The sequence below is a fragment of the Lampetra fluviatilis genome, chromosome 34, assembly GCF_964198595.1.
Source record: "Lampetra fluviatilis chromosome 34, kcLamFluv1.1, whole genome shotgun sequence".
NCBI lineage: Eukaryota > Metazoa > Chordata > Hyperoartia > Petromyzontiformes > Petromyzontidae > Lampetra > Lampetra fluviatilis.
This window is the reverse complement of record NC_136308.1, coordinates 470,271-612,093: the sequence shown is the minus strand read 5'-3', so window position 1 is coordinate 612,093 and position 141,823 is coordinate 470,271. Positions and strand designations below refer to the sequence as shown.

At 49.8% G+C, this 141,823-nt stretch overlaps 7 protein-coding genes across 9 annotated transcripts; 1 reads left to right on the top strand and 6 right to left on the bottom strand.

Moving 5' to 3' along the window:
• Positions 1-4,954: 4,954 nt before the first annotated feature.
• SLC25A26 (solute carrier family 25 member 26) lies at positions 4,955-15,275 on the bottom strand. Its single transcript, XM_078872274.1, has 10 exons — positions 14,536-15,275; positions 12,561-12,717; positions 11,715-11,806; positions 11,072-11,173; positions 10,237-10,284; positions 9,457-9,501; positions 8,776-8,845; positions 7,405-7,469; positions 6,763-6,836; positions 4,955-6,039 (listed from the first exon to the last, which is right to left on the bottom strand). Exons 1-10 carry the CDS (start codon positions 14,566-14,568, stop codon positions 5,931-5,933), a joined length of 795 nt encoding a protein of 264 aa, XP_078728400.1. The 5' UTR covers positions 14,569-15,275; the 3' UTR covers positions 4,955-5,930.
• A 277-nt stretch (positions 15,276-15,552) lies between these two features.
• CRBN (cereblon) lies at positions 15,553-54,904 on the top strand. 3 transcript variants are annotated; one of them, XR_013639568.1, is made up of 12 exons: positions 15,553-15,754; positions 17,412-17,551; positions 19,372-19,574; positions 25,788-25,949; positions 27,798-27,948; positions 28,539-28,601; positions 29,051-29,135; positions 29,705-29,820; positions 30,052-30,113; positions 34,538-34,669; positions 51,587-52,237; positions 52,414-54,904. XR_013639568.1 is itself a non-coding variant. In XM_078872271.1 (11 exons), the coding sequence occupies exons 1-11, from the start codon at positions 15,694-15,696 to the stop codon at positions 51,825-51,827; spliced, it is 1,416 nt and encodes a 471-aa protein (XP_078728397.1). In that variant the 5' UTR covers positions 15,553-15,693; the 3' UTR covers positions 51,828-54,904. The 3 variants fall into 3 exon arrangements, 2 of the variants coding, with proteins under 2 accessions (XP_078728397.1, XP_078728398.1); XM_078872271.1 differs by having other exon boundaries at positions 51,587-54,904; XM_078872272.1 differs by lacking the exons at positions 51,587-52,237; positions 52,414-54,904 and adding an exon at positions 37,351-38,884.
• Positions 54,905-81,110: 26,206 nt separating this feature from the next.
• On the bottom strand, positions 81,111-88,396 carry LOC144944427 (vasopressin V2 receptor-like). The gene is made up of 4 exons (XM_078872566.1): positions 88,041-88,396; positions 86,979-87,472; positions 84,475-84,593; positions 81,111-81,955 (listed from the first exon to the last, which is right to left on the bottom strand). The coding sequence occupies exons 1-4, from the start codon at positions 88,377-88,379 to the stop codon at positions 81,657-81,659; spliced, it is 1,251 nt and encodes a 416-aa protein (XP_078728692.1). The 5' UTR covers positions 88,380-88,396; the 3' UTR covers positions 81,111-81,656.
• Positions 88,397-97,979: 9,583 nt separating this feature from the next.
• LOC144944261 (sortilin-like) lies at positions 97,980-117,496 on the bottom strand. The gene is made up of 20 exons (XM_078872273.1): positions 117,336-117,496; positions 114,065-114,127; positions 113,580-113,641; positions 112,770-112,872; positions 111,553-111,714; positions 110,632-110,705; positions 110,428-110,477; positions 110,131-110,270; positions 108,100-108,183; positions 106,826-106,886; positions 106,190-106,345; positions 104,958-105,061; positions 104,214-104,310; positions 103,135-103,303; positions 102,694-102,881; positions 101,765-101,939; positions 101,052-101,186; positions 100,188-100,293; positions 99,097-99,197; positions 97,980-98,467 (listed from the first exon to the last, which is right to left on the bottom strand). The coding sequence occupies exons 1-20, from the start codon at positions 117,459-117,461 to the stop codon at positions 98,227-98,229; spliced, it is 2,397 nt and encodes a 798-aa protein (XP_078728399.1). The 5' UTR covers positions 117,462-117,496; the 3' UTR covers positions 97,980-98,226.
• Positions 117,497-120,882: 3,386 nt separating this feature from the next.
• LOC144944426 (glutathione peroxidase 2-like) lies at positions 120,883-122,619 on the bottom strand. The gene is made up of 2 exons (XM_078872565.1): positions 122,370-122,619; positions 120,883-121,457 (listed from the first exon to the last, which is right to left on the bottom strand). Exons 1-2 carry the CDS (start codon positions 122,607-122,609, stop codon positions 121,107-121,109), a joined length of 591 nt encoding a protein of 196 aa, XP_078728691.1. The 5' UTR covers positions 122,610-122,619; the 3' UTR covers positions 120,883-121,106.
• Positions 122,620-126,154: 3,535 nt separating this feature from the next.
• Positions 126,155-129,997, bottom strand: LOC144944425 (glutathione peroxidase 2-like). Its single transcript, XM_078872564.1, has 2 exons — positions 129,724-129,997; positions 126,155-127,005 (listed from the first exon to the last, which is right to left on the bottom strand). Exons 1-2 carry the CDS (start codon positions 129,967-129,969, stop codon positions 126,655-126,657), a joined length of 597 nt encoding a protein of 198 aa, XP_078728690.1. The 5' UTR covers positions 129,970-129,997; the 3' UTR covers positions 126,155-126,654.
• Positions 129,998-139,505: 9,508 nt separating this feature from the next.
• LOC144944404 (fatty acid-binding protein, heart-like) lies at positions 139,506-141,300 on the bottom strand. The gene is made up of 4 exons (XM_078872543.1): positions 141,225-141,300; positions 140,747-140,919; positions 140,320-140,421; positions 139,506-139,559 (listed from the first exon to the last, which is right to left on the bottom strand). Exons 1-4 carry the CDS (start codon positions 141,298-141,300, stop codon positions 139,506-139,508), a joined length of 405 nt encoding a protein of 134 aa, XP_078728669.1.
• Between the last annotated feature and the right edge of the window lie 523 nt (positions 141,301-141,823).

Genomic DNA, 141,823 nt, shown 5'->3' with positions numbered 1-141,823 from the left:
CGGATAGGTATAGGGGATTTTAAACCCTACATCCGATGCGTATTTGAGCCAAAAACTCTACATCGGATAAGTATTAGAGATTTCAAACCCTACATCTGATGCGCAATTGAACCTAAAACTCTACACCGGATAGGTATATAGGATTTTAAACCCTACATCTGATGCGTATTTGAGCCAAAACCCTACATCGGATAGGTATAAGTTATTTAAAACCCTACATCTGATGTCTATTTGAGCCAAAAGCTCTACATCCGATAGGTAAGAGGGATTTAAAACCCTACATCTGATGCGTACTCGAACCTAAAACTCCACAGCGGATAGGTATAAGGGATTTTAAACCCTACATCTGATGCGTATTTAAGCCAAAAGTTATACATCGAAAAGGTATAAGGGATTTAAAACCCTACATCTGATGCGTATTTAAACATAAAACTCTACATCGGATAGGTATATAGGATTCTAAACCCTACATACGATGTGTATTTGAGCCAAAAGCTTTACAGCGGATAGGTACGTGATTTAAAACCCTACATCTGATGCGTATTTGAACCTAAAACTCTACACCGGATAGGTATATAGGATTTTACTGGTAGGAACGAAGTGGACCAGCCACCAATAGATTATTTCGTCCGTCCGTCCGACCGTGTAGCAACATCGCCCCCTACTGCAAACACTTGTCGCCCCCTACTGCAAACACTTGGCATGACCCTACAAAAACCTTTAGACTCAGTGAGGCTTTCCTGGCTAAACAAGTGTAACATTCCCTTATAATTCCCTGAGATAGCTTTTAATTAAAACATTTAAATTAATGAGGCTTTCCTGGCTAAACACGTGTAACATTCCCTTATAATTCCCTGAGATAGCTTTTAATTAAAACTTTGAAATTCAAATTTTACTCACAGCGCCCTAAAGCCTACAGCTAGGCCTAAAGCCTAGAACTAGGCCTGACACTCTCCCTTCGTATCGTACCCCCGCGTGTGTGAAAGGGAGTTATGTTTAACAATGTAACATTCCCTCATGTTTTTAAATAGAAACATTTAAATTTAAAGCTTTTACATAAATAATTAAAACATTTAAATTAAAAATTAACTCACAGCGCCCTAAAGCCTACAGCTAGGCCTAAAGCCTAGAACTAGGCCTAAAACTCTCCCTTCGTATGGTCCGATTAGGTGTAGCAACATCGCCCCCTACTGCAAACACTTGGCAGGACCCTACAAAATCCTTTTCACTCAGTGGGGCTTTCCTGGCTAAACAAGTGTAGTAATACATTATGCTTATATTCTTTGGTTATTCGTTCCTACCAGCCCACCCCGCAGGGTCCTGTTAAACCCTACATGCGATGCGTATTTCAGCCAAAACCCTACATCGGATAGGTATAAGGGATGTAAAACCCTACATCTGATGCGTATTTGAACCTAAAACTCTTCACCGGATATGTATATATGATTTTAGACCTTACATCCGATGCGTATTTGAGCCAAAACCCTACATCGGATAGGTATGAGAGATATTAAACCCTACATCTGATGCGTACTTGAACCTAAAACTCTACAGCGGATAGGTATAGGGGATTTTAAACCCTACATCCGATGCGTATTTGAGCCAAAAACTCTACATCGGATAGGTATAAGGGATTTAAAACCCTACATCTTATGCGTATTTGAACCTAAAACTCTACACCGGATAGGTATATATGATTTTAAACCCTACATCTGATGCGTATTTGAGCCAAAACCCTACATCGGATAAGTATATGTTATTTAAAACCCTATATCTGATGCGTATTTGAGCCAAAAACTCTACATCCGATAGGTAAGAGGGATTTAAAACCCTACATCTGATGCGTACTCGAACCTAAAACTCTACAGCGGATAGGTATATGGGATTTTAAACCTTACATCCGATGCGTATTTGAGCCAAAAGCTCTACATCGGATAGGTAAGGGATTTAAAACCCTACATCTGATGCGTATTTGAACCTAAAACTTTACACTGGATAGGTATATAAGATTTTTAACCCTACATCCGATGCGTATTTGAGCCAAAAGCTCTACATCGGATAAGTTGAGGGATTTAAAACCCTACATCTGATGCGTACTCGAGCCTAAAACTCTACAGCGGATAGGTATGAAGGATTTAAAACCCTACATCTGATGCGTACTCGAGCCTAAAACTCTACAGCGGATAGGTATGAGGGATTTAAAACCCTACATCTGATGCGTATTTGAACCTAAAACTCTACACCGTATAGGTATATATGATTTTAAACCCTACATCCGATGCGTATTTGAGCCAAAAGCTCTACATCGGATAGGTATAATGGATTTATAACCCTACATATGATGCGTACTCGAACCTAAAACTCTACAGCGGATAGGTAAAGGGGATTTGAAACCCTACATCCGATGCGTATTTGAGCCAAAAACTCTACATCGGATAGGTATAAGGGATTGAAAACCCTACATCTTATGCGTATTTGAACCTAAAACTCTACACCGGATAGGTATATAGGATTTTAAACCCTACACCTGATGCGTATTTGAGCCAAAACCGTACATCGGATAGGTATATGTTATTTAAAACCCTATATCTGATGCGTATTTGAGCCAAAAACTCTACATCCGATAGGTAAGAGGGATTTAAAACCCTACATCTGATGCGTACTCGAACCTAAAACTCTACAGCGGATAGGTATATGGGATTTTAAACCTTACATCTGATGCGTATTTGAACCTAAAACTCTACACTGGATAGGTATATACGATTTTTAACCCTACATCCGATGCGTATTTGCGCCAAAAGCTCTACATCGGATAGGTAAGGGATTTAAAACCCTACATCTGATGCGTATTTGAACCTAAAACTCTACACTGGATAGGTATATAAGATTTTTAACCCTACATCCGATGCGTATTTGAGCCAAAAGCTCTACATCGGATAAGTTGAGGGATTTAAACCCCTACATCTGATGCGTACTCGAGCCTAAAACTCTACAGCGGATAGGTATGAGGGATTTAAAACCCTACATCTGATGCGTATTTGAACCTAAAACTCTACACCGGATAGGTACATATGATTTTAAACCCTACATCCGATGCGTATTTGAGCCAAAAGCTCTACATCGGATAGGTATAATGGATTTATAACCCTACATCTGATGCGTACTCGAACCTAAAACTCTACAGCGGATAGGTAAAGGGGATTTGAAACCCTACATCCGATGCGTATTTGAGCCAAAAACTCTACATCGGATAAGTATTAGAGATTTAAAACCCTACATCTGATGCGTATTTGAACCTAAAACTCTACACCGGATAGGTATATAGGATTTTAAACCCTACATCTGATGCGTATTTGAGCCAAAACCCTACATCGGATAGGTAAGAGGGATTTCAAACCCTACATCTGATGCGTATTTGAACCTAAAACTCTACACTGGATAGGTATATAAGATGTTTAACCCTACATCCGATGCGTATTTGAGCTAAAAGCTCTACATCGGATAAGTTGAGATTTAAAACCCTACATCTGATGCGTACTCGAACCTAAAACTCTACAGCGGATAGGTATGCGGGATTTAAAACCCTACATCTGATGCGTATTTTAACCTAAAACTCTACACCGGATAGGTATATATGATTTTAAACCCTATATCCGATGCGTATTTCAGCCAAAAGTTCTACATCGGATAGGTATAATGGATTTATAACCCTACATCTGATGCGTATTTAAACCTAAAACTCTACAGTGGATAGGTATAGGGGATTTTAAACCCTACATCCGATGCGTATTTGAGCCAAAAGCTCTACAGCGGATAGGTACGAGTGATTTAAACCCCCTACATATGATGCGTATTCGAACCTAAAACCCTACATCGGATGAGCACAGGGCTCTTCAATCTTACAGCTGATGAGCACACGCATATCAGAAGCACTGTTCAGGCGTCTCCATTCAGTGTCTCATCAGCGGTCAGGCTCTCTGCAAATGCTCTCACAGAGGGGCAAGACCGTGAACGGCTTTTGCTGCTGTTCAGGAGGCTCGCGATGGGTCGCCACGCGTTGGGCCCACTGAGCCACGGGAGGGCCTCCCCGGCGCGTCTCACGAACCCGCCCCAGCGGTGCCACACCGCAGCGAGGCCTCGGGCAGCCACGGCCATGCGTTTGGGCCTTCACAACGTTAAAGTGACGATCCGGCTTTCGAGTTCGGTCTGTTGTTGTCACGCCTGTGGATTGTTTCGGCGCAGATTCCACAGGGCACTTGCAGGAATGGGGTTCCACTACCTTGGGGAGGAGGGGTTGCAGCCCTGTCAAGCCCTCATCAGTGCCCCTACCTTATTGCAGACCAATTCACACCGTATTGCTCACCCCGTGCCCTTACAAACATCAACCTTCATCCGACAAAGTCCCATCACGAGAGAGAAACGCAAACATGTGTTGCCCGTATTCAAACGGCTGTATGCCGCATGGACCCAAAAACTACATTTCCCTGTACAAGAAAACGGGTAAATCGTATGGGTTGACATCTATGGGGTTTGCGAAATCGGTGATTGTAGGTAGCGGCATGAATGTGTCTGCTACGACATCAAAGCAGCAGCCGCTGGCGACTCGGCACTTGCAGACGACCCCTTTAGGCCGGGCAAGTTGCGCGCAACATTCCTCCGTCAAATAAAGTTGTCAAATTCCCTCAGACACGATGCCATTTGACACAGCGCGTTAAATTCAGCATCCACAATACATGCTCTTTTGCTAGATCGCCAAAATAAAAATGTCATTAAACCCGGCACAGCCAATTAGTAAGTTTTGTACTAATTGGCTGTGTCGAGTGGTGGCGGGTTTAACGACACATTTATAGTTACACGATCTAACCCCCCACAAAGAAAAGCCTGTATTATGGATAATATTGGTCGCGAAAGCCAACGTGTTATACATTCAGCATCTGTTGCAACTTCCAAGATGTCAAGTATGAATACGTTTATTGTATAAAGTAAAACACCGAGTGCACACATTCTTTCAGTTTTATTGTTCAATAAAATGTCTGAGTTGTATCAACAGATTTGTTTCTGTTTTCTAGATTTAGTTTACTTATTTGAAATGACCTCTTTCGCCGTACCAAAGTAAATGCAGTCGCCCCTTGAAGAAATCGACTCCTGGTCTCAATGGGCTCTTGCCTGGCGACAAATAAGCGTCGACCACGCGGCGACGGAGCGAGGGACAGCGGGAGACGTCACAACGGCGGCAAAGAAACTGGGTTTTAACGCTCCGGCCATGCAATGGCGCCTAGCAAGGCGCTCTGTGGATGAAGGTGAGGCACACCGCCCGTGGGGGAGAGGAGACCGCGACTGCCGCTCAACGCAGAGGGCCTCGGGAGATGGCGAGCGACTCCTCGCCGCTCCTCTCCTGGCCAGGGAGCTCCACGGCCGTGGCATCCACGCCCGACCCCACTGCCGCCACCGTCGTCGTCACACGCCATTGTCAATCCACTGCTGGATGAAGGCCTCCCCACGCCATCGCTATCTCTCACAATCCTGAAAAGTAACAGCTGCTCGGGTGCTGGTGCACGGTGGATCGTTACATGACCCCCAGTCTGCATTTACATAAACGTGCCAGTAGAGGGCCCTCCTTAGTCACAAGCTCCGCGAAGACGTGCACTAGCTGGTGCTTGTTGTTCACCAGCTGGTGCCCGTTGTCCACCAGTTGGTGCCCGTTGGTCACCAGCTGGTGCCCATATTCTTGGGTCTGTCGTTAAAGTCACGTAGATAGGTTCAAAGAAAATAACAAAAAATAACAACCTATCTAAGTGACTTTACCGAAAGACCTGAGAATATGAATTCCTGCTGTCACGAAAGCTTCAAGTCAGCTGGTGCCCGTTGTTGACGCGGCACCGGCGTAGCCAGCCGTCGCAATAGCTCCTCGCCGCGGCCACGGGCTCCGGCTATGACGAGGCGAGCAACAGGAGATGGCGAGCCTTGTCGTAGGCCCCGAGGAAGATGAAGCCGCCCAGGCTGATCCAGGCCACGCGGGGGAGCAGCCCAGCGAAGAGCCTGCATGGGGCAAGGAGAGCGTTTGACGACGTGCGCTGCAGCGCGGCGGCAGAGCTCCACAAGTGTGCGCGCGGTGCGACTGCTCCGGGGCTCATGGGAGGGACAGGAGGCTGCAATTGTATTGCTTGCTCCAGCGCGAAATGCCAACTACGTTGTGCCACCGGCACGAGTGGGGAATGGTGGAAAACCAACATTGGGCCCAACACATCCAGATCCTGTTCAAATAAACTGTACCCAAATGTCAATGTTTTAAATGATAAATGTGCCACGAGAGACGAGTTCTGTTTTATAACATGAAGTGCCATCATTTGAAATCAGTCACACTTAATTTGTGTTTTAAATCAAGGTACAAGATGATCATAGGGTCTTTCTGAAACTTGGCAAAACCTCTCACACCCAGCACGCGAGGGAGTTCTTCCATGCTGCGTCAATTGGTTCACCATATACCAAATATCCATTATATCACGTTTTTACACATTAGAGCTTGGAGCACGGTTAGACTGAATGAAAAGGCAAATTGACGCAATGACTTTCCGTGTAGTCACTGGTAACCAAGTTGAAGTAGTCAACTAACTCCACTGAGAGCCTTGGTAAGGCTGCCTTGATTTGAAGCCAGGGTCGTATCCCTGCTGCAGCGCTTTTAGCGCCGCCATTATGAGCCCTCTGAGCCACTCGGCCATTTCGCCCCAAAAAGGTTTACAACAGAGGCAGAAGAACCCATACCCAGACAATCCCTGTATCCTCCAGATGCCCAGGAGCACTGCTGTGATGTTTCCTTCTGCCGTGTTTGTTCCGGCCTGACACAGAAATGCAAAACATCAACGCAAATTAGAGATGAAATGTAGCTGTTCAGCAACAACGACCACAACTCCCAACATTCACCTAGGGCAGGCTTTCAACAGACATTTACAGAATTCGTTACTAGCCTGCATCGTCATGGACTGCATGACCGCATCACCTACCTGGCCCTAGACGGCCACTGACCTGCTGCAGGACCATCTGTTGTTGGTCCTGCTACCCTGACGAGGATCTCGTGTCTTCTTTCTGTAAGTGTGCTTGGTAATGCTACACTTTCAGGTGGCTTATATTCATGATGATGGGAGGGGGTAGGATTAATTTAGTGACATCGATCCCTCTACAACGTACAGGGTAGAACACCTGGTGGTTAACACCCCAGGCTCTTTGGCTGCGCCCGTGACTATACACTGTTAATACCCTCAGCAACAATGCGTCCATTAACCCAGATTCCTGCACTCATGATGCATGCAAGAATTATATTTTTACATATATTTTTTATCTTCGCATTTGTGGCACGAACGTGGCCGTGAGCATGTGTGGGTCGAGGGTCGAGGGTCGATCCCGCACCTTGGCCAGCATGATCCTCGTCTTCGCGACGTCCAATGGCGTCGTGACTGCTGCCGCCACCCCCCCTGTGGTAGCAACACACGGGGAACAAACAGACAGTGGTTTTGACACAATCACCATGACACACACACACACAGACCCACCAGAACATCCGGGCAGTGGTGGATATGCTCGTGGCCCGTGATCCAGTGGAGGCAAGGGTTGGTGGATCGCACAGATGTTGCAAAGCTCCCTTCCTGTGCGCGTTGAGCCATAGCCTGGCTCGCCAGTGACGGCAGTACAGCCAGCACGTGGACGCCACCCGTTCTGTCTGGAAGGGACACAGCGTGTCTCCACCTCGCACGCGTGTGCTTCCTCCGGGTGCTCCGGTTTCCAAGCGGAGCTTTGGCAAATGTTCACTGCGTAGCTGCCTTCCCGCTCGTCTGTGATTCGTCCTCCTCGCGCATCTGAGTCGTTCTCTCTCTATGAGAGTGAGCGAATACTGTTTGGCAGCACGTTACAAGTTGGAATTATTATTAACGAAGCGTTTGACCGAATATCATATTCTTGTGGAATAATCAGCTTGATTTCAGAGGATACCGTAAAACCTCCCTCCAAGGGCCTGAGGGGCCACGGGCTGTGCAGCCTCTAAGTGCACGAATTTCCACACACAACTAGATTCACCTGCAATGATTCAGGTTATCGCTGTCATCATTTGTAGGCCACTGGATGCAGTGCAAGAGGGTGCACTTCATGCCAAACCTGCGTGCAGCGTTTCCAAACTGTTTGTAGGTATCGCTCATAAAACGTTCTTAAAGCTGCACTTTGCAAAGGGAATATTTTGACTTCAGATATTAACTCAACAGATACAATTACAGTGAAATAAAATCGCATAAATTACTTTAAAACGCCTGATATGTGACCCAGATTGAACAGAGAATGTCCTTGTCCATAAACATTTGGCAGTTCACCACAGCATTGGTGCAAGAAAGCCTGACTGCTGTTGAGACACTGAATGTTAAAACTGGTCCGGTTTGCTTGTGTTGAACCAATGCTGCTGAAATGATTCACTCCCAGAAGGCTGTATAGCTGATGTGATGTGTAAACAAATACGTTTATATTTTTTGTGGAAGGACAGATATGTAGAGGCATATTGTTGGCTTATTTTGTTACTTATATTCTCTATAATAATGCTAATTATTATTTAGTGATGTTTGTACAGATCATTATTATCAGAATTATTGAAATGAAATTTGATTGATTTTCTTTTTGAGTGAAATAAAAATGATTGAATATGAAATGAGCCACTTCACATGAGTTTATCTTTTCAGAAACTTATCCAAAGAATCGTTTACGCGCAAGTACAGGAAGAGAACGTGTAGACCTACGCACCTGCCACAGCTCCACACGTGGCGGCTTGCCACGAGTCCACCTCATGGCCCTGGTGGATCGCCCATCTATCCTGGCGGGCACAGGGTCACCGGGGACGTGAACAATGTAAACCAACCGTGGTGCAGTACGTATGTATGTTGAACTTCTTTCACACCGTACGTAGCCAACCGTGCTAATCGGAGCTCGAGTGCATTAATGGTGAACTGGTGTCAATCACTCACTCGCTCACTCAGCGGGGAACGTGGGGCTGGTGTGTCCTGTTTCCAGTGGGCTCAAGGCTGCATCGGGCCACACTTTAACGGAGCGCAGGTTTCAAGCTTGCGGGGCCTTGTGATGGCACGTTACTACGTGCTCTAGGCTGCCAAGCGTGGCTTGGACAGCTGGTGGAGAAGACTGACCAAATCAGCTGGGATGTGCCCGATCTCCTCAGATCTTGGAAGAGAATCAGGGTTGAGCCTGCAGATTGCTTGCATAGGACAGGCAGCAGCACGGAAAAATCCATTGCTCTACTGTGCTTCTATGCTCCCACATCCAGTGTCCCCACCTTCACCAACCCACACTGACCAGCATGAATTACATTAAATAACCCCCATGATCAACAAAACAAAATATACATCCACTCATTCCTTGGTACACAAATTGTTGTTGTTTCGGCTGAATAGCACATTCACCGCTGCTCACCTTCAATAACTCCCACAGTGGAAACTGGACAAAGGAGAATGGGATCTAAAATGGGACAGAAACACACACACACGTTGTGCTCTCTGAAAGCATCAGTAATGCACACTGCTGGACTTCTCAGTAAATGCAGGTAACACAATTCTTTAATTTGAAAATCTATCTATTGTTCTATTCTACCGCTTTGTTGATCGTCGCGATCCACCGCGCGGTGTTCACGGAGTCCGCCGCGTGATGAACACAACCCAAGAGACACACAGGCTTGCCTTGGGCCTGGGCCATTCCAGGCAATACCCACCACGTAAAGATTCTCAAGACCCGCCGGGACTCTCCCACAAACCATCATCGGCCATGATCAGTTGACTGCTGGATTCAGGCCTTCAAAGCTGAGCTTATTTCATCATTCCATCTCCGAGGTGGACGTACATTTGGATGCGATGTATTCTTTAACTGCCACTCCAATCACTACCGTCCTTGGACATTGGCCATCAATCCTTCTAGCAACCTGTCTTGCCCAAGTCCGCTTACTTTTCTTTAAATGTGTATGGTGTCCTTCACTTGTGTATGTTCTCTCATCCATTGTTTTCTCCTTCTGTCTCAATATAATTCCAAGCTTGTATCTCTCCACGCTCCTATGCACATTTATCAGTTTTTGTTCCGGTTTTTTTAGTGTTAACGACCATGTTTCTGAACTATATGTCAACGCGTAATGGACGTGAAAGTTAAATTAAGAGCGGGTGTCCTTTCCTCAAACTCGAGGCAGGGGGAGTGTTGTGGTCATACCTCTCTGGCGATGGTGCTTTTGAATCCCCGATATAGACCCCAGATACCCTGCAGACACACACACACACGAAGATCCTCTATCAAGGCTCAACAGTACGTCTGGCAACGTGCTATTAGCGGCACCTGTTAAGGCCGGAATGGTACATGAAGGGATGGTGGGACCAGCATGCCCACCCACCTTAATCATCATGATCTCCAGTGGTTTTTATATAGCAGCGTCGCTCATGCAAACTGCATCTCAACGCTACACAACTCTGCAACACGTGAAGATGTTTTCAGCCAATTAGTGACCGTTTATAAAAGTGGTAGGGAACCAGAGCACCCGGAGAAAAGCCAAGCGTGCAAGGGGGCAACACTCTATCCCATATAGATGGAACAGATTGAGATTTGTCCACACTTGCTGTACCGCCTTCTCCTGGCAAACTACAGTAGGGCACTTCGACACCCACGGTAAGGGAGTTTACAACATTTGTGTGATCCATCAACCCCCGCTGCCTCCACAGTGCAGGATTACAGGCCACGTGAAAAGCCACCACCGCCCAGAACCCACAACGCCAGTGGACACAATGACCACACGAGAGCCCGCAATCTCAGCAGGGTTGGTGGATCGCACAGAGATCGCTTGTGTGCGAGATACCCATCTACAGGAATACGAGACGGCCAGTAGTTGACAGTTAAGCAGATCGCCGACCTATCCGCGTGCATATCTGTAATATTCCTCCAAGTGTATCGATTTTCTCAGTGTGACCTCATTTCTTCTCGCGCTCGTAAACACTAAGCGAGCGACGCAGGAGAGGTTTGCCGAGCGGGGAACGTCAGCCCCGCGCCCCGTTACCTCGCGCTGCAGCGTGGCAGCCAGCACCTGGCGGGTGGCCACTCGCGTCGCCTGCGCCCGCTGCTTCACCACCTCCACGGGCACGCGGATCAGACACGCCACCTGCTCACGCAAAAGACAACGATCCCCTGTGTAGCCTTGAGCAGACTGCTGGGTACAAGTGCTGTTAGCGAGGAGCACCTATGAAGGCCGGTCTAGCACATGAAGGGGTGGGGGGCCAACACCATGCCCGGCTGCCTTTGTCTCCCCAGTGGCGATGTTTACACAGCGCACCAGGTGCTCATTTGATACCGAGTCGACCTAGGGAAGGCCAAGGACCGGTTCAGATAATCCTCACTGGTGTTGCCCACCAGCGGGAATCGAACTCAGATCACCAAGTTCGTAGCACAATGCGCTAACCGCTGCGCCGCCACTCCCCACAAGGGACACACAGACGTGGATGAGACACTCCGGCTGGTGACGCGCAGGCTGCACTGTGCGTGCGTACACCAAACCCTCACCCTAACCACCACGTGTCCCTGCACCCCAGTGACGACCTGCCATGCATGGTAGCTGCCCGAGTTCAACCCTGCGGAGCTTGTGAGATCTGAATATCGGGCGCGTTCTGGGTGTGCGACATGCGGTGTTGTGAAATGCTCCTCACGGCTTCTCCGATGGAGGCAGCTGCCATGTGCGACAGGGGCGAGCTGCCCAGAGCGCCCTTCACAGTCTCGTAGGTCACGAAGAACGCGGCGGCTGCAACAACACGCGGCCACGTGCATTCCGTCAGCTCCCTCCTGTCCGGAGATGCCGTGTGACCCTCCCGCAAAATCCACTATAACTCGAGAGACTCATGTTAAACGCAACAGTTAAGGAGTAAAACAAACCTGCATAAACACATTACGTTTGGGCAATGATTACAATTTGGTTTAACTCATGCTGCATGGACGACGCAACCCAGGTGGTCAGTCCCGCTGTTTCATTTTGGCAGACCGCACGTATTTGTGAAATTCGACCGGCTGACGAATGAACACACGGCTTCCGTGAGGGACAGCGGGACCTTCTGGAGATCCCGGCTCTTGAGTTTGATAAGCACTGCACTGGCCCATGCACTGTGGGATTGTAGTCTGAGTGGAGGCTGATGCCACTTTTCCACTGCACAACCGAGCCACGCCGTGGCCTTACCGAGCCATACCGCTGACGTCACAGGCAATGAACGAGTCCGCAAGCACATTGACCGACGCAATGTATGAACGAAATTATTAATTGGCTCCGCTTGGCCCTGAGCCAGATTCATTTTTTGTACGAGGCCAGCGTAGCTTGGTTTGGTTCTGGCTTAGCGTGGCTCGCCTGTGGAAAACCATCGGCACCGCGAGGGCCACGTGCCGGCTCGGCTCGGGACGTGCCAGTGGGAAAGCGGCATGAGAGCCGCTGCCCCGGCCCCGTGCCCCGTGGGTCGGAGCGGTTGGGGGCGGAGGCCGAGAGGCCGTGACGGGCGAGCGGCCGGCACCGTTGGGGAAGGAGCCGACGGCCGCCGAGGGGACGCCCGCGTAGACGCCACGGAAGCCGCCGGCACGCGCGAAGCCCTGGGCGCTCTGCAGGCGCGTCTTGAGCGTGTCCAGCGGGAAGAGCGTCAGGTCCACGCTCGCACCCGCCAGCCCCCCGGCCTGACAAACGCAGGCACACACGCACGGGGTAAAGGTGCGGCCCTGCAATGACTTGCTCTTGCCACTGCTAGCAGAAGGGCCCGCCACCAGCCCATCGATCGACTCCCGGCGGCGACGACAGCGACCTGCAGTCCTCGTGACCCGCCACTGGTTCACCTTCCCGCCTTTACCACCCTTTTCCACGCTGGAAGAGGTGAACGTACCCACACTTTGTCCCACCACATGCAACCGGCTGTGCCAAGTGCTGTTCACCATTGCCAGCCATAGTCAACCAATCCACCGCTATCGCTGGCCTTCTAGGGCCTGCGGTGCAACAATCCACCTAGCCCCTGCTGCAAACCAGCTGATTCCATCGCTCCGTCTCCTCCATGGGCATCCTCTGGGGCGCGCTCCCTCCTTTGGTTGCCACTTTGTGCAACGTCAGTTGTGGTTGTCTTGCACGCGGTACGGACAGTGGGGGGTTATTTGACCATACTTCACCACGTCGGTCAGTGCGACTTGGAGAGGAGTGGGGAGCTTAGGAGTACGGTACAATGCAATGGATGTCGCTGAATTTCACTCGCTCAGCTGCACACCACCCACCAAGCAGCCCCGCGCGCTGCATACAACGACAATAACCTGTGCCATGATGCCACGGGTGGTTGCCCATTCCAAGCATTGTCCAGGCTTAAACCTGCTTAGCTTCCGAGATGGCTCGCACTCTCCATATTTTGTTCATAGGTAAACCATGTTAACATAAAACACGTGTTTGATTGAGACAACGGACCACGTGTGTGTGATTGACACAACACACACACACGCGTCTCCCTTCACACAACACACACGTGTGTGTGATTGACACAACAAACGTGTGTATCTTCTTGGTTCTTTCGGTAAAGTCACGTAGAAGGGAAGTAATAAAATAATAAAAATAAAACATAATAAAATTAAATAATTCTCACGACGTTTCGGCTACAACGCAAGCAGCCGTCTTCAGGTGAAGAATGAGACACTACCAAGCTAGGAGCTTATATATAAACTGATTTGGAGGTGGAAGAGCGCCTTAACAAAAAGAATGTGCATATGAAGAGGAATTTAGCATATTCATGGCAAATGCGTAGGAGGTGGGCGGGGGGGGTTTCAAAGTCATATTATGCCCATGCATTATGCAGGATCAGCAGCACCAAGGGGGGGTGCAGGGAGTGGCATTAACAAAGGAAAGGAATGTTAATGATATGTAGCTGCAGTTACTAAACAACCACGTAGAAAACTAAAGTATAAACTACATAAAAAGTATAAACTGCATAGCACCATCAGTATACTTACTATGCTCTACAATAAGCTGAGTTACTAACAGCCATGAATATGCTAAATTCCTCTTCATATGCACATTCTTTTTGTTAAGGCGCTCTTCCACCTCCAACCCAGTTTATATATAAGCTCCTAGCTTGGTAGTGTCTCATTCTTCACCTGAAGACGGCTGCTTGCGTTGTAGCCGAAACGTCGTGAGAATTATTTCATTTTATTATGTTTTATTTTTATTATTTTATTACTTCCCTTCTACGTGACTTTACCGAAAGAACCAAGAAGATGAATCCCTGCAGTCACGAAAGCTTTAAATCGAAACGTGTGTATGATTGACAACACACACGTGTGTGTGTGTATGATTGACACAGCAGGCACAGCAGGCGTGTGTGTGTGATTGACACAGCAGGCACAGCAGGCGTGTGTGTGTGTGATTGACACAACACGCGTGTGTGTGTATGATTGATACAACACGTGTGTGTGTGTGATTGACACAGCAGGTGTGCTGTGCGTGAGACACGAGGTCGCACTCACCGCCAGACAGGCGAGGAACTCCCTCGTGTTCATTCACGCTGCTGTAGTTGCTGCTGATGCTGCCGATGTTGCTGCTGCTGTTGATGTTGCTGCTGCTGTTGATGTTGCACACAGCACACAAAGATCCCCCGTATAGCCGTAACAGACTGTTGGGGCAAGTGCTGTTAGCGAGCACCTATGATGGCCTGAACAGCACACGAGGGGGTGGGTGGCCAGGACCACGTCCGACCGCCTTTGTCTCCCCAGTGGCGATGTTTACTACACTGTGTAATCTACACACCGCACCAGTTACTCATTAGAGGCCGTGTCGACCTAGGGGATGCCCGGCACCGGGTCAGATAATCGGTGTTGGTGGCCGTGAGCTGGAATCGAACTCGGTTCGCCGGGTTCGTAGCGCAACGCGCTAACCGCTGCACCACCGCTCCCCCCCAACACGCACGTGGCGGGCACGCGCGCGCCGCTCTCCCCGCAGAGATCGCCAGGGGTCACGCCGCCAGGGGTCACGCCGCCGCCAGGGGACCAGGTCCGGGTCGCCGCGGCTGCGCGCCGCCTCCTCGCTCTCGCACGCCCCCACTCCCGTCACCGCACGGGGTGGGTGGAGCACACAGCGAAAGGAAACATAATTTAGTTCGACGTTTCGTTACCCAGAACCGTGACCTTGAATCGGGAACCCTTCCTCATGGTGCCCCGCCCCTCTCAGATTCTAGCCCCGCCCACCACTCGCGTAGCCCCGCCTACTGCCCTTCGACCGCGACCATCTCGTCATCTTTGCCCCGCCCAATCCCGGGCAGCACCGCCCACTTTGCGTACTGACCCCGCCCCTCTCCGAAAGTTGGCCTGCCCACTTCCCATCTGGGCCCCGCCCATTTATGGGTAACCCCGCCTACTTCCCGTCTTGGCCTCGCCCATTTATGGGTAACCCCGCCCACTTCCCTCTTGGTCCCGCCCACTTCCCGTCTTGGTCTCGCCCGTTCATGAGTAACCCCGCCCGCTTCCTGTCTTGGCTCCGCCCTTTCCGCGTCTGCTGCAGAGCCGTAAACACGCGGGCGGATATCCAAGTGCGTAGTGGCTGACAGCGGCAGTGGCTACAATCACTCGCGCGTTCGTCTCAATTAACTCGCCAATTAACAAAGCACGCGCTCACGGGCAGCGCGAGACATGGCCGACGACGAGGACGACGATCGCGAGGGGCTACGCCACTACCTGCAGCAGATGCCGGGTACGCGGCAGGGGCCTGTGTGAGTGAGGGAGCGAGTGGTGTGAGCAGTCTGCTTGCCCCAGACACCGCTTGCCCTGTGTGAGGGAGCGAGTGGGAGCAGATACCACTTGCCCAATCTGCTTATGTCCGGATAGAGGGGCATGACACACTGGCGCGATTACGGCCTAGAGAAGAGATGGAGCCGATGTGAACGGGGCTGGAGTGGACCTGCCAATGATTGGTACCAGCGGTGTCAACATCGGCGTCTGTGGAGGAGGAGGCTCCTGGGCAGTCGCCCTCCAGCAACACAGCGTCTCGGCCTTTAGTTACTCTCGTCTGTGCTCACCACCAGATGTGGCGATGTCAACCGGTGATTGTTGTGTACATTAAGGATGGACTGGGTCCTGCCATGCATCTGCAGCCACTGCCGGCTCAAGATCGGAATGTGGAAGTGGCCCTGTACACAAACGCGCACGCATATCGAGAAAGAGGAACTGTGGTGATGTGTTCACAAGTTGAGCTGGCCGCCGAGCACATCCTAAACAAGTCTGGTATTTATCTCCACCCAGTGTGGTTAGATGCATTCACTGCGATGGGATTGGATGTTTGGTGAACCCAAGAGTTTTGTTATAACCGCGCAAAGCTACAGGCTGTAGAGTCATTTTATTTCAGTCGAAGTTAATGTTTCTTGGCTTTAGAGACTTTATCGATTTAACCCAGCCAGTGACTTCTCCACGACATCCATAAATATTCGATTTCTCTTAATTTGGCCAACTCGGATGTGTGTGTAGTGTAGTGTGTCAGTTGTTGATCTCGACGCCACGGGATCTTTACCATCCCCAAGCGAAGCAGACGACGCACACAGATCCGAGGTTAATCACATCCGCTGTTTATTTATCAGCGCGGCTGCTGGAATTTAATCGCGAACCTCTGTAACGTGCGGCGAACGTGCAACCGCTCGGCCATATCAGCACCCCGATGATGATGGTGATGGTGGTGGTTTAATACGGGCACAGAGGAGGAGATCATCATCACGGCCGCCGTCAAGCGTGGGGGGCAGCCTTCACGGCTCGTCCATCAATTGGCACCGCGGACATTCCCTGCTGCGACCTGCACCACGTGCCAGGCGGTGAGGGTGAGCGGGGAGTGGTGTAGGGTAGCGGGTAGCGCTACCAAACCCATACCCCTCTCAACCCATACGGTTCACCCGCATTCTTGTACATTGAAATGTCGTTTTCAGGTCCATACGGCGTACAGACGTTTGAATACGGGTAAACAATGTTGTCTATTTGTGTTTCTCTCTTGTGATGGTGGGACGTTGTAGGGTGAACGTTGATATTTATAGGGGCACAGGGTGACCAGCAATGTCTGAATTGGTCTGTAATATGGTAGGCACTGATAAGGGGTTGACAGACCATCCGAGTTCGATTCCCGTTCACGGCCAACAACGATTATCTGAACCGGTCCTTGGACTCCCCTAGGTCGACTCGGCCTCAAATGAGTTCCTGGTGCGATGTGTAAACATTGCGACTGGGGAGACAAAGGCGGCCGGGCTTGGTGTTGGCCACCCACCCCCTCGTGTGCCGTTCCGGTCTTCACAGGTGCTCGCTAACAGAACTTGCCCCAACAGTCTGTTTAGGCTATACGGGGGATCTTTGTTTTGTGGCTGTCTGTGCAGAACTGGAGGATGTGGAGGACGTGGAGGGGGAGGTGGAGGAGGAGGAGAGTGAGTTGGAGGTGGACCCGGGAGACGAGAGCGATGACGGGGAAAGCCCAACCATCATCAACTTCGACTCCACCTTGCCCGCGCTGCACTCGGTACGCGTGCCATGCTCCTTCCATCACAGCCGCGGGGAATCCACCCAGGGAGATTATCACGGTCGTGCCCAGGAGCTAAAGCTATAACTGGCACATGGAGCGAAACGTCGGACGGAATGCCGAAAAACTCGTGGTGCAATCCGAAAACACGTGGGAGAGCTATCGCCACAGAAATGTTTTCATTTGGCATCTTGGTATTCTGTATTACTGGATGGAGCTGGATGTAAACATATACTAGGCCCCTTCGAGGCAGCCTATCAACACTAGACATGACTGAGTTTGGAACCCAGTGATTTCTTGCAAGCGTAATGCTGTTGTATGTATGGAATAAATTATAATCTTGTGCTCATGGCCAGATGCCAGATGTATCTCTTTGTGTACAAACTGATCATGTGCTGACACATTAACTAAAACTCACAAAGCCAAACCAGCCAAGAGTTTGCCTGCTTAAATAGCTCCTGTACTCGTGAAGTATTGCTGCTTTGCAACGCCCATGGGCAATGGACAGTCAGTACATGTTGTTTTGCACAGAGAGACGCACTGTTGGTTTCTTCGGGGCAGCACGGTGGCGAGATGTTAACTACCTCGCCTGGTATACAGGAGGTCGTCGGTTCGATTCTGACCCTTACTGCTGTATATTTCGAGTTTGCATGGTTTCTCTCCCCGTGGCTGTTTGGATTTTTCTCCAAGACTTTTGGTTTTTCCCTCCATGTTTATAAACGTGCGTTTTAGAGTATTTGGCTGCTATACATTCCAACAAATCCACTTCGTTGAACTATCATTTGTGGCCAGGTTGCTTCTGAAAAAGAGCTATTTAACTCAGTGGGCCTTACCTGGTAAAAAAATGTTTAGTTTTTAGTGTTGATACCTTTTAGTGGTTTAAATGTTTATCGGAGCTCTTTGGCAGTGTCCACATGGAAACCGACGAGATGAAATTGACCGACAGCCGCCAGCATCGGTGAGATTCACCATCGTATAGCCGATGCCTATGACATGGAATTGGTCCTATTCCACCACAATTTCTGCGTAACATTCAGGCAAGAAGGGAAGATCTGCAGAGGCCTAGACAGCCAACACAAATCATTTACAGTAATGCAGTCTTTTTTTTTACTCAAAACGTCAATAATGCTGTGGCTGTTAAAGGGAAATATACCACAGGCGAAGTTTGGGACAATGTCCCATCTTCATTTGTTTTTATGTGCTCTGGGCCATTGCCCAATATGTCGTCTTTTACTCCTTTTAAGCCTACGGTGATATTGACGAACCTGCCGAGTCTCTGCTCCTTGTGCTCGTGCACCACTGCCAACTTGGCAGCGTCACCAACTCACTTGTTAATGTGTATGTGTGTTGGGTGATTATTAGGCTTTGAATTACTCCCCAACAGAATAAAGTGATTTTGCTCCCCACCTCCTCCAAGACGTGCGACCAGCATGGAATAGCCACTAGGTGGCCTCGGCATGAAATAGTCTTCCACCAGTAGTGGTCTGGGCAAACCATTTCAGGCCTGTGCCTTTACCTCTTTGTAAGGTGAGTGTTACGCTGCACATGCTTCTGTGCGCGTGCCACAGGAGTGGGTACTGCGTTGCACTACACACCCGACGACCAGAGTTAGATTTCTGCTTGCAGCCAACATCGGCAATGAATAATCTGAACCGGTCTTGGCCTCGTCTAGGTTGACTCAACCTTAGAAGAGTAGCTGGCCCGGTGTGTAAACATCCCCCCTCGGTGTGGCACCATGCCGGCCCCGCATAGGTGTTCGCTAACAGTGCTTGCACCAAGCGTCTGCGTGGCTATACAGGGGGCTGCTGCTGTGTTTGCAGTACCTGGGCACGGACCTGCAGGAGTACAGCGGACGCACGGTGCACGACGAGGAGAGCTGCCAGTCGGTGCCGCTGCTGTCGGGCGGCCTGACCATGCTCATCCCGGGACAGACGCTGCCGCTGCACCTGTTCCGCCCCCAGGAGGTGTCACTCATCCGCAACCTGGTGCTCAACGACCGCACCTTCGGGGTGCTGGCCTACAGGTGTGTGCGCGTGTGTATGTGTTCGCGTGACTCAACCTCAAGTACCTAGTGCGGTGTATGAATATCGGCACTCGGGACACAAAGTTAGCTCAGCGTGATGTTGGGCACCCACCCCCTCGTGTGCCGTGCCGGCCTTCATAGGTGCCCGTTAACAGCACTTGCCCCAACGGTTTGTTAAGGCTATACGGGAGATCTTTGTCTTTGTGCACGCCGTGCCAGTCGGCCGTATCTCACAAAACGGATACATTTCCCCCCTAGCCGGAGAACAGCTGTAGGAGAACGATGTTGTCACTTGCAGGTAGCCAGGATTGGTTGGATTTCGCTGCTGATGTTAGCCATGGCAGGGAATTGAATTTCGGTGGCCGGAATTGATTGAACTGCTGTGCCACTGCTCTACGTCTGTGTAGTTTATGACATGATAAAAAAAATCACGTATTTTTTTAATACGAGGGAAATCAGGACTCCCTTTGTTCCTATTTATAGTTTCTTTTATACTTTTTATGCCTCTACAAAAATGATGCATTCACCTGCACAGAGGATAAAATGTTAGTGTTCTGATTCACTCACGTTTGATATGCAAATATGCCAGTGTTGCATATATTAATATGCAACGTGGACCATTCAAAGGGATAATGCTGTTCGAATGGGAATTTATTTGGCAGTAAAACATCGACCTGGCCACTTTAGGGAGCTGCCTGAATGCAAATTGCGGTCATCTGCGAAGCGCAGATTGATTGTGTGGTGCTCTCCGAATGTCTCTTTTGTGCATTGGCGAGCGCGGTGCTGGGCAGGAGGCACCCAGTTTTTCCACTGCAGAGGCTGAGCTGTGCTGCTTGCATTGAAATGCACCGATGACGTGGAACGCTATGTCCATCCTCGGTGTACCAAGAGATGTCACACACAGTTAACTCGTCATTATGGCTGGGCCTGCTTCACCCAAAGCCAGATTCCGATGTCTCGCTAGGTCAACGTAGCATGCTTTGGTTCTGGAAAACTTGCCAGATATTCCATCTGATGGGATTATCCAGGTAAATTATTTGAATAAAAAAAGAGTTGTATCAATGCGTTGTAGATTCCATGCATGTGTGACCTTTCTACCTCGCATGACGCTGTGGTGAATGTCGCATCTCTTTCAACGGGCGGATTGTGAGAACAATTCTACTTCAATCGACGAATTGATAAGCAGCGATGTCGTAGCACGCTTGAGGAAGTCATCCACCAGCGATATCACAAGGGGGCGCCATGACTGCGCTGTAGAGTCCTCTTCGAAGGCTGAAATCGATGTTTCAATGTTACAGGTTTGTATGTATGGATATACACTGAACTTTCTCGCACCGTACGTAGCCAACCGTGCTAATCGGAGGTGCAAGGAAATTATTGCGACGAAGGTGGGATTTGAACTCACGCGTGCAGAGCACAACGGATTCGCAATGCGTCGCCTTAACCACCCGGCCTCCTGGTGCAAGCATCAAATAGCGCTGGATTTGTTTTCACTGAGTATTGCTCAACCCTGAATAGCAATTGAACTTTAAAGGGAAATGTAGTTCATATTGTGTCATCTTAAATGATGATGATGATAATAATGATTCAGTTCTGCTATCACCCAATACTCCGGGGTGTCTCACAGCATCTTAACTCAACACATTTGAAGGGCACCCCGAGTGGCAGCTGCCCCTGTGGGCACAAGGCGTCTCAGCTCCTGGCCTGCAAATGGGCATTATTACTATGTATATTCCCAATTGAGTAATTTGCGGTGTAACTTTCGAACATGACAAATCTGAACCCAGATGCCAGCACACAATGGCCTCCTCTTGCGAATGACGTGGGGGAATCTTTAATGTTCATCGTGAAGTGGAAAGCTCCTAGCGTGATTGTGGTTACGACACACCGCAGGAGTAACTGGGGCGGCTGCTGCCTTCACACCGCGAACCTCTGTGACAAGCGGCGAGCGCGCTTCTGCTCGGGCCGTGTCATGTTTACAAGAGCTGTTGTAACCCCTCGTTCTAGACGGACGGATGGAACTAATGCATTCAAGCGTTCAACCTTTGTTGAAAAGCGTTAAAAAACGAGCCCTAAATACTGTGTGGAAATTGCAGTGGGCGTTATTAGTTGTTTTTTTCCAGCAGGACAGTTCGTGTTTCTGTTGTGTACATTGAAATGGAACGCACGCATTCAACAACCTTGCCAACAGCGCATGATGGTAGAGAAGGGTCCGTTTAGTGTTAGCTAAGTCAAGTTGAGCTCAGTATTTAACGGGGGTTTATTTTTGTTCTTCCACAGTTTGATACGTGGGGTCAGAACATTGTAAATGTCACTGCCCGTGATGATAACGGCGCTTACGAGGAGGCAATGCGAAGAGCAGCGATCCCCCGCCTGCTTCGCGACGGGAAGATGAATGAGTCAGCGGCGGGTTGCAGAGGGCACGCCTCGCTCATGAATAGCGACCGGAGCTGCATATTATTCATCGCGCTAGCTAAATGCACTGGCATGAATGGAAATTTGGTGCAAAACCTCGGCTTATACAGATTTAAGAGGATAACAATTTTCATTGTTAAGATAATTAAATTTCATATTGGAGACTCGTATTAACAACGGGCGGATTATGCACGGTGCCTTCCTCCGTGTGGCTCCCCGTGTCTCGGGCATTAGCAACAAACTATGAATCGTAAAGATACCTGGGTACGCCTCTCCGAGCCCTGGGTAATTATACGTTTCGCTCGGTGGTGAAGCAGCGATTGCACAGCCATTGTGCTTCCGCTTCAACCGATTTGGCCGTACGCTTGAGGGGTGCATTGCCAAGCGAGAGAACAAATACTGCGTAGCTTTAGTAATAAAAGTGAGTATCGCAGTTGTTTATTCAAAATCTCAGTTGGTGATTAAACGATTAAACACAGTTCTCAATATGGGTCTCAGCCCTTCTAATGAACATATTAAGACGATGTGCGTGTAAATCCACTGCTGGCTGAGGGGCTATACACACTGTGGAGGGTCGCGGGCGTTGTTTGACTCGACGGGCATTCATCGGTATATGGAACCGAAACGTTCCTGAAAAGTTGTCCATGAAGCAATATTCCGAATATGGAACCCTATTTGCCCATTGGCTTCCATTAGATCATTGGAGATGCATTCCGACGGGATAAAAATGTGACCCCAAGACATAATAATATAACACTTAAGAATGCAGAAAACCTCTTTTAAGCACGTGTTTGCGGGAAATCTATCGTTTTATGATGAATAATTTAGAATACTCGAGATAAGTTGTGATATATCCAAGATAAATGCTTTAGAATATATTTCTGCTATCACTTACACTTAATCGCCTCTTTCCAGACATCTTTACTTACTTTGATTCCCAGACCAGATGGAACAAATCTGGATATTATAATCAAAGCAGCGGAACCAGCTGTTGGATCAAAAAGATCAGCCGAATTGACCAAATGCTTGCATTAAAAGATGATGCTTCTGTTCAAAAAGGGAGACATGTTTAAATAATTACAGGAACATTAGCCTCTTGTCACACTTATATAAATTATTTCAGAAGATCGCACAACGAAATGGATCGTGGTATCACGGGCCCAGCTGCGATGTGAGAATACATTAATCGAGCAGCGAATAGAACATGGGAGATAGCGATGATGAACAGACTGTTCATCAACACTCCAAACCAACGCTGCTGAGATCCTCGACTGCAATCCCTCGGCTGGAATCCCTCGGCTGGAATCCCTCCACTCATCCTGGGGTCAATCCACTCATCTTTGATTAAATCATGTTTTCAAGTATGGAAAGTTGATGGTCCTTACCACAGTCACCAATGACTGCACAAAAACCCATCGGGTTGAATTTGATCTCCATTTACCCTTTGGCAAATGTGACCTGTGAACCAAACGTACGATTTAGTTCCTTTGGACGAGTGCTCCTCGGGGGACGTGCCGTGCGAACTTGCATCGCTCGGGGTGGCGGTGACACGGCCCAGCGGTCACGCGATCGTCGCTCGTTGGCGCGACGTGGGCCAGCGATCGTCGCTCGTTGGGGTGACATTGCCCAGCGGTCGTCGTTCTTTGCGGGGCTCGTGGCTCGAGCGTGGCAGGCCGCGGGCGACGCTGCAGGTCCCGCTACTCGCTTTGAGAAGCGGAGGCCATTGTGTGCCGACGTCATGGTCAAGATTTTCCACATTTGAAAAAAATTCCGGCAAATGTCTCCGTTGGGATGACAGACAGTGACATCGCCTCCCACTATGAAACTGCTGTGGACTGTGTGAACCGTAATGCCCTCCTTCGTCATAGCCTCGCGCTGTCAGAATAGCGAATATAGCATATGTACTCAATTATTGTTAATCACGTGGTGTGGATAAGAACCCTAATTGAAGCGATTTCCGACGTGATTCTGTGACATCGTCTGCCGTAAGCCGTCCTCTTGATAAAATGTGATGCACCCTGCTTGCCGTGAGCGTTGCCCTTTGGAATTTGTTGTCCCAAGACACTGATGCCGATAGTTCACTTTGGATTTATAACAAAAATAAAACCTATTAAAATTACGAAAACATTATAAATGTCTTCATATATAATAGCTTATGGCCACTATATCACCTGCAATGCAAAATTATCCACCTACCCAACCAAATTAATAAACATCTCCTGATATTTATACCATTAAAGCAAACATTGAAAGATTAAAGCTAATTTAATGCATGAGGCTTTCATTGCTTTGTCTAGTAGAATAGGGAAAGTCGATGAGAGATAAAAGCTGGAATTTACAAATTAACTTTGAATAAGGGGCTTGACGGTGCAGCCTTCCACCCCAGAGTGGGTGTTGATGCTGCTATACTTAGAATTTCCAGGTTTCCCCTTAGGTTGTCTCTGAGTTTTGGACTAATATACACAATCAAAAATTGCCGTTTGTACCAATTACCCACAGCATGCCCGTGTTAAAATAAATGAAATAACCCTGTGTGTCCTGACTTTTGAGCCACTGTATAAAAGAGGCCTATTGGCTTCTGATCTATTTCGTTACTTATATTCTCCCCAACGATGCTAACGACTGTTTTGAGATTTTTCTGGATCATTTCAGCCTAAAATGAGTACCCAGTGGCATGACCACATCGTCTCTGGTGGGACAAAGGGAGGTGTGGTTATGGCCACACCGTTGCTGCCGTACCAGTTTCACTGGGCACTCATGAACAACACTCTCCCATGTGACCAATTACAGTTTATTCTCACACTCGAGATACAAGCACACAACCATGCATGTAATAACGTATTATCTACAATGTTGTCAATAATGTATTGAAAGTAACCAATTATTAATGACAACAAGAATTAGAATACTGAAGTGTTACATATAAGGGTATGTTCCCCTGTATGGATGTAAAAAATTTCATGGACAAACAAGTTGAGTGACGGAAATGCATTATGGATAGCAGGTTCAAAAATAAAATGAATGAAAAAAATACAAAAAGGCAAGTTCGATTTCTTGGACATGTAATGAGAAAACGAGAGACTGAATGTCAAGTTTTGACTGGGAAAGTTATAGGTACAAGAAGCCGGGGAAGACGGCTATTTAAGTTGCATCGGATATTTTAAGAATTTGATGCAATTGGGAGGAGTATCTAAAAGCAAGGTCGTTGAGTAAATATCACGGAGAGAGCTGACGTCTTTGAGAGAGGACGTCAGGCTGTAAAGAGACAGGGAAAGAATGTGCATATTACATGCAAATGGCACAAAGGAGTGCAAACAAGCAGAACAGAATGTAATTGACAAGCAAAAAATGAAACGGTACAAATTAGTACAAAAAATAATGGCTTCCTAAGTGAAACCACAACCCGGAATCGTGATGGTTCATCACATCACAGGAGAGGGGGCGACCCCTTATGTGTACGGCGGTGGCTACGCACGTGGCCCGCCGTCCAGCGCCTCGGAGGCAGCGAGCCCCCGTGGGTCGCGCAAATGGGCACCGAGGTGCCGTACACTCGGCTCGCCGGGAGAAGGCGGCACGGAAAACGATGACTCCACCTGTTCCGTCTGTGTGGTTTTCTCCGGATGTTCTGGTTTCCTCCCACACGTAAACGCTCATTAACCGGCCAATTACACCGTCGCACATACAGGACAGCAGAGCTTGGAGGGGGAATTTGCCGCCGTGAGCGAATATCGTGCGGCGGAGCGTCACAATCACCGCCGATGTGTACGGCTGAGCGTGCGTGCATCTGTGTTTGCGCAGCCTGGAGCCCACGTCGGGGCAGCCTGTGGCATCGGAGCTGGGCACGACGGCGGAGATCGTGCAGTGCAGCGTAGAGTCGGAGCACGGCGTCGAGTCCGTCAAGCTGAAGGCCGTGGGGCGCCAGCGCTTCCGGGTCATCGAGGTCCGCACACAGGTGGACGGGTACGCCCGCACAGCGCTCATTCGATCATCCAGCGTTCGCTCCTCATCAGTCAGCATCCATCTGTCACTCCTCATCAGTCAGCTTCCATCCATCCGTCACTCATCAGTCAGCTTCCATCCATCCGTCACTCATCAGTCAGCATCCATCCATCCGTCACTCATCAGTCAGCATCCATCTATCCGTCACTCCTCATCAGTCAGCATCCATCCATCCGTCACTCATCAGTCAGCATCCATCCATCCGTCACTCCTCATCAGTCAGCATCCATCCATCCGTCACTCCTCATCAGTCAGCATCCATCCGTCACTCCTCATCAGTCAGCATCCATCCATCCGTCACTCCTCATCAGTCAGCATCCATCCATCCGTCACTCCTTATCAGCCGGTAATTCATTAAGTCATCCACCACACTCACTATCATCCAGCACTCAGTCACTTTCATCCAGCTATCGCCATAACTGTTTCAATCGGTTTTCAGTTTACCTGAACCAAAGCGAAAAATCTATTGGTTTGACTCCCTTCTCAGAGCAATTCCTCTTCAATTCCCGTGAATATCTCTGCAATTCATGCCTCTATGTTTCCTCATTAAACCCAGTCGGTTGAAATGTCAACATCTTCTTCCTTTACCTTTGGTGACAGTAAAGAAAATATACATCCTATATATAGTTTTACCTACTGTGTAATTCATCATGTCAGTTCCCTAGAGCAGCATTTGGCAATGACACCCGACAATATCGTCGTGACAGGATGAAGGGAACTAGAACCCAGCAGCTGCATAATCGGAGGCTAGCTGGTTAAGTGTGCGTGTGATTGTCACAATCGGTACGTGTGTCAATGACACCATCACGCAGCAAACTGCGCTACTCTATGAACGGCAGAACCTGGGTTACAAACCGAGTAACCTCCAAGCTCCAAGGTCCGAGCCCCGTTGTGGCTCCCTGGGTTTTGAACCTGTTGACGCTTGCCTAGAGTTTGATGGTTTCAGCGCGGTTCACGGATTCGATGCACAACAAAGGCAGAAGGGCAGCCCTGCTCACGCACCTGCTGGCAGAAGAGCCTCCACTCGAGGGAGCTCCTGAGAGCCTGACTTGTCGGTATTTTTTGGCCGACTATTCCAGATATCTCCTCTGGTCAGACATCATAGAAGAGGTAAAAGTACCCCCACTTTACCCCACCACATAACTGCGCCTCCCCCTTTCATACCACTGGGGGGACAGAGGCAGTGGTGGCATCAACGGCTTTGTCCATGATGACGACATCTTGGTTGTGATTCCCTCTGGACATTTCCTGTTTATCTAGTCACAGTATTTCACGGAACCCACCTCATCTTCACTGCATTTCCCCCGGGCGTCCACAGATCAGGTTGAGAAACCCCTGTGTTTTGGAACCCCCTAAGCACGATGGACCCTGACGGAGGCTTGAAAATGTCTTTGAGTTCATTCGGCCCTGACCCCCTTGTAGGCGCAGCTTTCTTGTACCAAAAATAAGCTACGCCTTAACCTGTGGGAGCAATAAGTCTGACGAACGATTTCCCAAGTTATATCTCGCCTGTCAACGTACTTTATCACGTTATCACATGGTGGTCAAAGACTGTCCACTCGCTCCTGCCTGGCACTTCTCCTGGCGTCCCTTTTATACGGTCAGACCAGAAGTGACGTCATGGGTTCAACCAATGGAGCGTCTAACCAAAGGGGGGTTCTAAAGAGTTGGAATATTCCATGTCGAGTATGCCCAATCTGTTAACAAATGTATAACAGATGGACATCAAATGTGTACACAGAAATAATACATTCACTTTCTGTCTTATGGCTCTTACCCCCTTCCCCCCTCCCCCCCTCCCGTGTACAGCAACAAGGTGGCCAAGGTACAGATCCTGGCTGAGAAGACGATGCTCTCGCCACTGGAGGGCGCCCGGTGCGCGTCGCTCTGCCGCCAGCTGCCTCCCTCGCCGCCTGCCGGACCGTCCGCCTCGCCCCAATACTGGCGGCGCTACCACAAGGTGGACCTGCGCACAAAGACAAAGGTCCCCCGTGTAGCCTACACACGCCGCCATCGGAGCGAGTGCTGTTAGCGAGTAGCACCCACTAAGGCCGCCACGGCGCACGAGGGGGTGATGTGGCCGATGCAATGCCTGGCTGCCACTGTCTCCCCAGTGCTGATGTTTAGACACAGCACCAGGTTCTCATTGAGTGGACCTCGGGGAGGCCTAGGGCCGGTTAGAATATTCCTCGCTGAGGTTGGCCGTGAGTTGGAATTGAACTCGGACTTTTGGATTCATAGTGCAGTGTGCCAACCACTACGTCACCGTTCCGCCGTACATATGAAGACAAAGATTTCCCGTATAGCCTTAACAGACTGTTGGAGCAAGTGCTGTTAGCGAGCACCTTTGAAAGCCGGCACGGTACACGAGTAGGTGAGTGACCAGCACCACGCCCGACCGCCTTTGTCTTTCCATTGGCGATGTTTACAATCCACACCCGTGCACACACACATGCCTACCACTAATTACATACTTCCAAGGACAAACGCGTGATGGACAGCATTACATAATCCATGCGTATGCGTAATTTTTTCCAACTTGTTTTCCAGAGGAAGTTTCACTGCGCCAGCCTCACGTGGTGGCCGCCCTGGGTCTACTCTCTGTACGACGCCGTGAGTGTCCAACCTCTCCCTTTGCTCCCAGTCAACGCTGCCCTCTGCTTCTGGCATCGGCCAAAGTACAGTGTTGAGTCCTCATCTGTAAAGTGGGTGTTAAATACCCTGCGATTCTATTGTTCACAGAAGTAGGGCGTGTTTGCATCGTTGGTCAAAGCACAACATTTGACAATAACACGTGAAATTAAATTGCAAACCCCTACGAGCCTGTGGCTAGAATTGGAAGTTTTATCTGGTACACTGACTTGGCAGTCCGATTTGACACATCCTAGTCTGGCTCAAATTCCTATTTGACTTTTTCACTTTTGACACGACGCACTGAGCCTAACTCTGCGCAGCGCGATTAGGTGGCACCGCTTGGCCTGAGTGCGCGCACACTCGTGCCGCCCTGTTTGCTTTTCCCGCCCCGTACCTTGTGCCCCCTCGGTTGTCGTTCCTGTCGACAGGATACTCTGATGGAGAAGATAAAGCGGCATCTGCGCGAGTGGTACGGAAAGCTGAGGGAGAAAGCGCTGCCTGACAACGCCATAGGTATTGTAACGCTCTCTCTCACCTTTTCACCTTTCGTTTCGCGGCCACAACCGTCCATCCGGGAGCGGTGGGACGTTCCGTGCAAGTGGTCGCGCCATTTTGGGCATGGGTGGAAAAAACCCGATTTTTCCAGTGGCAGGCATCGGGTTTTTTCTTTAATACAATTAAACCCGATTTCGGGGAATTAAAACCTGGTTTAATGAATACGAAACTCTGATCCAAGGCTTAGGCTGCTTCCTCGTCGGTGCTGCTATCATACTCGGGGCCGTCGGGCACGGGATAGTCGTAAAATGTGGCAGGCAGGTTGGTCTTGATGAACACGAGCTTCTCCACAATTGTGAGCGCCAGTGAGTTCCTTAGCTTGGAATGGATGAAGCCCATCGTTGAGAAGTGCGGTTCTGCAATTAGAACCAATTAAACCGGATTTCTCCCAATCTCAGATGATCGGATTTAATATAAAAAGATAATTAAACCCGATTGTAAAAACCCCGACTGTGCCACCCTTGGTTTTGGGAGCGTTGCCCACGTGAACGCGTCGATGGCGTGACACGCCGTGTGTCCCCGCACAGACTTCTCCTACTGGGTGGCCTCGTGTCTACCCATAGACAACGACGTGCGCCTGAGCCTCCTCACCGTGGGCAGCGCCGTGCAGAGGCTGCGCTGCGAGCTCGACATCCTGGAGAAGGTGGGCACGCTGGGCACCGCGCCGGGGAGTGCGCGGCCCGCGGCGGCGGTAGCATTTGGTCGCTTCATCACTCAGGCCTTCATGCGCGATGTCAAAATACCCACACACATAGATATATATACTACGAAGTGAAAATGTGAATGCCATAGCGTTTGTACTTTGTTGAGGCTGTTGGTCCTGTTTGAAGTTTGCGATAGTTTTGTAACGAGCGCTTATCTTCGTGTGTTCCAGTGCACGTCGCTGTGCTGCAGGAACTGTGACATGGAAATCACCATGCGGGGCGAAATATTCAGGTAGTCATCGTCGTCGCGCACAGAACAGCACACAGGACGACACGCAGGGTGACACACAGAGCGACACACAGGGTGACACACAGGGTGAGACACAGAGTGACACACAGGGTGACACACAGAGCGACACGCAGGGTGACACACAGAACGGCACACAGGGCGACACACAGGGTGAGACACAGAGTGACACACAGGGTGACACACAGGGTGAGACACAGAGTGACACACACAGAGTGACACGCAGGGTGACACACAGAGCGACACACAGAGCGACACACAGGGCGACACGCAGGGCGACACACAGGGTGACACACAGAGCGACACACAGGGTGACACACAGGGTGAGACACAGAGTGACACACAGGGTGACACACAGGGTGAGACACAGAGTGACACACACAGAGTGACACGCAGGGTGAAACACAGAGCGACACACAGGGCGACATGCAGGCCGACACACAGGGTGACACACAGAGCGACACACAGGGTGACACACAGGGTGACACACAGGGTGACACACAGGGTAACACGCAGGGCGGCACACCCTCCTCATCTCGTTTGCTTCTTATGTTGCTGAATCGTGATAGTGTGCCCAAAAATGGCACGAATCAGAGCTCCAAAGAAAGCGCTGCAAATTGTGGGGGGGGGTTATTTTGTCAGTGGTTGTTTGACGGAGTCTCCGCTTCGAACTGGCAGTACGCTTGCTGACTGCTTTCTAACGTAATCGTTGTCCTTTTCACCACGCTGCACGGAGTCATTCCGTAACAGCGGAACATTTGAACGCTGCGGTGCCTTTATACGGGTACATTGAGAGCGATGAGGTGTGGTCATCAGAATTAATTGTGTTCAGTAAATTGGTCGCCTCAGGTTATAAAAACATCTCCAGGAAAGCCTCGCTGAGTCTCAAGGCTCCTCTTTGCAGGGGTCCTGCATTAAGATGTTTGACCAATTACATTCACGGCCACGCGTTTCTCAATCCTTGCACTCCCCTCTCATCTCATCTAATATTTATATTTGAGCGCCTTCATTCAACGTGCTTGCCGTTGTTTAGAAAACAGTGACCGAATAGAATGATTCAGATGGCAGAGGCGTGCTACAAAGGTTGAGGAACGAGTGACCATGATAGAGGGAACTTTAGGGATCACGAAAGGGTAGGGGAGAGATGGGAAGGAGTGGAGGGACGAGGGGAGGGAAGAGGAAGAGAATGGGGAATAGAGAGGAGGTGGGGCTTTAAGAGAGGAATGGAAGCAGGTTAAGGAGGGGGACTGCTTCATGTACAGGGGCAGTGCTGAGTCTATGGGCATTGTTGAGTATATGGTGCAGTGTTGAGTCTATGGGCAGTGTTGAGTCTATGGGCAGTGTTGAGTCTATGGACAGTGTTGAATCTATGGGCAGTGTTGAGTCTATGGTGCAGTGTTGAGTCTATGGTGCAGTGTTGAGTCTATGGGAAGTGGTGAGTCTATGGGCAGTGTTGAGTCTATGGGAAGTGTTGAGTCTATGGGCAGTGTTGAGTCTATGGGAAGTGTTGAGTCTATGGGCAGTGTTGAGTCTATGGGCAGTCTTGAGTCTATGGTGCAGTGTTGAGTTTATGGTGCAGTGTTGAGTCTATGGTGCAGTGTTGAGTCTATGGGAAGTGGTGAGTCTATGGGCAGTGTTGAGTCTATGGGAAGTGTTGAGTCTATGGGCAGTGTTGAGTCTATGGGCAGTGTTGAGTCTATGGTGCAGTGTTGAGTCTATGGTGCAGTGTTGAGTCTATGGGCAGTGGTGAGTCTATGGGCAGTGTTGTGTCTATGGGCAGTGCTGCTCAATGCACAGGGGGAGTTTATTCCAGTGGATGGCTGCAAGGAGAGAGAAGGATCGAAAACAAGATTGGCCACAGAGAGAAGGAAGGACAGAGAGAAGATTGGGAATGAAGAGGTGAGGTGGGGTGGGACGAGGCCCTGGAGAGATTTAAATTCGAGCGTCAGGTATTAAACGGGAAGCCAGTGGAGTTATAGAGCATCTTGAGTGAAGATTAGATTCGACTTAAGTGTTAGTGGGGTTTATTTCTTGGCTTGTGAGAGGAAACCGGAGTGCCCACAGAAAACTGTCGGGTGTCTGGGCGCGGTGGCGCATTCCTCTAATCCAGCACTTTGGGGATGGAGTTGGTGGATCATTCGGACTCTCTTGCACTGTGAGGTGCCGATGGGTGCCAGGACGGCGGATGCGTTCCCCGCCGCGCTTGAAGGTTTGAGCGTTATCTGCTCTTTACGTCTTTGCTTGGCGTGCCTCAGGAATGGCGCCAGGTTGTTGTTTTTCAACAGCGAGACCCGAGCCGTGCCGCTGACGTCACGCTCGGCCCCCGTGATAGACTGGGACGCCTGCTGGCGCCTTCCAGGATACGGCACCTCCCCCGTCACGGGAAAGGAGTTTCACAACATTTGTGTGCGATCCACCAACCCTCGCAGCCGTCTCCACAGTGCTGCATTACAGGCAGCCACGTGCTTAGCCATCACCGCAGCCCGGCTGTAATGCCGAACCATGATATTGGTCGCTTCGCATTGTTTCTGAAAAGAAACGGCGGCACTTGCCGTGCAGCTTGCAGTAGCCAATATCCACCCTGAATGGGCGACAGGCATGCACGGGTATCGTGCACGCAGGGATTTAAGAGCGCATGAAGAGACGGTTGGAGCTCGTGTGAATGAATAATTTAGGGGGCGGGGGAGGGGAATGGAGGGGTTTTCCTCCGCCGGATCTGGCCAAGAGATTAAAAACGAAAATGAATGCACGAGGCTTTGAAGGCCATTTGCAGTCACGCATGGAATGCGCTTGTAGAGATGAAAGCCTGAGACGTGTCTTTAAAATTGCCGTGCATTCATAATTTTTCGTCCTGAATAAATAAATACATCTATGCTGTGGCCTAAGATCAAATATATTTAAGTACAAACAATAATTCAGTTTTCAATCAATGCCCATAGGTAAGAACTCGCAGCAATCTTAACTTTAAAAAAGCACAGTTTGCACGGAATATGATTCATTGCCTCCTTGAGCCTGAACCACCAATCTCATTACCAGCGTTACCTGCGATTGTTGGACGTGCCTATTAGAGGGTGCACCGCACAGGCTCCTGTGCGTGACGCATTAATTCGTCGAGCGTGGCTTTTATTCCCGTGGTTGTTGAAGAGTGCTCGGTGCATGTGTGTGCCAACAAGTCGATGAGCGTGCGTGTACGTGCGCTACGGCCTAAGGCACCCGGGTTCACAGCACGAACTATCAAATCGGTTTGATCCAGTCCTGGGTGTCCGCTAGGCCTCTCCTATCCCTTCTGTGCAAAAACTGCCGTATTCCAAATTCTGCCTCGTGTTGAGATGCAATTTATATGAATGGTGCAGTATAGAAAAAAATTGTATTATTCTTTGGGCTTTGCTCAGTTAAGTGAAGAATATAATTTAAAAGTTAGTTTTTTGTGTCGTCATTGGTAATTGTCCATTAAACTCGCTACAATTGAAACCCCAGATTTTAATCGCGGGTGACTGACTACCAAAGCCCGGATCTCAGCAGTGCCGCCTCGGTGATCCGACGTGGGCGCTGCACGGCCGCCCAACACCATCTGTCCGCCACCACGTGTGAATGATGCACAGGTCCTTTTCAGAAGCACACGACAAATTGCAATTTGAATGCCGTGAACAAATCGTAACTAAAGGAGAACATTGGGGTGGACGGGAGGTGAGAGTGTGGGATTAGTGTCGCCGACAGTTCTGGGTGTGGATCCAAGCGGCTGCCCATCATTAAAGGGGGTTCCCAAGCGGAGCGAGTCCACCGTCACTGTGCCCCGTCACCAGTCACTGCAATGTAAACCACCACGTTGAGTTGGTTCGGCACTTTTCTAGTTTCCAGTGCAATTTACACCACGGCCTCAAAGCCAACAACAGTGATGTGCGCTACAAAATGTGTAACGGAGCGTAGGGGCACCTTGACTGGCGTATCCATGTACAACTAACTTACAAAACTTGCAGTGCTCCAATTGTGTTGAAACAATATAATTTCGTTTAACATGTAGGCTTTCGCGACCAATATTATCCATAGAGGTTTATTGGGTTAGATCGTGTAAATATGTGTCGTTAACCCATCACCACCACCCAACACTGTCCCAGGGTTGTTGCTAAGTCTGGGTTCGGAGTCCCTGCTCAGACTGCTACGGTGTGGCGAGGATGCGGTGCCACCAGCCCTTTGCGTTCTCACTTTAGTCTTCGATCTCACGACGACTAAAGTGAGAAGACCACACGCCCAGAGGAGGACCTTCCTGTAAAAGTCGCGAGACCCGGCGAGGCTTTCCTCCATGGATGACGACGACGTCGTGCTCGTTAAACTGAGAGCGTGCCGCTGCTGCTGCCACCGCGGCTGCCACCGCGGCTGATGCCACCGCTGCTGCTGTGTGTGTGTTGCAGCCTCTCGCAGTACGGCCCGATGGCGGCCTACGTGAACCCGCACGGCTACGTGCACGAGACGCTCACCGTGCACAAGGCGTCCAGCCTCAACCTCATCGGCCGCCCCTCCACCGAGTACAGCTGGTTCCCTGGGTACGTCGCTCGCTCACGCACTCACTCACACGCACACACACTCACGTAGGTGAGGGCAGCGGTGGAGATGCAGAGTGGCTGAGTGCAGAGTGGCTGAGTGCAGAGTGGCTGAGTGCAGAGTGGCTGAGTGCAGAGTGGCTGAGTGCAGAGTGGCTGAGTGCAGAGTGGCTGAGTGCAGAGTGGCTGAGTGCAGAGTGGCTGAGTGCAGAGTGGTTGAGTGCGGAGTGGCTGAGTGCAGAGTGGTTGAGTGCAGAGTGGCTGAGTGCAGAGTGGCTGAGTGCAGAGTGGCTGAGTGCAGAGTGGCTGAGTGCAGAGTGGCTGAGTGCAGAGTGGTTGAGTGCGGAGTGGCTGAGTGCAGAGTGGTTGAGTGCAGAGTGGCTGAGTGCAGAGTGGCTGAGTGCAGAGTGGCTGAGTGCAGAGTGGCTGAGTGCAGAGTGGCTGAGTGCAGAGTGGCTGAGTGCAGAGTACTCAGCTAAGTGGCTGAGTGCAGAGTGGCTGAGTGCAGAGTGGCTGAGTGCGGAGTGGCTGAGTGCAGAGTGGCTGAGTGCAGAGTGGCTGAGTGCAGAGTGGCTGAGTGCAGAGTAGCTGAGTGCAGAGTGGCTGAGTGCAGAGTGGCTGAGTGCAGAGTAGCTGAGTGCAGAGTGGCTGAGTGCAGAGTAGCTGAGTGCAGAGTGGCTGAGTGCAGAGTGGCTGAGTGCAGAGTGGCTGAGTGCAGAGTGGCTGAGTGCAGAGTGGCTGAGTGCAGAGTGGCTGAGTGCAGAGTCGCAGAGTGGCTGAGTGCAGAGTGGCTGAGTGCAGAGTGGCTGAGTCCAGAGTCGCTGAGTGCAGAGTGGCTGAGTGCAAAGTAGCTGAGTGCAGAGTGGCTGAGTCCAGAGTGGCTGAGTGCAGAGTGGCTGAGTGCAGAGTGGCTGAGTGCAGAGTGGCTGAGTGCAGAGTGCAGAGTAGCTGAGTGCAGAGTGGCTGAGTGCAGAGTGGCTGAGTGCAGAGTGGCTGAGTGCAAAGTGGCTGAGTGCAGAGTGGCTGAGTGCAGAGTGGCTGAGTGCAGAGTAGCTGAGTGCAGAGTGGCTGAGTGCAGAGTGGCTGAGTGCAGAGTGGCTGAGTGCAGAGTCGCTGAGTGCAGAGTGGCTGAGTGCAGAGTCGCTGAGTGCAGAGTCGCTGAGTGCAGAGTGGCTGAGTGCAGAGTGGCTGAGTGCAGAGTGGCTGAGTGCAGAGTGGCTGAGTGCGGAGTGGCTGAGTGCGGAGTGGCTGAGTGCGGAGTGGCTGAGTGCGGAGTGGCTGAGTGCGGAGTGGCTGAGTGCAGAGTGGCTGAGTGCAGAGTGGCTGAGTGCAGAGTGGCTGAGTGCAGAGTGGCTGAGTGCAGAGTGGCTGAGTGCAGAGTGGCTGAGTGCAGAGTGGCTGAGTGCAGAGTGGCTGAGTGCAGAGTGGCTGAGTGCAGAGTGGCTGAGTGCAGGGTAGCTGAGTGCAGAGTGGCTGAGTGCAGAGTGGCTGAGTGCAGAGTGGCTGAGTGCAGAGTGGCTGAGTGCAGAGTGGCTGAGTGCAGAGTGGCTGAGTGCAGAGTGGCTGAGTGCAGAGTCGCTGAGTGCAGAGTGGCTGAGTGCAAAGTGGCTGAGTGCGGAGTGGCTGAGTGCGGAGTGGCTGAGTGCGGAGTGGCTGAGTGCGGAGTGGCTGAGTGCAGAGTGGCTGAGTGCAGAGTGGCTGAGTGCAGAGTGGCTGAGTGCAGAGTAGCTGAGTGCAGAGTGGCTGAGTGCAGAGTGGCTGAGTGCAGAGTGGCTGAGTGCAGAGTCGCTGAGTGCAGAGTGGCTGAGTGCAAAGTGGCTGAGTGCGGAGTGGCTGAGTGCGGAGTGGCTGAGTGCGGAGTGGCTGAGTGCGGAGTGGCTGAGTGCAGAGTGGCTGAGTGCAGAGTGGCTGAGTGCAGAGTGGCTGAGTGCAGAGTGGCTGAGTGCAGAGTGCAGAGTAGCTGAGTGCAGAGTGGCTGAGTGCAGAGTGGCTGAGTGCAGAGTGGCTGAGTGCAGAGTAGCTGAGTGCAGAGTAGCTGAGTGCAGAGTGGCTGAGTGCAGAGTGGCTGAGTGCAGAGTCGCTGAGTGCAGAGTCGCTGAGTGCAGAGTCGCTGAGTGCAGAGTCGCTGAGTGCAGAGTCGCTGAGTGCAGAGTCGCTGAGTGCAGAGTAGCTGAGTGCAGAGTAGCTGAGTGCAGAGTGGCTGAGTGCAGAGCTGCTGATTTCAGGATAAGTGAGGTGCAGAATAGATAAGAGCGGGGAGAAGTCAAGTGTATGTGACCGTACAGATAGTTGTAGGCGCGAGAACAGGTGAATTATAGTGTAAGCAGGTGAATTGTTACAGCGTGTCGGTGCGAGTAATTTTTGAAGACACTACACATGTGTAATAAACGACTGGACCACGATGTCTGGCTCAGTGTCCTTTATTATTCGGTTCGTGCTGTACACCCACACGGCTGTCTTTACTCTGTAGCTTCTCCACGGTGCTGACTCCAATGTCGGCCCGATCCACAACAGCAGCTCCGCTGCTGTTTCTCTCACACAGCCCCCCTTGGCTGTACTCGCTGCTGCTCTTCTCCCTCCGCAGCTCTCACAGCTTCTTGCTCTCTCTCTCTCTCTCCGCAGCCCCTCCTGGCAGCCACACCGCTGCCTCTAACAAGCAGCCCTCTCTCTCTCTCTCTCCGCAGCTCCTCCTGGCAGCCACACCGCTGCCTCTAACACGCAGCCCTCCTGGCTGTCTCCTCCGCAGCTGCACACCACTCCGCAGCTTCCTCTTATCTTCGGGGTTGGCTCCCGATGGCCGTCGGCGCCCCCCCTCTCCACACTTGCCCGCGTGGCCTCACTCTTTTCCGCTCACACCCCGACTGCCTTCCCCTTCCGGTTTACCCGCTTAAAGCCCCGAACCTTCCCCCCACGTCACATGACTCCACCCCCCGTGACGTCACCTCCGGAAGGTCGCTTACGCCCGCATTACACATGTATCTGTCACGTGAAGCCTCCATTATATCCATGTCTCCGTGGGGTGAATTGCGATGGGGTCAGGAGGTAAGAGGCCTGGTGTGAGTCACGTGGCCACTGCTCCTGATTGTAGGCCTGGGCGGTGGAGAGCACATTCTGAGTGTGAGATCGATGTCTGGGTGATTTCATCGAGACTGGGATGGAAACGGTGTTGCCTGTTCATCCCCTTACGCAGCAGCAGCAATGGCATGCCAGCCGGGTGGCTGGGCAGCAGAGCGAGTGGCTCACAGTCGACGGTTGTGAGTTCAAATCCTGGTTGAGGGTCGACTCGGTCTGTACATTTTGATAAAAAATATTTCACATAGAAAATCCCTGAGAATGGAACATCTGGTTTGCAAGTGTGTCAGTTTATTTCAGATTTTGAATATGAATTCCAGCTCAAGTACATTTCCAATTGCCTGAGAATAAAAATGGTGACTTTTATAAAAATAAAAAAATCCTTTCTTATTTGAGTGGTCAAGGAACAGGAAATGACAGTGGTGAAAGGGAAGCGGAGAATGCACGAAGTTGGCCCCGACCGCTCGCCAGCATTACCTTCGGGACCACCGACAACACAATCGCAAATGGAACCATGTGAAGGCAGATCTGGGAAGAAGGGCTCGTACTCTCTCGCACATTTAACGGCCGAATACCGCTCTGGGACGCTGGATACCGAACCGTTTATGGGCCGCGGTATTCGGTGAATAAAATCAGGTGCCTATTGTGCGCAAAATTACGCAAAGTGCCTCATCCCGCGTGGTGGTGCGATATTGCAGGGAACCTGCTCGGCGGAGCCTCGAGAAAAATGACACTGGGTAGCCACAGGGGGTCCGGGCTTTATGGTTAATCAGGGAGAGTGACATTTGCCAAAAATTGCACGTCCAAGTTAATCTGTCGTGATTGCAGAGTAGGCTGTCGTGCGCATCACACGGGGCGTTCTTACCGAGCGGCCCGCATCCTGTGATTGATGGCGGCGTGGTGGAGATAAACTGCGTACTCCGGTCATATGGAAACGGGATTGGTGGATCACCTAGACATTTAATTAAAACATTCTCAGCAAGCAGCTTTATTCGTGAAATTGAAATATGTTCTGTCTGTCAGTAACGTATGGCAGTCTTTTAAACCTTCTTGATAATTTCTAGTCGGCATGTGCATGACCTCTCCCATCCGCTACGTACGTTGCTGTTGACATGATACCTCTATTACTTCATGCTAATTCTTCACGGCTTCGACGTGTTTTTAATTCGGGGCACACGGATCGTAGTGTTGATGGTGACCATGCTCTGAAAACTTGGGTAACATTTCTCCATCCTTTTGTTCCACACTTTACCTTGAGCAACCCCTGGTAATTACATTCGGTTAATTGCAGAAATTGAACGTCACTCTATGTGAAGATGAACAAAACTACGTGAACATGAACAGTTCTGGACAATTTTTTTAAAGTCACTTTAAGATGTAATTTTTATTTTATACGTCACTTGTAAAATAGGGTCGAGGTGATGTTCAGTTAGAACATTGTTTCACCGAGCTTTGAGCTCACACTGCTCTGAGAATTCCAGTTTGACATCCCGGCAGCAACTGCTCCGTGTGATTTAACTGGGGTCTCAAGCGCGATGAGTTCATGGTCTCAGCCCGGTCACCTACTAAAAAAAAAAACATCACTTTAAGTTTGTCACTTAATTTTCCTAAAATTAAAGCTCCCGTAATGAAAATAACATTGGTTTGGCTGTCATGTGAGGGATGATGTGCCGAGTGAGCCCTCACCGGGATTTAAACTTGCAACCTTTCAACCGTGAGCCGAGCCCTCCGCCACAGTCTCACCCGGTTGGGGCTCTTTGTGCATGAAAACGCCGCCTGGGTGTGGTGGGGATACCAACATCGAGACAGAGTCGGTGGATCGCACAGTGATGAGTTTAGCACAGCACTCCCACATGCGGGGCAAGGAAGGGCCTGTAGAAGGCAGTACAGCAAGTAGGTTTGTGTCCGCTGTTGAGATTTTGACTGCTTCTGGGTACGATGAGCAGGTTTTCATATTCTTGTATTTTTCGGTAAAGTCACGTAGAAGAGAATAATAAAATAATAAAAATAAAACAATTAAATTCTCACAACGTTTCGAATGCAACATAAAAAAATCATCATCAGGTCTGAAAACCACAGCAAGAAAATTTGAAAAAGTGGCGTTTTTTTCTTAACGTCAGCACCACGGACAGCAACTGGCGGTTGTTCAGACGGATGAGTCCATCTATGCATGGAACGGAGGAGGGGGGGAGAGAAAGAGAATGGAATGCGGTCTGAAAGTCACCGTAAGCGTGAACACAATAAATTAAGACCCGAAATGGTTGATCAAATCCTTCCAATGATTGCTAAGCCAGAATCCATCTTCTTGGTTGAAAGTGTCTCTGTGTTTGTATATGTGGATAGCCTCATGAACGAATCTCTCATGGTAGCCAGATGGCTTGCAGAGAACCTCTGTCTTGGAGAAGTCAATGTCCTGTGAGCCCACTGAATTGTAACAGTGGTCTGCCACAGCTGAGGAGGCTTTGTGGATGTCCGTGATATTGCCCGCGAATTGGCGGTGCGGGCAGCGTGGAGTTTTATGACCCCCCACGGTGTGACTGTGGCGACCGCCGTCACACTGCGGACTATTCGCCGTGTGAATGGTGCAATGCTGCAAAAGTCTTTCATACAAAATTATATGAAACTATAATTACGTTTGGTGATTAAATAAGTTTTTACTTAAAATGTCAGTGACTGAACACATAAACGTGAGCAGTACTATAATTGTCATAAATTAAGATGTTATTCATGCACATGCTTTTAAGTTAAAAGATGTTCATAATTTAGGAACACGATTATTTTAATAAGTGCAATAATAAATATATAATCCCTAAGCAAATGTAATGTCAATTGTGCTTTGGGTATTACATAATTTAATGAAGGCTGCAAAATAAATCCTTAGCTAAAGCCATTTACCATAGCGGTTTAATATTAATATATGTATGCTCAATTGCATCAAGAGATGCTCTTATTGTTATTAAATAGCCACGTGCGTGGGCATTTTTGTGTGTGTGTGTGTATCCGCGTGTCTGTGAGCATTTCTTCCTTGGTCAATTCCACATGATGGTTTCTTTCGCATAGAAAACACAAAGCAGCTGCGACTCATTGGGTGGCTTTGCTTTGGACGTCTCGAGTCCCAGCAATACCCGCCGAATTCTAAACACAGCAGACCCTGCCGCGGTGGCGAGTAACGGAAAGCGCTCTGGACTTGCGATCCAGAGGTCCGCCGGTTCGATCCCGTGGCGCCGGTTCGTTCCCGTGGCGACGGTCAAAACAACGGCGTCGGTATTCTAAATCCCGCCCCGCTTCTGTCCACCCAGAAGTTTAAATGGGTTCACCGCAGTTGGTCGATCGGCAGGTCGCGCGTGATGGGGTAAAGTATGGGTGACTCCCACCTTATTCCCAGACGTCTGGCCAGCGTGGAAGAGTAGGTCAAGTTTATCCTGTAGAGGGCCTCTAGTGCTTCCGCTAGTGGAGGCCATTCTGCCGGCAGTGCCGTGAGTAAGAAGTTGCAGGGCTGCACCTTTACCTTTTTCACTATTACCTTTTGAAACATACTTTTCGTGTAACTTTTTGTTTACGATGCAACAGTTTTCACACGAGGACACGGATTGGTAGTTGTCGCTGTAGAGCAGGGTTGGCCAACCTATAACAGACCCAAAAAGTAGCCGTGACTTCTGCAAAGAGCTTAGTGTATATATAAGCGTAAATATACGAGTTCTCAGGCACAGCACGGGAGACATTCATTATGCTTTGCTACTGTGACGGTATGTTCTACATTATGCCCCTTGGATAGAGCCGCGTGTGGTGGATTAAAGAGCTGCACGCGACTCTGGAGATGCCGTTAGACGACCGCCGCGATAGAGGGACGGGAACCGTCTCTTGCATGTAACTAGGAGAGTATTTGGCTGCTATACATTTCCACGCGATAATCCACTTAATTAGGCTATCATTTGTGATAGCCAGGTCGCTTCTGAAACATAACTACGAAGCTCAGCGGGCCTTACCTGCTAGAATAAAACATGGTTGAGTAGAGAGACGTCACTGCGAGCGTGCTGACCGTGAGGCCACCGCCCGCTGTACCGCCATGCACCCGTTGTGACATTTCTAACACAACGCGTGCGGGTGGGAGAAATGTCACGGCCGTCCCTACTGATCGGCAGAGCATCTCGGGCAAAGTGCACAGTGAGGTATGACGCCCTCGCGTGCGCTCAACAGACTTTCCGGATAAACAAAAGCAAAACCAGGCTGGCTATTTTTAGTTTGACTCAAAAAAAGGTCAAAAGTGATTTCCTGCTCAAATTAACATTGCGGTGGTGTTCGTCTCCTGCGTACAGCCCTGAGCCACTGGTGTAAATTCCACATTCCTATGGCGGGGGTGACTATCCTTAGGCCAACCACTGTTGACTTCCCCACGGACTGATACTTATTTTATCGATCTTGGTGGGACAATGTACTTACTCAACCCCCACCAACCAGGATTTGAACTCACGACCGCTGAGCCACCCGACCAGGCGTATTCACGTCAACCCCCCCTCGCACACTTTGCTTTTCCAGAAAATCTTCACTGAGTCTCCAGACTGTTTTCGTGGGAGGTCACGCATTAGGATGTTAAACACATTCCTGTTTCTCGTGAGTGTCTTGTACATGTGTAATATACGACTGGACCACGATGTCTGTCTCAGTGTCCTTTATTATTCGGTTCGTGCTGTACACCCACACGGCTGTCTTTACTCCGTAGCTTCTCCACGGTGCTGACTCCAATGTCGGCCCGATCCACAACAGCAGCTCCGCTGCTGTTTCTCTCACACAGCCCCCCTTGGCTGTACTCTCTGCTGCTCTTCTCCCTCCGCAGCTCTCACAGCTTCTTGCTCTCTCTCTCTCTCTCCGCAGCTCCTCCTGGCAGCCACACCGCTGCCTCTAACAAGCAGCCCCCTCTCTCTCTCTCTCCGCAGCTCCTCCTGGCAGCCACACCGCTGCCTCTAACACGCAGCCCTCCTGGCTGTCTCCTCCCCAGCTGCACACCACTCCGCAGCTTCCTCTTATCTTCGGGGTTGGCTCCCGATGGCCGTCGGCGCCCCCCCCTCTCCACACTTGCCCACGTGGCCTCACTCTTTTCCGCTCACACCCCGACTACCTTCCCCTTCCGGTTTACCCGCTTAAAGCCCCGAACCTTACCCCCACGTCACATGACTCCACCCCCCGTGACGTCACCTCCGGAAGGTCGCTTACGCCCGCATTACACCACCCTCCCCCGTAGAAAAATCCCAGCCGACCTCGGCTGACCAATAGCAAATCGTAATGCGGCGAACCGAGCTTCCCCCCCTAAAGGACACTAAGCATATAATGTAACAGCAAGAACAACAACAACGCAATCAACATCAACGATCGTACAAAAGCATGCAATAAATACAACTGTAAGAAAAAAATAACAAGACAGCAACAATCAACGAAACGTAAGCGATTTGGAACGTGTGCGGGTCGCCGGCCCGTCCCGGACGGTCGGCGGCCCACTCGCAGAACGGGAACGCGATGAAAGTCGAGGAATGACAGGGGGTAACCCCCCTGTCGCAGCTGGAAGTCCACCGCCGTCCCGTGTCTCTAAAGAGTTAGTCTTGGGCTTGTCCTGTGACCGTGCCCGCAGCTGGGTCGGAAAGGCTGCAGGGCTCGAAGGTCCCGCAGACCTGGCAGGCGTCCTCCGAGCAGGGCCCCTCGTCCCCCGCAATGTCACGGCCGGCCTGTCTGGAACAGGTACGACAGGCGCTCGAGCAAGATCAATGGACGCAGGCAGGGGAGAGTCAGCAGCAACAGACCCCGGCAAGGCAACATTGGGGGATGACGCATCATGTAAGGGAGTAACATATGGTTTCAAGCGCGACGTATGCACAACCCAGCGACGAGACCCAATCTGGACGCGTGCTGTCTGTGGGTTGGGAACCGCAATGAGGCGTACGGGACCATGCCAGGGTTTGTGCAATTTCGGCGAGGTCCCCGGACGTACCTGTGGACAATGAAGCCAGGCTAGGTCCCCAACCTTCCAAGGGCACTCCCCCTCAGACCGTCGCGCATATCGCTCGTTCCGGGCCTGGGCTTTGGCCGTAGCCACGCGGGCATTCTCCCGTGCCTCCGTGACTCGGCGAACCATGTCCTGAATATATTCAGGAAGTGGTTTCCGAGGTCCCTTCACCCCAGTTCCCAATTGCACATCCACCGGCGGCACGTTTTCCCGACCATACATAAGGTAAAACGGCGAATATCCTGTAGCCGCATGAGGCGTCATCCTGTACGCCGAAAGCACCCCGGGGATGTGCAGATCCCAATCTGATTGTTGTTCACTCACGGTATGGCAAAGCATGGCAGACAATGTCCTGTTCAGCCGTTCAACCATACCATCCGTCTGCGGATGGTATGGGGATGTCCGTACTTTCTTAGTCCCAAGGCCCGCGCACACTTCCGCCAATAATTTAGAAGAGAAATTCCTGCCCTGGTCCGTGAGGAGTCTCTCAGGCGCCCCCTTATCCATAATATACCCAAACAAAAAGGCGTCGGTAATGGCCGCGGCCGACTGATCGGGCAACGGCCAGGCCATCGGCCAACGGGAGAGGTACTCAACCCCTACCAGCAAATATTTATTACCCCTCGCCGATGGTGGAAAAGGTCCCAATATGTCCAGTGCCACCAATTCATTGACTCGAGACACCTGAATCGACTGGAGAGGCGGCACGTAAGGATGTTTCGGCGGCTTACGTTGTGCACACGCAGGGCACGCGCGCACGTGCCCTACGACATCTGTCGCCATGCCGTGCCAAAAATAATGACGTTGCAACGTCAACAAGGTCTTCTGCACCCCTAAATGTAAGAGAGTGTCACAATGGAGGGTTCTAATCAACTCGAACCGCAAGGACGTTGGTACCACCAGGCGCCAACGTTCCTGGAACCCCTCCCGCCACATAAGCAGACCATCTCGGAGAGCGGTTTGCGGCCCCACAGCCGTACTCGGACTCCTCTTGTCCTTAGCAGACCGCTTCCGCAAGGACACCAATGACTCATCCATCATCTGTTCCCGGATCCAGACAGACCGCGGCAGATTCAAAACCCCGTCAGCCGGTCCCGGTTCCATCGGAGTGTCCGACTTCTCGACGGCCAACGTGAGCGGCTGAGGGGGGTTTGGAATCGGCGAACACCTATGCGTCCCCGACTCACATTTACAAGGGGCGCGCCGCGGTAATCTGGAAAGTGCGTCAGCGTTCGCATGGCGCACTCCCTTCCGATGTTGAATTTGGAAGGAAAATTCCTGTAGCGTGTCCAACCAACGTGCCAACTGTCCGGATGGCTGGTCAATTTTAAGGGCATATTGCAAGGCCGCATGATCCGTACGCACAATAAAAGAACGACCGTAGAGGTATGGTCGAAATTGCCGTAGGAAAAAAACAACCGCCAATAGTTCTCTGCGAGTGACACAGTAGCGGGTTTCCGCAGGAGACAAGACTCGGCTACCATACGCCACGACACGCTCTACACCCCCTTTAGACTGTGATAACACCGCCCCAATACCTGTGTCACTCGCGTCCGTATCAAGAATGAATGGGTGATCGAAATCGGGATAATCCAATGTTGGGGCCGTGGCCAATAGATCACGCAGACTCCGAAAGGCCGCCTCCTCCGGCTGTCCCCAAACAAACTTCCGTCCTTTACCCGTAAGGAGATGCAAAGGCCTCGCAATCGTCGCAAAACCCGGCACGAATCTTCGGTAATACGAGGCAAATCCCAAAAACCGCCGAACATCCCCCACGGTGGCCGGAGTCGGCCAATCCCGGACGCACGCCGTCTTTTCCGGATCCGTGGACACTCCCTCAGCGCTCACAATGTGCCCCAAATAGCGGACGGACCGTTGCAGTAGGTGACATTTCTTTGGTTTGAATTTCAATTTGGCAGAACGCATCCTCGTGAACACTGTCTCCAGCCGCGTCAAATGTTCATCGAATGTGCGGCTGAAGACAATGATATCGTCCAAATATATAAGACATGTCTCCCACTGCAACCCCGTCAAAACGAGCTCCATCAATCTTTGAAATGTAGCAGGGGCCGCATTCAATCCCATCGGGAGACAGTTGAATTGAAATAACCCCTGCGGCGTACGGAATGCGGTTTTCTCCCGTGAGGACTCGTCAAGGGGAAGCTGCCAAAATCCCGAAGAGAGGTCCAGTGTGGAAAAGAACTTAGCCCCCGACAATGCGTCGAGGGAGTCATCCATACGCGGCAGGGGGTACGCATCTGCCACCGATATCTTATTCAATTTGCGGAAATCAACACAAAATCGCAATTTGCCATCCTTCTTCTTAACCAAGACGACTGGAGCGCCCCATGGGCTGTTAGATGGCGATATAATGTCCGCAGCCAACATGTCTTCCACTGCCCCCCGTACGTGTTCTCGCTCCGCAGGACTCATCCGATGCGAATTTAATCGAATAGGGGCAGCATCGCCCGTCTCAATGTGATGGTAAAGCAAGGAAGTGCGGCCCAAATCCAAATCATCGGAGCTGAACACGTCGGAATATGTCAACAACAATTTACGCAGCGCACCACGTTGCTCCATGGACAGGGAAGAATTTTCGTCACATAATTGAGCAACCCAACGATCATCCGAACTCCTTGGCTCGGAAACCCCAGCAACAACTCCCCGGCTATGTGGACAATCATGGGTCGCAAACGCCGTAGTGGCATGTGCCACAACCGTACCGGCCGGGACACGGACGTTTTCTCCCCCCGCATTAAGCACCTGTAAAAACGGTAATTGATCCGGCCGGACGATGGTCTGTGCCCCCACTAACGCCAACCCGGTTGTTATCGTGGCGGACGGTGACAACAAGACCCCTACTGCTCCTAGCCGATCAGGCAGGGGCTTCCGATACCGCAAGGGTATAAGCATCTGTGTACCAGGTGGGATGTCCACAGATGCGACGGACAGCGCCTGCACTTGTACGGCCGAAGCAGGTCGCCCCCAGGGCGACGGCAGAAACGAGATTTGACGGCCCCCCGGCAGTTCAATACAATTCTCATTGATTTTGATCAAAATGGGCATCTTAGCCAAAAAATCGGTGCCTAACAAACAAGGAACCGCCAAAGATCTCGATATCAACACAACACCCGAGGCCGACACATCCCCAATAGATATCTTAGCATCCACCTGACCCACGATACCCATGCTACCCCCGTTCGCAGCGACGCACGACCCATAAACCGGACGCACAGCCCGCGACGGAATGCCCAACAGATGGAAAATGACATCCGATATAATAGTCGCAGACGCGCCCGAGTCGACCAAAATGCGCACGTCCACACCTTGTATGGACCCCGGTACAGTGGACGAACCCGTAGCGGCCGCGACAACTCTCCGTGCCAATTTGCGCCACTGCGTAACTGAATGACAAGGCCCCGTCGATGGCCTTTCTTTAACAACAACAATAGGATCGCGCAACACAGGTGGTGGGTGAGGTGGAAAGCCTTGCCGAGTGTCTGGTGCGTGCCGACATGCCTGTTTCGGAGGATCTTTAGCCGACTTGACCGGTGCCGAGGCCTCCTGCTGCGGCGGAGCCGGGAAGCGGGCCCAGCAGTCTCTGGCGTAGTGGCCCCTACGCCCGCAGCGGAAACATTCGGCCTCGTTGCGCCGAAGCGCAGGCCTCGCCTCCTGACGGCCCCGTTCTGGTAGCACCGCGCGCGGTCTCGGCCCGCCGCGTCCCGTCCATGGAGCGGAGGCGGCCGTCAGTTGTTGAGGGCCCCGGTCATCCGGAACATAGACGGCCTGCGCAGGGTTCCACCCCAGCGCATCCCCTTCTTTGACGGGCCCCCCCGTCCACGCCGTCACTTGTTTCCAGCGACGGAGGTTGAATTGCGCATCGAGACACTTAGCAGCCATCCGGGAAGTTAGCTTCTCATGCCCACACACAGGCATGGGGATCCCTAGATCCCGAGACAGCTCCAACATCTTTCCTAATATGAGAGGCTCAAGCAGGTCCTGTGGCGTCTCAGGATAAGCTGCCATGGCCAGCTCCAGCACCGCACCCCTGAACGCCACGGGCGACTCCTCTGGTGCTCGTTGTCGTTGAGCGAATCGCCGATGCGCATCATCTGGTGGCTCATAAGCATCGGCCATTTCTTGAAAAACACCACATAAAGTTGCCTTCTTATCGGTCGCTATGGAACGGAAGAATCGGACAGATTCGTCGTCCAGGAGAGTCGGCAACACCTCCAAAGCCTCCGCATCGGTCCATCTTGCTGTGCGTACCGCCGCCAAGAAGCGGCAGGCGAACGCGCTCCAGTCCCCACCGACGGAAAATTCTTTAACTGTTGTAAGGTGGCGACTCCGACTCCTCTTCCCGCCGTCTTCCAATGGTGGTGGTTGTGATGGCAAATTCAAAATGGCGTCGGCCCGCGGCGTGGCCAAGATGGCGGTTTGGCGCCACGGAGCGCGCAAAATGGCGGCCTCTTGCCGCGTGGGCAATGGCGGCGGCAGGACAGGCAACGTGGCGGCCCGCGGAGCACCACTTGCATCATCCATCGTCCCTGGCGCGACGAGATGGCATAGATGCGCCAGGACGTCCTGAAGTGCCTCCAGTTGTACCGCCATCGCTTGCCATCGTTGATCCGCGTCTGATGATGTCGACGGACCCGCCACCGCGCCAACATCCTCCACACCCGTTCCCGTGGTCGCCTCAGCCTGGCTCTCCTCCACCACCCCAACAGGATCCGTGGTTGGAGGGAGTTCGTCGTCGTCGGACGAAGAAGCCGATGCAGGCGCCGGATTAACTTTCTTCCTCACTTGTTTCGACATGCCGTTGCACTTCCGACACCAGTGTAATATACGACTGGACCACGATGTCTGTCTCAGTGTCCTTTATTATTCGGTTCGTGCTGTACACCCACACGGCTGTCTTTACTCCGTAGCTTCTCCACGGTGCTGACTCCAATGTCGGCCCGATCCACAACAGCAGCTCCGCTGCTGTTTCTCTCACACAGCCCCCCTTGGCTGTACTCTCTGCTGCTCTTCTCCCTCCGCAGCTCTCACAGCTTCTTGCTCTCTCTCTCTCTCTCCGCAGCTCCTCCTGGCAGCCACACCGCTGCCTCTAACAAGCAGCCCCCTCTCTCTCTCTCTCCGCAGCTCCTCCTGGCAGCCACACCGCTGCCTCTAACACGCAGCCCTCCTGGCTGTCTCCTCCCCAGCTGCACACCACTCCGCAGCTTCCTCTTATCTTCGGGGTTGGCTCCCGATGGCCGTCGGCGCCCCCCCCTCTCCACACTTGCCCGCGTGGCCTCACTCTTTTCCGCTCACACCCCGACTACCTTCCCCTTCCGGTTTACCCGCTTAAAGCCCCGAACCTTACCCCCACGTCACATGACTCCACCCCCCGTGACGTCACCTCCGGAAGGTCGCTTACGCCCGCATTACACATGGATACAGCCCGAGCGTGGATTTGAGAAATAATGTAAAAACATATTAACAGGTCAGTCGGTGACCATTTTGCTGTACTTCCATCCACGAGCCGATTTAGAAATCTCACAGCACAGAATGACATCTGTGAGATTGACCAACCCTCTCTAACATCATCATCATCATCAACCATTGTCTATCCACTGCTGAATGAAGCCCTCCCCATATACTGTCAGCATCCCTCACGCTTCTGCAATGCCGCAAATCCATCTCAACCGACACGTGAATGCATCTTGCTGCTCCTGCTCTGCACTGGGCCTCCTCTCGAGTGCTCTCTCACATTTTCTGTCAACATCAAATGTGAATTGGCTCATGCTGTTTGTGTATATCATTATTTTCCCATTGCAGCTTTTTAAAATTATTTTCTAGTCTTGGCGAAAGCAATATGCCTTGCCTGACTCCCCGTTGCGTTTTGCTGCTTTGTTCATGCAGTCTAAATTTATTGGTCCATTTTTACATATTTATAAGTGCATCTCGGCACGAGCAGTAATTGTGCGAACAGCCTGTGAAGCTAAAAAAGGGATGTACAAGATAATAATGGATGTTTTGGGATAACAAAAATGTGTTTTTTGAATGGCAAATCAAATTCATTCACTTCAATGTTTATTTGTTACACGGATAATCCCGTGTAGCCAGTTACCCAGCTATAGTTAGCGAGGGAGATCCATGAGGCACCGGCACAGACCGAATTCACGTTCACCATCATAATAATAACTCTACACAAGGGCGTCCGACTCGTTTAGATGTAGAAGATGAGCCTTGGTCGGTGATGTCACAGACCAGAGGCAGTTACGGGGTTACCACGTGGGTGGTGAGCGCCTCCATGCCCCGCGTGACGGCGGTGAGCGTGCGTCACAGTGCCTGGCGTCTCTCCCGGAGGGAGCTGCGGAAGAGATCGGTCGTACAAAACTCGGAAGACTCAAGAAGTCACAAATGCGACGCGCGTGAGAACCCAGGAATGTTTTATGCAGCTCTGCACTCTTTAAGGGAAAGCAATTTTTAATAAAAATTGGTTTGCATTGCTCAATTTGTGAAAATTGTGTTACCACCACTGAACAGCAATCTCAGGGGTCCTTTGGAATAATGGCCAAAAGATGGGGAGTGCTTTGGGATGGAGGATTTTAATTCTTTGCATGACCAATCATCCATGACATTCACCCGCTCTCGGTTAAGTACGCATTAAAATCCCTGACGTTCATTACACGTTGTGGAGAATTCGGTGAATTTAAAAGCGGGGTATGTTTTGTTGAGTGCAGCTGCTAATTTTGTGATTGTTCCGGTTCAAAATGTAGAGTGTAGTGGGCGTCTCCAGATATTACAGAATTATAATTGGGCAACAGTTTGAGCTGCACACTTGAAATGTTGGTGACGTAATTAATTTTAAAAAATGTCGTGTTTAAAGCTCAACTCATCTTTGACAGCACCTAGCAGAAGATTCTGCATCGTCACTCCCCAAGATGTTGGGGACCATCGGGGACTTTCCCAAATTGTCATTGTGGACACGTGCTGGTTTAGAGTGATGAGACTTGTGCGATAAACATCTCCCTACGACCACGATCGTCGTGTGCGTGTAGTTGTATTGTTCTTTCTCAAACTCTTTTCTACCGTTCGTTGCTTCTTGACGTGTATTTATCAAAGGACCGCCGCCGTCTCGTATTCACATTGCATTATGGCTCCTGAAATTTTTAGTTTTTACCGAATTTGAAAAATAATTATCTTGTTATTTTGGTTGCTGACTCCTGATGGCGACGTACCCTGTGTATGTATCACACTGAGCCAGCACCGCTGAAAACCTGGGTTCAAATCCAGGTCTAAACCACACGGTGCTAAACTGGTTTCTTCAGTGCACTCATTTAATGGACACAAACAAACCTATATTATTAAATTAAGTTTTCACAATTAATTTAGCTTAAACAGCCTCCCGAGAATATAAACATCTCAGTGTTTATCATGCCAGATGAAGGCCTCAAGCCGTCGCCACTTCTCACAGTTGTGCGATGTAACAATCCACCCACCATGGGCACAGGAGTGAATCTCATCGTTCCATCTCTCCAGTATGCGTACCCTGACAGGTTCCATCGCTTGGCTGCAAACTCGGTCAGCACTCCTGACCATCGGCCCCCTTCCCTTGTAGCCACGTGTGTGGTCCACCCCCCCCCACCTTCCTTCACGATGTAACCTGCGAATGTCTCTGTTGCTTGTGTTCCTCATTCTGCATCTCGATGTAAATCCAAGCGTTTTTATGCTAATATATGTTGCTGTTCCTAAGGATTATGAGTCATGGTTTTGATAAGGATCACGGGTCATACTGCTGCTGATAGAAATAATGACGCTGCTGCTAATGCTGATGCTGCTGCTGGTGATGATGGTCCTCTCGGCAGGTATGCCTGGACGATCGCTCAGTGCCGCGACTGCGGTAGCCACATGGGCTGGAAGTTCACGGCGACGCGCAAGGACATGTTGCCCGCCAAGTTCTGGGGGCTGACTCGCTCGGCGCTGAGTCCTCGCCTGCCCACCGTGGGCGGAGACGACGACGACGACGACGCCGCCGCCGCCAGGAGGGCAGAGGCGCGGCAGGGGACGGGCGACAGAGCCGCGGAGACGTGGAGACCCACGCTGTGAATGGAGCGCCCGGAACATCCGCCCCGCTCGCCACGACTACCACCCCCGCCGCTTTGGGCCTGGGCTGCGCGAGCAAGTTGGCCGTGCAGCCCAGACTCCTCGGCGGTCGGAAAACTCGAGCGATCCTGCCCAGATTCCTAATTGTCCCGTGAGGAGGTTAAACCTCGGGTTGCCGCCTGTGTGGGTGTTTGGGCCGGACAAAACCTGTAGTTGGCATCTGTGTCCGGGTGGCAGGAACCAATTTGTACCGCCTCCCAAGTCTCTCTCTCCCTGCACGAGAGCGAGCGAATGCCGTGCGGCACGTTAACTCGCCGAAATTGTTATCGTGGTGAACGTCGAGTTTTCCGCACAGTTGTGACAGCCCTCGGCTAGTGAAGAGAGATGTCCTGGTTTGGTGTGCGGTGGGACAGGTGGCAGCCCTAGGCTGGTGGAGAGAGAGAGATGTCCCGTTTTGGTGTGTGGTGGAACAAGTGACAGCCCTAGGCTGGTGGAGAGAGAGATGTTCCGTTTTGGTGTGTGGTGGAACAAGTGACAGCCCTAGGCTGGTGGAGAGAGAGATGTCCTGGTTTGGTGTGCGGTGGGACAGGTGGCAGCCCGAGGTGAAGCTCAAGGAATGGCTGCCCGCTAACAGCGCGCACAAGACGCGTCTTGGTTAGGGACGTGTAGGTCTACGATAGGAACGTCAAAGCCCCTGTTCATAACAGAATATATATTTTTTCACATTAATTTTTGCTGGTTATTTGTATCCGCTTTTGCCAAATTTCAAACCGCGACCAAGTTTGGAATGGCGACGCTCATAGCTACTCCTCCCATCATCGTGGTGCGAGTCGCGATTGCGGACGCGGAGCTTCAGCATTCGAATCTCTTGGTTTTTTCTGGGGTCAAACCGTCGACCCCCCCCCCCCCCCCCCGTGCATCCCACGCAGACCCTGCGGGGGTTGTGGAGCCACCGTAGACGTTGACGAAATCTGGGTGGGATCGTTCTCGTTCACTGCCATGAATTCAAGACGTAAGCACGGATGCGCATGTTCAGTCAGCACAGCCTCGCTGGTCCTGATTTGGGAGTATCACTGGATGGGTTTTGTTATCCTCGCTTGGGTTTTACGTCTGTAAAAATTACGGGAAAATGTACGCGTTTATTAATGAACTATTTCCCGTATTTTAGGGTAGTGAAAGTCATGGTATGCATTTAGTAATGTTTTATTAAACAGAGCACTGAAGTCACAATCACAAGTTCAAATCTATGTCTGGGATAATGTAACCCATGACCCCTCATGGGTGAATAAAACGAGTACCACTTTGTGAGAAGACAACAGTGGCTCTGCGAACAGTCCCTTGCCTGCTGCTGTACAAGAGTGAAACATCTGCAGCAGCGGGTTCACTACGCGGCGCCCATTTGAGCACGTGGACGAACTTGGCTCTTCAATCCCACTTATCTGGTTATATTGTGCAGGGTACAAAGGAAAAGATGGATATATGTTATGAAAAAATATCCTTGACCGCAAATAACCCACTTAAAGGTCCCCCACTTACATAATAGGGAGAAATTATTGCGAAAACAATTTTTTTTCAAAGCCTCTACATGTCTCCCTGCCATCTCAACACACGTATTACAGATTATACAACTCCCCCCTGTAAGACGTGGAGCAATCACTTTTGCCGCCGTTGGTGCGGCCCAGCGGCGGTGGCGGCGTTTGCCGGCTCGTTGCAGAGGTTTGTGGTTCCGCTCCACGGCCACCCCGGTTAATACTGCGGCTGTCGAGCGCACAAAATACGCGCCGTCTGCTTCGCAGCGGTCGTTGAATACCCCGTGACGTTGGAATTTTTCCTACATTTTATAATTTTGCAAAAATTTTACTCCGAGAACACGTGACAATGTCACCCCCAACCACAAAACTTCGCTGGACCCTCCTGAAGAAAGTCTTGAGACTCAGTGAGGCGTTAATGTTTAAATAATGATTGATTGACTTCGGGTAGCCGCGCGTACTTTAGTATTGTGTGTTCTACTTGAGACCAGGGACGGTAAAGGCGACGGTGAAGCTAGGTCATCTTGAGCGGGGGACTGAGTTCACCGTGCCACCGAGGCCACCAGCGCCATGATGTTGAACACCGTGCATTGAGGGAGCAGGAAGGGCAGCGTGGTGCTCTTGCCACCTGTCCGGGCTGGACTGGGACACTCTTGAGCATTGACATTTTGCAGGGATTTTTGTTGAGGTCTGGTGTAATGCTTTGTATGTCTGCGCTTGGTCCTTGGAAAAAGTGGCAAACCCGAGCTGACGGGGAGCTCTGTGTTGACAGGCAGAGCTTTACCTTGCACAGATGCCAGCCGCACTCGTGCACATATCATTGGGGGAAGGCAATAGATTGATTTATTAAATTGCATTCATTGAGACAGGCGAGATCCCATTGAGGTCTGTGATTTCCTTTGCAATATTTAATACAATCAAAAGAGTATCACTCTGATGGGTGATGTTCATTCTAGATTTTAAGTTTTCGTGACTGCAAGAATCCATACTTTTTGGTTCTTTCGGTAAAGTCACGTTCATCTTTGTTGATTGTTCAAAAAGCCAGTGGTGGAATTGTTACATACCCATAAAAATTACATGAAAAATTATACTCATACAAATTTTATTATACTAATTTTAGTGACCCAGGAGAGATGATTGGCTGGGATCCTCCCCAGGGCTTAAGTCTGAAGGCCACCGATTGTGAATCGTGCACTGCCCCAGCCGCTCCCAGCTGGATTGGACTGCAATGGAGACCTCGATGTGTGCAGTTGTCGTAAATAGATGTTGGGTTTTAACGCTCTCCAACCAAGGTTGAAAGCCTTCATGCATTAGCTGCTGTCTGTGTCCACATGTCGATAACATGGGTTCGCAATAACCGTAATACTCCAGTGTAAATTAAATGTTCGTGTAAAGTTACGTCTATTCGGGACTTACTATCGAGAAAAAGGGCAAAATATGATAAGACCCACAGATGGATAATAAATAATAAAATGTATAAAGCGCCTTCACACAAGGGACTCCCGGCGTTGTGCATCACGAATAAAATAAAAATCGTTGGCCAAGGGAAGGAAACACCAAGGAGTGTCTGAGCTACTGTCGAGAAGCGAATGCGAGAGAGGATGAGTGCAGTGTAACACGTGCGGGTGCGTCTTGAGGCGGGTTACAAACACGGCCCTGGTCTCCGGATCACGGACGACGCTGGGCACCTGGGGCGCTCCACAGCCGGGGAGGGTGGCAGCAGTGGGGGGGGTGGCAGCAGTGTGGGGGAGGGTGGCAGCAGTGGGGGGGGTGGCAGCAGTGGGGTGGGTGGCAGCAGCGGGGAGGGGGGCGGCAGCAGCGGGGAGGGTGACAGCAGTGGGGGGGAGGGTGGCGGCAGTGGGGAGGGTGGCGGCAGCGGGGAGGGTGGCAGCAGCGGGGGAGGGTGGCAGCAGTGGGGGGGAGGGTGGCAGCAGTGGGGGGGAGGGTGGCAGCAGTGGGGGGGAGGGTGGCAGCAGCGGGGGAGGGTGGCAGCAGTGGGGGGGAGGGTGGCAGCAGTGGGGGGGAGGGTGACAGCAGTGGGGAGGGTGGCGGCAGCGGGGAGGGTGGCAGCAGCGGGGGAGGGTGGCAGCAGTGGGGGGGAGGGTGGCAGCAGTGGGGGGGAGGGTGGCAGCAGCGGGGAGGGTGGCAGCAGTGGGGGGGAGGGTGGCAGCAGTGGGGGGGAGGGTGGCAGCAGCGGGGGGGAGGGTGGCAGCAGCGGGGAGGGTGGCAGCAGTGGGGGGGAGGGTGGCAGCAGTGGGGGGGAGGGTGGCAGCAGCGGGGAGGGTGGCAGCAGTGGGGGGGAGGGTGGCAGCAGCGGGGGAGGGTGGCAGCAGTGGGGGGGAGGGTGGCAGCAGTGGGGGGGAGGGTGGCAGCAGCGGGGAGGGTGGCAGCAGTGGGGGGGAGGGTGGCAGCAGTGGGGGGGAGGGTGGCAGCAGTGGGGAGGGCGGCAGGCGGCACGTGGCGTGTGGAGCTGCCACCGCGTCCGCGGGATGCACGGGGGGCCACCACCACCGGACGTCGGAGCACGAAGCTTTCCGTGATGGCCACGCACACGGGGGCGAGGACATCTGCGAGGATAACTTGGTTTCTCCGTCCACCTTCGAGAGCCATACAGGTGAAAAGGAGAATGTTAAACTCCACTGAACTCTATAGGAAGCCAGTGAAGAGATGCTAAGTCCGGACTGATACGTTCACTCCCGATATGATTCTAGCAGCCGAGTTCTGGATGCATTGCAATTAATCAAGGACGTGGGAAGAGGCCTCAAATAGCAAACATTGATCCTTGGAAACACGAAGGCGTGGATCGGCCTCCGCATCAGCGGTGGACGAGCGATTGTTTTGAGGGTGGAAACAAAAAAATCTGCTGCCGTGATGTATTTTTTTTAACACGAGCCTTGAATGACAGCGTGCATCGCAAGGACACTCGGTACAGGTTCGTATTTAAATGAACAATCGCATCACCCACAACAAGCTCGAGACGCGCATGCATCCGGATAAGACAGCGTCAGAAGGTGAGCACCCAAATTATTAAACATTTCACGGCACTCTACGTCTCAGACGAATCGCCAGTGGCAACAGATTCCAACAAATTAACAATTCCAGGGTTAATACAATGAAACATTTCAATTAAAATGAATGGCCTCGTGGAGTAAGTGCTATGATTTTTCAGCCTCGGTGCATACATTTTCACTTAGTTCTACATTTTCAGGAGAAAAGACTTTAAAAGTTCCTGTCTGATTGGAATAGAGAGCATTTTGCACTTCTCCATGCAGTTGAGTAACTAAGTAAAGGTGCAGCCCGGCAATTTCTTGTACACTCCAGTGCCGGCAGAAGGACTTCCACTCGAAAGAGCTTTGTGGGCTATTTTGGCCGACTCCCCCGTGGTGGCCCGGCATCTCGGGAGCGACGGGGGTTGCCAAACTTCACCCCTCCACATGCGACCGACCAACCGACGTGTTGGGTGAACCCGGGTGTAGTTCCTGGTGGACAGAAGCCGGCAGAGTTGAGGAAGCGTGCCCGCACCCTCCACTCAGGGAGCGTGGTGGGGGATACCACGATAACACTGGTCAACACACTTTTTCTGGGATAAGGTATTCCAACGCTTTTAAAGTAATTTTGAGGTGCTGATTCCAAATCTGGCATCAGTTTTTGTTTATCACATCAGGGTTTTGAGATATCAAATATTGCATTTACAATAAAAACTGCAGAAGAAAAATATTAAATAAATGTGGATATCTACATAAAATTATATTATAAACACACTATCCTAAAAATACAGCACCATATTTTAACACTAAAGCAGTCACTGACTCGCAACAACTTGCAATCATAAGTGACAGAGTTAATTTCGGGTAAAATCAATGAAAATGGGGTATGCCGATAGCATAAAAATGAGATGTGATAGAGCAAATCTGAGATCAGATTTGAAATCAGCACCCTGAAATTAGTCTAAAACAGCTGCACAAGTCCAGGCGAGAAAAAAAAGTTTTATTTTTGTTGACCAGTGTAATTAGCATTCGCATGCTCTGCTCGTTAGGCGGCACGTGGGAACGTACGCTCCTATGAAGATGCTGGTAACGTTGAATATCCGAGTCGATAAAGTGTCTCCGTGCTCAAGCAGTGCGCAGTAATAATTTTAGAAGCTGCCCTGAGCCGCGTATTCCACATTCCTATGGCAGACGATAATCAAATCGTCGGCCATCTTTTGTTGATTGTCTATAAAGTGGTTATTTTACGATCTCTGAAGCGATGAACGGCTGAGACAAGATCTTGAATTCCCAGCCTTCCGACTGCCCGCACCGCCGCAGCTCCGCGACGCTTACGATGTGAACGTGACGCGCCGACTTCCTCGCGCCGTGGAGATGGAGCGATGAATTCAGCTAGTGTGCAAGTGCTCGGTGGATCGTGACACCGCAGAACCGCGAGATGGCCATGACTTGGAGAGGCCTTCATCCCGCAGTGGATTGATCATGGCGGGGATGTAAAATAAATATGGAGGTAAAATATCCAATACAATTTGCAAACACCTTATTTTGGATCAGAGTTCTGTTTAAATTAGTCTAAGACATATGTGAAGATCAAATGCAGTTATACTCGCTAATATGGTTGTCACAATGTAATGCACGTGCAAAGTTCCAAATAATTCGCCAAAAATAATCCACTTTCACACATCCAGAAAGCGACATTACCATTTGAATGCAGGATGTGTTTGGCCCTTGGTGGGCCAGCAAATGAATGAACGTCGGCCAGGGTCACACAAACACGCTGGAGACTAAAAGCCTGGGGCTGGGTCTCGTGCCGACGGCGCCGTGTGGCGCCGCGCTCAGCTCAAGCGCCCCGCGCGCCCCATCCCAGCGGCGCGCGGCGCCAATTGGCCGCACGGCAGCTCACCCCCCCCCCAGCTGCAGCGCAGAGCAGAGGCCACCCAGAGCAGCTCGCGATGCCGGCTCCCCGTGTGGATCTCCGCCTCTTGTCGGATATTTGTTTCGAATTGCCTTTGCGGGCATCGTTTCACGCGGGGCACCCAGTCGTGCGATTCAGCTTCCAAATGGAACGGTGTGGGTTTGAGGGTAATGGTGTGATTTACTTGACAGGAAGCACTTAAGGCAGAGGTAGGAGGGTAAAGACTGGGGGATTAGAAAACATTGACACTTTCTAAGTGAGGCTCTTAACTTTTGTGTTTACAACACAGGATCGGAGGAAGTTGTCAATAGATGCTGGAGCAGACCCATAGACTCACACAGAGACCCATAGACTCACACAGAGACCCATAGACTGGCACGGCGACCCATAGACTCACACAGAGACCCATAGACTGGCACGGGGACCCATAGACGCACACAGAGACCCATAGACTCACACAGAGACCCATAGATTGACACAGAGACCCATAGACTGGCACAGATACCCATAGACTGACACAGAGACCCATAGACTGGCATGGAGACCCACAGACTCGCGGTGTGTCCCCCGTTTGTCCCACTGCGCCACAGTCGCATTTGGGCGAATTTTCGTAATTCTCCACTGCTCGTTCTGAGCGGAGAGCCGTCGACTTTTCCAACGAATTCACGCGACGCGTCTCCCATTTCCCGAGTGTCCGGTTAATTTTGCCTCACAGTATATACATCAGGAGAGATGTACACTATGGGAACCTCATTTGCCAGTAAAAATATGATAATTGGTTCTTTACCCTTCTATCTGGCAACAAAACTGACACCTTTTTACAAGGAGTCATGTTTGAATAGACCGCAATACCTGCAGTCATAAAACAAACAAAAGAACATAACTCTGATAATGTGCACTGTCCTTGAAGTTGATTGGTCCACACCCGAGACAGCTTTCCTTAGAGCCTAGTGTGTCAGTTTTGTTGCCAGATAGAAGGGTAAAGAAGGGTAAAGAACCAATTATCATATTTTTACTGGCAAATGAAGTTCCCATAGTGTAGATGCTTGCCCCGAGCTCTCATACTCTGATGGTGCATTGTCGTTGAGTTGTGCGCCTTTTGGCGTCATCTGGTCCAACCCATGTGAGACTAGGCTCTAAGGAAAGCTGTCTCGGGTGTGGACCAATCAACTTCAAGGACAGTGCACATTATCAGAGTTATGTTCTTTTGTTTGTTTTATGACTGCAGGTATTGCGGTCTATTCAAACATGACTCCTTGTAAAAAGGTGTCAGTTTTGTTGCCAGATAGAAGGGTAAAGAACCAATTATCATATTTTTACTGGCAAATGAGGTTCCCATAGTGTAGATGCTTGCCCCGAGCTCTCATACTCTGATGGTGCATTGTCGTTGAGTTGTGCGCCTTTTGGCGTCATCTGGTCCAACCCATGTGAGACTAGGCTCTAAAGAAAGCTGTCTCGGGTGTGGACCAATCAACTTCAAGGACAGTGCACATTATCAGAGTTATGTTCTTTTGTTTGTTTTATGACTGCAGGTATTGCGGTCTATTCAAACATGACTCCTTGTAAAAAGGTGTCAGTTTTGTTGCCAGATAGAAGGGTAAAGAACCAATTATCATCAGGAGAGATGGGCAGGAATCTATTTCAACAATTGCTCCAATTATGTCGTATTACAACCTCGTCCTGCGGAGCGCGTGAACGGTGTTTACCGTCGCCGGGAGCCACTCGCGCCCCACGCGCGGCGCCTTTAATGACCCCTCGCGGGGGCAGCTGCCCCCTAATCAGCCCCTCTTCTCATTTGTGCCGCGCCGCAGTTCACACGAGGCCATCGTCGAGCACTCGCTCGTGTTCCCGTGCTCGTTACAATCGACTCAGTCTGCTCACGTGTACTTGTCTTCCTCTGGCGAAGCGGTGGCTTGCACGCTGCGCTACGACGCCGGCGACCGAAGTAGCCGAAGCTGCGTTGCTGCTCGACGGCTCTCGGCTCCCAGAGCCGGCGTGGCGTGCGGAGGTCTTCAGCCACGAGTGGGTGGAGCTAAAGGCGCAGCCCTGGAAGCGCTTCCTCACGCCGCTGCTGGTGGAAGAGCATCCGCGAGAGGAAGCCCTCGGGCCCCGCGAGAGGCTGTTTGGGCTACTTTCTCATGCTGAGCAGACATCTTTGAAGAGGTAGGAGTGCCCACGCCTGGCCTCACCTTGCCAGCAACCACCAAATTCATTTAGACGAGTCGTCAGTGCTGTCTTTCTGATTTAAATGAATAAACAACGGCCCATTACCTCTCGTCCTTTCTGCTCCGGCCATCGCAAGCGAAATGCGAGGTGAGGATGGAGCCGTCCAGATCCGCGCTCGCTCGCTGGGCCCCAGTGGCGAGGCGGCTCCCTGAGGCCCCCTGAGGCCCCCAGCAGACACCGACTCCACTGCGGCGGCTCGAGTGGGGCTCGCTCCACGTGCCGCTCGTGTGGAATACAACCTCGTGCGGGCGCATCCAATGAGAGCGAGGCTTTGTTTGATCTCGCACCGCCTCGCCACTGACGACTATCACTACTAACGACTACCAATATCTGCCTCAATAGAGTCGTGAGTAGTGAGGCAGATATTGATAGCTGTTGATGGCTGTCAATACTAACGACTAGGCAATGATAGCTATCAATACCTGTCCTCTTAAAGGTGAAGGCTGGTCTTGGGGATGTTGCTTTTTTCCCAGGATTTTTCTGTTGCGTTTAATCTCTTTAAGATGTTTCTTGTTCATGTTTTTGTTTTGTTGCGGTTGCACCCGAGTCAAGAGCCGCATGGCTCACAGGGTTATACCTAATACATGAAACTGAATGTCCAGCACAACCGGTGTGCTGAAGTGGTCATAAATCGGGACGTTTATTCGCGTGACAACTTCATAAATTGGCCATGTCGGTTGGAGGAGGGTGGAGGACACACAATTTACTCAACAACCAAACCGTAAGGCTGAACGTGTTGATGCGCTATTTCCGCCCCATCCGTAACGGTGGGTGAGCAGCACAACTCTCTTAAACAATCATCCAGAAAGACGAACGAAGCTGCAGTGCCACGTTCTGTTCATGTGAGCGACTTACCCTCTCGGAAACCGGCCACATTTACCAATGGATTGTCCAAAATGTGGAGATAGAAGAAGCCAGAGCAAAAAGGACTACGTTATTTGCTGATATGCAAATGCATTTTCATCAGAGGCACTTTCTTGTGTGGCCAGGTCAACTGAAAACGAGCGAAAAGCTCAGTGGGTTTTTTTTTCGCGTGAGGACGACCGCTTGTGTTGCGGTCGAAACGTCGTGATATTTTTTTTATATTAAAAAAAAAACTGTTTCTTGAAGGTCCTCCGAGCCATGGGGTGACTGCGGATCAATAACTTCTCAAACAAAGAATGGCACCCCTGTATAGTCAAAAACATACGCAAGTTGCAAACTTCATCACAATGATGGAACAAGTTTTGGAGCACTGTATCACTTTTTGAATGCAAATTACAGTGCAAAAAAACAATATTGTCTCCAAATTCTAGATTTGAAGCTTTCGTGACTGCAATGATTCATATTCTTAGGTTTTTTCGGTAAAGTCACGTAGGTAAAACATCAAAATTAATACAAATAAAATAAAATAAAAATCACGACGTTTCGGAGGCAATGACGGAGACTTGTGTTGCCTCCGAAACGTCGTGATTTTTATTTTATTTTATTTTTATTAATTTTGATGTTTTACCTACGTGACTTTACCGAAACAACCTAAGAATATTGTCTCCAAACATTGTTGTGGCAAGCTTTCCTGTCTGCACCATGATGCATACGGACAGTGCAGGAGGTGCCACTCGCTCTACTTCGTTGTCGATCGGCAGCTCACAATGGGACAGACGTCAACCCGGTCCATGATCTACAGCTGGCAAAAGTGCGAGTGTTGTCGGTGCGTGCGAGGCCAATTATTAAATCTGTTTTAATTGGATCTTGCTTGGTGTGTTTGGATATCCTGCTTGTGAGTGAAGTCAATGCATCCCTCTGGAAAGGGGAACACGGACAGAATATTGTTGATGTCCTATTATAAACGGCAGCTCGTTAACTAATTGGGGCCTCCCAATGAGAGTGCTGGATAACGCTTACAATGATCTCTGGCAAAGTCTGCCCGTGCTTTATATGAAATAGCTGCGTGGGATGTCCTTTTAGCCACCGCGGTGTGAAAGTGCATCCCATGAATGGTGAACTTCAAGGGTGGGCCTGGACGTATGAAGCGGGAGTTTAAACTTGGGCTATCCAAGTAAAATCACCTCGTTATTAGCGTTCATCAGGACCATTCATGCGCGTGCATTTTCAAACGTATTTTATTCCATTACGGTGACAATCTGGTACGGGAGGAATGGTGTGAGCAGGGCACATTGGTATTTTGAAATGTACCTATTTTCAAAACGTGTGCATTTGTGTCATTCCTTCACGTAAAGTCCTGGTCACAAAAGCAAAGTTTGTAGGGAATAATCGCCATTTTCTATACTTGTGAGGCATAAGAAATTAGAAAATAACACTTACTACCCAGGAACAAAAATCGTGTTACATAGTGAATTTTTTGTGCAATATGTTTGTTAATCCACTGCTGGATAAAGGCCTCCCCCACGCCACGTCAGCCACGACCATCCTTCTCCACCCTGGGTAGGACCGCATTGAGAGTTGGTCACGGCTGGACCGCCCCCACCACTCCTCGCCGCTGGCGTACGACGGCGACTGGCATCGAGTGGCCCTCCTATCACGGCCTTCAACACTTGGCGATGCTCCCCTGAGACGATAAACACTGTCCATGTTAGTAAACGCATCGCGCCACTTGGATGGACATTCTGGAAATGGTGTCGTAATGAACCGAAGCGCAACCAACGATGACACGTGGCCGACCAGCACGCGGCAGCGACCAGAACGTGCATCACAGAGCTATGCAGCCACAGCCACGAAACCGCGTGCAGGGGGGTTCATAAGACGCATCCTCGCACGTGGCGTGACCTTGGCCTCTGCTGTCCCCTTCACAAGCCTCGTGAGTGTGTGGCCTCGCAGCGTGTGGCACGCATCAGAGAGGCTGTGGTGGTAGTCCAGAGACACGAGCCCAGCTGCTGCTGCTGCCCGGCGGCTTGGAATGACCGGCGGCAGGCGAGTGCACGTGACAAGCATCGAATGGTCACTTGGCACGAGCGTCGCTTAAAGAGGGCTTCGGTGGATGCGGTCCCTCTGGGCAAATTGGCGTGCCGTGAATCTGATATCGGGCGGGTAAGGACATTGGCAAGTGATGAGTCTATGCATAATTTAGAAAAGGAAAATTAAGATTACAATTTGATTACATCCTCGGGGTTTTTTTTTGCAGATAGCGTCTGGTGCAAATTTGCATTCTGTTTTCGCTGGAATGCCGAATGTATTATAACGTAGGAGTGAAAGTACCCGTTGCTGAGCAACGCCCACCCCCGGGTGCCCCCCGCCCCGCCCCTCAAGCGTGACAATCACTCGGAGCCCCCGCCCCGCCCCTCAAGCGTGACAATCACTCGGTGCCCCGCCCCCCCCGCCCCTCAAGCGTGACAATCACTCGGAGCCCGCCCCGCCCCTCAAGCGTGACAATCACTCGGAGCCCGCCCCGCCCCTCAAGCGTGACAATCACTCGGAGCCCCCCGCCCCGCCCCTAAAGCGTGACAATCACTCGGTGCCCCCCCCCCGCCCCGCCCCTCAAGCGTGACAATCACTCGGAGCCCCGCCCCCCCCCCGCCCCTCAAGCGTGACAATCACTCGGAGCCCCCCCCGCCCCTCAAGCGTGACAATCACTCGGAGCCCCGCCCCCCCCGCCCCTCAAGCGTGACAATCACTCGGAGCCCCCCCCGCCCCGCCCCTCAAGCGTGACAATCACTCGGAGCCCCCCGCCCCGCCCCTAAAGCGTGACAATCACTCGGTGCCCCCCCCCCGCCCCTCAAGCGTGACAATCACTCGGAGCCCCCCCCGCCCCGCCAGCGTGACAATCACTCGGTGCCCCGCCCCCCCGCCCCTCAAGTGTGACAATCACTCGGTGCCCCGCCCCCCCCGCCCCTCAAGCGTGACAATCACTCGGTGCCCCGCCCCCCCCGCCCCTCCCTCGCGCAACTTTCCCGTTGCACCCCCTCCCAGACGCTCATTGTGTGACGCGGCCATTGTCAATGCCCCGAGTCCTCGGTCACTTCGCCTGGGAACGCGATGAGTGGATACTGCAGCGGTAGGGCTATGGTGGCCACATAGGCTGGCTGTCTATGGCAAAAATATTGCATATAGGGAATTGTTCAAACTAGATTCGAAGCTTTCGTGACTGCAGGAATTACTCTGCTTCTTTCGGTAAAGTCACGTAGAAAGAAAATAAATAAAATAATTATAGAATACGCCGTTTCGATTGCAACACAAGCAACCATTATCAGGTAAGAATGAATAAAACAAACATAGTAAACTTAGAAATATAATGCAATACAACACACAGAGTCGGCTAACATAACAGTCAACACCCTAAAATTCGATTTAAAGCTTTCGTGACTGCAGGGATTCATCTTCTTGGTTCTTTCGGTAAAGTCACGTAGAAGGGAAATAATAAAATAATAAAATTAACTAATAAAATAATTCTCACGACGTTTCGGCCACAACGCAAGCAGCCGTCCTCAGGTGAAGACCAGGTCTGTCGGGGAGACAGCGTCTGAATGAAACACCACCACGCTTGGAGCGTATATTTAAGCTGGGTTGGAACGGGAAGAGCACCTTCACAAAAGAATTTGCATATCAAGAGGAATTTAGCATATTTATGGGAATTGCAGATATGTGATTAGTACTACTTGTGAAATGTGTACGAGGTGGGCGGAGGGTTTCAAAGTCATATTATGCCCGTGCATTATGCAGGATTAGCAGCATCAAAGGGAGGGGATAGGGGTAGCATTAATAAAGGGAAGGAATATTAATAGTATGTAGCTGCAGCAACTAAACAACCACGTAAAAAACTAAAGTATAAACTACATAGTATCATCAGTATACTAAATATACTCTCCAATAAGCTGAGCTACTAACAGTAAGTAATACATTACAATTCTATGTCGCAAAAAGTATAATATGCTTCCAGCTAAACTTTTTTCCCTTACATCACACGGGTCTACCCCGTACTATATGCTGCCATAGACAAACCCAACATTCAATTATATACTGTATTACTACACACCAGGGGCGGTTTCTTCATTAGGGCGATTGGGCGACGCACCACCAATGTCATTCAACCACAGAGTCACGCTAGCCGTCACTGTCAGCCTCTGGATATAGTCCAATCAGCGTCATGTCACGTTCTGTGGAGTACCGCCTCTTTTTGGGCGATTTCACTCCGGCTGAGAATCGCCCCGAGTGGTCCCATGGACTTACATTCAAAGATGTTTTTTTTCGAACGGGGGGCGCTGCAATGCATTCTCTATGGCTTCCGGGAGGGCTCGCACTAACGTGCTTACGTCATCATACGTAAGCACGTTGCATCCAACAATATTATTTGTCGCCACCTAGTGGAATCTTTAATAAAAGAAACTTGAGTGGATTGTATTTATAGTGAGTATAGAAACAAACAAGATGTATTGTAAGAGTCACTTTATTTTTCATTAATATTAAAGAAGTGAACTTGCCTTTACATGCTTAAGCTGTTAATTTATCCTTTGCATGGGTGGACCTTATCCTTATAAATCATCCAGACATTTTCCCCCACTGAGAGATTTTGCAGGAGCCGCCACTGCTATACACCACCCTATACCTTAGAATAATACATAGTGTAATATTACACTATGTATTATTATATCCACCCTACTGTATATCACACTGCTGTATATTCACTATACAATTACGATGCTATATATTACCTTATACATTGTATTAAACATTACAATTTTATACTATTTATTATTATACAATCTGATATACACTATACCATTGACCGTCGAGTGAAAGATACTAAGAGGAAGCAACGAAATATGTCAATGGGAGAGTGGTAAAAGGAGACTTGCAGCGGAGCAACGAATCCATTCCCTGCGGAGAATACAAGATATATAGTCAATGCCAGTGAGTGGACTGCGGTCTGAAAGTCACCGTAAACGTGGACACAATCAGTTAAGATCCGAAATGGTTTATTACGTCCTTCCAATGATTGCTGAGCCAGAATCCATCTTCTCGGTTGAAATTGTCTCTGTGTTTGTATATGTGGATCGCCTCATGAACGAATCTCTCATGGTAGCCAGATGGCTTGCAGAGAACCTCTGTCTTGGAGAAGTCAATGTCCTGTGAGCCCACTGAATTGTAACAGTGGTCTGCCACGGCTAGTACAGCACACTGGTGTTTTAGAGAGCAAATCCACAACATTTACAATCTGAGTTCGCCAGTAATTACAACTAGCATCATCAGGCGGCAGCCAGATTTGTGGAGAAATCCTCCTGTTTCATTCCTTAAATAGAGGGATATTTGTGTAATTCTTTATTACATCGTGACATCCAATAGGACGAGAACTTATTTTTACATGACATCTTTGTTAATCGCAGAGGCATACTAAACAAGATTAATGCAGAGTGTGGTCACTACCTACTGCGCAGGTTTTAGAATTTTGACAAATGTTCGCAATTTCTGGCTGCAAACCACGTGTCAATCTACACCCATCTTTAGGAACAAAATGCATTTTGAATCGTTTTCATTTTCCCCCAGTCCATATCAGTGTGATTTCACGTTGCTTTACAATGGCAGCATTGCTTCGGGCCATAAAACTTACAATCAACACTCGTCTCACGGGGAATACAAATGAGGCAGGCCTCAGCTGTGAGACCGCACGTGGTGCCGGTTTGAAACGGCAACGCTCTCCGCCGCCGCGTGAGCTCCAGGCGCGGGCAACGCGCTCCGCGGGTTTGCTGAGCGACTGGTAATGTGAAGGCAGAGGGCGCATCGGCGCATCACAACGCTTGGGTTCAAGTGCAAGTTATGCATCCTCCCAGGAGGCGCGTGTGTGAAGAAAGATGAGCTTTAGCAAATAATAGTTTTGTGCCACCTCCTAAATCTAATTATTCAATTAAACCACCTTCGGGTGTCACTTCAAGCCAGAAAACCCGAAGGTGAAGTGTGTCTCCCCGTTTATAAGGATGTTTGTTGTTTAGTTTGTTGTCCTTCCCTCCCCCACCTCCGATTAGCACGGTTGGCTACGTACCGTGCAAAAGAAGTTCGACATACATCCCTACATAGACTCACACAGAGACCCATAGACTCACACAGAGACCCATAGACTCACACAGAAACCCATAGACTCACACAGAGATTCACAGACTCACACAGAGACCCATAGACTCACACAGAGACCCACAAACTCACACAGAGACCCACAGACTTACACAGAGACCCATATATTCACACAGAGACCCATAGACTCACACAGAGACCCACAGACTCACACAGAGACCCATATATTCACACAGAGACCCATAGACTCACACAGAGACCCACAGACTCACACAGAAACCCATAGACTCACAAGCCCCATAGACTCACACAGAGACCCACAGACTCACACAGAGACCCATAGACTCACAAGCCCCATAGACTCACACAGAGACCCACAGACTCACACAGAGACCCATAGACTCACAAGCCCCATAGACTCACACAGAGACCCACAGACTCACACAGAGACCTATAGACTCACACAAAGACCCATAGACTCCCCACGCCCTATGCTGCCCTCCCCACGCCCTCTGCTCCAGAAGCCAGGAGGCTTCGAGCTGCATCCGTCAGCATCTGCTCAATGGGGGGTCGCTCCTTGCCCTTCTGGCCCCACAGTCTGGAACTCCCTCGCTCTGGCCATCTTGGTGCATTGCGTTACCATTCCAGCGACCAATATTCTATTCGTGGCTCTGCACAGCACTGGAAGAGAAAGTCGTTCTTCATCTGCTGTAGACTTCGCTTTCGGTGCTAGGCGTAGCGTGCGAGCATCGGCACTGGGCGTGGTGCTGGTCAAAGCGCGCTTTGCCCCATGCTGACATTGCTAGGTGCATGCCAACAGCGTTTGCACTCTGTGAAGCTAAATACACCACTATAATGAGCCAAGGATGTCTGTGTGTCCCGCGCGTGACGTCACTCCACGTCGACCAGCCCCCCTCATTAATAATAATTAGCGGGTGACGTCACTCCACATGGGGGGGCGAGTAGCCCTCACTATAAAGGCAGAACCCTCACGTCATCACGCGGTCTCCGTCACGCTGTGGAGACGTAGAAGTGTCGTGGCGGCAGATCCGCCACTAGGGGGGTAGCGCGCTGGACAGGATCAAAGGGAAGGGCGGAGATGATCGGGGGTCGATTTCGTGGGTCACGTTCGGTGGGTCCGGTCCCGTGGTCGGGTGGTGGATCTCCAATAGCCCGGTGTGTAGGGGGTTACCTCGTGATGATTACGTCTACACCGATTAGAGAACCAGTTGAGTAAAAGTCCCGATTTAAGGAAGTGTCTCCGTGTATCAGCACTACAGAAGCAAAAGGACGTCGTGATGAATACGCGGTTATAACCTTTAAATTAAATAAGAATGTGTCAACACGGCCTTACAAATTGCACACGAATTGATGCAATGAATATATCACGTCGCGGTCTGCTTCAGATTTACTGCAATGCACCCATCCTTGGACGGGAGAGCGGAGCGAGCACATTTCCCAGTCGAGCCATGGTAGCAACAGAGCTCACAAAAGCAACTTGCAATTTCCCAGCAATCTCCATCGGGATGGATAATTACTATTGATCCATTGCACTTTGACGGCATCACCTGTTCCCGAGTGCCATCGGCCGCGTGACCCGTGGCAATTTAACTGATAGGTGTGCACTGCACTTGAACCGCACCTGGTTGTTCAGACTGCACCGACGAAAGATTCGCAGAGCCAGGCGCCGCACATTGCCACACGGAGAATCAAAGACATCGCGGGGTCAACGCCTCTGCGATGCCACAGAGAGACCGCGCGTTTAACTCCTTGTTGTGTAGGTTTGTTTTATGATAGGGACCCACCATACAAATGTAACCACATTTCCAAGGTTTTGTCCACCTTGAATAATGATCCCGTTGGCTGATTTCCATCAATGTGGAATCACCGCAGAGACAATGTCCACAGGATATTACTGAACATCGGACAAATCAATAGGATCACAATAAGGTCACGCGTGTTAAGCTTTCGTTAAGTAACAAAGTGTTGATAGTGGCTGACACATTTATTTAGGCATCCCGATTGGTGCAGCTGAATGGATTGAACATCAACAGAGTTCTCCTAATAAAGGAATAAGTCCATGCAACAGCCCTGACCATCTCAGTCTTTGCTCTGTGTTCGAGTCTACGTTGGGCACCTTCACCTTGCTTGCTACCACCTGAGTCTGCTGCAGTGTCATAGGTTCCGCTGTGACTCAATGTCTATCAGAGATTTGCTGCAAGGGATTATAAGATGGTCTTGCAGATGTTGATAGTGTATGCTACTCCTCTCTTTTCACCCTTTCTACTTATCCCCATAAGGTCAATGACATCCTATTACAAAGTAAATAAATTACCTCCACAATGATAAAATAAACAGACAATTTGTATCCTTCCCATATCTGTCCCACACATACAGAATTCAGTATTTTTGTTAATCATCCTATGGTTGCTGGAGCAGAGAGTCCGTGGAGGGGAGGAGAGAGAGATGAGAGGGGAGAGGTAGGAGAGTGTGTAAATAGTAGAGAGATGAGAGGGGAGAGGTAGGAGAGTGTGCGGTGGAGGGGAGTAGAGAGGGGAGAGGTAGGCAGTCAACTCAAATGAGGATCTTGAAGGCGGTGAGGGCGATTTTGAAAGTGGCCCAGGACTGGATTAGGACCTGGTGGAGTGACGGTGGTGTCGGGACCATTTAAGGAGAATGGTGTCCTTATTTTCCTCTTCAAATCCCTCACCTGCAAACTCCACATTATTCATAATGCTGCTGTCACCGATTGTATATATGTTTTATTTTAAGGCTACAGCTTTATTGACGAATGTTGGGTTTTCTGTTTAAATTTGAATCCTTCCCATATTCAGCATCATTAGGCCTCTGAGAGACCTGACAAAGGGCCGTGTCACTCAAGTCTGGACCCCCAAGTCGCCGGTTTTTTTAAATTATAAATCAATATACGATGGCTCTGGCAAGCCAGACTGTGGGCTTTAACGTTGTATGATTGCTGTATTTAGGAGAAAAGTGCAGCAAAAACCAATACATGTATTGGTATGTTAGCAAAAACAAATTCAATCAATATCAAATTACTTTGGCACTATCTTAAAATTGAGATGCTTGGTCTTGTAAAAGAACAAATTAAAAAAATTAACGTGTGTAAGTTTTTGATTTATAAAAAATGTAATGTTCTCTGCGCAATATTCTTCCTTTCAAGAAACATGCCAATTGTTTTACTGTTTAACAGGTTTGGTGTATAATTGCAAAGTGCATTGAACATTTCGCATTCTTAAAGAGAACAACTTTGGCAATGACAATAACTTTCTCTCACAATGTGTCGTCATCCTGTTATCGGACAAGGGGTGTCCACAACAGCAGCATTTGGTGGAACATCCAAATCACTCCCGCAATTACAAAGATCATTATCCAATTGTTGTGGAGGATTATCGGTAATAGCAGATAAAGGCAGACCTCTGTTCTTTGTTCTCCACAGACAAATACAAAATACATTAGTCCTTTGGTCTTTTGGCTTTCCGGACCAATATTGTCTAAGCAGCATTTGTTTAAGCAAGCAAAGTGGACTAATTTCGTATGAAAAAATAAGAATTTGTTTTACCCTTTGTGGCAATAAAACAGACGTTAAGATGTTCAAACACCAAATATAAATGTTTTGCAAGGAATCAAGTCTGCATTAACCACACGTACTTGTGGTGAACATGCAAACAAACATGCTTTGATAATATTTGATGCATTGTCTTTGAAACCGATTGGCCTACACCAGAGGCAGCCTTCTTGCTCACCCGAGCTGTAAATGCTCTGATAGTGCATGGTCTTTGTACTGTTCGTCTTTTGGCGTTTTCTGGCCTGACACTGATGAGACTAGGCCCTAAAGAAGGCTGTCTCTATGACACCTCGACCACCATGGGGAGGGAGTTTGGCAACATTTGTGTGATCCATCAATCGTCGCCTCGAAGGTGCTGGATTACAGGCGTGCTGAATAACACAGCGCTGGGATATCATAAAGAACCGAATAACTTGCCGTGACTTCCATAGCGGGCCTGTGGCGTCACCTTCTACACGGAGAGAAAGGCGAACACGCATTAGAAAACAAATGCAAAATTTGAAATCATGTTGCCTGTAAAGGAAATTTGACTTTAGGGACACATTGCGAGAAGGGACGATGGCTGATGAGCAAATTATTGGAGTTCAATAAGTGAGTACTGGATTATCAATAAACCGGACTGCTTTACATTGAACTCTATCCCACCACGTGGTTCGAGTGGCATGAATGAACATTGGCCCAGAACTGATCACAATTGCCACTGGGCCATGCCAACCACAAATTGTGCACAGTCGAGTTCTAACATAAGGTTTGAAATGCACAGACCTTTCTTTTTTTAAGCACAAGTGGTTGACAAGTGCTTAATTCATGTTGGAGAGACACATGTAAAGTTCCGTGGTATTCCATTAAGAAATAAAAGCCCCAGCTTGTAAAGCACATCCCGTTAAATATGCACTGCCATGAACAACGCTCTCCTCCTTCGCCATCCATGGAACACGGAGTGCATGTAAATGCCTCCTTGCAGGTTTCTGAATGGTACCATAGTGGCTTTATGAGAAGCATTAAACATCACATTACTAAGCACAAAGTAGTTCATTATGTTTGTGCTTTCAGCCCATCCACTCTGCGAGCAACGTAAACACAAACACAGCCCCTTTCAGAACATTGTGTCTCAATGGTCAATGTTGGATAAGTGATTTATAGAGCCGAATAACTATTGTGACTCCAAACAAGATGCCGCTGTGCCATTATATAAATGCGTAACACCGTGTTGATCTTTAATTACATTAAGTGGTTATTCATGTCTCTGAAAGCTTTTTTTGTCCATTAAGAGCTTACGAATTGTCTGACAAAGCTTACAGACGCGTGTTTAATACGTCGCCTTCAAGGCAGCCAGTAGCGCTGCATCGGAGGTGGGATGGGGCTGGGGAAGGAGAGGGCCTGATTGTTCGTGTCGCTGTTGGGCCGCAACCTCCACTAAAGCCTCCGTCGTGAGTGCTCTAGACTTGGACACAATCATTCCACTGGGGCTCTCTAGAACCAGCAGATCGCATCTATTGACAAGTAATGTTACCATTTCCAGCAGGTCCTAATAATACAATTTCTGCTGTAATGTCCTATTTTTGCTATCTCTATTTTCATATATTGCTATTGTCATATTGATGATCTTGATCTCCAGAGTTCGCATCTCGTTAAATCAACTAAAACAATGCTAAATCTTGACTTAAAGCTTTCGTGACTGCAGGAATTCATATTCTTTGGGTCTTTCGGTAAAGTCACGTAGATAGGTTCAAAGAAAATAACAAAAAATTTACGACGTTTCGATCGCAACACAAGCGATCGTCATCAGGAAAAAGTTGTTGCTGATGACAACCGCTTGCGATCGAAACGTCGTAGATTTTTTGTTATTTTCTTTGAACCTATCTACGTGACTTTACCGAAAGACCCAAAGAATATAAAATGATGCTGCCACCGTACATGCAGGCCACCTTTTAGATATTATGTCAATCAACACTGTTAAGTAGCACGTAGCCGTCCACTGGAGATCACCGATTCTTGAGAATAACCACAGATTCTTGAGAATAACCACAGATTCTTAAGAATAACCACAGATGCCTATGCATGTCTCTGCAGACATTGAGAGCGCAGAAGCAGTAAGTTACAATTTCGCACGTAGACGATTCCTCCTTCGCCCTTGCGCCATCGTCAAGAAGTCAGGAGGGTGACTGCCACTGATGCCGTCACCATCATCACCGCGCGCAATGCAGGACTGTGATGGAGTGAGTTTGTTACTCCATCTGTCCGGATTTTGTTTTCAAAGCCCATTTTTAGCGTATATTTGTGAAACGTTAACATTCAATTGAGTATGCATTTTGTGTATGTTTGAATATCAGTAAAAATGTTGATTTTAAGTTTGTAAACATTGCCATCGGGTTACGAGAGGCCCTTTCGCGACGCGCGTTTACGACGCTTCAAGGGCCACCTGGGATCAATTCACGACGCAGAATCTTCGTTCGCGGTGCGGCGTCTTCCACTCTCGCTGCGATTGTGCAGCGGAGCAGGGAGCAATGTGGTTCTTTTAAAAGGTCAACCCGCTAAAGCAGTTCCCTTCTACGTGACTTTACCGAAAGAACCAAGAAGATGAATCCCTGCAGTCACGAAAGCTTTAAATCGAAATTAAAAAATACTTGCGTCAATTTACGTGAAAATGCCATGTACAGTACTGCACTGTACCCTTGGCTTATCAATTTGTAGCACTAGCGGATTATTCTATAACATTAAGAATGGTTAATACGTTGTTTTTAAATAAAAACAAATATTCCTCAATGCCATTAGTTTATGACGTCGAGTAGTGTAGACGTTACTAACTCAAACGTTCGGCTCCATCGGTTCCAATTGGAGCCCCAAATGTCTCCGCAGGGCCGACGGTTCTCGCTGCTCGGCACTTGGCAGAAGCCCTTCGCCTCTTCACTCGCAGGACAAACATCTCGCTGTTATTCGTGCTTTCGCAGCATCACCATATCTCCTTGTTTCTAGACCTCGGATTTTCTCGCGTGTGCTGTGTCGCCTTGTCGCCTTGTTGTTGTTGTTCGAGTGTTGAGTCTGGCTTGTCGCTGTGCTCTGTGTACACAGATTGGTAACGGATTGTTATCTTCAGAACCTTGTCGGCATCGTTGCTGTCATGCCCACCTCGCTTTGTCGCGGCTGCTGTAAATCTCAGCTTCCACTGCGCCAGTTATTTTAAATCCATGGGTTTCGTTCCACACTTTGACCTTATTCCACGTTGACTATTGCCTCCTCGCCATTTTTCACAGTCTTTATCTTTTCAGCCCAGGCCACCTTTGCCAATTCCATCTGACCCATAAACCAACAATTTCGTTCCGGTGAAAACGGCAGCACAATAACCACGTTCCATTTTTCATGCTGTCCATGCAGGAAATCACATGAAGGATTATAGATAATTTGGATTGCATTTAAAGTGGCAAAATACATTTTTAAAGTCTTACAATATATTAACAATTGCCCATGATTTGCGAAGCCTGCTCGCTGCGTAATTGTCCGAATGGCAACAATTTACAGGGCACTTTCACAATTTAAGTGTCTACCACCAGCACGCAAAAGTGGTTACGGTGAATAATATATATATTTTTTAAATATGCGACGGTACTTCTTGATACATAGCAGTGGAGTATGTTCAGCAACTTAATATGAAAAAATTAACCCGTAAAAACAAAGTTTTTCACTATAAATCCTTTATATGCATGGCGGCTAGAGTCCTCTCGTCCCCTGGCTTGAGATGGCTGCCACCTATGGGTCAGATGATTGCCTGCCACCATTAAGCAATTGGTAATTAAATATAATTTATTTTTTCCTAAAAAGTGTAAAATTTTGGGAAAAAATTTTCACGAAAATAAATTGTCACGCACAACGAGTCTGTGTGCAAAATGTCAGCTCGATTGGATCACGGGAAGTGGGTTAAAAAACGACCGAAAGATTTGCACGGTCGTAAGCAAGCAAGCAAGCACGCAAGTAAGCAAGCACGCAAGTAAGCAAGCAAGCAAGCGAACTTAATATAAAGGATTTAAAAAGAGCAGCCAGTCGGTGTTAAAGATGGCATTCAGGCGCACGAAGAGATAACTGCCAATTGTAGTACTCTAAGGGTGCATACATGGACTGAGCCAGACGGGTTTGAATATGTTTGGCGTGTGGCTGCATGTGTTACTCTCCAGGCAGAGGCAGTCTTGTCATACACAATTCTGTGCTGATATGCATTTCGCACGGGCCACCTTCTGGATGAGCGTTTTACTCGAAAACAGAAGGTTGTAGGTTCAAATCCAAGTTGGTTCACCGCTCTTCATATATAGAGGACTGGTGATCTGGGAAGAGATGATTGATGCTGGCTCACCACGTGGCTGTCATTCCCGCTGGTGCTGTGGTTCCAACTCGGGCATCTGAGTCGTTTGAGAGCGAGCGGATACGTTACCATGCGTGTTACAAGTTTAAATTTGTATATGTGTACCAATTTGGAGGAAGTCACCAGTGGTTCTACTCTGGATAAAGTTTTCCCTGACATAGGAATGTGGAGTTTCTACCACTTGCTTAGGACCAATGATCGCTGCCCTATACTTGAGCAATGATGATGAGACTCCTGCACACGCACAGAGTAAGGCTTCCCTCGCAAACCGCTTGCCAAGTGAAGGCCACCATTAGCAGTGACTGTGGCATCATCAAGGACTGCAAATATGTTCAGCGAGCTTGAGCGCCACACATAAGAGACTGCGCTAAGGCATGTTTGTGTCATTTATATAATCCCGATTCTGAAATAGGGTTGCTACGTGTTCCAGTCTTTTCAGAATCATCCTCTTTTTAAGGTACGGTAGCTGGCCGCCTGCGCTGAGAAAATCCCACGACATTAAATTATCCGTTTTTATCAGTTGCATAATGATGCAGCACTAAGGACATTGCATTCACACACAATGTCTTCCCATGATATGTCTCAGCTTTTTGTACCTCAAAGGTGGAAATTCTGATCTGGACACAATAATCAATTCTTAGATTGTCAGGATCGAACTGCGGCAGGTGGAAACCTTAGATGCATCACATGTATTCCAGAGGCAGTCTTGGATTCAAGGCCAGGACCCACGAGGTAAATGCTGAGTTGAAGCCCAAAATCCTGTAGAGTGAGGACGACAGCCAGAGTAAGGGCCAGTCAAGAACATATTCTCTAGGCCTCAGTAAACAAAGATAGTGTTTGAGTGCAGAAACTGATAAACGCTCTTGAAACAAAATTTATACATTTCATTGAATAAACCCCCCCAAATTCTAAATATTCGAAAACAGTGAATTTTTGTTTAATTAGAAATTTGCACTCAGTCAACGTTTATAAAGGTTATTAAAGTTATAAAAATGTGATATTTCACGAGACCAGTTTAAACACCCAAGTCATCTAACTCCTCTGGATGGGGACACCTGAGGTCAAGGTCAAGGAGCTGAGAAAACGTTCTCAGGCCACCATCAAGGTACAACTGATCTGAAGGCCCCAAAACTGATCCCAGGCCTAATTGTCGCCTCCTCGTGTCGTCTGTTTCCATCTTGCAAGCCTGCTCCCCATCCCTCCTTGGCAAGCGAGCGCATGTGCCGTTACAATGGAGCAGCATGGGTTGTTTGTTTAAATAGGCCATTGTCACAGCCCAGTGAGGTAATGTAGCTAGCCTGTTGATGATATTTAATAAAGATGATGAACAATTGGTTTAAACTGCCATAAAATGTAGAAAGAACATTTGTATAGGCTGGAGGGGGGGCAAGAACAGGTCTCCGTTGATATTTACATCCGTTTAGAGCGTGCCTCCTCATGCAGCGAGACTTACACATCGACCATGGCATGCGCAACGCAGTACTGATATTTACATTTAACCAATGCCCCTTGATGGTGCAGACATGAGAAGCTGTTCAAAGATGCAGATGTAGATATTTTGAATGCAGCACTCACGGAGATGGTTTCCTTTCAGAAAGAGCTAGTATGATTTTCATCACTTGTCAAATAATTTAGCTGATTCCATACGTGACTGGCTTGAATTTTTAAACATTGCATCACCATTAAGGTGAACATAACGCACCAGTTTACTATGACAATCTCATCAGATTTTCAAAAGCAAAGTAAAGTTTAGCCTGGATAGATGGGCATAAGCAGTGTTACCGGCTGCTGGGCTACGTGGCGGGCAGATAAACGCAGTGTAGCAAATCCATTGCTTCCACATCTATGCTCCCTGTCTTCACAACCCGCACTGGTGAAGTATGGTCAAATAACCCCAACGACCTACGTGGCATAAGGAGGCCCTAATCCAGAAATGGATTGACTAAAACATTGTATATGTGTATGCTCTGTACACAACGGTACTCACAAATAAGTCAACACAGGCTGCGTTGATGCACTACGGTATAGCGACAGCACAATGGGATGAGCAATATCTGGGCCCATGGCATGTATTTTGAAGAGATCCACTCAGACTAGTCCACTCGTCATTTGTGCATGGATAATCTAACAGCTTTAATTAATATGTAATCCACAAGACTACGACTATGTACGCACATGGCTGGTTGGGACTTGATAACAACAAGGAAACCGTTTACGATTCAAGACATTCATTTTACAGAGTTTTGCATGCACTAAAATACTACAACCATTTTCAGCAAGATTCAGCAATTCTCAGAAGATATACCTTAAAGTTTCGCTGTACTTATGCTTTACAGAAGATATGCTTTACAGTTTTACGTTCAGAAAACTTATTTAGCGGAACGACAGAGCAAAAACTGTACCTTAATGATCAATGTTTCTTCGTGAGTTTTAATAAAAATTCATTAACTGAAATGAGCATTTAGAAAAAACTTCGATTATCCTATTTACATTTTAATGTTACAAGTTAATGTTTAATAAACATTTTTTAAAAAATAGCAGTTATATTCACGTTACATCCAAGGCGTAATGTTAGTGTGATGTTAAAACAATTATTTTAAAACTAGTATCGTCTGTAAGTCAGCTTTCTTTAAAAATACACATTTTTCTGCACACTTTAAAAGGGGAAAGTTCAGGCGGTGACTTTCTCATTCCTATCCACACAACATTTAATAATTATCGGAATGGAGTTGATGGGTGCAGAGGAGGGCAACAGTGTTATTCACTTTCCCGGTCTCCCGTCAACTAGTGGTCTTGTGCACCATTGAGTAACGACGACCCTTTACACACGGCGGTGCTGCCCTCTGCATGGGCAGAGCCCCTGTGGGTGTTGCACAGGTGTCTGGACTCCGCTGACGTGGTCAGATTCGGCTCAGAGACACCCAGCGTCAACTAACAAATGTGATGATCACTCACTGCCCACCTCGGGCGTCGCTTGCAGGGAAATGACACACAACAGCAGAGTCAAATGGTTTCTCGGAGTAAGCAGATTTACAATAATATTGTGATTTCTATCAGCTTTTGAATTCTGCAAAGTGCCCTGGTTCCACAGTAAATAGTAACAGTCATGAAATACGAAGCGCTGTGCTTTAGAGACCGGATGGCAGCTCGGCTGACGTGAAGAGCGTTGCTCCCCGTGTTGTGGCGCTACAGAAATTGTTGCCATTATTATTTCACCAGACGAATGATTGCAAAATAAGGCGGACTGAGGGCAGAGCATAACGGCGTTACTCTTCGTACCTTTCCAAGCGTCGTCAATATAAGCCTGCAATATTGTGAATGTTTAAAAGCGTTTGTAGATGCACAGTGCTGCGAAGTGGCCTGGCAATTTCCATCTCTTCACAAGTGGACAATGAATGTTGTCCGCAGCCTTCAAATGCACAACCCTCAGTCCTTATTTTACGAGCGATTACACAGGGAAAGGGGAACACACAACACCCATCGCAACAAATGCACACGGCAACTGGTAATCACGTCACTTAGCGTTGACTTCGAACAATTGATCTGTTCTCCGTGAGTGCTGTTGGACAATCAGCAAGAGCAGGAGGTGCAACGTGCATTCACGTGGCCATTTAGAGACATAATGAGCCGTGCCGCTTCCACAAGACTCACACATCATTCTGTGTGCGCGCACGACGCTTGAGTCACGGCACTGTGGCGACCATGGCACCACCGAGTGACTTGCTGTGGTGAAGCAAGGCTCACAGTGCTCGCGAGGGGGGCATGAGGGTTGTCGCATTAGTTTCTACAGTAACATAATATATTACAGTTCACCATAACATTATCACAATACTAGTCTCCGTTAACGTTACTTTTGGCTTTCACATTTTACAATTCTTGCATTTGTGTTCTGATGTACGGCACCACACGTACGAATTAAGTTCGCTCAAAAAGTTACTCAAACAAATAAAGAAACTAATAAAATAGTGTAATAATAACCAATAAAGATACGTGTATCTTTATTTGTTATTGTATTTGTTTGACTTCTAATTCACTATTTAATCTTTTGCCACAAGCTTCAACTACACAAGATGTTTGTTGGTCTTCCCCCTGGGCCTAATGCAGTGCAACGTAACGACTGCGCGTGCTGTGTGTGTGTATGTATGTGTGTGTATGTATGTGTGTGTATGTATGTGTGTGCGTGCTGTGTGTGTGTGTGTGCGTGCTGTGTGTGTGTGTTTGTATGTGTGTGTATGTGTGTGTGTGTATGTGTGTTTGTATGTGTGTGTGTGCGTGCTGTGTGTGTGCGTGCTGTGTATGTGTGTGTGTGTATGTGTGTGTGTGCGTGCTGTGTGTGTGTGCGTGCTGTGTGTGTGTGTGTGCGTGCTGTGTGTGTGTGTTTGTATGTGTGTGTATGTGTGTTTGTATGTGTGTGTGTGCGTGCTGTGTGTGTGCGTGCTGTGTGTGTGTATGTATGTGTGTGTGTATGTGTGTGTGTGTATGTGTGTGTGCGTGCTGTGTGTGTGTGTGCGCGTTGCTGTGTGTATGTGTGTGTGTATATGTGGGGAGCGGTAGTGTAGCGGTTAGCGCGCTGCACTATGAACCCAGCGACACGGGTTCGATTCCCGCTCACGGCCAACACCAGTGACGATTATCTGAACCGGTCCCGGGCCTCCCCTAGGTCGACTCAGCCTCAAATGAGTACCTGGTGCGGTGTGTAAACATTGCCACTAGGGAGACAAAGGCGGTCGGGCGTGGTGCTGGCCACCCACCCCCTCGTGTACCGTTTTGGCCTTCATAGGTGTTCGATCGATATTTTTTTAAAGACCATTTCTCTGAACAATTATACGTACGGAAGCTACGCTATGAAAATAAACATTGTACCGATTCAAAAACTTAATATCACATGCGGCTGAGCAGCCTTAATTTAATTCAGAAGGGTGAGCACTTTGCTGGAAACTCGTCCGTAGTTTTTCGTCTCCACTTCCAAAGTCCTGCACGTCCTGGCATCGACTCGCCCGCACTCAGCCAGTTGCTGGCTCAACTCCCACAGCTGCTCGGCGATTTCTGTGAGAAATTACCTCAACAAACCTTAATTCCTCTGTGCAATCACAGATTACACCAGTTCACTATATGGTCTACAGTGAGACAATTTAAATCAGACAACTGAAACTGCTGATGGTGACTACTGGCTCGAACCTCGCTTTGCCTCCACGCCATCTTTGTGCCTAAAAATGTACGACTGCTGCTGCAGCTGCTGTGGCTACGAAGGCACCGAGTTCCGGTCCATGGTCAGAGAGTCAGTCCCGAGCCACGGTGGATATTACACGTTCAATTTATGACTGTGAACAGTTTATCCACAGTCCAAGCACCCGTGTCTCCTACGAGACTGTTGCTATTTAATTGACCCCATGGGGACGCTAGGTTGGGTCAGCCGTAGCCAGGATTTGAATGTTGAATCTTGCCGCTGTGAGCGGAGCGCGCTGCCACGACAGCATCGCTCCGGCGGACTGGGTCGCCTGGGGGAGCGGAGGCGCGCACGGGGACCCGGGCAACGCGGCATCGGGACCTACACCGAGTGGAAAACAAAAAAACGTCGAAAGCCATTAAGTTTGACATAAAGGATGTCTCCACGTTTTGCTAATGCAAAGTAACCAACCATTGGACACGCTGATGCCACGCATGATGAGCCGTGGCAATTGGCACTTGGGCACGGGCAACCGGGAGGAGCAGGATGAGAGTGGTGTGAAACGCAGCTCGGGCTCCGACAGCCTGCGGGGCCGAGGGGAGGGAGTGCGGCGCGACCCTGGAAGCCGCCGCACGGTGCACGGGGTGGGCGGGGAAAGGTTCAGGCCGCGGGACGCGCACTGGGGCAGGCGCCAGGGGCCCTGGGGCCGCTCACGGCAGGAGTTGTCGAGGTTGCGGTGCAGCAATCGAGCGCGCAGGTGGTGGAACTGTTGAATCGGGGTGCGTGGGTCGGAGCGGCCCGGGCAGCGGCCTGTCAAGAGGGGGGGGGGGGGTAGGGGATGGCCCTGGGACAGAAAACTTAATCCTTACACCAGGACGTGTGTCAACCGCGCCACGCTACTGACTCAAGAGGCGCTCGGGGAAGGAAATGCAGAGGCAGCGTCCGGCAGATCCCCAGAAGGGTTGTGAAGGCAAACGGCGACGCCCAGGAGAAGCCCGCGGGAGGTCGGTGGTGTCCAGGGGAGCCGCCGATGTGGTCACTCCTCGGGGAGGGGGTCAGGGACGGTGGCTCAGGGCAGGCAGGACACGGCGTGCGGCGAGCTGGCAGCCTGCGCCTGCGAGGGCGGCAGGCTTGCGAGCGGGGGGGTCGGGGTGTCTCCGCCACGCAGCGAGTCGTCGCGATCTTCGCGGAACGTGGCTGTGCTCATCACCGACTCGTCCACGTTGAAGTCTGGCGCCGGTGGGCGGGCGTGCGGCACGAGCCCCCGGCAGCCTCCCGGGGGCAGCCCCCCCGCGAACCACAGGTAGATCCAGGGGTTGGTGCAGCTGTTGAGGTTTCCCAGCAGCATGATGATGACGAACGTGGGGCCTGGCCACGAGACGAACACAGAGAGAGCAGCAGGGCGGACGAGGCGTTTCCGTCTTCGATTTGCACCGAAACCGTGTTGAGACTCATTCAGCCACCACTGCCACCCGCGTGCATGACCGCGGTATTAAACGTAATTAAATAATACGGGTAATCATTGTCAGGGTCGAAAGATTCCCCCCTCCCCCACCATGACAAGAAGGTTTTTTTTTACTCAGCAATTGAGTGTAATATAAATAGATGGGTAGACATTTAATCCATAAAACTACGGGCTCCTTTCTGGATTCACGTTCCATGCACAACTTGGAATGCGTTGCATACGAATGCGCTTTCAGGCTACCCTGGTAAGTGGATCTTGATGAGCTCATAATTTTTTATGTCGAAAAGCGAAGAATGTGCTTTTAGTGCATGAAACCACGGCACCGCATGTGGCTAGATGGATGTTTCTAAAGGGAGAAAGGGAAGGCAAAAATGCCACCTTAAGCAATGCAAATGGGAGGCCTCTACTATTAGGAATCAAGGCAGTGATGTATAGATGGTGATTCTGCTGGAACGGCACCAGAGTGAGCTGATGAATAGAGCAATAAGCCACGTGTCATGGGCCATTCACGTGAGACTCTCTGTGCATCCGTGATTATCCCCAGTGCACGCCTGCAGCCGGGCGATGGGGCAGCTTGGGACTGAACCATGCTGGCACGAAACCCGCGGTGGTGGTGGTGGCGAAGCCTCTGCCTGATGTTAGGCCCTGCCCTGCCTGAAAAAGTATATACAATAATAATTACTAATGTAGGGCCCTGTATCAATCCACTGCTGGATGAAGGTCTCCCTATGACGTGTCAGTCACGAGGTTTATTTTGATCATACTTCACCACGCTGGTCGGTGAGGGTTGGTTAAGCCGGGGTGGTGGTTGCAGAACTGGTTCAGATATCGCTCACCACTGACGGTAGCTGTGGCCGTGGATTGAACTCGGGTCACCGGTGGGCTAAAGTAGTGAACTATTTTTCCTTTGTCAACGTGACACACTTTTTACTGATTGGCCGTGTCGGGTGGTGGAGGGTTGCGACACATTTATAAATAACGCGATCTAACCCAAAAACCTTTATTATGAGTATCTGCCACACAATCATTTAGCTTAGCCCAGCGTGGGAGCCAAACAGAATTCCGGGTGCCAACCCCAGAAATGACAATCACTGGGAAGCCGGCGGCGGGGGGACACGGAGATCTGGGAGCTGGTGCTGCGAGGAGTTTGAGACTTTCCCTTGCCAAGCGTGCCGGCTACCGACCATGCGAACTGGGGCTAACGTGATCACTACAGCGCCGTACCAATGCGACAACAGCAGGCGGTTGTGCAGCATCTACTTGGGTTCATCCTCAATCATGTGATGTGAAAGTTTCGAGTCGAACTCTATTTTAGTTACCTGCCTCCCACTAAGCTGCTGCGAGTCATACATGTTTGTGCAATTACATCAACTGTAATTGCCATGCAATAATGTCAGCCTTTAAGTGAAAGTAAACTGAGCACAGATAAAAATCACGAGCAATCATTGACTGCACGAGGGAAAGAGCCAGGCTGCCCACGCGTGTAATTGCAAGTTATTGGCCCTCGCTGTTTGAAAGGTTTTAATCGAGCACACACCAGCGATGCTTTCACGCTCCTGCGAACAGGTGTCTGTCTCAAATCACCGTGCAGCCTCGCAATCGCCTCTTGACACATTCACGCCGCCCGTTTCTGAACCAGTGAAGACATTTAATAGGAATTGAAAGATTAATGAACTGTCGGCCTAAAAATGTTTTATAAACACAGAATTCCAAAAGCACTTATATCTGCCAGGATGTGCGCTCAGTAGCTGAGTACAATTATGTCAACCTTTGCATAAGAGACGCGTACACTCTCATGCAGTGCACCAGCAGGGTTGTAAAAACACAGGCTCTACCAGCGACACCATCAACACCACACACGGCAGAGCAGTGGCAAGATGTTATCTCATTTTCCTGGTACGTGGATTCGATTCTGAACCCCGACGATGCCTGTTGTATACAGTATTTGGAGTCTGTTCTCTGCCTCCCAGTGGTCGCATTGATTTTTCTCCGGATCCTCCAGTTTCCCCGCCACATTAAGAATCAACATGCGCTTAGATTATTAGGCTGCTGCTATACGTTCACACATGCGATATAAGCCACTTCGGGATTAGTTTTATAATCCGTGGAAAAATGTCGCACCGACGCGGTGTCCCGCGGTGTCCCACTGGGTACGGGAGGATGATATGCAGTGAAAGCACGACGCTTGACAAGTTCGATACATTAATCTGCGATAAATGAGCGAGTTTTTCGAAGGCAAAAATGGTGCAAATCTGCAGTAAGAGTTTATACTAATGGATGTTTTGCTTTTTTTTACTTGATATTCAAGTCTATTTTTTTTCCTTGGTCAGGTGCACGCAAAACCGTTGTGAGATTTCAGAAAAATCAGAAACCGCGTGAGAATTGTTTCTGACCGACTCGGACGTGGCGTCCGCTGTCTCACCTTCCTTGGGAGCCTTGCTGTCCCAGGCCGACCAGAGCTGCACGGTGAACCACGGCGCCCAGCACGCCACGTACACCAGCACGATCACCAGCGTCATACGCACCGTGTTGATCATGGCCCTGGGGGCGTGGCACACAGGGAGGAACACGATCCCAACAACAACAACCACCACGAGGTTCATCCCTCCTTTTCCCGTTGCGTACGTACGTGTGTAGGTAGACAAAGTAATTTAAATTATCATAGCTTTTTTAAAATATGTAAACACATTTAATCGTACACAAGTCTAAGCCTGAATCGGTGATCATTAAAATCACTAATATTGGGGAGACCCCTGGTGGATTAAATTGCCATTAGCAATAATGCGACTAATGAAAACGTGGTATTAAATAACACCCTTTAATCTGATTTAACTCGACTGAGCTTTGTAAAAAAAAAATGTTAACTTGGCAGGGAGCCTTTGGGGTTGCTTGCGGAATACTGATTGCGCTGGGAGCGGCAGATGTGACTGCGTCGAGTGCCGTGCGTGACAATAGCGCTTCGTGTCACCCACTCGACGGCCACAAAGCCCACTCGATGTGTTTTGCTCGAGCGGCCGAGTGCGTCCTGCGCGGCTTGTTCGCCGCTCTGGCTGCCCGCTGCGTTTCACATCCAGCGTCCAGCTACACCGCCCAGCAGCGCACAGATCATTGACTGCCAGTGGGCATGGGATTTTTATGGATTTTGATTTCATCACTCGCACATGACAATTGTTGTTTCTGATTTTTACTGCTCTTAAATTTAAGGGGTTCTCCTACAATCTGCAGTTATGTTCAATCGACATTTGGTCACCGGGTTGATGACGGCATGGGTCGTGATCTTCACTTAAAAGAGTGGGCCACGTGAAGGCTGCCATCCTCCACTCCAAGAAGAATGGACCCGACGTAGCCGCACTCGACCTGTCAATGTCCAACTAACTCGACCTGTGAATGTCCAACTAACTCGACCTGTCAATGTCCAACTAACTCAACCTGTGAATGTCCAACTAACTCAACCTGTGAATGTCCAACTAAACGCTGCGATGCAGTGCATCACCGGAACCCTCAAGGCGAACCCAACTCCCTGGCTCCCCGCGCTGTTTCTCATCGCGCTCCCCACATCCCTCCGGGAAGTCCAGTGAGTCATGGACAACGCGTGCGTCTCCCCGTCCACCAGAAGGAGGCTCTCAGTAGCGGTCGTGGCCCTCGTGCTCAACCGTCAACAATGTGACTACGGCAACAATCGCAGGCGGTGAAATGCGCGGTCGCCAAAATGCATATCGAACGCGCGTTCCAGAAAAGGCGGTTGTCCGCCGGAGTTTACAAAAAACTTCGAGGCTGGGTTTACTTCAGCCTCCTCCAGCCCATGGGGAGCTCCCGTGGTGTTGGTTGAGACAGGCGATGGCAGCACGCTTTGCCGTGTTGTTGATTACCGTGGGCTCAACAAAGTCACTCATCATGGGGCCTCCTTTGCCAGTACCAAAATATGAGAATAGGTTTTCCCCTTTTTTCTGGAAACAAAACAGGTGTTAAGATGTTAAAACACCAAACTGAAACCTTTTACAAGGAATCATGTCTGCATTAACCACAATACTTGTGGTCAGAATGCAAACAAAACACGTACTCTGATAATATATGCATTATCTTTTAAACTGATTGGTCCACACCAGAGACAGCTTTCTTTTGAACCTAGTCTCAAAACGGTGTTAGACCAGAGGAAGCAAAAGGCGTACAGCACAAAGACAACGCACTATCAGAGTAATGGTTAATGCAGACATGATTCCTTGTAAAAAAATCAGTTTGGTGTTTTAACATCTTAACACCTGTTTTGTTGCCAGAACAAAGGGGAAACCCTATTCTAAAAGTCACTCTCGCCAACGCATTATCCATTGCCTCGCAATCGGCAAACCAGTTGATGCGCTGTCAGTTTATTTTCTGTACGTTCGAGTTAAGTGCTTTAGATGTGAGAACTTAAACACAACACTGCTTGTCATCCCGGCTGGGTTATTTGAATTGATGTTTTTCCAACATTTGAGCAATTGACGGAACCGGTGTTGTTGATCGGTGTGCGTTGGGGAATCGTGCCGTGTATCCGCAGTGGCTGGACGATATTGTATTCGGTAGCATATTGGAACAGCAGTTTTTCTCCACTTTAGGAGGCTAACTTGAAGCTCAAACCAGAGAAGCGTGGTACTGGGTGCACGTTGACAGTGAAACAGGCGTTGCTACAGACGCAGATAACATGCGGTGTGTTAAGGAACGGCGAGCTCGCAGGCACGAGTGCAACTGAAGTATGACAATCCTTAAGCTTGGCTTACTGTTATCCCCGCGTTCGCTACCATTGCCCAAACCATTGCGTGCCCCGACGGCCAAACAAAGCGTCGATGCATTGGGATCAGAGAAGTGAGAGGCATTCCAAACGTGTTGTCGACGAATCTGTTGAGATAAAAATGATAATAAATCACCGGCTGTTTAAAGTGCGTGCGATACCTGGAGATCCCCGTGACGCTGCTGGCGCGCGACGGCATGAGCTGCCCCCCGGCGCGGCGCTCGTCCCCGCCGGCCGCCTCCTCCTCGCCAGGGCCCTGGTGCGTCTTCACGTAGAGGTTGAGGCGGATGATGCGGCAGATCTGAGCCTGGCACACGACCACTGCGAGCGTGGGCAGCACGAACACGGCCAGCGTGACCCACGTGACGTACGCCTTGGCGCCCCAGTGCGCCGCGAACGTCGCCGTGCAATCGAAGATGCCCTTCTCGTACTCGCTCAGCGAGAAGATGAAGATCTGCGGCGTGCTGAGGGCCAGCGAGGTGGCCCACGCGGCGCACACGAGGCCGTTCCAGCGCGAGCGCTTCTTCTTGAAGGTGACCATCGGGTAGCAGACCGCCTGGAAGCGGTCCACGGTCATCGCCACGATCATGTACGCGGACGCAAACATCCCGACCACCTGCAGGTACTTCACCACCTTACACACGCCGTTGGATGCCTGGCAAGAGGGAAAGGGGGGAGGAGGCGTGAGTTGTCGTTGAGGGCCATCGTGGATTTGCGGGGGGCGGTAGTGTGCGCTGCGAATCCAGTGACCTGAGTTCGATTCCTGCTCAAGGTCGACACCAGTGACGATTTATTAAATGAACCGGTTATGGGCCTTCACTAGGTCAACTCGGCCTCAAACCTGGTGCAGTGTGCAAACATCGCCACTAGGGAGACAAAGGCAGCCACACCACACATCTTGTACCGAGCCAGCCTTCGAATCTGCTTGCTTACAGTATTTTCCACTGCACAACTGATCTGCCCTGGATCTTGTACCGAGCCAGCCCTGCGTGACTCGGGAGGAGCCAGGTTGTTTTCCCACTGTAGAAGCTGTGCCGTGCCGTTGACGTCACACTTGTAGATGACACGGTGATTGTGTCCTCGCAACCACAATCTGGTTGCGGCTCGGCACGGCAAAGAGTGAATGGAAAACCACCCGTACCGTGATGAAGCTGCACCGGCTCGGCTCTGATGCACCAGCGGGAAAGGGCTGCGTGCACGTCGTCCCCACTGGCGCCACGTACCTGGAAGGCGTCGGTGACATCCCACGCGAGCTGCGGCAGCACCTGGAAGAAGGCGACCACGAGGTCGGCGACGCTGAGGTGCACGAGGAAGGCGTGCATGCGCGACGCGTGCTTGCGCCTCCTCCACAGCGACACGAGCAGCGTGGCGTTGCCGCTCGTCGCCAGCACGAAGATGAGGCCGAGCACGGTGACCTCGGCTCGAGCCAGCGCCTCGTCTCGCTCGGGGCGACTCGCCAGCGGCGCTGCAGTGCCGTTGGGAGTAGCGGAGGACCAGGCGCCGCTCGCCAGCGCGCTGGCGCTCTCGTCCGAGGAGTTCCCAACGAATGAATCGTCACTCATCGTTGCCGTGACGCTCTCCCCACCGGCCCCCTTGCGTGGCGTGACTCGGGATGTTTGGCTCTACTCTGCCACGTCTTTTATTGAAAACGCAGCGACTGCACTGGGATCCGACTGGGTTACAAGAGACTTGATTGATTAACGTAACAGACGGCAATTGTGCGAAAATGTACTTTTAGGAACTTCAAGTTTTAAAAGTGATGTGTTATCAATTGTATTATGTAGGCATTATGATTCGTACGACAGGCTATCTTTAAGTACCCCCACGACTGCTCACGAGGTTGAATCTGATGTGTAGCCAGAGCAGCCTGAGGGAAGACACAGTACCTATCATTTCGTTAGCAGTTTAAAATGGCAAGCAAGCACGCATACAATATGTAGTTTCCCAGCGTTATTCCGATTGTGTTTTGAGATGAGACGGAGAATCCGTTTGTAACTCTCGCTGACGCTTTGTCACCCCGGCCTGCAGACGGTGACGTCACCAAACTGATGATATTCTCCAGCGGAACACCTTCTGTCCACACACTCGTGGAGGCACTTTCTCTCAATCCCTGTTTACAAGAGGATCATCCATTGCATGGCAGTCAACCCGATGTATTAAATTCTTCAGAGCTGGTATGTAGCCGAATTAAGTGACAAACGAAATTGGATGTAGCACTGCCCGGGCTGAGACCACCAATTTACTACGCTTGAGAACTCGGTTCAACCTCAGGTGGCATCTTCATCCTGGAGATGATCCCACAATCTCAGCGGTGCAGGATCAGCATCTTTGACATCGGAACCTCTCGGCCACCTCAACGTGGTTTAAAGAAATATATAATTCTTGTTAAAAGTTTATATTTATCGGTATAAAGTAGGTGCTACTTCTGTCACCAAAATTCTTAAACAGATTCATCACATTAAATTAGGTTGTATCTTTTTACATTAAGGGAACATTTTTTCTAAATATTTGCATCAATGTGTCTTCGTCGGTCAGATTGATTTGATGTCATGGTATCCCCACATATGCGAGGTCGTGACTCCGTTTAACTCTCTTTTGCTGACCTCGTTTGTCGAAGCAACTTTGACACTCCGATTGCCACGTGTTCGAAGAATGGCCGGGATAGATACAGCCCTTTGTCAATCCACTGGTGGATACCTCAATCAATCCAAGATGTATAATGCACCACATTCAGCAAAAGGCTGAGATGGGACTGAGAAAATAAACTAAATTAATCAGAAGAGAAAATATGTGTTAAGAAGGTCTAAACGAGAATCATGCTGGTGCTGAACTCACGACGCGCTAACAGTCAGCCGCGCACACTCTCCACTCGACTACAGAGAAGCGACAAGCCACGCGGGTTCCACGTGCGAGGCTGCGCTCCCATTGCCACGGAGACTCGGGGAATGACGTGACCAGCTTCGGGTGTGACCCCGGGTCCCCCTGAGCTTCATGGCAACACGTGAACAACCCCCTTGAAACGCTCTCCTCACGCTCAGTCGGAGAGACCTCTGGTGTGGGCAGGGGACAGACGAGTCCCTCGTCACCACGAGCCCATCACTACGCCGAGTCCCGAGTATCACAGTTTTAAGGTATCACTCTTGTGATTTGCTGGTATATGGGGCGCCAGTCTGTACGTTTAAAATTAATCATTTTGATGCTTAAAACAAAGATTTATGAAGGCAATGAGTGTTCAACGACATGTTCAATGTCCACTCAGGAGGCCAGGTGAGCAAGGCACGGACACTCCGTAATGACCCCCACAGGGTGCGGTATGAGCACCGGCCCTGTGTGCGTTAGCAGCGGGCCTCCACATCCAGTCACGCCGATGGTCTCTGGTGTTGGTGGCGCAGGCAGCGACACCCAAAAACACGGAGGACATCATCGCCGCTGATTTCTAAAAGGCTTTAGATGTTTTCCATCACTGGTGCCTCAACTTTCCACGCACCAGCAAAACAACCATTACACATCAACTGACCAAACCATCCATTGCAAGACACTCCAGATATTAATGTTAACAACGTAAATTAATGTTTCACTGCGGCAATCACAGGCAGCAATCGAGGCAGGTTGACGGCAGTGACCGGTGGCCCTTACCTGCTCGAGGGCACAGAGGGCCCACGGCAGCACGTGCGGCTCGCGCGCTGAAGCAGGAATGTATCTTCCACGAGCGCTTCAAACTCTGTCCGCGTGTCGCCTCTTGGCATTGCGCAGAAGACGGTCGTTTGAGAGAAGCCACTGCATGGGGGGCTGCTGCCGTCCCTGCTGCTGCTGCTGTTGACAACAGCGGTGGTGGAGGTGCTAGTGGTGGAAATGTGAAGACCTACGTCCCGTCTCTAATTGTGTCTCCGTGTCCTGCGAGCGCGCGCTTTTATCCGTGGTGAAGTGGGTGGAGGGGTGAGGCAGGAGCGAACCGGGATGCAGAGGACGAGAGGGGTGGGTGAGGAGGGATAGGAGGAGCGCCTTTCTTGTTCCTTTCACGGGGAGAATTGCGCTTCGTAGAGAGGGGCGAGCTCGGTGCACGGTCAATCTAAATTGAGGATACCCTTTACAAAATTTGCTTGTACTGAACCAACGCTTCTGATATAACCTCCCAGAACGGCTGTGTAAAATAAAAATACTTAGAAATGTTTATGTGAGAGACATACTGTATTTATATTGTCTGCGAATCTCTTTTGTTATTTATAGTTTCCACAACAATGCTAAATATTATCTTGAGATGTTAGGTTGATGATGGGGGTGAGCCTGCTGTCATGGTAGATGGCACACAATTCTTATTTGCGTCATTGCGGAAAATCACAAAACAAAGACGCAGACAATGCACCTCCTTCACGTACCCGTCTCCCACACGCAAACATTTCAGTTATTCTGCTACACGTCTCATTCGTCTCACGACCAGGTTGAAATGAGACCTGGTTGAACCGCTCAAATTTGGTAGCTTTTGCGTGACCATATCAGACATTAATATTCAATCAGGGAACCCTTGTAATCCACAGTAAATGGGGAAATTGATATTTAAGTGAAGTGTACGCATATACACAGTGTGATTATCGGGGCCACTTGCTGCTGTTGTCAAGCACTTGCCCCACAATCGGAGAGATTGCCCTGTGGTGGCGAGATGTTATCTCCCTCGCCGGGCATGCAGGAGGTTGTGGACTCGATCCTGGACCCTGACGTTGCCTGTTGTATATTGCGAGTTTCCATGCCTCTCTTCCCATAGTAGTCGTGTGGATTTTTCTGCGGGTCCTCCGGTTTTGCCCTCCACATTTAGAAACACGCATTTAGATTACAGTCATACCTCGGTATATGACCGCTTTGGAATACGTCGAATTTGGTATACGTCGTGTTTTGACGAGAAAAATGTCTTGGGATACGACGTCTTGCTTGGGATACGACGCGCTTGCTAGAACTTGTATGGGTCGGGATGAGTCACCGCGTACAATACCCGCGTATACCCCGTTCACAACTGAAACAAAGCGCCGCTCCTCAGTCTGCCTGTAGATCTCGTTCAGTGCACAACCCTTGCTAGAACTCGTAGGCTATCAACTCCTCTCAGAAAGGTAAAGTGACGTTAAATTTTATTTCAATTTAATTATGCATTTATTTTAATTTATGTATGCATTTTAGTAATAAGTAGTGTCTAAATTATTTTATACAACCCCATTAATGTATAATATGCCAAAAAATATAATTTCTTATACTCTGGAACGGATTATTTCCTTTCCCTTTATTTCTTATGGGAAAAATTCGTTTGGTTTACGTCATTTTCAGTCGAAGTCCTACCTTCTGGAACAAATTAACGACGTATACCGAGATACCACTGTATATGTATGTCTGTGACGTTACATTCCCACATATGACGAGCTGTCAAGTGTGGCCAAGTGACCTCTAAAAAATAGCTCGTCGCCTTTACCTGACAGAGAACAAAAATGTATCTCGAATTTGTATTCCAGTCGGGGATTAACTCCATCAACCCTTCAGGGTTGATAAAATGAGTACCACTTTGTGAAAAGTCAATGTTGATTTTCCTGCAGGATAGTTGCTGCCAAATGAATGTGGACTTTGCATGAATGTATCCACTTATACGAGTGTATACACAAGTGTAGTGACTGACTCAGAGACACGAAGAGTAGGAGGCACTCTATTCATTAACAGCCTTCACGGTCCACACAGAGTAACGACAGCCCCCAGTCAGGACAGCTGGCAGACGGCCTGGCCAGACGAAGGCGGCGGCGAAGACTCCAGCAACACGACGAGGGGATCCCACTGCAGGCGACAGCCCCAAGCCTTGGCTCGGGGTGCTCTTTTATCCTCCCAGCGTGGCCTCGCCACGCCTCCCTTCTAGAACTTACCAGCGGGTTCCCGGGCTGCCCTCACGTGCCCCCTCTGTAACCTCTCCCCTGCATCCATCTCTCTGGTTTATCACGTGACCTGCTGTCAGGGCTGCTGCAGCTGCAGATCCCCTTCTCTGCCATCAACCAGCGCTATGCTACGGAGTGACCAATTCTGTCACTACGCAAGTATGCAGCTCCTCGTACACCTGTGTGATCTCACAGGAGCTGGGACAGAGCACAGCGCTGCGCGTGTCAGTGTGATGGAAGGATGCACGTATGAACAGGAGTCGACAGTTTATTTTCTTTGTCACCTAATGCCACTATGTGAATAAGCCGTGCGTGCACCGTCCATGTGAAGCGATATTGCATTGTTATTGCATTTGTTTAGCATGAGAGCTATCCTAACCGATCACTTGAATAATGCATTACGGTTCCGATTATTAATTTGATTCGTCTGTTAATCACAGACAGGGGATTTACTTCAATATTTGCTCAATGATCTCACAGGAGGCTCCAAAGCAGTGGGGTGCCGGCGTAAGCCCCCCCCCCCCCCAAATGGCCCCTTTTGGTCGACCCCAGTTCACTCTCCTTCGCACCGAGGTGGTGCCCCCCCCCCACACCGCCTCGACTGGGATGGTGCCCCCCCCCAACACACCGCCTCGACTGGGATGGTGCCCCCCACTCACCGCCTCTAACGCGGTGGTGCCCCCCACACACCGCCTCTACCGAGGTGGTGCCCCCCACTCACCGCCTCTACCGAGGTGGTGCCCCCCACACACCGCCTCTATTGAGGTGGTGCCCCCCACTCACCGCCTCTACCGCCACCCCCACCCCAGAGGAGCTGTAGCCGGGCCTCGTTCCAAAGTGCGTCTTAGCCACGTCATTTAACTTTATTGGCAAGTGATGCACCACCGGCCTGTAATGTTCCCACCAAAGTCAGAATTCTGCAATGGCGTGAAAGCAAAGCCTCCATGCAGCAGCTCTTCCATCTCAAATGAAGACCCACAAATTGATGACTTGCAACCGTAACACTTTAAGATGGGTTAAAAACACGCGGTTTTGTTTATTGCTTTGGAGGACAAAAAATGCAACGCAGTGTTGCAATTGTAATACGGATTAAACACTGTGAGCAAAACGCAATACCACCTGTGCTGTTATTTCACTTCCAGATAACAAAAACACAACACGTTGCTTTGGTACACCAGGCGCAATGACTAGGGACGCTTGTATTCCGGTTCCATTAAAACATAGGACAAGACCCGTTTTGATTCTCTTATCCAACAGGATTGCACTTAAGGAAAAAGTCACAGTAAAGCGCACACAATAGAACTTGACGCAGTGTGAGTGGTAGAGCGGTCCGCGCTGCGCCTGTGCAGCGCACACAAGATCACCCACTCTTGCTGGAGAGAGCAGTGGTGATGCATGTGCACTCGAGAATACATGTATTATGACCAAAGGGCACCATGGAAACACGTGTGTATGTGTGCGAACAGTCTGATCTCGAAAAGAGCCACGGTTTCGCTTTGTGTCAGTAAACTAAAATGGAAGCAAATAAGGTTGCCACGTGTCTGGGTTTGACCCGCTACAATTCGGGAATTGTCACCGGCTATGTTCGGGTGGCAGCAACTGATTTGTACTGGGATCTGGTGGTGGTATTGTGTTGAATTGTACGACAGTATTGACAGGCCTCGGCTGACCGGGAGATATGTCTGGGATTGGTCTATGATGGAAAAGGTGGCAGCTCTCATAACCAAATAGCAAACTCGCGCTCACGAGTGCCCATTGGCTCGACTTGACTGCTGCATACTCACCCCGGGGGGTCAGGAGCAGTACGTCGTTGTTGTATGAGAACTGAGGAGGCATGGGGGGCACAGCTCGCCACAGTAAGGCCACACAATAGGGAAGTTGTTGTCATTCATAACTCACCTGTATCTTACATACATTGGGTTTTCCATAACCTTTTGAGATTAAAACTCTCTCTCAATTCCCCCCCCCCTTCCCATTCCGCCCGTCCGTACCCCCTCTCCTGGCTGAGTAAGAGAAGGAGCCCATTTCACCCTCACCGGGGAGTGACCCCAAATGGCCCTGCTCTCTCCCTACCGATACACCTGTCGTGATTCTTACAATGGGTTCAATAAAACTCTCATTCAACAAATTCAATCCCACGGGAAATGTATATTTGCTCCAGATGTTGGCGCTGCTTTAAGGTCGCACGCTAGAACAAGTCACGAGTGCCCCCATAGCCTGGAACGCCGTTTGCCCCAAGACGCCCATGCTGTCCTCTCCTTGCGCCATGTCGTGGCGATGCTCGGGGCTTTCCTGTTCACCATCACCCACGACGGTCTATTCACCATCGCCCACGACGCTCTATTCACCATCGACCACGACGGTCTATTCACCATTGCCCACGATGGCCTATTCACCATTGCCCACGACGGTCTCTCGTTCTCCCACCGAGTCTAATGCGCCGTCTCTTTCTGCGGTGCCTTCAGGTGGTTGCATTTGCATGGTCTATCAATCTTAATTGTCTTGTACTTTAAAACCGTGAAGGGCACATGTAATACATACAATTATAGTTTAAATAAAGAATTACGCAATATTAACTCCTCATTCTACATCTCACCTATCTGCAAGGATCGGTAAGGAATCTAGGACTCGTCCAGTGATTTCACCAAATTGCCCACTTGTACGAAATTTACGTGGCTAAAAGACCCGAAACCAGTGCTGCTCTCGCGAGTAATGTTGTAATTCGAGGTCCCCGCACGGCGGCCTCCCGGGGGCCGTGGGGCCGCCTGTGCCGCGTCCTGTGGGCTTTGCTCGTGACCCTCGTGCTCATGAGGGCCACGGCGTTGGTGCTACGGGAGCCACGCGACGGCCTGACACGACCGTCTCTTCACACGATTCACGAGGGAGAGACCTGGTCACGACGCGCAGGGTCATTCTCTGGTGAATCCATCACCGATGATCCAGGCTCGAGGTTGTTAGGACGACAAGTAGGAGCAGAATAATCCCCACAGAGATGGTGCTTCAGCGTGAAGTGCAATCCGCCACTCTCAGAAGCTCAAGGAGGAATCCGCTGATTTAGCCAGTGCAAATAATAAATCGCCTCCAGAACCATCCTTGATCAACAATAATCTGGTATCTGGAACCCATATACTCTATCGGAATCATCCACCCGATAACTTACGAAACTCATGTAGCTCCACACCACGTGGGTCACGCCCTGTTACACACCACGTGGGTCACGCCCCGTGTGATGGACACAGGAAACACGAGTGGAGGTAGAGTGGTGTTTCAGATACAGAACCCTGCTTCGTTAATAACCTCTTACACATTAACACATCGTTTTGCTCCTAAAAAAAGGGTAAATTTGTCTTTTTATCCAATTTCAAAGCCTTTGCAATACGCTGCAAGCGCCATAGCGGTCGCGTTCTGCAGAAGGCAGTTGCGTGCCACAGAGCCAAGCAGGCAGTGCCCTTCGCTGCTGAATGAGACCTCGAGCACGGCGAGCTCCTGGTGGATGGCTCTCAAAGTGCAGTCACCTCGAGCCCCATCGTGGGCCCTCTCAACGAGCTCCATGCCGCGTGGCCTCTTCTACAGAGGGCGCTTCTCCCTCGAGCAGTCACCTTCCTGCCCAGTGACCTTCCTGCCCAGTGACCTTCCTGCCCAGTGACCTTCCTGCCCAGTGACCTTCCTGCCCAGTGACCTTCCTGCCCAGTGACCTTCCTGCCCAGTGACCTTCCTGCCCAGTGACCTTCCTGCCCAGTGACCTTCCTGCCCAGTGACCTTCCTGCCCAGTGACCTTCCTGCCCAGTGACCTTCCTGCCGGGCGAACTCGCCAAGCGGTCTCCTCTCTCGCTGGGTGTCGTCTCCCTGCCGCGCTCGTTGCTGCAGGAGGTTCTCCCGCACACCGTTCAACTGCACGCCTGCATCATTTTATCAAAGTACTCTATTTAAATAAGAGTACTGTTGAAATATATATTTTTTCAATACACTTATTATCCACTTCATAAGAGTTTTTTTTGGGGGACTCGAATACCGACTATAATCACCCAGGAATGTCTGTCCTTAACGCTCTTGACTCCACATCGACCAGCCGCCCTCATTAATATTCATGAGCAGGTGACGTCCTCCAAATGAACACACCCCCCCCTCCCCCATTCATAATAATTAGCGGCTGACGTCACTCAACATGGGGAGCCGAGGCGCCTCCTCCCCCCTCCTCGGCGTCAACTCACAACCCTCACTACAAAGGCAGAACCCTCACGTCACGCGATCTCCGTAACGCTGTTGAGACATCGAAGTAAAAAGGACGTCGTGATGAACAAGGGATTATAACCTTCAAATGAAATATGCCTGTGTCACCGCGCCCTTACAAATTGCACTCGCATTCATGCAATGAATATCACGTCGCGCTCTGCTTGTCGCTTGCAAGTTTCAGATTTACTGCAAGACACCCGTCGGACGGGCAAAAGGCGAGTTGTAAATGTTGTGGGTTTACTCTCCGACACACCAGTGTGCTGTACTAGTAACGAATTGGCATGTTTTATTTACGTGACAAACCTAAGCGTCGGGTGGTGGCAGGTTTAACGACATTTAGATTTACACGATCTAACCTGAAAAATCTTCTTATGGATAATATTATTCGTGAAAGCCTACATATTTCATAGGACCTCCTGTGCCAGTACCAAAATATGAGAATAGGTTTTCCCCTTTTTTCCGGCAACAAAACAGCTGTGTTAAGATGTTAAAACACGAAACTGAAACCTTTTACAATGAATCATGTCTGCATTAACCACAATGCTTGTCGTCAGAATGCAAACAAAACACGTACTCTGATAGCATATGCATTGTCTGTGAAACTGATTGGTCCACACCAGAGATATGCTATCAGAGTATGTTTTTTGTTTGCATTCTGACCACAAGTATTGTGGTTAATGCAGTGACATGATTCCTTGTAAAAGGTTTCAGCTTGGTGTTTTAACATCATAACACAACTGTTTTGTTGCCAGAAAAAAGGGGAAAACCTATTCTGAGCATACGTATTATCTACTTATTGATTTTACTTATCCACTTTAATTGACATGGAGTATCTTACTTCAACAGTGGAAAGGGTTTAAAAAAATCAAATAAATTCCAGTTCTCCTCCCATTAGGACTGTTAACTGAACTCCTGTAAACATGTTTAAGATTGCATCAGCATTTCCCATCGCAGCAACTCTGTTGCAGGGTCACGTCCGCGCAGATTTTCTGGAGAACCTTCATACTGTAAGAAGATCCTGAAAATAAATACAAGAGGTCAATTTTTATTTATTTAAATTATAACTACAACCTAATGCCAAAGAATTTGTTTTATCAATACTTCTCTAGCCAGTAAGGAAATCTCTGCTGTGTCTCCGAGTGCTCAGATGTAATCGGCGAAAATCGCCCAGCAATACGCAAGGCTCAAAAGTCAAACACCACTTGATCATATTAATGTGAATCAGAGCGATAATCTACAGATGAACTCACGATAAAAAATATCGATTTTAATAAAACTATACCAACAGGAATCGTTGCAGAACCGAGTCACCCCCACGGGTAATCGGAGTTGCGGCTAAGAAGGCCGCCGATGTGAGATGACCGCCCATAGGAGGCACGACCAGGAGGAGGCCCGTGTGCCGTGTGACGCCACTCACGTCGTCCGAGTCGGGCAGCACGAGCAGCTTGTCGGCTTCCACTTCGTCCCAGCCAAACTCGTCGTTCTGCTCCAGCTGAGAGAAGCGGTACACGGGCATGCTGCGGAGCACACGGGCCAGCGGCACGCACCTGTGAGCAACATCTTTCTCCCTCTTTGTCCAGTGACATTTTATTCGTTCCTTTCATTTTTTTAGTTCAACGGTAGTCGTGCTTTTGTTTGCGCGTTCCACCGGTTTCCCTATCTCTGCAACGTGAAGCACGTACCGGTACTCGCTGTCGTGTATCGCGATCTACAGAGCCATGCTTGTGAGACTAAGATCAGTACCGTGCAGTACCGTCTCCACCGTCGCAGGACACCCGTGAAATAGCGCTTAGCAGATTATTGGGCCCTTCCTTCTGCCACGTACAAATTAAGCATCCTCGGGACTATTTTCCAAATGGCCTTCGAGACTCTTGCTAATCAGCAGCACTCGGTCAAACATGCAAACCCTGCTCTCTCAGCTGACATTTCAGCCAAATGACAACCTTGATGTTTACTTCGTGACGGCACCGACGCGCGTACGGCCATTTAAAATATGCGACGTGACGCTGCGTGCGGCAATCGGGGGGCACGAAGCGCCAACGGCGGGGCGGGGGTGGGGACGGGGGTGGGGGCGGGGGTGGGGGCGGGGGGCTCTGTCAGTGTCCCCGGCCCCGCGTCCCCGGCCCCACGTCCACGTCGCGCTCACCTCATCCGGCAGCAGTACTTGCGCACGATGAGGGTGGCCGCCAGCATGGCCAGCGCCAGCACGACCACGACGGTGGCGATCACGCCCCAGTGCAGGTGCAGCTGCGGCGACAGAGGGCCCCAATTCACTTTCAATCTTCGTCGATTCGCTGCACGCAACTACTGCTGTGTTATACTGTGCACGTGTAAAAGACGCCAAAAGGCCATCGTTATTATTTATTTCATTTACGCCGTAACTCACGGCAAGCGTACCGGCTTGATTGTTTGAATTGGGCGCTGTTAGGTGCCCGTTGGCTTGTCAATGTGCTGGGACCATCCTGATTGATCAATGCGGGGCAACCAATCGTGATCCACTGTCCGACCAGCGAGCGTCGGGCTTTGCCGGGGAGATTAAACGGAAACGTGGGAGGCTTATCGAAGGGGTAACGGCTGGGAGAACGTCCACAATGTTGTGGGGGTGCCTCTTAACCCACGCGTCCCTCCACGCTGCTGCTGCCCCCGCCTGTGCTGTGACCCCTCGCGTTCCCGTGGTGATGGTTGTTGTTGTTTTGTTCGCTCGATCGCGTTCACGTCGCCTCGCGCTCCTCGCTGACCGTTCATCGCCGCGCCCTCGTTGTTGATCCGTACGGATCACTCCGATGCTGTTCTTGTTCTGTGCTGATCGCACCACGGATTTCTCTTGCAAACTAGCTTTGTAACTGGCTAAACATTGACTTGAATGAACCAGGATCAATTGGACCACTACCCAGAACATGGTGACTCCCACTGGGACCAGAACCAGAACAGCACCACGAGACTCTTCACCGAGCCTCCCCACCAGGACCACTTATCCCGGTGGATCACCACGACAACCGCCGCCGCCTGTTTGTGTTTCCGTACGGGCGACAGAGCGTCCGCGCAATGGCGTCGTCCGATAATTGGCGCCTTCGATGCACGGATATTAGGATTAATGTTCGGCCACTCCGTGTGGCTGCTCTTATGCACAGGTGAGCAGGGGTAAACAGGAAGGGCCACCGGTGAGACTTTGGGTGAGTAGAATCGGACAATGAGATGCCGGGTGAGATGATTCCCCGTTGCCCTGCGCGAGACTACCTTGGGGTCGTCCTGGAGCGAATAGGTGCAGGTCTTGGAGATTGAGCGGAGGTCCCCGCTGGGGCGGAAGCCGCCTTCGCAGCGGTCCCCGGGGATCTTGCGGTATCTGCGCGTGGCAGTGGAGCAGAAGCAGAGGGCAGGGCCGGGCATGGGGACAGACGGAGAGGCATTTGATCAGAGTGAATGCACGCGTGTGCGTATGACACGTCGATTCGGCATCCCATCACCAGACTGCAGGTCACAACAAGGGGAGCGGTGTAGCTATGAACTCGGCGACCCGAGATCAATTCCCGCTCACGGCCAACACCAGTGACGAGTATCTGAACTGGTCACGAGCCTCCCCTAGGTCGACTCAGCCTCAAATGAGTAACTGGTGCGATGTGTAAACATCACCACTGGGGAGACAAAGGCGGCCGGGCGTGAGGCTGGACACCTACCCCGTCGTGTGCCGTGCCGGCCTTCATAGGTGCTACTCACTCGTAGCACTTGCCCCAACAGTCTGCTCAGGCTATACAGGGGATCTTTGTCTTTGTAAAACACATGGATGCTGCAGGTCGCAAGAGCACACTCGCCACACTGTGGGTCACCTCACTTCCCTCTCTGCTCTTTCCCCTGCTCCGCTCTGGAATTCCCTCCTCCCATCATCGTCATTGTCTCCTCTCCCAAGCTCTTTTACAATAATAACCGCGTTCAATTAATTAAACTCGTCGACTCTTTATCTATTCCAATGTGGATAAGAGGACCGTGTGTTGCTGGCCGCTTGACATTTTGCGTCTTTAGGGCCTGGGCTACGCAGCTGCGTTGAAAATAAACCCTCTCAAACCGTGGCGACCGTAAGAGCTGCGGCACAAGGCCGAGACGCACCCTTGGGTGAGCAGCTCCTCCTGCTGGCCCCGCGCGCACACGTGCAGGGAGCGCCGGCCCGTGGCGCTCGCCTCCGCCGCCTCCTCCTCCTCCACGCACTCCCAGCTGCCGTTGCGCCGGTAGAATCCAAAGTCACTGGCAGCAGAAACGAGGAGACTTAGCACGGCCACGAGGTTTGGAATGTTGTCCAGTGAATATGTGCGTGTGTGCGAGCGAGTTCAATTCCCGCTCATGGCCAGCACCAGTGACGGTTATCTGAACCGGTCCTGGGCCTCCCCTTGGTCGACTTAGCCTCAAATGAGTCCCTGTTGTGGTGTGTAAACATCACCACTGGGGAGACAAAGGCGGTCAGGCGTGGTACTGGCCATTCAGCCTCATGTGCTATGCTGGCCTTCATAAAAGGTTATAAGGGGGATCTTTGACTTTGTGAGGGTATATGTATGTGTACATGTCTTTACATGTTTGCTATGTGCATGTGTTAATTGACACCAGGACACCCATGCAAATTAGTCGTTCCATCTCCAGGGATTGCCAAAGTGAAATGTGTCAATTAAAAAAAGAACCAGAATTGGACAAAGCTGCAAAACATCGCCGCATTATCAACGTTCCAAATATTAATTCCGGTTGTGACGGCGTCCCCCGCACCGTGCGGGTGCCCGCCGCACTGTCCCTGGCCCCAGGGCACAGAGCTCGGAGCAAGTGCACTCACTCACCACGAGTAGTCGCGCTGCGTGCACGGGCACGGCACGGAGCGCGACGCCGGGCGGAGCGCTTGTCCGTTGGTGCGGCACGCGGCGTCGGGCTTGAGGCGCGTGTCGTGCTCGGTGGAGCCCAGCACGCAGCCGCGGCCCAGGGGAGCCGTCCACTCCTCGTAGTCCCCGGCGACACCTGGCACGGCGCAAGGGTGGCAACGCCTCCGCTCGGTCGCTAGGGCTGGGCCACGAGACCCAAGATGGTTCGGAATCGTAACCGGACTGCGTGCCTGTGACATTCCAAGCGGCCTGGACCTAACTCCTGCCGAGGGCTCCGGCGAGGCAGCAACGCCAACCTGGGGAAGTTTGACGAAGCGCTACGACTGCAGCGGAGCTTGTATCGTCTTTTAATTATTTATGTTCTTGTTTAAAACGCAGTTGGCCGATCACAGGCACAAAGGCCTGCGACAACTAGCGGGTAGCAACAAGCAGCACCGTCAACGCAGTAGTAGTAGGTTACAGTTAACGTGCTTTATTGATGGAAGTGCTTCGGAAAGGAAACAACGGGAGGAAGTTCCAAAGGGGAGCAGTTGAAGGGAAGACGCATCGAGAGAAGAGCTACGTGGTGTGCTGGTTGAACACGCGCTGGTTCCTGTGTGTGATCACTAAGTGGAACTTGTGGCACAAACTCCTGCAGCAGACAGCTAAAAGCTGTTGAGATGCAAATCCCAAATATGGCTTTGGATCTGCTAAAATGTAAACGGTTAACAACTGGCTTCTGGGAGCCAGGTCTCGCTTAGTCACAGAGGGAAGAGTTGCTCACTGAGAGAGTGGGTGTGACTCAGAGGGGCGACTCAGTCACACTTGGGACAGAGTGGAAACCCACAAGGGGCGACAAGGCCACAAGGGGCGACTCGGCCACAGAGGGGCGACATGCACAGTTGGCTCACAGTCGCGCTGCAGGAGCTGGCTGAAGTCGACGGTAGTGAGGAGGAGTCGTGGCGCGGGGTGGAGGCGCCGGGCAAGGACGCTCGCGGAGAGCGAGCGAGCGCCGGGCTCCGTGAGCAGCCGCTCCAGGGCCAGGGGCTCCGGTGAGAACACGACGCTTCCCCAGCACTGGCCTCCGTCCAGTGAGAACCTGCAGGGCGGGGCGCAGCGGCAGCGGGGAGAGAGGCGGACAAAGACGGAGCGTTGGAGGTGTTTGGAACGTGAAAGTGTAGACGTGGCAGGGACGCGCCGTGAGAGAAGCGGGCACGGCACGACGACGGGGGCCGCCACGGAAGACAGCGGATAGTCGCATCGATGTTCCGTTCGACTGACAGAGCGGCCTCGCCCTGCAGCATTCAAAGCAGCGCAAGGGAGAGCGCGGCACAGCTGGCGGCGCCGGGCACCTCGCGGTGTTGACGGTGGCGGCGTAGGGCACGGCCACCAGCAGTCCCCCAGAGTTGAGGATGGCGCAAGCGTGCGGTCCCACCAGGGAGCGCGCCCACGAGTGGCCTCCGTCGCGCGACACGTACACGTCCGGGGCCGCCGCCGGCGCTTGGCTCTGCCCCACGGTGCCTGGGGGGTAAGGGGCGGCGAGGGCCCGATTCGATGCGAATGTCAAGGGTGGCCAAAGCCGTCCCTACGGCATGACAAATCGGGGCGATCGCCCCAGTCCCCGCGCTTTTGGGGGCCCCGCGCTTCGACGTAACGGTGTCAGACGTCCCTTGTGATTTCCTCGGGCCCCGCAGCCCCCGCTCAGGACGGCCCCGATGGTGACAGCACAGCCACATTGTGCCCTGGTGCAGGGCAGCGACAGCATGCCACAAGCCATTCGCCTCGCCGTTGGTAGCTGGCACCACAGAGCCATTTCCACAAACGGTGACTGCACAAAAACAAGGCTGCTCAAAGGAGCTGCGGCGATCGCCACGCGGGGAGACAAGGATGGTCCCAGTTTCACCCACGGTGCGAAATGTCACCGAGGTTGGCCCTGGTTGGATTACAACACTGGAGGTGACTGCGTGTGGTCTCATCACACCGGATAAATCGATTTCATGTTGTACCCTTCATCTAAATAATGGCGGAGCAGAGAGAAAAAATATTATGCTTTGCTCGGGACACCTGGGGAAGTAGGGCGCAAGGGTAAAGAAAATCAGATCATAGGCCCGTCCTGGCTTTTAAGGCCACAACCTGACCACGATTATTTTTCGTAAAATTAACAGCCAAAGAATGAGGAAAAAATATAAATTGCAGACAGGTCAGGGAAGAAGCAGGGGGTGCCTGTACTTGATTATTTTTATTTTGTATACATATATATGTTGAACTTCTTTTGCACTGTACATAGCCAGTCGTGCTTATCGGAGGTGTGGGGGAAGGACAACAAACTAGACACAAAAAGCAGTTGAAAAAAAAAGATTAATTTGTCTTGAATGTATCTTTAAATAAAAAGTGAGGGAGGGAGGCCGGGAGGGAGGAAGCAGCATCTCACCGTGAGCCAGTACCAGGCCGGGAGCGCTGGGCTCGCTGAGCGGGGCGTGCGGCACCTCTCGCAACTCCAAGTTGGAGTGGATCGTCAGGTGGCACTGCTGACACACGGACAAACATCCCCCGTATAGCCTTTAGCAACCTGTTAGGGCAAGTGCTGTTAGCGAGTAGCGCTAATGAGGGCCGGCACAGCACACCAGGTGGTGGGTGGCCAGCGCCACGCCCGGCCACCTTTGTCCCCTAGTGGCGACGTTTATATATCGCACCAGATACTCATTTGAGGCTGAGTCGACCTAGCGGAGGCCCAGGACCGGTTCAGATAATCGTCACTGGTGTTGGTGGCCGTGAGCGGGAATCGAACTCGGATCGCTGGGTTTGTAGCGCAGTGTGCTAACCGCTGCACCACCGCTCACACTCCACTCCAAGAGGCAACAATTTTAGTGACAAACACGACACAACGTGCACACAAAGCGCACAAATGGTCATCAATTTGATTGCTCACACCATTGTGACTCAAGTTGAAAGACTAGAGCACACACGATTAGGGTGATGATGATTTTGAGAACGGAGGTGGTGGTGGAGTTTTATCATCAAGATAATAATGTTGAGAATGGAGATGATCATGATGGTGTGTAGAGGATGATGGCCGGACACATTGAGGCTCTTGACGAGCCAGTCCGTCACACTGCATTCCGCCACTGCGCGAGGATGGCTCGGGAGCCGCGTCCGAGTGGGCGCGTGGACGGACCTGCTCTTCCCCGTTGCCACCCTCGCACGGCACGTTGGTGGGCCTCGACAGCGGCTGCCACGCCCCACCCTGGTCAAACGTGATCACGGAGCGCGCCGAGCCGTCTGCGGCGACAAGAGAGATGCGCGGCAGAACGCGACGTTAGCGCCAGCGCTGGAGAGGCGCCGCAAACCCACAAGGGGAGATTTCACTGTCGCGGGCGTGGTGGCGCGTGACTGGGGGGTGATACGACTGGGATCTTGTGTCGGAGTTCCCGCCTTTGGCTGAAACATCCAGGAGACGAAACCTCCACAAGGGGTTTGCCCCGGGGGGAACCTCTCGTCGAGTCTCTCCGTCTCAACGGGCTCCTGCGAGTTCAGCCAAGGCTGGAGAGGTCGCGAGGAGGAGGGGGGGGGGCGAGCTGGCGACACGAGACGCCTACGCCAGGACAACTGTGAGCCGGCGACCTGAAGCAGGGAGCCGTCGAGGAGGATCGTGAGGAGATGGAGTCAACATGAGACAGATGCGCGTGCTGGGCAATGAGCTGCCTGGAGTGACCTCTGTACGTAGTTTGGGTGGAATGGTAACGTTTTATACTCGTGACAAAATCAGCCGGAATGTACCCGATTTCGTCAGATCTTGGAAGCTAAGGCGGGGTTGAGCCTGGACGGTGCTTGGGTGGGCGACCGCCAGGCATGGCACAGGTGCTGGGAGGCAGCTGATGCCTCACAGCAGCTGATGCCTCAGCACCTGTGCCATGGGCGACATTGCCACTCGCGGGAAGTGCGGCTAAATCCATTGTACTGTACACTCTCCAACATCTACGCTCCCCGCCTTTCCATTAACCCGCACTGAGAAGCGTGATGGGGGACGGTCGAAAAACCCCACCGGCCTACACGGCCTGGGGCCGTGTTGGCCACCATCAATCGGTGGATTGACAAGAGCTGGACGTGAACGTTACCGTGCACGGCAACGTTCACGTCAACGTTCACGGCAACGTTCACGGCAACGTTCATGTCAACGTTCACGTCAACGTTCACGGCAATGTTCACGGCAACGTTCACGTCAACGTTCACGTCAACGTTCACGTCAACGTTCACGTCAACGTTCACGGCAACGTGTACTGTAACGTGCACGGGCCTCCCGAGGGAAACCCGGAGGCGTTGCGGGAGTCGCGTTCCCCAGCGCAGGCGCCGCCCACGAGCGCGGCCGTCCGCGGCGCCGCGCCCGCTCGCCGTGCCGCAGGCCCTCGCCTGCAGAGAGCCGGCTGGTCATGAAGGCGCCTCGCGTCGACGTCACGTTGGTGAAGTCCGCGGAGCCGTTCCGCGCCGTGTACAGGTGGCTAGCCAAGGACTCCGTGAAGACGGCCCCCCGGTCATCCGATACGTACAGTGTGCCCCGACCCGTGTCTGTGGGAACAACGTCGGCGCGCAGTTTGGAACCGTTGGACCAAAGTTGGGCCAACGTTGGTCCGACGTTCCGTGTCTACTGGGAAACGGATGTGGCCTCCGAGTGAGTTGATCGTCACAATGGCAGGCCCGTCTGGCTGGAGTCGGCTCACCTCCAGAGTATTTTGTTCAGGTAAGAACTCAAGGGACCATGGTGAGAGTCTCATTGACAGCAGTGGCCGAGGTCACCAAAATTACAAAAAACAAAACAAAGTGCAGCAATGAAGCAAAGAGAAAGCATAGCAAAAACAAACCTCGGATTTCAGGATTTGAACGTATAGGGCGCTTAAATGCTCAACATCTCAAAGAAGATTCCATCGTACGTCAAGCCAGTCTGAAGGATCGCAACCGAACACGTGGATGGGATAACAGGCCACAGAACCAGCGTCGTCGGTGCGTTCCCCGTTCCGAGTTGAGTTCGGTAACCAGTCGGCCACTTACCTCCTTTCTCGTCCACGTGTATGAAGATCATATTGTCATCCGCTCCCAGGATAGAGTAAAACTGAACAGATGACAAACAGCGACACGTCAGTGAGGAAAACCGTGGAGAAACATGTACCGAGCTCTCACCAGCATAAACATTCTTGCATTACCGTTCTTAAATTTTGATTTAAAGCTTTCGTGACTGCCACAAAGCTGCTTGCGTTGTGGCCGAAACGTCGTGAGAATAAGTTTATTATGTTTTATTTTTATTATGTTATTACTTCCCTTCTACGTGACTTTACCGAAAGAACCAAGAAGATTACCGTTCTTATTATCACTGCCTTATGTGTTCTCGAGACAATAGCCTGGCTAGAGGAGTTCTATACTCTTTGGTTTTTTCGGTAAAGTCACGTAGGTAAAAAATAAAATAAATGAAAACAACGAAATTAAATCACGACGTTTCGGGCGCAACACAAGCATCCGTCATCAGTATGAATCCTTGCAGTCACGAAAGCTTCAAATCTAGAATAGAGGAGTTATCTTGGTCACTGTGAATCACGCGTGACCCGTTAAGTTACCGCAGCTGGTTATAATCTCCGAGTTACTCAAGAAAACCTCGCCAAGTCTCAACGCTTGCCATGAGGATGTTTTAATGAATGTCTGCTGGGGATATACAGAATACCAGAGGGGGAATCGTGCGTACGGGGCGACTACCACTCCAACCACGCACTGAGAGCCGAGGAACCTGCTCTCTCTATTTCCTCCACTAGCTGGGTTCACGTGAGCTGTACACTCTCCTGGTCTCGTCGACTGTTACAGGCGATGGAGATGTCGACGTTGTGCAGCAGCACAATGTTAGTGTCTCGTCAGCAGTCGGGCTTGCTTGAACCAATGCTGGTGAACTCTCAGGATGTGTACAGGCAGAGGCGACATGGGTGCCACGTTTAACTCTGCCGCTCCTTGACAGAACCGTGGTGGCGGGTGACGTGACGCGTGTGGCACGTCGCATCACGTCCGCCGTGACGGACTGCGAGAAGGGGGCGGTGAAGCGTGAAGCAAAAGCCACGGCGCGGCTCATCAAGGCAGGGTGGTGTCGCCGTGTCGACCAGAGGTCAACTCGCTCTAGAGCAAGCAACGGGTGGTCTGCACGGCTGAGACGCACGGCCCCATGGCGCGTGGTTCGTGACACAAGGCACAGACCGGTGCGACGGGTGGAATGGACGCTGCGGAGATGTAACGTGTGGCGCGAGAGGGCTGGCGAGCGGCGCGCGGAGCTGCGATGTCTCCCTCACCTCTTCGGTTTCGATGGGAGGCAACTGGGCCATGGTCCAGGAGTCACCCCGGTCCGTGGACACCTGCAGCACCCGCCGCTTGTCCTGCAAGTGCAGCACAGACCGGGGTGGGGGGGGGTTTCCACGCAGTGCAGCTACGGTCCCCGGCGGCGATCGGCACGGTCGTTCCGTGCAATGGCCGACGACTCGTCTGAGACAGAGGAAAGTGCGGAGAGCGCCTGCAAGGAGATGTCTGCCAAGGAAACGGCCAGGCTCCAACGGCCCAATAGGCCAAGACCTCATTCCAGCTAAGCGGGAATATGAGCTATGGGTGGACGGATTGAATGCACGTGGGATTTATATAGCGCAGAATTTGCTTGGCAGTTTTTTTTTGTTTAATTACAACTCCACGAGAGCCCAACACAAAGCACTGATCACAGTACGTCCAGGCCAGGGCTTAATGAAGGGGGAAATGTGGGTTCTCTGCCCCATGCACGTGAGGACAACAAAGTAAGAACGTGAACGTTTATATGGGGAAGGCCTTTTTCAAGGGCACACTTTACCGAAGATCTCCAATGCTATTTTATTCAAGTTTCAAACATTCCTGAATTTCGACACACCCTGCAGGTGTAAGGATTGACCGGTTCAAAATAATTGCTCAGACTTAATGGCGGCAACCCATGATGGTACAAAAACCGTGTCACAGCCCTTCTAATCAGTAATCTCTCGTTCGTGTTCTCACAGACTAAGCCCTATTTGGAAAGAACGTAAATAAGGACACAATACTGCTCCTTCCCAGGGACAAGAACAATGTAGGGTTTTTTTTACATTCCATCAGCCACACACGCATTGTGCGAGTGTACAGCAATCACATAACAATTACAGCAACATTGGTTCAACACAAGCACACTCTCGAACGGTTTCAACACTTATTGTCTGAACATCAGAAAGGTCATATTTTCTTCAAGAAGCAGGGTCTGTTTGTAAATCAGGGTTACGTGGCTAGGCACAGCAGCCTCTTACAGACATAAGATGGATGAGTAGTAATCGTTGCCTCTGGCGTCTCTCTCTCGGTTTTTTTTTCTACAACAGAAAAGCTGCCACGACGTTTAATTATTTATCAGGAAAGTAGATACTCTTTAACCTCACTGTAGCATGCTGCAAAAGCCTCCACAGATACAAAGTCACTCGTGAGAAAACAATTGTATACCAAAATTATTATCAGCATCAGCCGTGATCTATCCACTGCTGCATGGAGGCCTCCCCAAGCCATCTCTATCTCTTATGCAGGCCTCGCCGCGTTGCCCAGTCGGGATTCGTCATGGGCATTTAATGTCCCTTTCCTGACACTCATCGCTGCGTGATCACCATTCCTGCCTCTTGAGTGTAGTAAAAATCAGACAAAACCTACGCCTGGGTTTTTTTGATAGAGCTTTGTTCAAAGTCCGTGTTCACTCCATGCGTCACGCGTGAGTGCGCCGAGCTGCTCAATGGGCTCGTAATTAGATTCTCTAACAAAAAAAACGTCATAAGGCATTGCATCCAAACGGATGAACCGATGTTTGATAATGTTGAATAATAACCTCCAGTGGTTGAGTAATTGCACAATCATTTCTGCACGCTTTAATGAATAAGGCGTAAATCGCGAACAAATATTTGTCACTACGGTATAATATTCTCAACCGTTGGAAGAGTGGCGTGGCTTACTCCTGCGCTAGCGCCGGGACTTTGTAGAGTTTCCGTAATCGTTCGTTAAGCCGTGCCGCTAAACGGGCGACCAATAACTGTAGCAATGGCGGCGTGGTAATTGAGGCTGCTTGTCTTAATATACAAGCGCTCGGCCACGAGTGACTCCTCTCATCTGTGCCGCAAGGATAATGGGTGTGCGGACAACGGGAAGAACCGCAGATCACTTGTGGCTTGTAATGGGACGGCGAGCGAGAGGGCTTTCACCACCCTCGCGGGTAGGCAGGAGATGGGGGGCGTGCTCATAGGGCCCTGATGCAGGGTTAGGGCTCGGAGCGGCCGGGGTGGTCGTGCGTGGCGCGCCACCTTCTCGTGGACGATGGAGGCGCAGAGGAAGCGCCCCCCGATCCCGAACGAGTGGACGCGCTCGGCGATGCGCTGAACGCTCCTGCCGGAGTCGGAGCTCCTCATGAGCTCCAGCGTTCCCACGATCGCCTCCTCCACCTCTAGGGGACACGGCGCTCGGTCAGAGAGACACCGTCAGCGCAGAGAACGCCCGTCAACGGGAGCAGGGGTTGCTGAGCGGTGGGGGAGGGGGCTGAGCAGTGGGGTGGGGGGGGGTGCTGAGCGATGGGAGGCTGCGCTGCTGTGACTGCATCTCACTCTGTCCGTGTGGAGAGGCCAGGTAGTAGGCAGTGGTGTCCTGGGGGCTCCTGCCAACAAAAGAGCCACAGCTTAGGGGAGCGTCTCCGCTCGCCGCACACCCACACCAATGGCAACGACGAGGGCCGGAGCGTGATGGACGCCGCGGCTTCGGCCGTGTCGGCGCATGCGCCGTGCCCACGCGGCATCGCGGCCCCGACTCACCATTTGTAGGCGCGCACAGCGTCGCCGAGTTTCTTGAAAGATCCGAAAAAGTCTTCCGTGATCCACAATTCATTCTAAATTGAAGACAAATATGTTAGCGATTTTATAATACTCGAGTGCACTGTACAAGGAAACAAACTACCTTTTGACTCACAAAATAGATCAGTAGAAAATACGTCTGCCCTCGTATATGTCTGTCTCTCTACACGCAATAATTTCAGTGGGATTGATTTAGCACAAGCAAAACTCTGGACCGATTTTGACACACAACGTCTCATAAGCAGAGCCAGGCTTGGCTTGGATCACTGCTGGTGAACGAACGCCAAGGTGTTTATAGGCAAGGACATCCGGCAGTGTTGGGTGGTGGAGGGTTCACGGCTCTAATTGACGTTACGCCCACATGGTCCAACTCACAAAACTAATGTTGCAATACACACCATTGTGTGTTGGCAAGCCCTCAACGCTTTTACGTAACATGACGATGGAACAAGCCAGGTCGTTCAACAAACTTCACGGTGTTGTTTGGGAAAGGCTGCTGCTACACGTTTATGTTCCTGAAAAGTGCGCGTGGGTAGCGGTAGCGCAGTTTTGAGCACGCCACCCTACGAACCCGGTGACCCGAGTTCAATTCCGACTCACGGCCAACATTTGGTGACGATTATCTGAATCGGTCCTGGGTCTCCTCTAGGTGGTCTCAACCTGAAATTAGTACCTGGTGTGATGTGTAAACATCGCCACTCGGGAGGCAAAGGTGGCTGGCCGTGGTGCCGGCCCGCTCGCGCGCCGAGCCGGTCCTCGCAGACACTCGCTAACAGCACTTGCCCCAGCGGTCTGTTCAGGCTACCCGGGAGATTTTCGTCTTTACGAGGTCCATGGCAACTGTACGTTGTGAGCCCGGGCAGGGCGGGCGGCGCAACATACGCTGGAAGAGGAAGCCAGCAGATGGTCAGGGCTGGAGGAGTGGAACGCCATGCCGTGCTGCGGAGTGAACGGCACGTCCCTGGCCCGGAAGGTTTTGCCGCCGTCCTCCGAGGTCCAAGCCTTCACGTCCCTCGCGATGTTCTCACGCGGCAGCAAGACCACCTGAAAGAGCCAGGGTGCCCAGGCACACGTGGAGTGATTGGGTACGCGTGTTGTTGTGCTGTTTGTTGTTGTAGCGTTCTTACCCGCCCCTACTGGACATCTGTGAAAAAGAGCTTTATAGCTCATCGGATTCCTCCAGTCTCAATATTCTCTTTCTGAGCTGATAGTGGGTGGGCCTTCCCCGCATTCCACCTGTGCACCCGAGAAACTGAGATATACGAAATGTGATGCCACATTTGGATTCATAATTGTTCAAAACCTCCAGACACAAACATTATTTTATATGCTTTGAGAGAAATGTAGGCCGCAAGTTAAGGGAGCTCAAAATGAACACTGTTTCTTTTTTTGGTTTTCAAATGCGGAGTCCCATTTGGAATCGGCGCCGTCAGACATTCTGTTATTCTACGTTAAATGAAAAAGTATAAAAAGATTGCACCCCCAGGCTTAGTTCAGAATGTAAATTCTATTTATAGGCATTCAATCGTATTCATGCCAAGTTTTAGCTTTGTATCCCCTGTGGGAAAATCATTGGAATTGACAACCCTCACTCGTGGCTGCCTGTGCGATGCACCAACACGCACGTGGGTAAGCGTGCATGTTTGTGCACCTGCGGGCGCGCACTTATGATGTGCGGATTCACACGCGGGGGGCACCGCCTCATATCAGGCGGCACGAATATCCACAGCCTCGGCGTAAAACTACGGCAGAGAGAGACACGAGGCTGCTAGAGCAGACGAGGGATCTGGCAGAAGGAAGGAAGCGATATCGGCACATGGTGGCGTCAACCACACTGAGCGCAAGTTTAAGTTCGAGCGCCTTCTCGGCCATGTCGAGAAGGCGCTGGCAGGGGGCACGGGAGAGAGCGGCGAGCGCTTGGATGCGTGGTGTGCACGGAGCGGCGTGCGGACGCGCTCACACCAACACCCCTTGCGGTCCGCGCCGCTGGACTGGGACCCACGCCGCGCCGCGGCACCACCGAACTGCCACGGCACACCACACGCTGGGCACCGCCACGCCAGCGCCCAGCGTGTCGCCGCCGACCGTGAGCGTCCTACCCGCTGGGAACTGCCGGGGCCCACAATGACCTCGAGGCCCGGCAGCGCGTGGCCTCCGTCGACCAGCGCCGAGATGTCGGAGAAGCTCCCGCCGTAGTCCTCGCTGCAAGGAGGCGCAGTGTGCAGAGTGAGCCGGGGCGGGCGAGTGGCCAAAACCCGTCAGCTGTCCGAGTATGGCGACCGACGCGTCAAATGTTACTTGTAAATACTTTTCACCTGGAAAAATCAAATCGCTCGGGACGGAACGTGCCGTTCACAAGCGTGCTATTAGGACTATATGAACTCCATCATAGATGACGGTGGTTAAAGATTGGAGCTATTGTGGTTGTGCAATCCAAATTACAGACCACATAGTAACCCAATGGCATTTGGCTCCTGAACGCATCGTCATCGGTGTAGGTTTGTGAAGACGGATGCTAAGGATGGTCAGGACCACGACGCTGGGTGTATGTAGTCTGTTTGTCGACATATCGGAGGAGAGGCCACGTGGCTCATTGACCCCACCCCATGTCACGTCATCTGGCTGGGAAATGTTGATTCTCGTTGGATTTAAAGGCACGTAACCATGTTCACGTCACAAATTAAACACAATGCTAAATTAACTTTGAAACAACTATAGTGATTTCAGAGCTTAACGTAAGCGTATCCTGTGTAATTTTGATATGATTTGGCTTGATATTAATACTTAAATCGTAGTGTGTAAGTCGTGAACATTACCGGATGTGAACCTCCACAACAACGCGAATGATTCTTATTTTTGTGTGAGACTGGGGCTGGGGTGGTCACTGTCTCCGAGCCGGCCCTGCTCACCTTCGGTAGAGGCGGCTCTTCCAGGACACAGCCTCGATGACTCGTGACACGGCCAGCACCACCTAGAGCACAGCGAGGGGCCCGCGCCAGACACCCCGGGACCCCCCCATCCGCATCATGATTTGGACATCTGTGAAAAAGAGCTTTATAGCTCATCGGATTCCTCCAGTATAAATAGATATTCTGATTCTGATCATTTACACAAATGATTACCCACACTTTTAAAGTGTCTGAAATTTACATCCGAACTTGCCTATCTGAAAATAATAATATAAGACCAATGTTGGCTTAAAGTAGATCGTGAAACGTAACAATGATGGTTGTTTTTTTATCCGGTGCTACTGCGTGCATTAGCTCTTGGCTGGACAAGAGACGCGGTTACCCCATGGTTAACCCCGTGTTTCTTTGTTGTCCTTCCCCCGCACCTCCGATTAGCATGGTTGGCTACGTACGGTGCAAAAGAAATTCAACACACACACACATACCCCGGTGTCTCGTCCGACCCACGTGATGGTCACGTTGGCGCTCTCGTCATTCTGAAATTCGAACTGCAAACACATGGGACACACACAAAACAAAGACCCCCATATAGCATTTTACAGACTTTTGGGGCAAGTGCTTTTAGCGAGCAGCTATGAAGGCCGGCACGTCACACGAAGGGGCAGGTGGCCAGCACCACGCCCGGCCGCCTTTGTTTCCCTAATGGCGATGTTTACAAACCACACCGCAGTCACTCACACGCATGCACCGTGATAACGCGCACAAGTTAATTGTCTCTAAAGTGGTCGGCGTTTTCTGAGAGTAATGTGGAGAGAGTGAATGACGATTTAAGTTAATTCTCAAACACATTATTTGGTGGGTTGAGATATCCCGGTATATCTATATTCCGAATAAAACACCGTTATATCCATGAAGATTAATTTAGAATATTCGTAACTTGAAGTTATATTTATATCGCTGTTTTTGTCCTTCATAACATCCATCATGGACGTGAAAGCAAGCAGCAGGCTCGAGGCGTGTACTACAAATATCAAGAGCGGGGGGAGACAGATGCGTCTCGGCGGACCGTGCCCGGGCCAGCTGTGTGGTCGGTGGCCGCGGGGGCCACAGCGCGTGAGCGAATCGTTTCGCCACTTAGTGGTGGTGCCGTCACCGCGGCGCTTGTGCCAGGCCAGATGCACCTTGAGGCCAAGTGAAGTGTCGAAGGCTCACTGACAGGAGGTCACGGGACAGACCCAGGTGCCAAGGGGTCGACCGCTCGAGACAAGGCTGGATTATGGACCGGGCCAGTGGGGCCAGTGGGGCCAGTGCCCCGGGGCCTCAGACTGCCAGGGGGCCTCCAAGCCTCGGGCCGCGTGCGGTGCGTGGCCCAAGACTTCCGAAGGTAGTTGAACGCCAGGGCCCTCAATTTTGCACAGCGCAAGCTGACCACTAGGCCCCTGGGTGCTTATAGCGTGAGCTGACCACTAGGGCCGCCCAGACCCCTCAGCGCTTACAATGTGAGGACCCCGAGCCCCTTGGTGTTTAAAACGTAAACTGACCACTCGGGCCCCTCTGCCCCTCGGCACCTACAGCATACAAGTTCTGAAATAGAGGTCTACAAGGGACCTGCAGGCTGCGAGAGTTACACAAGGAACCTGCAGGCTGCTAGAGTTACACAAGGGACCTGTAGGCTGCTAGAGTTACACAAGGAACCTACAGGCTGCTAGAGTTACACAAGGGACCTGCAGGCTGCTAGAGGTCCACAAGGGACCTGCAAGCTGCTAGAGGTCTACAAGGGACCTGCAGGCTGCTAGAGTTACACAAGGAACCTGCAGGCTGCTAGAGTTACACAAGGAACTTGCAGGCTGCTAGAGGTCTACAAGGGACCTGCAGGCTGCTAGAGTTACACAAGGGACCTGTAGGCTGCTAGAGTTACACAAGGGACCTGTAGGCTGCTAGAGTTACACAAGGAACCTGCAGGCTGCTAGAGGTCTACAAGGGACCTGCAGGCTGCTAGAGTTACACAAGGAACCTGTAGGCTGCTAGAGGTCTACAAGGGACCTGCAGGCTGCTAAAGTTACACAAGGAACCTGCAGGCTGTTAGAGGTCTACAAGGGACCTGCAGGCTGCTAGAGTTACACAAGGGCCTGCAGGCTGCTAGAGTTACACAAGGGCCTGCAGGCTGCTAGAGGTCCACAAGGGCCTGCAGGCTGCTAGAGGTCTATAAGGGACCTGCAGGCTGCTAGAGTTCCACAAGGGACGTGGAGGCTGCTCGAGTTTCAAGTAACACGAATGGCGAGACGCGACAGAGGAGTCCCAAGAGCGGGGTTGTGCGCTGTTAGGGGCAGTCGAGGGCACCTCCGATTTGCACGGTTGTCTACGTCCGGCGCAAAGTAAATTATATATACAACAACACAGACCGGCTGACGCCCCTGCCAGCCACGTGACGCCCCCGTGCTATTGACCAGGGGTGGTGGTAGTGGTGATGATTTTAGAGCACCCGCGTGCGTGTTATGGTTGCGTTTAGCGCCCACAGGGAATGATTTACAACGAAGCGAGTTATTCATTCCGCACGTCACGTGGGTCTATCTGTGCTGTGGCCAGCATGGTAAAGTATGTTCACGTTATACCCCCCTCCCCCACAATGGGAAAGTGCAGCCTGAAACATCAAGTTCGGGCTAATATGAGCAAGATTTGGGAGTTCCCTTCCATACGCGTGGGTTTCCATCCTCATACCACAGCAGAGGGGCACTGTATCATAACGGGAACTCAAATCGCCATTCCGGGAACTGAACAAGCCACCAGTGGTCACATGCTCTATTGCCCGCTGCTCGATGGAGTCCACGGTTTTAATCTCTCTGCCAACACATTGCTGCCCCGTCTGAGCGAGGCGCTGTGTTGTAAGTTGCGGTATTGCCTGGCACAGCTGCACCGGCGAGATAATGGGGAGCTTTATTTATTTACATTTTGAGCCCTCGTTTCACGTCTGCTGATTGAAGCGATGTCCAGAGCCTGCGAGAGGGAACACTGCATCCCGAGCAGACGCAGCAGGCGAATTCCACATTATCGCTGCACTGGAGAGGCGGATAAAGTACGTCGTGACCAAATCGGTGAAAGCGTCTCCAGATAATTGTGGGATTCATCTTCTTGGTTCTTTCGGTAAAGTCACGTAGAAGGGAAATAATAAAATAATAATAAATAATAACATGCAATTGCATTTTGTGATGAATCCCTGCAGTCACTCAATCGAAATTGTGGGATGCTGCTACACCAGCATCCCACGGAGAGAGGTCACACGAGGTCATGCGAGGTCACGCGCACGCCGCGTCGGTGTCAGCAGAGGGGCCGCGCGGCTGGGCTCGACTCGTGGGCCCCGTCCACTCGCAGTGGCCAGCAGCGTGAAGCGGCGTGAAGCGGAGGCCCTCGTCCAGCAGTGGACTGACACACGGGACGTGGACTGCACTACGATAATTTATTGGCAGCTACTGCTGCCCGAGAAAGTCTGCCAGTCTCCCCGGTACATTCCAAGTCCTGGGGTTTGTCAGTTGCGTGACAATAGACAGGAAGACGCCACTCGAGACTTAGCGCGCACTTACATGCGGTACGATACTCTACGATATTACGATATTACTACCCTCCTTGCCAGAGTCTGTCCCGCTGCGAGTGTCTGTGGTGGCAAGCCCGATTTGACAGAATACAAGTACAGCCCCTAGAGGCCGCCCCACCGCACTGCTGCTGCGCGTGAGAGCCGGTGTCTGTGTGTGGGTAACGCACCACACGCGCGGCGTCCCGCAGTCGCTGCTCCTGCAAGGGGGTTGGGCACGCGGCATCCGCTGTGTCCAGCAGCAGCAGCAGAGGAAACAACAGCAGCAGCAGCAAGGGCGAGACGGAAGGCTCCATGATCCGCTCCGACAACGCGACGCCGCAGCTCTGCAGCTGAGAGAGCGCTGATCGTTACGTCACGCGCGTGGGCGGGGCGACGTCTTCTACTGGCTCTGCCCCCCACCCCCCATGGCGATGCAAACGTGGGAGGCGGGGCTAGTGACGTCACCGCAAGCTAGGCCCCGCTTCCCAATATTGGTAGGTGGAGCGAATGACGTCACCGCAAGCTGGGCCCCGCCCCCTATATTGGTAGGCGGAGCGAGTGACGTCACCGCAAGCTGGGCCCCGCCCCCTATATTAGTAGGCGGCGCGAGTGACGTCACCACCAGCTGGGCCCCGCCCCCTATATTGGTAGACGGACCGAGTGACGTCACCGCAAGCTGGGCCCCGCCCCCTATATTGGTAGGCGGAGCGAGTGACGTCACCACAAGCCAGGCCCCGCCCCCCATATTGGTAGGCGGAGCGAGTGGCGTCACCGCAAGCTGGGCCCCGCCCCCTATATTGGTAGGTGGAGCGAGTGACGTCACCGCAAGCTGGGCCCCGCCCCCCTATATTTAGTTTCATGTATTATTAGGTATAGCCCTGTGAGCCATGCGGCTCTTGACTCGGGTGCAACCGCAACAAACAAAAACATGAACAAAGAACATTTTTAAAGTGACGCCGCGCAAAAGAAACATCCAGGAAAAATAAGAGCAATTATCTTCCAGAAAAAAGCACCGTATATCAATGATGTGTGCAAAAATCCCAGTGGGATCCAAGTCAAACAATAACAACCATAAGACAATTTAGATTAAGTTATCAGCCGTCCGAGCAGGCGAACCCCCACAGCCCATGGGGCCCCGACACGAACACCTGGAGCAGACGGGCATGCAAGATGAAGCCACTGTGTTCCGTGTGCCATCACAACTCACAGCCATGCTGCTTCTGCTGATGGCTGGCTCTCCGCAGTTGCCAATTGCGCACACAGCTTGTCGTAGATGCCGACGCCGACGGCCGCCATGGAGAGGACGACGATGACGGCACAGTAGAGGCGGAGTTGTAGGGCGTGCGCCTGGCGGCACGCTGTTAAGCTGGAGAGAGAGACTCGTGTCTTTGGGCGCGGTCCTTTGTGTGGAGCCAGGAGCAGCTACAGCGTGGTCAGACCGGCGTGGGGTTTGAATGGAACAGATCGTCTCTACAGTACAGTAGTTGCCATATATTCACAACAGTGGCCAAAGTTTGATGTTGATTGGCGTGGCTCTGCAATCTACTTCGTGGGCCGAGTCTTCTGCGCGGGAGCAGGTGTTATCACTGAGCACACGCATCGATAGGTCGATTATTAATTCCAAATGTTTGTTCATTATCTGCAAAAAAATAATATTTTTGGATTATCCGCGATTTTTAATAATCCATGGCTAACACCTCCCCCCCCCTCAGTTGGCATGGATAATCGAGAATCGCCTGTACTGGCATTACAAGTAATTAATTAGCAAAATTCGTCAGTGTAAAAATACGTTGGAAGATGAAAGGGAAGACGACGTCTATGTGCTTGGGATCATCATTGTTGCCTTTGTAACCAGGTCATTGAGCTTCAAGATGAACGGTTTCATTGGCCTTGACAGACGGGGCCAGATCGCTTCTGAAAAAAAGCTGTAAAGCTCAGTGGGACTTAACTGGTAAAATATATTTTTAAATAGTGAAGTTTTAAATAGTAAAAAAAAATACTTATTTTTTGTGATTTGCTTACCCTTCCGATCTCTTTCCTATACTTTGTTGATTGTTAACTTTTTGACCCGCCCCTACTGGACATCTGTACAAAGAACTTCATAGCTCATCAGATTTCTCCAGGATAAAAAAAAGATTCTGATTCTGACGGTGGGTATGGGATGTAGACTTATCCCCTATTGTCCTGTCTTAATGACCTAACAACGTAGTATGTTGTATGATCAAAGTGTCACAGGTATCTGTTTGATGAGGACTTTCATCATCGATATGGCCCCCGAGGAGGACCTGGAGGGCCAGGGTATGCCTTGTTCCACCCCGCTCATTAAAATGATTTTTTATAACATGTGCGATGTTGAATTGTCTCTTCAGCACCACGCTCTTTGAATAGAAGCACTCTTACAAAATGGAGCTCTATACCATCCACAAAAGCACCATGCCATAACATCAGTTCCATCTCCCCGCAGCTCACTTGTACACCAGTTTCCTCGCCAGAGGCTGTGGATGATCCTTAAATCTACACATTCATCTTCTTGGTTCTTTCGGTAAAGTCACGTAGAAGGGAAATAATAAAATAATAATAAAAAATTTACCCGTAAAAACAAAGTTTTTCACTATAAATCCTTTACATGCGTGGCATCGGTTTTTATTTTATTATTCATTTCTGTTTTTCTTGAGTAAAAGTGTCATTTTTATCACATTGGTATTTTAAATTAAATATAAGGAAAGTCGTATATAAGGACATTGGTCTTTGAAACGGGCTAGAGTCCTCTCGTCCTCTGGCTTGAGATGGCTGCCACCTATGGGTCAGATGATTGCCTGCCACCATTAAGCAATTGGTAATTAAATATAAAAACAAATTTCCTAAAAAGTGTAAAATTTTGGAAAAAAAATTTTACGAAAATAAATTGTCACGCACAACGAGTCTGTGTGCAAAATGTCAGCTCGATTGGATCACGGGAAGTGGGTTAAACAACGACCGAAATATTTGCACGGTCGCAAGCGCGCAAGCAAGCAAGTTGAACTTAATATAAAGGATTTAATAAAACATAATAAAATAATTGTCACGACGTGTCAGCCACAACGCAAGCAGCCGTCCTCAGGTGAAGACCAGGTCTGTCGGGGAGACAGCGTCTGAATGAAACACCACCACGCTTGGAGCGTATATTTAAGCTGGGTTGGAAGGGGGGAAGGGCGCCTTGACAAAATAATTTGCATATCAAGAGGAATTTAGCATATTTATGGGAAATGCAGGTATGTGATTAGTACTACTTGTGAAATGCGTAGTACTAATTCCACGGCCTCAACCTCCCAGCACAACGAAGAAGAGTTACCATTAATGAAGCAGACAAGTATCTGGGAAATTAGGCACGTGGGATGGGGGTAATATACTTGAGGGTTTCAGAATTTTTTTAATGTGGTCATTTACTTAGGACCCTTTCAAAAAAGGTTTACAACCCCCTATAACCTGCGCCCAGCATGACATGACTGATGATGCCAATGCCATCCTCCAAATGGCACCATCACACATGGGAAGCGAGACTTTGATTTACCAATGAAGTTATTGCGACGATAATTGAAGGAGTAATCAGTAGCACTGCTCCAGTTATTTTTGGCAGTTGCAAAGCAGTGACCAAAATGGCAACTTGGACACTGCACGTAAATTGGGGGTTTCCACAACAATCTAAAAACCCAAGTTAATTTATATCAGAAAACAAAAGAACACATACAAAATGACTCCCAAAAAGTAGGCGTTTATTTTATTGCAAGGCACATATAGAAGACAAGCTCATATGGACCAGACGTGCCAAGAACATAAGACATTAGATCTGCTACAGGACATCAAACTTCTCTCGGAAATTTTTGAGGGACGTTTTCACAAAATAGCATTCCTAATATCTGAAGCAGGGCACACGCTGCCAGCGGCTTGAAAAATGCCTACATCACTTGTACAAAAAACCCCTATGACGCTCGCCTCAGAAGGAGTTTGATGTCATCCTCAATGCCGATGGTATGGAACTTCCTGCTGTAGCGCTTGAAAGGCTGCCCGTCGGGCCCAATCAGGAACTTCTCAAAATTCCACGCGATGTCAGAGCGTGAAACCGGGCTCCATATGATGCTCTTAGGGTCTTGCAGGAAGGAGACGGGATCATCGGATGGCAGGGGAAGCTTCTCCTTGATGAACTCAAAGACTGGGTGTGTATCCTTGCCGTTCACCTCGCACTTGGCGAACATGGTGAAGTTGGGCTCGTAGCCACTGCCTGGACGCACATACTTCAGGATGTTCAGGATCTCCTCGTTCTGGGTGTTCTCCTATGACACACACATACACACCGACGTGATAACGATTAAGTGACCACTTTTTTATTGGAATAGTTTTACCACATCTAACGGGCCTAATGCATTGTTACACCGTGTCATCTCACGAGCAATTCAAGAACGTTGCCATTCTGGTTACCAAAATAATTAGTAAATGATTTCTGTATGGCACCTCTCCAATCACTTGTATTGAAAACGGAAAGAACCAAAGAGTATTGAAAACTGTACTTAAAGAAAAAGAATAGTATTAAGTCTCCCCTGATGACTTATATTCTCAATGGGCTTTCACAAAGGCCTTTAAAACTATTTCATTAAAAGTTTTACCAACGAATTGTCAAAAGCTCTTGGTTTACGCCCAAAGCCATGGCTTGACACAAAGCAACATCCCCAGGATCACGAGTAATGCCTGTTATTACGAGAACAGAATCTGATAAGACAGGACCACAATGGTCTAAACATTCCAAGTTAATCTGTTGGCCACTCTAGTTAATGAATCACAGCCGTATTCAGACCCAGTAGAACATAATGAAAGGATGACAACGCATAAAATATAAAGTACATAATCAACTCCCCCATACTTTGCATAGAGCATGTGCTACATTTCCTAATTTAAAGTCACTTAGTGGACACACAGCAAGAACTGTGTAGTCTCTCTGTAAAACTGGCTCCGAGCCAGGCGCATTGGAGGGTCAAGCGGGGAGGTCAACGGGCAATCAGAGGCGGTAATTTAACCCGCAAGTTTGGGTGCGACGCATGGCGAGTCGGCTGTGGCGAGGAGCGAATCGTGTCTTGTGGTTACTTCTGCGCTATGTGCCTACAAAGCCCCAGACGGCGTGGGGAGGCCGTCATCCAGCAGTGGACAGAGCAAGCGCCGCCGCCGCTGTGGAGGAGCCAACCCCATCATACCTGGTGGCCGAACTGGTTGCAAGGGAAGCCGAGCACCGCGAGCCCCTGGGCGCCGTAGCGGCCCTGCAGCTCGTTCAGCTGGGTGAAGTCCCTGGCGGTCGTGCCTCAGAGGGACGCCACGTTCTCGATGAGCACCACCTTGCCGCGGTAGCGCGAGAAGTTCACCAGTTCTCCGCCCAGCGTCTTGGCCGACAGCTCGTAGAACGACCTCAAGGCACCTGCCGCTGCTGCTGCCGCCATCGTCTCCGTGTGAAGTGGGGGCGGTGTCGCATCCAGCGCTTATATAGGCGGGCACGGAGCCACGTGACCCGGAGGGGGGGGGGCTGGGGATGGACTGCGGGTGGTAGGGATGGGCCATTTCCGGATTGAAAGGGAAGTTTTGAACTAAAACGTTTGTTTTACCAGGTAAGTTACACGTAGATCAAATTAAGTCAAAGTGATTTCCTTCTATACTCTTAGGTTTTTTCGGTAAAGTCACGTAGGTAAAAAAATAAAAATGATTTCCATCTGTTACCTGTGTTGCTCTCGCTATGTGTCTTGGTGATATCTGTCTGATAATATGTCTGTCTATAGTTTTCTAGTTAGATTTTATGTCGCTATTTCATTATACCTGATGACGATTGCTTGTGTTGCAATCGAAACGTCGTATTCTATTATTTAATTTAATTTATTATTTTATCTTTAGACGTGACTTAACCGAAAGAAACAAATAATAATTCCTGCAGTCACGAAAGTTCTAAAAGTAAGATTGAACCACTTCTACGGGGAAGTTTTAAGCTTATCTTTTTTCTCTCTCTCTGGCGACTTGTTTTCTCTGCCTGTGTCCTCTCTTTAGATTGTTCACACTTAAATTCTAACTTAGCAATCTTTGAAATACGTAATCAACCAGGCTATGCGTTAATTGTGTGTTGACCGACCCTCTGTGTTGTATTACATTACATTTCGATATTTTACTAGGTTATTTAATTTTAGTGTGTCCTTCTCCTGATTTTCAGGCTTGCTTGCCGTGCCATCGCATTCGCAGCACCACGTCTGTTGACCACTCATTGATATGCTAATTTTTTCTCTAACCCTCCTCCCTCTCTCTGCCTCCGCCCCCTCTGTCTATTTAAGGCCACCACACAGAGACGATCACCCCTCTCTGTTACCTGTGTTGCTCTCGCTATGTATCTTGGTGATATCTGTCTGCTAATATGTCTGTCTATAGTTTTCTGGTTAGATTTTATGTCGCTATTTCATTATACCTGATGACGATTGCTTGTGTTGCAATCGAAACGTCGTATTCTATTATTTAATTTAATTTATTATTTTATCTTTAGACGTGACTTAATCGAAAGAAACAAATAATAATTCTTGCAGTCACGAAAGTTCTAAAATTAAGATTGATTTCCATCTGCTCAAATGAGTAATGAGGTGGCGATCATCTCTTGTTTACAGATCCGAGTTGTGGAAATATCTGAATAAGACAACCACCGTTGACTTACAATATGCGACTCATTTTATCGAACAGAGTTCCCAGAATGATGTTGTTGCGTCTGGCAATATGTTCAGGAGTTAAAAGCCAATGTCGGGGTCTGCTCGCCACAAGAGGGCTTCAAGAGAGAGTTGGTTAAAGCAGCGCAGACTGGACAGGAGTGGGTCACTGTGGTCTATAGGAAGGACGATGGGCCGAGTTACCCCCCCCCCACCACTACTGGCTGGGGGGTGGCACGTGCCCCCCCCCCTTCCCCAATGATCCGATCGAAATCCCTCATTTCGATCATTGGTATTTATTAATGTAGCATATTATTACGTGCCAGGGACTCTGAGATGATAGGACAATAGTCTGAGTCCATAATTGGCAATAAGCAACGGCAAAGCCGTTCTAAGGGACTCAGAATTGTGCGCAGTTGCGTATAGAGTACGCGACTTCCCTGAAGGCATTCACCTTCAGCGAGCGCGATGCCGATCACGCAATGCGGTTCGAATTAGACCTTCGATCGATGGCTGCGCCATCGCCGCACACGCGTCGAATAAAAAGCAAGGGACAAGTCCTTACTCCTGAAAATCCTGGCTCTGCCATTGCACCCAACCAGGATGTGAACTCGGACCCTTCAGATTGGGAGCTGCTCGCTCCGCCGCTGAGACGCGACTGGTGCCAAACCCAAACCCAGTACATCTTGACCATGAAAATACGTTCACCGATGTGCCCAGTGAAATAAAAAAACTAATCGCACATTGCTCGGAACAAAAACGTGGACATTGATTATAATTAAGTTAATTAAATACTGAACTTAAGAGAACAAAGGCATGTTCGAATGAGTTAATATATGCCATGAAAGTGCTTGCAATGATTACTTCGCTCAAAGCAGCAGGTTCTGAGTGTGTACGCACACTTATGCATGTTGACGAACTTAGCACGTTGCATAACTCCGCAATGATGGAACACGGACACCCCTAGAACTTTATGCGCATCGTTAATCTATCAACCCACCAATTGTAACATAAACCGGTTCTATTCTATACCCATACTCCATGCTTTTGTTGGTGTTATTGGGTCTTGGCGTTAAAATCACAGTCTCACTTGCAGCATTGGACAACATTGATCAGTAGGAAGCATTGGGCAGAAAGGGAGCGTTGAACTCCACTGGGTGGCAACCAGCAGCAAAGTACCCCGTTCAATGTTGCCCACCTGCGCCAGCGTGTTTCTCGATATAAAGGCGTTTTGGATTTCTCTCGAGACTAAATGTCAGTGGACAGTGACAAATCGCGACTTTCTGGGACAAGGACTCGATGCAGATTTTTTGGGGGAGGATTTCAGACGTGTTAAGGATCCGGCTTTAGTTTTCTATGCTTAACGCTGGGTAAAATGTCTCGTGACATGGTTCCTCCTTGTGTTGCATTAAAGGCCTTGTATCATCAGAGCAGTACCGTGCTATGGACATCTATGAAAACAAGATGTATAGAGCTCATCGGATTTCTTCAGTAACAATATTCTTATCTCTACTTCACACCTTCACCAATTTGCAATGATCATCGTGGGGAAGTATGTCAACGTCTGCAATCTCTCCACAACGTGGAGAGGTCATTCAGCAGTGGACAGAGCTGTACTTGCCTTAGACTGTACCAATGTGTCATGGTAACAGCATGAGAAGTTGTAGATATCACGGGCCGAGTCTCAGATAAAACCCTGAAGCCCGATAAGATTAATATGAACGTAAATATTACCACAGGAGATCATGTGTTGGTGTATTTCACCGCGTTGTCTTGTGCAGTTATTTTACTGTCGTGTACTGTATTGATCACACTGGTGGCTGAGAGCCGGATGTATTAAGGAGCAAAATCCAATAATGAAATAGATAGCACAGCAACCCTTAATCTCATAAGTACCATTCAGAAAATTTATCCTGAAAGGACCACATATTGTATAGTTGTGCAATGTTGTACAATTATTCATTTTATTGCATTCGTTTGGTATGAAGATCAGCCACTCAATCCACTGGTTTGGCTGAGTTTCACAATCCTGCAATGCAACCATCCGCATAGCTCCTGCACACAATTCGATCTCATCAATATCTCCTCAGTCGAGGTGCTCTCGAGTTTGGCTGCCATTCCTTCATGGTGTGAACACCCAGCCTTTTCCCCCCAATTGGAAGGTTTCTAGTTCATAGCCTGGTCCGGACATGACTCGCTTGACTATCAAGAAACAAAAATTACTAAACCAACCATGCCACCATCTGATCCAAATGGGCACCAAACTGTGGACGTGCTACACCCCCTGCCCTCCATAGTGGGCAAATGACAAAACCTTCCCAAGCACGTTGACAGACGGAATGGAAACTGGAACACGTCTGTGCACAGGTACTTGTGTTTTTTCAGGGATATGTTGTGGCAGCTGGGCATGTTGCAAGTCAGCCTTTATCAAAGCACGGGACATCGTTGGGAGCCAACATCTGCTTCACAATCAAAAATTATTTCCAAATCTTGCCCAGATATTTCCCAATATAAAATTGCAACAATGTATAACAGACACCAACAGATAACAAAAACAAACTTACACATAGAATGCAGACAACGGCATTACATTTATTGCTAGGCACATATAGAAGACAAGCTTGTATGGATCAGGTATGCCAAAAACATGAGACATTAGATCTGCTACAGGACCTCAAACTTCCCTCGTTAAAATTTTGAAGGAAGTTTTCACAAAGTGGCATTTCTAATATCTTCAGTAGGGCACACACTGCCAGAGGCTTGAAACATGCCTACACCGCTAGTACAAAATGAAGGTTAACCTAGCCATAAGCTATTTAACTTGCTTCAGCAGAAACTTGAGGTCTTCCTCAATGTTGATGGTCTGAAACTTCTTGCTGTAGCGCTTGAAAGGCTGCCCGTCAGGCCCGATCAGGAACTTCTCAAAATTCCACGCGATGTCAGAGCGTGAAACCGGGCTCCAAATGATGTGCTTGGGGTCTTGCAGGAAGGAGACGGGATCATCGGATGGCAGGGGAAGCTTCTCCTTGATGAACTCAAAGACTGGGTGTGTATCCTTGCCGTTCACCTCGCACTTGGCGAACATGGTGAAGTTGGGCTCGTAGCCACTGCCTGGACGCACATACTTCAGGGTGTTCAGGATCTCCTCGTTCTGGGAGTTCTCCTACAGCATGCACACACAATCGCACACCACAAGAAATACCAAGTCACCACTCATTCACAAATAAAACATGTATACACACACATGCATTTATGTAACTGTAATATTAACGTGATGGTTTTAGGTCAACAGAACCAAATGAATTATAATGCAAAATTGTAAATGGCAATACAATAACATGCTGTATTGGTTAGCAACAACAGATGGGTTTTAGCCCCTACGATGTGTATTCACCTCATATGAACTTGCATATAATAATATATTTTGTATGTCCCCAGAGGCCTCTGAAATATAATGGGGGGGTAAGTGGGCGAGGCTGGTTTCACCGCAACAATGTGGAAAGTCTACCACAACGACCATTAATTACAGCAAGGGGATGGGCCAACAATACGACTGCATTGATGCACATTGCCTTCACGATATTAGATTTCGTCATGTTTATTAATTGCACTCTTACTATAAACAACCTGAAGAAAAATCAACTGTCTAAAACTTTAAGCAAGTTTAAAAAACAAGTAAATTCCAATACCAATAAATACGGATTTGAATGAATGTCCTTTCATTGGGAGCTACCTCTCCCTGGCAAGGCATGGTAAGTCTGTTTTTTTGCAGAGCAACATCGTAATAGATGCTACACGGCTTTAAACTCATACCTTGGAGTGACATTTACCCTCAACCTAAATGTTTATTATTTTAAGAAAAAGAAATATATTATCCAGCTGTAACAGGTTATCTTTTAAGTATGTTAGCCGTTCTATATTGCCTCGTGCTTTAGTGCTCTGTACTGGTAGTGTGCAAAACCTCGTTAACTAAAAAGATTAACGGACCATAAAAAAACGTTTGTATGTATAACCTCTTTCGTAGCCAATTGTGCTAAATCGGAGGTGCATTTAAAAATTCAGACAATTAATTTACCCAAGGCCACTCTGACAAAGAGGGGTCTCGCCCCAATGGGCTTTACCAGGTCTTCGACTCCTACCTCCAATGTTTCAATAAAAGTCTTACGAACAACCAAGTCTTGTCATAAACTCCACCATTAGGAGTTTAATGATTAATAGACTTGAGGCCAAGATATGCCTTTGAACCAAAACGGCATTCCAAAGTTCATCACGAATGACAGAGGTCTGAGGAGTAAAACCACAACCATGCATTTTTAGCAATGTACCAGGCTACTGCTATGTGGTCAAGAAACCGCACCTTTGTTCAACCTGGAATGCAACGACATTGGGTAACATTGACTCAATGTCCAAAGGTGTATTTAATATGCATTACACTTCCCTCTCCACTGTGTAAATGCATGCAAATAGAAGCATTTAGTAATATGCAAAGGAACACTTCACTGGTATTTACAATACAGTTTAACTGCCAATAACTATTCTTGCAAGCACTCAGATGACTGCAGTAAAATAAATCCTGATTTATTACTAGGAGCCAAGAATGTCTGTGTCCCGCACGTGACATCACTCCACATGCCCCCCCCTCCCCCCATCATTAATATTAGCGGGTGGATTTTTATACTCACGCATTTTTTTCCGCAAATTCGCTTTAAGTTTGACGTTTCTTTATTGAAAGTGAATCTAACAAATAATTAGATCCAGCAACAAAATGGATTTGGTGTCTTTATTCATTTCTTCAGCACTTGAGACAAAAGGCAAGTTTAATTTATGCTTATACATTGTGGTAAAATAGACATTTCTCGGTGATTTTTCAGATATTTTATCGATTTCCAATTTATTTCAAGCCCAGCGACCGAAAGCAGAAGAGAATTAAGTATCAGAGCAGTGAATTTGAACAAATTGAAGGTCAGTTATATATATAGTGCTACAGTGACGTGAAGGGAGGTGTTTTAGGATATAGTTTTGTGCCAGAATCACTGCCATTAATACAGTGCTACAGTGAAATGCAGTGAAGTGTCTGATGATATACTCGTGCAAGATTCACTGCCATTAAATTTACACAAGATACAATTATACTCGGCTCCATTTTTTCGTAAATATTACAGCTTCCGTCCTTGGACGGGCAAAGAAGCTAGTGTTAAAATATCAATGTACAGTACTTAAACATTTTAAAAAGTGCTACGGGAGATTTCTTCTCATGGATATTCCGTAACAAAACGTCTATTTGGAGAGCAGGTGATCACAACCAAGTTCACATAATGCAAAAAGTAAACAGGTTTATGGAGACATTTTAAGTCCTTGTTCTGACCGCTCTTTGGAAAAGTAGGTGGTCATATCTATGGGACACTTTTGCCAGTATCAAGATGCCTTGCGATGGGTGTTTATTTATATTAACACCTGCTGCTTTCTTGCCGGGTGGTCATGTTCAGTCCCAAGCCAGTGCTGTACGATCACACATGGCAAGGTGGTCGCCCATTAAAACGCAATCGCGGCTCAACCTTGCTTAGCTCAAGATAAATCAGACGGGGTGGGAATCCAAGACCAAGGAGAGCGTCATGTGTAACGGACACGTGCGATGAGTCACCAACATGGCACAATAGCCGCCTTGTCGCGATAAAACCGGGCGCATTCCGGACGATTTAATCATAGGCAAATGTCTGGTCAGACAAACAAAACAACACGTGTTCCTATCGATGTGGACGCGGATGCGCTCTGTCCGGCTAACATCAGTGTCGAGTGTGCTTTGAAGCGGCCCAGGGCCACCGCTTCACCAATCCTCAAAACCCACGTTAAGTTTGGTCAAACACCTCCCACCCCATCATACCTGGTGGCCGAACTGGTTGCAGGGGAAGCCGAGCACCGCGAGCCCCTGGGCGCCGTAGCGGCCCTGCAGCTCGTTCAGCTGGGTGAAGTCCCTGGTGGTCGTGCCTCAGAGGGACGCCACGTTCTCGATGAGCACCACCTTGCCGCGGTAGCGCGAGAAGTTGACCAGCTCTCCGCCCAGCGTCTTGGCCGACAGCTCGTAGAACGACCTCATCGCGCCCGCACCCTGCGACGCTGCTGCCGCCATCGTCTTCGTGTGGGAGCGGTGCCACCGCCTCGCGCTTATATAGTCGGGCACGGAGCCACGTGACCTGGCGGGGGTGTGAGGGGAGGGGCTCGTGTCATGTGACTGGAGACCAACACGTGGGTGATTGTGCTGCTGCTGTTGTTGTTGAAAGTGCTGCACAATGTAGGACACAAACATTCAGCAATAACACTGTGGCCTTAAAGGAATTGTGTATAATAGGCGGGTAATGATCCTTCTTCACAGCACATACAGAGGCCAAACTGAGTGGGTAAGATTGAGAGACACCACTTTATACCATGGGGTCTGATATTGGCTGATCAACAGTTTGTGCATCATCCACTTAGTGACACATTCCTCGAACGGAAGATTTGTTCATTGTTGACAGATCCGCAGATGAAAATCCTGAAGACTCGTAAACCTTTCTTTGTAAATGTATACGTATAGGGCACATATAAATCACACAGATACCTTGCTCACATAAAACGCATCTGTTTAGGTTATGAAATGTGTTCTATATAATAATAGTAAGATTTTCAACTTGTAACGCACTCCCTCTGGAAGAGAGAGAGCGAGTCAGAGAGACCAAATAGCCCCCTAGAGGGCCTCTCTCGAGCTCTCTGCAGCGGAGGCCTTCTGCCAGCAGTGGCGTGAGCCAGCAATTGCAGGGCTGCGCCTTTCCTTTTGACTGAGCTGTTTTTCTACACGACAGGTTTCCACTCACAATGAGGTGACTATATTCCCAATGCGATCTCAAATTCAGTCAGTGCTCTGGTAACCAAATGCATGGCAGGATTCTGAGTTATCTGGTTCCACTGCACACATTCGTACGTCCGATGAACACGGTTGGCGACGTACAGACGCCAGTACTTGGACTATATAATAATAGTAACAAACTTAAAATCTAGATTAGCACTCGGGCTGTCCGTGGTCATACCGGGACAGGTGGCAACAGGAAGTTATTCTGTAAAATCGCTTTGATTGCTTAGCACATCAATATGTGTGTATGTAATACAAATTCCCCTTGTCTGAGATGACACGGATAAAAATGGGACCCAGTCAGCAATGAGAAATTATAACGTCTCAATTACAGAGATATCAGGGGCAAGCATGGAATCGACGGCAAAAAGTCAACGCATCTCCATCACCGGAATGTGAGGTAGTGAATTGTCCTCATTTACAGTCGTGAGCAAATGGTGGACATTTCACATTCATTTGGCGGGGGCCAGTCGATCAAGGTACTCCTGTTGACTTCTCACAAGATGATACTTCTTCTAATCCCGCGAGTGATGCAGGGCTGAATTGCCCATTGGCAGGTGTTGAACCCATGACCTTCAGATTGTGCGTCAAGGTCGTCTGTAACCACAACACAAAGCAGCCGGTTAGAGGTACAATGCAATATTAAATAACAGTCTTACATTTCGTAACACTGTATCTCTTTCAATAGATACACACGGACAATACATTGCAGTGTATACATTTATAAAATAATTATGAGGGGTCAGGTTTCGAGTTTAAATCCTGGTTGGTGGTTGACTCAATGACTCCGCTCATCATCCCTCCTGGGTCAATAAAATGAGTACCACTTTGTGGGGCAGTCAACAGTGGTTGTCCTATACATTTACTCATCGACGACATAAGAATGTGGAGTTTCCACCACTGGCTAATGGCTGTAAAGAGGGAATGATGCTTATGAGCAGGACATCATGTTAACGTTTTCATTTGGTTTAACCACTGCCATTGCCCATCTCTACGCACTGAGCCAACACAGTGCGACAACCCTGCACGCTTCTCAATGGCCCTGTGGAAGGTTGACACATTGTACGTTACTGAATATACAACGGAGTGCTTGCAAACACAATTGACCCTGAACTGTTTATCACGATGGCCTGGGAGGGTTACCAATTTGTGCAGACCAACGTGGGCAGGTCTAGAATTGATTGCTTGCGGTATGTGCATGTGATGACATATTCCTGTCATTCACATACAAATGTGGATTTATTGTACTGTACAAAGTAAATTGACTTTGATGTACGGTATGTTAGATAGGGTCTCCACCTGTATGTGCCTGTGTGTGATAATAAAAGTGTCCCGCGCACATTGCTTGCATACAAAACATGACACCACCTCATGTGCACAGTCTGTGCACCATTTGCCGTACACACAGCAGTCGTCAATCCCGTGCGGTGTCGGTTTGTAGAAATAGGCCCGTAAGATAAAACCTTTAAATGGCATTTTCCATTGCACACTCGGATCCCCTTCGGGCCGCTACCTCTCCACAAGTCGACAGCCTCTTCAGCAGCAGCCTGTGTCCCTTGATAATGCTTCACCGGCTTCTTCCTCCCAGTGGGCGCGTCCTCTGTTGACCTCGCCTCGGGGGCCGATGTCTCAATCGCCCGTCGATCATCATCACACAATAGCTCTGGTTATTCTATTTCTGCCTCCATCGCAACCTGATTGCAACGGATCCCTCGATCGCCAGACTGCAAGGACGTCACTTTCAACGACGTTGAGTCGCAAGGCCACGAGAGGCCTTCCACCATATCCGTCCATTATTAGAAACCACAATTAAACCAAACGCGTTCAACACGATACATGGAATACAAGGCTGATGACGGTTTATTATAAAAACAAAAAGCAGAGTGGAAAAACATACGGGGTAACCTTACCTGAAAGGCTATGTGTCACTGATGTGTGAGAGGTTATTTTACAAATGAAAGGTTTTGTCTCCAATGTTAGAAAGGTCATATTGCACAGCACAGTAAGAGACATTTTTAATAGACTTAATTATTGCGAATCCGTCGTGCCTTGTACGTCTGCTGCAATTGACCACGAACTCGCTTGACTGAATGAGGCTGGTTCCCTCACACGCGGCTGCATCAGCCCAGATTCAAAGGCAGCAGCAGCATCTCAGTAGTAGCATCTCAGCAGAAGCAGCATCTCAGCAGCAGCAGCATCTCAGCAGCAGCATCTCAGCAGAAGCAGCAGCAGCTCAGCATCTCAGCGCTCCGACCTCTGAGCCACACGGCCACCTCCAAGGTGATTACCTCGTGAGATGAACCGAACCGTTCGTCTCGAAGCAGAGAAAATCAGTGGCCCTGCCTCTCACGACTCGCAACACCAACCTCGTTCTGACTGAGCGTTCTACACCTGCAGCGAACCACCCGCGTCAACTCTGTGCCACATTTAATATTTTCGCTTCCTCTCGACGTTCTCCACTGTCACCACCCCCTCGTTGTGCTTGCGAGCGCGGCAATGTTCCACGTGTGGTGAAGTATGTCCACATAACCCCGCAGACCGCACGCCACGAGGAGGTCGCCGTCCAGCAGTGGATTGACACAAATGCTCTACAGTATATGGAAACTATACAGCGTCGACATAGCGCACACATTGTTTCATCCTCTTTGTTTTAACTTTGTTCCTTTGAAGAATTGAACTTCTGTATTGTGTGAAGATGCGCACCCCGAGCGAGTCGTGGGGTCTTCCCAACACCGGCCTGCGACAGACGACAACGACACGAAGTGCGACTTACCACTAAAGCTTTGATGTGGTAGCAACTTTAGTTTACAAAGGATGTGCAAATGGGAACTAGATATCAGGAGATTGTGTAACCTAGGAAATTCTGTACTGTGCAAGATCTATGTCCAGTAACAATGCATAATGCATCCTGGTGTCGAGTTCTGCAACCTGAAACAGAGGACAGTGACGAGAACGTGCTTGCCACTATTGTATGGTATTACATTATAACACAAATAGTCAGAGGCTATACTCTGAGTGTCCTGGACCCATGAAACCTTGTTTTGTTGTTATTTCAAAATATAGCCGAGAAAAAAAGACAAGGATCCCCCGTATAGCCTTAACAGACTGTAGGGGCAAGTGCTGTTAGCGAGTACCTATGAAAGCCGGCACGGCACACGAGGGGGTGAGTGGCCAACACCACGCCCGACCGCCTTTGTCTCCCCAGTGGCGATGTTTACACATCGCACCAGGTACTCATTTGAGGCTGAGTCGACCTAGGGGAGGCCCAGGACCGGTTCAAATAATCGTCACTGTGTGTTGGCCGTCAGCGGGAATCGAACCCAGGTCACCAGGTTCGTAGCGCAGCGTAGCGCTAACCACTGCACCACCGCCGAGCAACGTGATCGCTCTCACGAACATCTGCTGGGTTTGTATTTACCCTAGTCCCATTGTCTATAACATCTCGGAGTCATGTGGGTGCTGTCGGGTGAAGTATGGCTCACATTACACTATTACAGTATTGGCATCAGGATGATAACGCTTTTGGACACGTGACCATGTCATTTGAGACAGCTAAAAGATTTGCCATAGAAAGTGCATGAAAAGAAACAGCTTTAAAAAACATTAAAGTATGGCTTTAGCCAACTTTTCATGTAATTCTGGAGCACAGTACGTGTCTCCTTTGAATCAATTCCCGGCTGCAATTAGTTGTCTTGAGAGCAGGCTTGGAATTAATGTGTATAAAGTTGTGCTTTATTATGGTGAGCTTTATATTTGTTTACATTTTCTAAACATAACATTTAAGTTTTTGTAATTTTTTTGAAGAATGTATTAATACTGTTTATATATATATGAAACAATTCACATTTTATATATAACAATGCACATTAAAATCTCAAAATGTGTTTTCAGTCACTTTGCAGAGAAGGAAAATATTGGAGGCAAGTCGTCGTCTGCAGTGAGTCTAAGCCTACGTGCTAAACTGTAGTTTTTGATATACTATAACTAGAAACAAGACCCACCGTTCTTTGACATACGCAGAGGTGATCTCTAACACGGGGTGCACCCAGTGTGACTCACTGCCAGTTAGATTAGCCTTTAGCTTGGGTTTTTGGTTTCCCCTGGAGTGTTTGATGACATCAAGTACACGGGCAGGGTCTTTGAGCAGCGATGGTGGGCAAGGCTCTCCCACTGAGTGGCAACGCTGCAGGTTCTGCAGCAGAACCTCCAACTCTTTCTCCGAGTGAGCAGCAATGAGCAGATCATCAGCATGCAGGATGAGCAAGTAGGGAGCCATCCCTTGACCGCACCCGGGCATCGACCAGCCTACCATCGTACCTGTACCATATGTACATTCCTCTGGTACAGCCATGCAAAGCTTCTCAAACCAAGTGGTAACAATATTTTGGTGGAGGTGCTCATTTGTGTACGAGTCGCGGTTAAGGTCTGCGAAGCGTTTTCAATCCGCAAAATTCGCGAATTACAAGGATTCGCGGATAATTGGAACACATTTGGATTTTTTTCTGAACAGTACTTCAATAAGAGACAAAGATCCCACTACTGGATAGCCTTCACAGACTGTTGGGGCAAGTGCTGCAAGAACTGAAAAGGCAACTCCTGTTAAAACATACTGTATACTCTACTGTACTCATAAAATAAACGATGCGCAGTGTGATAATGTACATCTACTCCACTCCACTGTATTCAGTACTTAACTAGTACAGTATATACATGAAGCTGCTTTATGAAAATACCCTAAACTTCTTTCATAAAAAAAATGTACAATTGTTGGTGCAAAAACAAATGTGAATATGTTTTATTCGTGCTTAAAAAAAACACTTCATGGAAATCTGCGGTTACAAACCGCTGCTCGGTTTGTGAAAAGAGTTTGTCAGAATGACTCGGCTGTTTTTTTCGAAATGCAGTCCTGTAATTAAAGAGAGGCGTCTCCACCATCGCTCTGCAAGGACATTGGATTCCTACCCAAGAGGGGAGTGAATCACCGTGTATAGGCTCACCTTAAAGGTTATGCCACTCATGTGGGGACTCATGCATAATAGGCAGACATTTGCAAAAGTCGTATAATTTGACATATATAGAAAATGTTACGTGCACCGTGCACCAATAGGTTACTGGGAGTGTTTCCATCTGTCCGGCTTTGACCCAAACAGTCCGAGAATTGGCATCTGTGTTTGGGCGGCAGGAATTGTGTACTTCTTTTCCCACCGTCAGTAGCCAATCGTGCTAATCGGAGGTGCAGGGGAAGGACAACAAACTAAACACAAAAATCAGTTCTAAAGGAATTCGTTTTCAATCTAGATGATGACTTCAAAGTGAAAAGCTCCAGTGGCTTCCTAATATCGGAAGGAAGAACGTTCCAGACGGCCGCAGGAGCCCATACTGTAATGCACAGTTTTGATATACTATAAGTTGACTAAGAAGTATATTTGGGTTTTGTCTGTGTAAATCTTGACAGCAGGAATTCATATTTTTGGGTTTTTCGGTAAAGTCACGTAGTTAGGTTAAAAGAAAATAACAATTTCAACCGAGAAGATGGGTACAAACTGAGCAATCATTGGAACGACGTTATTAACCAGTTTAAATCATAACTGGCTGTGATGTTTCCAACCTGCCACCTTCCGATGTTAGTTGTGATTTTCGGCTCTCTGATTTTACATTAACAGGTAAAAATGTCTCACACCAACACAGCCACTTGTGGCTCTGCGACCTCACATGAACATGCTCATCTCTCACATTAACATGCTAATCTCTCACATTAACATGCTCATCTCTCACATTAACATGCTCATCTCTCACATTAACATGCTAATCTCTCACATTACCATGCTCATCTCTCACATTAACATGCGAATCTCTCACATTAACATGCGAATCTCTCACATTAACATGCTCATCTCTCACATTAACATGCGAATCTCTCACATTAACATGCTAATCTCTCACATTAACATGCTAATCTCTCACATTAACATGCGAATCTCTCACATTAACATGCGAATCTCTCACATTAACATGCTCATCTCTCACATTAACATGCGAATCTCTCACATTAACATGCTCATCTCTCACATTAACATGCTAATCTCTCACATTAACATGCTCATCTCTCACATTAACATGCTCATCTCTCACATTAACATGCTCATCTCTCACATTAACATGCTAATCTCTCACATTAACATGCTAATCTCTCACATTAACATTAGTAGCCCCGCTCACTTCGTGTATGACCCTTGGGCTGCGCCCATTTTAAACCTTTAAACCGTTTGCCTCAGCAGCTTGCCTCTTTTCTCCTCCTGATGACGATCGCTTGTGTTGTGATCGAAACGTCGTAGTTTTTGGTTATTTTTTTTTATTTTCTTTCAACCTAACTACGTGACTTTACCGAAAGACCCAAAGAATAAGGCAACTCTAGTTACTGGACAAACATGAAACATAATTGGCTTGAAATGTGGGGAAATGTTTGACTGTAGTTTAGAAGCAAATGTACGTGAGGTTAAGAATACAATTTGCTTCGTCTGCCCAGACAGACACGGGTATGGCTACCAAGGGGAAGGGAGTGTAGATATGTTAGTCTCTGTGTATGCTTGTGGATGTCTGTGTGATTCTGTGGGTCTCTGTGATCGCAGTCTAAGAGCTGATGGTGGGACGTGGGATACGTTCAGGGCTGATCTCTCGACAGCAGTGACGGGCCGTAATGGCTTTTGCCGTTGAAGACACCCAGTCAACATGCTCAACGACAGGACAGAGAAGTTCACTTTGCCGCATGCTTCTCTAGCCGTCCACTCGTTGAAGACGTCGGTAGATGGTTTAATCATCAACGTTCAAGCGACATGGTTTTCGTGCGAGCATCGGGCTGGCAATTAAGTGTGAGCGTGTTTAACAAAATATCACGCTATAAAATAGTATACACGCACATTAGAAATGTAGACCGACATTGAGTACAATAACAGGGGTGGAAATCATGGCGTATCGGTTAAAGATGGCGGAGAGGGCGGGGGTGATCATTTGGGACCCAGGAACGCAGCCCTATTCTCCCCATAAGTTCCACTATTTGTCCAAATCAATATTGCCCAACACGGAATTTTCCAAGAACGTAACCCCCGCTCTCGGCGAGGTGTGCCTGTATCTTGCAGTTGACACGTGCCCGTGCATTTCAAATAGCGTTTACATGTATGTTGAGAAATGTACGTTATACAGGGAGGAACAATGTTCCACACTGCCCACCAGGGATTATTTAGCTGTCTGTCTGACTGTCTGTCTGTCGTGCATAAATAAATATATAATACACACAGCTCTTTGATTGGTGGAGACCTTACAAACAGCTCTTTGATTGGTGGAGACCTACTGTCAGAGGGGAGGTGCCTAAGGGAGGAGGGTCAGGGGAGGGGCCTAAGGAAGGGGGGGAGTCAGGTAAACAGCTCTTTGATTGGTGGAGACCTACTGCCGGGTACGGAGAGGGGAGGTGCCTAAGGGAGGAGGGTCAGGGGAGGGGCCTAAGGAAGGGGGGAGTCAGGAGAGGGGCCTGAGGGGGGGGGCTCAGGGGAGGGGCCTGAGGGGGGGTCAGCGGAGGGGCCTGAGGGAGGGGGGGTCAGGGGAGGGGCCTAAGGATATGGGGGGGGGGTGCTCAGGGGAGGGGCCTAACAGAAGGGGGGTCAGGGGAGGGGCCTAAGGGAAGAGGGGTCAGGGGAGGGGCCTGAGGATATGGGGGGGTGGTGGTCAGGGGAGGGGCCTAAGGGAAAGGGGGTCAGGGGAGGGGCCTAAGGGGGGAGGGGCCTAAGGGAGGGGGGGGGGCGATAGTTAAGGGGGCTGTCTGCCTGGCTACCTAAAGTCAAGTTATCTTGTATACATACAGGTAGGAACAACAGGTTCCACACTCCCCACCAGGGATTATTTGTCTGTCTGTCGTGCACGAATGCGCTGTCCAACCAAGTTCCTACCTGCCCACTCCGAAGGAACGTGTTATGGATGACCAAATGTAAGTATGTGGTGTGAACATTTTAATAGCTATCTGGTTTTCAAGAGGAGACACAAAACATCGTTTTGATTTGTAGAGCATATTTAATTGAGGAAAAGGAAGGGCAACTTGGTAACATACAGGACCCAAGCAAGCATCATTGGACAATTCCACATCTTAGACGACCACACAGTGACACATTCCACAATCATCCTAATAGGTGTTATTTTTATGGTATGTCTATATTTACTTTTACTATGCTTGTTCGCCCAAGAAAACCTCGTTTTTCGCAGGAGGGTCAAGTTTGCTGTACGTGATACAACTTAAGTAATTTTCAGTAAATATTTCAATAGTCGGATGTTTGACTAAAACCATATACGTTGTATGTTTTATCATTGGGAGGAAACCAGAGAACCTGGAAAAACCCCATGCAGAACAAGGTGAGAACACACAAACTCCACACAGACAGGCACCCAAGTCATAAAACAAACCCAAGGACGTCTTGCTGTGAGGCACAAATGTTACAACGGGGCTTCTCTGCCGCCTGTCGGCTGAGAAGAAATGTGGCATATGCCGAGTATAATCTAAGGGGGTGTCTGCAGGTTTTTCTGAATTTCAGTCGTAATTTAGATTTTATACACCCAAATAAAAGAATGTCCAAGGAATGATTAGCCATGTTTTTAAAGTGTCTAAAATCACTGTCTGAAATTGTGGAAATGCCAATACGAAAGCAACAAGCTAAATGATTGATAAGCTAATTAGTTATCCAAAAGGCATGCGGTAACCCATCAGAGGCCAAACAGTCTTCGGTCAGATCTTGAACTTAACGGATCTTTTGAAATGAGCGCTTCATCACCACGTTTCCGATGCTGTAAGTCTGAAACAACACGCGTACCATGGTTAGAGAAATGTGTACGTGGCATTGTAAACATTGTAGCAGACTCCTCTGAGGTGGTACGGTGAAGTACGGGAATAACTCCCATGGCTTATATGGTATGGCAAGGATTTCATCCAGCAGTGGATTGACGAAGGACAAATTATTAGTATAAATATAGAATTACAATCCAATACTGTCATGATATATTCATTGGGATGCCATGATTCCGAATAAAAAAATGATTCTTGCATTCATGGCATGCGTGAATTTTTCACGTAAAATTAGTTATTTTGCATTTGGATGTGGCACGTGAATTTTGATATATGATTAATAAGTAACATATGACATATGATCCATATGTGATGATTAGTTTATGACAACGCTACAGCTCCATGTGCCTTACACGGACCGTAACAGCCAAACAATAATTAATGGTGTGATTGGAAGCGTAACCCGGTTAAATAATCATCTCTATGCTGACGGGGGGAACCAATAATCTAAATTTGGGCTGTTCAGCGATAATTCGTAAATTCATGATCGGTTTCACATCAAAGTCAGGAATTTATAGCTGCACACCGATTGACAAGGGCAATCATTCAAGCCACACGGCGGATTAAAGGTAACTCGTCTATCTAATGTCTTGGAAAAGTGTGGAGAGGGAACATTTCAAATCACGTCCCACCCTTCTCCCATGCAAGGTGCGTGATGCAGTGACTGAGCCGGACACTGTGCCCAGGGCTCTGTGCTTGGGGTCACTCACCGCGTAGAGCTTCCCATCCCGGACCTCGCGGACGATGGTGTTCACGGCGTCTCCCCACTTCTGCACGTGCAGCAGCTTTCCTCCGTCAACTGACACGATGCTCTATGATGCACAACAAACACATTCGTCATCTCCACGAGCGAACCTGAACTCGTATTGAACATTTCCCTGATGGGATCAAATCCCTCCAGAGAGCAAGAATTATTCCCTTCATAGACATAATTGGGGCGAAGTGATAGTTAATTTATCACCACAGAGGGATGAATGACTGAGCAGAGTTATCGGCTTGCTTGAACTGCCAGATGTTTAGAGGCAAGGACCCTCTCTGTTGGATATGGGTCCTAGTTCGATGCAGACTTATATAATACACAACCCAAAACAATGTTGCGTAGAATATTTGTAACAAAAAGGTCCCTTCCACCTTTACTTTCCTGTTGTCCAACGTGACTTCTTCATTTTCCGCATTCAGCTTGGCGGTGAAAGCCGTCGAATGTATGTTGGTACTGGTCTCGATGGTCACGTGATCCCCATCTATGCTGATGGTCTGGAAGTACTTGTTTGATGGACCGAGGACACTTTTGACTGCGTCAAAGTTATTGCCTTTCAAAGAAGAAAACAGTCAGACAGCCATGAGTTTAATCAGCATTGACCATCGGCGAGGTCAATTCTACGTCCCCAGCTTGCCCTCACCCCACCCTCTCACACCCTGCCCAGCACTCTTTGTTGAGGCGCACGTTCAATCCCACTCAGTGCACACTTTAAACAGATTAAAACACAAGTCAAGTTGCATACATCGTGTAACAAACCGCAGGCCGCTGAGACTCGAGCATGTGACAGAGGGCCATGTGCTCCGTGTGCGCACACAACGAGCCCTGCGCGTGACACTGAGAGCCGCACATTCTCACCGATGGCCTGGACGTACGGCAGGAGGTTCTCGCTCCCCTGGAGGTCCCAGGTCCCGTTGAGAGCCCTGACTGCCATTGCGATGTCAGCTGAGGGTTGAGACGAAGGAGTTGGACTGCACTCTGCCACAGATGGACTGCACGGGACCAAATCACCACCTTTTATATGAGACAAAACTTATGTAACCATCTCCATATCCCTCTGGGTGTCAACAATCACACAGTTGATGACACGTGTCATATCTTGCTTTTTTGTGGTGGTTTAGTAGGTGTGAGCCAAGTTGTGGTGATGTTTTGATTACAATTCTGTGATTTAATACGTTTATTGCCAGCGGGAGATTGCTGGATTATTTTGAAAAATAAATTTCTTGGAATAGCTGATTACCCAAAAACCGAATCTTATATAAGCGAGGGATCCCTGTGCAATGGAAAATACTCAAAGTTTATATGACCAGCGAAATGAGGGGAATCCTTCACGTACACCAATAGTGGTGCATCTCAAGTAACTCACCAATAGTGGTGCATCTCAAGTAGCAGATCAATAGTGGTGCATCTCAAGTAGCAGATCAATAGTGGTGCATCTCAAGTAGCAGATCAATAGT

What these genes read in the sequence shown, in the direction of transcription:
- SLC25A26 (XM_078872274.1), bottom strand. Translation starts at nt 14,568, where the DNA reads ATGAACACGAGGGAGTTCCTCGCCTGTCTGGCG. An exon ending in CTGCCACGCTGCAGCGCGAG is followed by an intron (nt 10,285 to 11,071) that starts GTAACGGGGCGC and finishes GTGTGTCTGCAG; the next exon opens with GGTATCTGGGGTCTATATCG. An exon ending in AGGATACAGGGATTGTCTGG is followed by an intron (nt 6,040 to 6,762) that starts GTATGGGTTCTT and finishes TGCCCCATGCAG; the next exon opens with GCTCTTCGCTGGGCTGCTCC.
- CRBN (XM_078872271.1), top strand. Translation starts at nt 15,694, where the DNA reads ATGGCCGACGACGAGGACGACGATCGCGAGGGGCTACGCCACTACCTG. An exon ending in GTCCGCACACAGGTGGACGG is followed by an intron (nt 25,950 to 27,797) that starts GTACGCCCGCAC and finishes TCCCGTGTACAG; the next exon opens with CAACAAGGTGGCCAAGGTAC. An exon ending in GCTGCCTGACAACGCCATAG is followed by an intron (nt 29,136 to 29,704) that starts GTATTGTAACGC and finishes GTCCCCGCACAG; the next exon opens with ACTTCTCCTACTGGGTGGCC.
- LOC144944427 (XM_078872566.1), bottom strand. Translation starts at nt 88,379, where the DNA reads ATGAGTGACGATTCATTCGTTGGGAACTCCTCGGACGAGAGCGCCAGC. An exon ending in ATGTCACCGACGCCTTCCAG is followed by an intron (nt 87,473 to 88,040) that starts GTACGTGGCGCC and finishes CCCTCTTGCCAG; the next exon opens with GCATCCAACGGCGTGTGTAA. An exon ending in AGCGTCACGGGGATCTCCAG is followed by an intron (nt 84,594 to 86,978) that starts GTATCGCACGCA and finishes CCACGCCCCCAG; the next exon opens with GGCCATGATCAACACGGTGC.
- LOC144944261 (XM_078872273.1), bottom strand. Translation starts at nt 117,461, where the DNA reads ATGGAGCCTTCCGTCTCGCCCTTGCTGCTGCTGCTGTTGTTTCCTCTG. An exon ending in GTGGCAACGGGGAAGAGCAG is followed by an intron (nt 104,311 to 104,957) that starts GTCCGTCCACGC and finishes TCCGTGTGTCAG; the next exon opens with CAGTGCCACCTGACGATCCA. An exon ending in GCCACCGTCAACACCGCGAG is followed by an intron (nt 102,882 to 103,134) that starts GTGCCCGGCGCC and finishes CCCGCCCTGCAG; the next exon opens with GTTCTCACTGGACGGAGGCC.
- LOC144944404 (XM_078872543.1), bottom strand. Translation starts at nt 141,300, where the DNA reads ATGGCAGTCAGGGCTCTCAACGGGACCTGGGACCTCCAGGGGAGCGAG. An exon ending in GCCGTACGTCCAGGCCATCG is followed by an intron (nt 140,920 to 141,224) that starts GTGAGAATGTGC and finishes CTTCTTTGAAAG; the next exon opens with GCAATAACTTTGACGCAGTC. An exon ending in GGGATGGGAAGCTCTACGCG is followed by an intron (nt 139,560 to 140,319) that starts GTGAGTGACCCC and finishes GTGTTGTTTCAG; the next exon opens with ACTTACAGCATCGGAAACGT.